At 35.8% G+C, this 129,200-nt stretch overlaps 3 protein-coding genes across 7 annotated transcripts; 2 read left to right on the top strand and 1 right to left on the bottom strand.

The window, feature by feature from the left end:
- Positions 1-11,614: 11,614 nt before the first annotated feature.
- On the top strand, positions 11,615-78,503 carry LOC109085132 (whirlin-like). Of its 4 annotated transcripts, XM_042778817.1 has the most exons (14): positions 11,615-12,152; positions 12,606-13,511; positions 41,729-41,950; positions 46,352-46,477; positions 54,768-54,976; positions 57,484-57,520; positions 65,014-65,226; positions 65,906-66,118; positions 66,665-66,697; positions 69,836-69,907; positions 71,494-72,016; positions 73,555-73,718; positions 74,361-74,483; positions 77,254-78,503. In XM_042778817.1, exons 2-14 carry the CDS (start codon positions 12,777-12,779, stop codon positions 77,434-77,436), a joined length of 2,853 nt encoding a protein of 950 aa, XP_042634751.1. In that variant the 5' UTR covers positions 11,615-12,152; positions 12,606-12,776; the 3' UTR covers positions 77,437-78,503. The 4 variants fall into 4 exon arrangements, with proteins under 4 accessions (XP_042634751.1, XP_042634750.1, XP_042634752.1 ...); XM_042778816.1 differs by lacking the exon at positions 11,615-12,152 and having other exon boundaries at positions 12,398-13,511; XM_042778818.1 differs by lacking the exons at positions 11,615-12,152; positions 66,665-66,697 and having other exon boundaries at positions 12,398-13,511; positions 77,254-78,502.
- A 4,324-nt stretch (positions 78,504-82,827) lies between these two features.
- On the top strand, positions 82,828-98,372 carry LOC109085133 (microtubule organization protein AKNA-like). Its single transcript, XM_042711435.1, is given in 21 exon segments — positions 82,828-83,231; positions 84,892-85,243; positions 85,477-85,645; positions 86,211-86,683; positions 87,806-87,880; positions 90,391-90,547; positions 90,897-91,024; positions 91,120-91,173; positions 91,257-91,375; positions 91,848-92,018; positions 92,117-92,363; positions 92,498-92,601; positions 92,915-93,207; positions 93,980-94,121; positions 95,124-95,273; positions 95,378-95,508; positions 95,693-95,821; positions 95,916-96,011; positions 96,109-96,210; positions 96,333-96,480; positions 97,766-98,372. Coding segments are annotated over 20 exon segments (3,330 nt in total). The 5' UTR covers positions 82,828-83,231; positions 84,892-84,976; the 3' UTR covers positions 97,941-98,372.
- An 809-nt stretch (positions 98,373-99,181) lies between these two features.
- stxbp1a (syntaxin binding protein 1a) lies at positions 99,182-127,854 on the bottom strand. Of its 2 annotated transcripts, XM_042778823.1 has the most exons (20): positions 127,702-127,854; positions 116,265-116,314; positions 115,876-115,957; positions 114,947-115,023; positions 114,594-114,672; positions 113,704-113,807; positions 112,360-112,508; positions 111,992-112,076; positions 111,622-111,752; positions 111,155-111,262; positions 110,979-111,039; positions 110,526-110,591; positions 110,338-110,418; positions 109,145-109,283; positions 108,946-109,055; positions 108,756-108,857; positions 108,579-108,664; positions 105,728-105,882; positions 103,855-104,010; positions 99,182-100,808 (listed from the first exon to the last, which is right to left on the bottom strand). In XM_042778823.1, exons 1-19 carry the CDS (start codon positions 127,736-127,738, stop codon positions 103,901-103,903), a joined length of 1,812 nt encoding a protein of 603 aa, XP_042634757.1. In that variant the 5' UTR covers positions 127,739-127,854; the 3' UTR covers positions 99,182-100,808; positions 103,855-103,900. The 2 variants fall into 2 exon arrangements, with proteins under 2 accessions (XP_042634757.1, XP_042634759.1); XM_042778825.1 differs by lacking the exon at positions 103,855-104,010.
- Between the last annotated feature and the right edge of the window lie 1,346 nt (positions 127,855-129,200).

Here is a 129,200-nt window from a genome sequence, read left to right as displayed (position 1 = left end):
TTCATGAGCTTTTGTTGTTAATTTGTTTGGGGTTATTTTTGGCTTTACTTGCCTTAATTATTAATTTTTATTTATTCATTTATTTATTTTATTGCATTGAATTTTTATGTAGTGAAAGGAAAAGTCACCAATTTAACACATGCAATTGCAATATGGCACCTTTGAGACTGCATATTATACAGTGTATATTTCTACAGTTTCCTAACAAAAGGGAACTCTTTCTAGCCTATAGCGTGATTATGCATACTTTTTTATGTTATTTAAATTATGTATAATATTACATATTCATTATTTAAAATCTATGACAAAAAATCTATCCTGCCAAATGACCCCTTTGGAAGTGGATGTTACACGAATATTTTAAACATTGTCCTTGTAAATACTGTTTGAAAAACCTGCCTTGCTACATTGCAAAAATATTTTGTTCACCAGTATTTGTCTTGTGTTCCAGTAAAAACTCCTTAAAATAAGATACATTTATTTGATAAGCAAATGATAAGGAAGACCTTTTCAAGAGAATATTTATTGGAGTAAGTTTTCTTACGCTATTAAATCTAATGAAGAACAATTTGTCAAAAAAATAAGTTCATTCAAAATATGTTCTTCTAAAACAAATCAACACAATGCACAAAGCAATTTTGCTTCTCAAGAAAGTTCTTGGTTTAAGGATGTTATTTATTCATTTAATTATTTTTATTTATTTTTTTTACTGGAAAAGTTGTTGGCTATGTCCCAGCTATAGAAGTTTGTTTGTTTTTTGCACTACAGTTAAAGTGCAACTTTTTGTGTGCAGTTTTCCTACATTGACGCATAAAACCAACAAGCAGAGGTTATCTGTGTTCTTTTTAACAAATGCAAAAGCAAGCAAAACAGAGCCTGACATCTACTCAGATCCCTACCTCATCCATGCACATGTTATCTCTGATCCCACTTGGATGCCCACTGCAACCAGGGTAGAAACAGCATTGTGAGAATTTCCAATTTCCACTATGAACATTTTCTGTTGCTGACTTGTGCAGGCGTTTTCAGTCATGCAATTTCTTGGTGAGGAAAATAGACTCCTCTGACCTGTGTGCAGAATGTCAATGTCATGTTCGCTCATGCATTTATGATAGAGAACTGCTGTCCAGAACTACTTTACATCACAACTTCCCGTCATCTGAGAGCTTCAGCAAAAGGAGAATTAAAATGTTTTACTCTTCCAGACTCAAAGTTAATATGCCATTCTTCTACCTATGTATTATGATTTAAACATTAAAATGTATATCTAAATTCATTATTTATGGTTAAACTTGAACACAAACTTTTGGTTTTGAGAGCCAGTGGCTTCTCTATATCCTAAATCAGAGCCTGAGAATTACAACTCTAATTTATCCACTTGTTTGGCCTTAAAGTAGGTGGTCTAGCTGAGGAATACCTGACCTGATATGGTTCAATTTGTTCCCAGAGTTCACAGCTTGAGCATGGCCAATTTTCTGCATGACGGCAAAGTGTGACAGGCCTGCGGCCGCTACCTCTCCAGCACTGAGAAACTGCTGTATAATTGCTTCCCTTCTCATCAGGACTGTTCCTACCTCTTCAAACATCATGGCCTCTTTTGGCTCTACTGAGAAAAGGGCACCAAATTAAAGGAAGATGACATTTGTCTTATTAATTCAGTCATAGTCATATGAATTGAATGAATGCTGGAGCATTGATTCGATGTAGTTGTTTTGTTTTTTTCCAAACATGATTGACATCTTTTATGTCTTTGCTTGCTTTGTTGTTTCAAATTCATAACATTTACTATCATATTTTCACATTTTTCAAAGGAATAGTTCTGTTTTTGACTGTTTTGGCTTGTTAACAGTGTTTGATATGTGCATACTGTATTTCTCTCCTGATTCAGACAACAACTTTTTTACTGGAGAAAGCAATATTATGGATAAAGTGTTTGAAGTTAAAAAAAAAAGGTCTTAATAATGAATTTGTTTCTGGAAAACATGCAGCATTTCACTTCACAAGACTTTAATTGATGGACTGGAGTCGTGTGAATTAATTGTGGATTATTGTAATGCTTTCATCAGCTGTTTGGACTCTCATTCTGACGGCACCCATTCACTGCAGACGATCCATTGGTAAGCAAGAGATTTGATGCTAAATTTCTTTAAATCTGTTCACATGAAGAAACAAACTCATCTTTTGGATGGCCTGAGTAAATTTTCGTTTGGGTGAACTAATCCTTTAAAATAGGTTTATCTGATCTCAAATTTCTTAGAGCTCAAAATGTGGTTTATTTGTTACTCTAAATGAGTTTTTCTATGGATACATAAAAGGATATTTTCCCCCCTCTAGACATGACTGTTGCACTCTGTCATCTATGAGTGACATTCACCTGAGTGGAACACAGGCACTTGGGAAGGGAAAGGGAATTCTTTGGCATTCTACTGATCTGTCCCTTAATAGCGACAGCTAAATGTCCTCATTAAAATGATAAATGCTTGCTTTTAGCCAGAGGTTTACAGTTGTGTGGGTGTGATGAGAGGGACTTAGACAGACCCTAGGGTGCGGTTATGGGGTAAACACAAAATTCCGCCAGTATTCCAGCTGGCTTGGGTACGCGGAAATCCGTGTGGAGCTGAGGGTGAAATGAGGGACACATTAGTGAAAGCTTGCAAGCTGTCTGAAAGCCCTGGGCTAATGAGCTGAACTTTTTTAAACATCAGGGGAAGGGTAGATGGATCGGTAGCCTGGAAGTAAAGTGTATTTAAGTTGTTCTCTTTGACAGTCTCTCTGTTAAATTGAGTGAGAGCTGTAAGAGTTTCTTTCTTCTGTTGAGCACAAAATAAGATATTTTGAAGAATGTTGGTAACCAAGTTGATGGTAGCCATTGACTTTCATAATATGGAATTACCAGCATTCTTTAAAATATATTCTTGTTCAGAAGAAGAAGGGTGAGTAAATGATTAGAGAATTTTCATTTTTGGGTGAACTATCCCTTTAAATTTCTTTGATTTCAGACCCACTTCACATCCCTGCTACGCAAAACTCAAAATACATGCCTTTATTTTGAGTTCAGAAGTATATGCATTAATTAAAAAGTTTCCACTACAGTAAATTGTCAGGAACGATTAAACAGAAGGATACAGATGATCAATTTTGCTGTCCTTCTGAGAGTGAGCGTTAATGGGCAACTAGCACTCGTAACGTCGGACTAAAAGGGTTTCGGATATTGAAATGGGAATCTTCCAGACAGAGGGAGGAGGAGGTGCTTTCAGATTTCAAGGTGAATGGAGGGAAGGACAGAATGAGAGTCGGAGACTGACAGCAAGACGGAGAGAGATGTTCTCACCTGCCATATAAGGAGGTGGAAATGACTCTAAAAATTAGTTCACTCATGCAGTGAATCACCGACTTCCTCCATCTGATGAAGGTACGGCTAGATTAACGTTTTTTGTTTTCATGAGCCATATAAGTTTTTGGGGTGCGAGGTGGCTAAGTCGTACGAATTTGTACGACCTCACTCGTACGATTTCCATACGATTTGCCTAGACCCCAGTGACGGGTAGGTTTAGGGGCGGGGTTTGGTGCAGGTAATTCGTACAATTCATACGAATGTGCAACTCGTAAAATACGTACGATTTGGCAAAAATCGTATGAATTTGTACGAGTGTGGTCGTACGAATTGCGTACGAATTAGCCACCTCGTAAAATATGTACGAATTGCCGTGAGATCGGGCTAGTGAATCACCGACTTCCTCCATCTGATGAAGGTACGGCTAGATTAACTGGTTTTGTCTGAAAAGGGCCTTTGGTGCGTGGGCTGCATAGGTAAGGTGCGTTTCGGGGTGGTGATTATAAGCTTACGATAAACACACCGCAGTTCTCAGCTGAGCTCGGGAGCTCGGGGGCGCGCTCTAAAATGAGCTGACAGGTGCGTGCGTGGTGCGCCCACGCCATTCGCTCTTTGAAAGAGCTCCAGCTAGACCCATAAGACAAAGACAGGTGATGCGGAATGACATCCACAATAAAAGGGAAGTTCAGCATCAGATTAGAGCGGCCCAGGCAATACAGAGCGACTTGCTGATAAAAAGAAGCCCTCTGGACTTAATAAATTCAGCAGTTGATTAAAAGTTTGGGCTGTGAAAAATATTTGAAATACGTTTTCTATAAATATTTCGAATTTTGCCTTTAAGGTGCAAAATTGCGTCACACTCACTGAGTGGAGCAGTTACAGAATTTTCTGGAGAAGTGGATGTGTAAATTAATATTGATCAACCTTCCATACCTTGTCAAAATAAAAGTTTTTATTTTTTTCTAATGACTGTGTTCTCACACTCAAATGATTATTGCTTAAAATAGATGACGATTAACAACTAATAATAAACTTTCCAAACAATTGGCCATAATGGAAACGAATGGAACTAATAATCAGTGCCATCTACCGCATATTAATTCATTCTTATGCGGCAGATTATGAAATTTGATCAACAAACAATCTAACTATAAATTTTTTTATTTAATTTATGGGATATAGGGGGGGTGTTTTTAAATATATTTTGATATATATAAATATATAGAGTGTTTTTTTTTTTTTTTTGTTTTTTTTTTTTTTTTTTTTTTTGTTTTTTTTTTTGCAGGTTTGGTCGTCCATATCAAGCAGACTTTGATTGGACATATACAGCACGCATCGAGCGTGACGTGTTAACTGCTTGTCCCTAAGTGAAAATGTCGCGATGTATATCAGACTTAAGGCTAACAAAGAGCTAAGTGTAGTGTAATAACCAATTCAGTATATGAGATTTTCAATTTCAATTTATTAATTCTTGCATAGGTACCACATATAATACTGATTGATTAAAATAATTGTTATTGTTTTGGTTGTTACATTTTTATTTAGAATATATTTTTGTACATCCACTTGAGTAGAACCTGACTAGCATGATAATATGTGTAAAGCATTTTTTCATGATGTAAAAAATATTATTACATGCCTTTGATAGCTAATTCCCACAGATGACACCTTCACACACATTCCATTATTGTTTCAGGGGCCTTTGACTCATAGCTCCGCAGACTAAGTATTCCCTTGCTGAAGGTGCATATGGAGCTCCAAGTGCACCTGATTGCAAAGTGAGCTAATTTTCACACAGGACTCAATAATTGTTGCTTTGTGCATAACAAAAAGCCTTAATGCTGTGAGAGCACTCCAACAAATTGTTTCCTTGTCCCTGTTAATTTCATGCCATAAGGCAAGTTCAAAATTAAGCATCTTGCCTATTTGCCCCCTTTTTTTAGGGATTTTTTTCTTTTTATTTTCTTTATATATTTTTATGTATGTATGTTTTTATAGGAATGTATTGTATGGGTCTGTTGTATTTCTGTTTCGCAAGGGATCTCAATAAAGCTTGACCTTGACCTTGACCTTTTTAAAAAAGAGCAAACCAAAGGTCACTTAAAATCCAAAAGGGAGAGGCTGAGTAGCCAAAAGCTGTTTGTCTGAGAGACAGCAGATGGGACAGTAAGGTTCATATGTGCAGGCAGCAGCCCTCAAGCTGTAAATTACACTGTGCATGTGTAAATACTCACAAAGGCTCTTAACATATGTATGAGCGAATGTCCAACCCACGCTAATGGAGCCCCACTGAAGAACTAAAAGGTTCTGGCCTTTGCTGCTATTTCCATATGGTACACACAGGAAAACACAGAGACGGGGAAATGGCTGAGTATGTGCTACTTCTTAACCCACAAAATGTGTGTATGTATATATATATATATATGTGTGTGTGTGTGTGTGTGTGTGTGTGTGTGTGTGTGTGTGTGTGTGTGTGTGTGTGTGTGTGTGTGTGTGCATGCATGCGTGCGTGTGTGTGTGTGTGTGTGATGAAAGGGCTAATCTGCATGGATTAAAGTGAGATTTAGCAATGCAGACGGATTCCGTTGTTTTTGCCCATTTTTGTGCTACTGTATATCTGGATTGTTCAGGATTGGATTTATAGGGTGGTAGAAAAATCAATTGTCTGATGCATCGCAATTCTCTCTTCAATGATTCTGAATTGATTTTGAAAACTGACTTCTTTTTATAATGTGAAATTAATGTAAACAGTCAATTACGGCTTAAGGACAGGACAAAACATGTTAAAATAAATCTTTGCATTAGTACATTAATAATAATCTAACAGCGATAACGCTGAGGAAAATCCCTCACTGCTCTTGCATGGAAAACTTTCAGATACTTAAAGCACTTTTTGTTTATTGATTGTAATGTGTTTCTTTGTTCAATTTTATTACTTTATATTTGCATGTATGTTTTTAAGATGTATTTGGTTAGTTAATAATTCTTAACATAGTTAATTGTTTTGATTTATTTTTTAATTTGTAATTATTAAAACAAATTACTTATAAAAAGTTATAAAAATTAACTTCTAAAAGTACTTTAATAAAAAAAGCACAAAAAATATGATGTTTAAAGTCAATAAACTCATTAATAAGAAAAATAGAAGAAAAACAAGAATCTGTATGTAATTCCTAGAATCAGGCCAGATTTCAGGTGCCTATCTATTGTAGCTAACAAGGAATGTTCTTAGAATGTTCTGGCAAGGTTCTCTCAAAGTTATAAACAAACGTTTTTCCAGTAACCTTAATAGAGCATTCCTTCAAACTTATTTGATCTTTAATAAAGCTTGTCTAACATCTTTTAAATGTTACTACTTGTTACAGAACGTTCAGAGGAAAAAAAAGTAACGTTCCAATTCCATACAATAGAATGTTCCCTTAACGTTCACATGACATTCTTAGAACATACAGTATTTTTTGTTAGATAGGTAAAGATTCCCATCCCTACTGTAACTTGATTAAAAGTCTAAAAGCACCTGGGGAGACATGCCACTCAGTTTATTAAGGACAGAAATTGTACAGACAGTCAGAATGAGGCAAACCAGTAAAGGTCAAGGGTGTGTGCGAGAGAAAAGTGGTCACTGGATAACTGTTAAGGTTGGAAAGGTCATCCATGGCCATTTTTGCTGTAAATTGCTTTCTCTACTGATAATTAGACATGCAGAGTCCCCACATAACTGTCCACTGAGGACACAGTATTGGAGTACTGCCATTTTTGCAATGCTGATTATTTGTATTACAAAGTGATAATGTTTATGTCCCACAATGTGGTGGTGATTTAAAGCCATTAAAGAGAGCTGATTTCAGTTTTTCTGAACAAAAGTGAAGACACAGCACACGCAGTCAATTTTTGTCATTATAGCTTTAATGATACTTGTTCCCACAAACTGTTAGATCAATACAAAAGAAGAGACTTCCTGACATATTACAGTATATACAACCCATAATGTGAAATTGCTTCCCTGCAAGGATTCACTTCAAGGTGGGCTGAAATGAAAGCTTTGTGTTTTTTTGAAAATATAGAGGAGCTTTCATAATAGTATATGGGAGTAATGCTGTTTTTTGTTTGTTTTTTTCCTTTCCATGTCAACCGCATACAGCCTCCGTGTTTTATGGACTGAGCATTTTCCTGAAGCTTCATGTCAGGCAAAGGCAAGAAAATGGATGAATAAGGGCATCATGTGTAAGAATGACAATGAAATATAACATAATAGTGGTGCAACATATAACAAAGACAATGGCAGCTGGGAACAGTGGCAGGTCTTCCCAGACGCTACGGTAAATAGAGAGCAATAAATATAACAGGTTATAAAAATAAACAGTTATGAATATAATGCTAAAATGAAATATTGCAGGGCACACTGAGTACAGTTCAAAATGATAAATGCACAAGCTGCTAAGCTGCTGGTTAAGGCAGGACATATTGCCTTAATATTTGGCATTATCTATCTACAGTATTTTTTTATTTACTTATTTTAAGAATAAAAAAGGTATTTATTTATTTATTACATAAACTAAATTACATTTCAACTTCATCTAAATAGCTTAAGCTTCAGTTTAAAGCTCACTTAAATTTAGCTGCCTATGGAAGTAGTTTTCATTTCTTGTTTTAAGGATGTTTAGATATTGATACTATATAAATATATAGATTAAAAATAGCATTTATTCTATATTTTTGTGTATACATTGCATAATATATATATATATATATATATATACAGTATACAATCTTGTCCTTAAAATATGGTTTACACTAGACCCCTACGCCTCTCAGATTCATTGTACTATACTCTATACCAAGTGATGCAGTGTATTAATATATTGACTTTTAACACTGTATATCAAAAAGTACCCTGTTTATCCTAAACTGCCCAGAGGACAAATATATTACGGTTGAAACTAAGAGACAGTGCCAAAGAAATAGATCAGTTTATTGAACCCATCCATCTTTCTATAAGGCCAAGGAATGTGGACTAATTTACGTTCGCAATAAAAGCAGGGACTTCTCTGTTCCTTCTCTGACCCCACCGGTTTCCAAGATCTGGCAGTGGAGGTAAATTGCCCTTGTTATTCAATGACATTACCTGAGTTGCTTGAACAAGTGGGTGACCAGCAGACAAGTATAATTGCTGAATTGCTGTTAATAGTGTTAATCGTCTGTTTGTTTACGTCTGTTATTGATTTTTCCGAACATTTCTGCCGTATGCACATTAAATGTGTTGTTTTGTCACGACTGATAAGCTACTACTAAATATTGTAGAAACGTAATTTTTCTGTAAAGTTGCTTTGCAATGATTTGTATCGTAAAAAGCGCTATACAAATAAACTTGAATTGAATTGAATTGAATTGAATTGAATTGAATTGAATTGAATTGAATTGAATTGAATTGAACAAGTGAGATCCATATTGAGAAGCCTCATCTTCTTCGATCTCACATTTATTTACAGCCCACTTATTTCAAAGTCACCATCTCAAACTCTTTACTATTTTCAGACCTGCCATTTAAGGCTTTTAAAATGTAACTCTTTGTATTCTAAACAGTTTTTTGCATTTCTCTTAGCAGAGTGTGTAGTTCCAACATCGACCAGCAGGGGCTGATCCTAACCAGCCAAACCCAAGCCCCTTGAATACCCGTGGGCCTATGGAAGGGTAATCAACTGACTAATATTAGTTTTGTGGTCAGTGGCAGATACAGTAATTTGAAGGAGTAGTTCACCCAAAAATGAAAATTTGCTGAAAATTGATTAACTCTCACATTCCATCACTTGCTCACGAGTGGATCCTCTGCAGTGAATGGGTGCCGTCAGAATGAGTCTAAACAGCTGATAAAAACCTCATAATAATCCACGAGCAATTGGCACAACTCCAATGAAGTGAAACACTGCATGTTTGTAATAAACAAATACATCAAGACGTTTTTAACTTCAGACCGTCCTCTATCCATAATATTTCTTTCTCCAGTGAAAAATTCATCTCATCTGAATCAGGTGAGAGATCATAAGCACATATGCACACCTAACCCAAATTAGAATCCTAAACACCATTTACAGGCAAAAACAGTTCTATATAAATATGTTGATGGATTTTGATGTGAGAGGACAACAGGGAATGGACTTGGAGGAAGTGTTATTATGGATTATGGACTCAGAAAATGGCCAGAAGCAACAGTTTAAAGTTAAATGCTTTAATGATGGATTTTTTTTCTTACAAACATGAAGCTTTTCATTTCACAAGACATTAACTGAGGGACTGGAGTCGTGTGGATCACTTGTGGATTATTGTCATGTTTTTAGCAGCTATTTGAACTCTCATTCTGATGCCACCTTTACACTGTAGCAAGTGATGTAATGCTGTTTCTCCAAATCTGTTCCAATCTAGGATCTTGGATGGCATGAGGGTGAGTAGATTTTTAGAAGACTTTCATTTTTGGGTGAACTATTCCTTTAAGGTTAAGTTAAAGTTGATTGATGGCTATGGTAATTCCCTTTATCCTCTTGATCAAGAACTACATTAAAGATGCAGTTGCTTATTAGGTATGAACACAAACACACACACTCACACAAAAATCTGACTCTCTGGGGTCTTGAATAGTGTCTGTGTCTGTTGAAAGGACGAATCCATTCACACTCTTCACTGATACCTCCACGATGTTCTGAGTCACTCTTTCCTAAGCCTATTACATAACGTACTTAGCAGCTTTTTCTCAAAACAGAGATTAATACAGTCAGCCGTTGTGAAGATAAAGCTCCCTAGTCGACTGTGTATATAAACAAATTCACATCATCACCAATGCATTGCACATGCCCCTTACTAGTTCCCTGTCAAACTGACTATAGTGCTGTCGTATGATGTTTTATTCCTCAGGACATTTTTCAGCTTCGGCATGTGCAATAAGGTGCTGCGGTCTGCACTATAAACTGAAAATCAAACAGATAGCCAAAGTCATTAGCAGTGCTGATGTAAGCAGGGGGATGGGGAGAGTTAATTAGATCTTTCTTCTGGTGCCTACCAAGCTGGAATTCAGCTCATTGTTACTCTGTCTATGTCCAGATCGGAGGCATGGCAGAATAATTGTGTTTACCTTGCCACCTTGTCGCTTATACTCGGTAACTGCATTAATTACGCCCATCAATCACTCACTGTCACTTCGTCCCTCCCTCCCTGACCTGTGTGTGTCTGAGAAAATGACTAGACACTTCATTATCCGATACAGGTGGACTAGGAACGTCTGATTAATGCCTTTCCATGGGAATCGCGTGGTCAAAGCTCAGCTGGGTTGAGATTCTGACAAGGTATATCCAGCTGTCATTTCTTGATGTGCGTCACCATTGACACCTGTGCCAGTGCCGGCCAGAAACCCTTTCGGCTTTGGATGTGTGAATGCTGACTCAGATTTGTGGCAGGATTTCAGTGTTCTGCTTTATGGGATCAGTTCTGAAATGCTGTAAAAGATTTTGATTTAAAAACTATCCATCATGTACTCCCGTAATGTGAACCGTACTAATGTGGTCAGAGCTGTAAATGTTTATAGAGAGGTAAAACATGATTGAAGGATGCATTTAAAACTCTTGAGGGACAATCAATTTAGAGTATTAACCTGGTTTCTTGATTTACTAGTAGGTTATGTGTTTCTATTTTAACCAAAAATGTAATAGTTTCTCTGGCTGAATTGATAGGTTATTTGCAACACAAAACGCAATCAATGCAAATTTGGGATCAGAATGTTACAATTCAGGTTAAGAATTATTTGGGGAGAACTCTTGCATTTCTTATGAAGTTGCATAAGCAATGCTATTTATTAGTACAATGTTTATTACGTGTTTATTCTGTCTAGGAGTCATGATAGTTTGCTCTCAGTTGACTCTTAGTCAGGGTTATTGTAGTTAACTACTGAAATAAAATAAAATATATATAAAAAGAGGTGTTTTATTTTAGCTAGTGGCCAAGGCAGCAATTATTTATTTATTCATTAATTTACTTGATATACTAAAATAACTCACAAAACACACACTGGGATTAAAATTTATATAAACTATTTAATATAAGACATTACAAAAAATATAAATAAAAATTACAAAAAAATTGAAAATTTAACAATACAAACTAATCAAATATTAATAAAAACTACAGTAGTATCTCAATTACACTAAACAAAACAGCTCTTAAAATAAGCAGATGGGCATTTGCAAGTCCGGTGCGCACCCGCCTCTCTCATGTGTTGTTGGTTACTAAGCAACTTACGCAAGCCACATAAGCTGCGTCATTTCCTGTGGAGGGACGCGTTGGAGCGAGCCGTTCAGTCGATCACCTCCGACAGCTAGACGACGAAGACAGTCGATCTCCGTACCGTTTCACTTCGTTCTTTGCGCACTTATGCAACGAATAACTTTCCAACCTGTTTGATTTTTTGTCTGTGGAATACCCCCGGAGCATTTGCAAAAGGACTAAAGCGGGTTTCAACTTTCTGATTTGAGCGTGCCAAAGGAAAAGAACTTTGCGTTTTAGTTTGGGTGACATATCCTTCAAATACGGGACGAGTGGATTAGAACTGAACGCAGAGCCGGTGCTCTACTTTAAAAACTAATCAACGGGAACGCATTCATGTGATTATGGTAGTTGTAAAGCTTTGGATTTCTGGGCAAAGATCCTAAACTCCCTTATAAGGGATTCACTGTTGACAGAGATATTGGAGAAGAAGCACTGGGCCACTTGACCCTTTTTCGTGAGCACAAGACGCACCGGAGTGCGCAAGCTTTCTTTCGGTGTTATTTGGAAGGTGTGCTTTCCTGTCTAATATCAGGCTTTTTAGTTACGTGTTTTACGTTCTCTCTTAAGTTCTGGCTAACACAGTTGTCAGTTTTTCCAACTAAATTCTACATTTCATATTTCTATAAATTAAAATTAATATTTAAGTTTTAAATTATAATTGGTTGTACTGATTGTTGTTTTAGTTTTAATACTTAATTTTTGTTTAATTTAAGTGAATGATTACTGTTTTATAAATGTGGCTGATACATGACGTTAAATTAATGCATGCAGACAATAACTACACAACGTAAAACTGTACTGTAGCATTTGAAATTGAAATTATTACAATTTTTTTCTTTTGTTAATAATTACATTTTTTACAGCGCGCCTGAAGTGTTTATTTCAATTCCAAACCTTTATTTATTTATTATTTTTGCTTTAGGATACTGGCCTAATTAGATGAATGTGTTTGGTTTTGTAGGTCCTCTGTGACCCGTTTGGTGTAATATTAATTATGACAGTGAACATCAAGGCATCACAGTGCCATGCGCCGCTCCGCAGCCTCCTGTAGACTCGGTTCCGGTGCTACTGCAATGCTCGCCGGACCCCTCCGCTTCCGCGTGGTTCTGTGATCCAGGCAAAGGGCGCGAGGATGAGCACAGACCTGGAGCGCCTGTCGCTGACCTCTTCCTCGGGAAACTCTGTGGCGTCTAGCGCGCGTTCCCTTTCCGCCAACGTGAAGAAGCTTCACAACGCGCTCAACCTGCTGCTCAGCGACCTCGAGAGAGAGCAGTTCATCCACTGCCTCAACGTGTACCACTCCAAGCGCAATGTGTACGATCTGGTCCAGACGCTTAAAGTCATACTAAACGTCCCGAGCAAGCGTCAGCTTCTGCCCATGCTGCGGCTGGTTATCCCGCGCTCGGATCAGCTTTTGTTCGATCAATACACATCAGAGGGGCTGTACATGAAATCCGATGTTCTTGCGCGCAATGGTGACCCAGACGGCTCCCACGAGGCTTCTAATTCGAGTCCAACACACGGGGCTCACTTCTCGGCTCCTTCCGCGTCTCAAGCCGCTCTGCGCGGGTCTCCTGATAACATCAGCACCAGCAGCGATGGGACAGCGACTCTTGTTCCGTTACTGGGAAGAAATTTCTTACCGGAGCCGCCAGGAGAGATCCGGCAGGTGATCCTCAAGCGTCACAAGAGCAACGAGGGTTTGGGATTTAGTATCCGTGGAGGATCCGAGCATGGTGTTGGGATCTATGTGTCACTGGTGGAACCGGGATCACTGGCTGAAAAGGAGGGTTTAAGAATAGGAGATCAGATAATGAAAGTTAATGACAAAGTGTTCGACCGGGTCACGCACGCAGAGGCAGTTAAGGTAAGTTTTTTACGGATCTTTTGTGTGTGTGTGTGTGTGTGTGACCATTTAATTTATTTACTTATTCCTTGACTGATTCAACATGCTGTTGTATGAGAAACAGTTTTTCTGTCTTCTTTTAAAAAATAAATAAAAATAAATAATACTTATGCACCCAGAGATTTCATAACCATATTTAGATCAGCCGATTCTGGCCAGTTATTTGACTACAGGGAACAGACTGCACTCCTCCTTCTTGATTGATTATTAATGCAAGACAAATAGCTGAAAGTGTCCTTTGAAGGACCAGAATGATAAATGCTCACTTTTATTGAGATGTGTTAGCCAGGAAGGCCTGTGTAAATGTTATTGATCAGTGAATATTTTTTAGCTATAATTAAATGATTGCATGTGGCTTGTCGATTTTGTGTTAATAACTCTTGATGTACCGTAACATGAAGGTTTATAGACATACTGAGTATAATCAGAGATTCATTGTGCTGTTGTCATTCAAAAGAAGAGCTGACTTTGCCTAATCCTTCACATACTTATGTCTACTATGTACTGTAATCATAATTTATAGGAAGTACAGTAGTTGCAGCATTTTGGTCCTCGCTTTTGTTACTGAGATTGTAGGCGCTGTCCATGGTGCTGAAACCAGCTATTTGGAATAGATTGCATTCTGTTCTGAGCTTTTGCCCAACAATCTTAATATTTGTCAGTTGTAGTAAGATCACCGATCTTCACATGCTGGCGAACCCCTTAGGAGAAACTCTAGGTGCCATTTCTAAATGGACAGTTCTCTGAAGAACCCATTATTTTCTACTAGAAATCTAAATGTTGCCAATAATAATAAGAAAAACTTTTGATGCACTTGAAATGCATATTGAAGTTCCTTAAGCGCGCTTTGAGGCATCTTCAAAAACTGCTTAGACTTTCTCTAAAGGCTTCCACCAGTGTGGCAACACTTGGAAACCTCAAATAAGGTCTTAATTTTATAATTTTACAGTGATCATATTTTTAACGACATTACAAAACATGAAAGCATCTGAAAGTAAAGATAAGGCACATCCCAAGCATATTTCAAAGTACTGCCATATAGCTAGAAGCTCCATTCCACTGATACTGCTTGTTTGACACTCTCATATGTTTGGGAATCTCTGTAGAGTTGTTTGCCAAGAGAAAATGAACATGAACAGTTTGTCGCCTTTCAGTATCATTGTTTCCCTCCTTCCCTAAGGGAAAACTGGCACAATTGAGCAGCAGGGTATAAATTCCTGCATGCTGCCTTGCTTAAACAGAAGTTGGCAGGGGGGGGTGGCTGCTTCCTCCCAGTTAATCATATTGATCTGCATGAGTAAATGGACGAGCTTCTCCCCCAGGCTGAACATGACCTTCCGCTTGTCTTGATGCTCTTGTTCTCATGTAATGCAGACATACTGTAGCCTGGGTAAAGACACAAGAAACATCTGAGCAGTCAGAATAAAGAGAGATATATGGGGGTTTTGCTAGGTGCAGACAATTTAAGCACAGTGTACGTTTGATCGGTGCCTTCATATGCTCCCTGAATGGTAGCAGGTAGAGTTATCTCTCATTTTTCTAGCAGAAGGAAGAACATCTATTTTAACTACAGTGAGGATTTCCACTGGGCTCTGTTGAACTTTGTGATGTGTAAATGAACCCTGAAAGTTTTGCTTTTTTTTTGCTTTCTTGGATTATTTTGGTGTTTCTTTAAGGTTTCCAAACATGAACACCAAAATAATACACCTTTTTTTAGAAGCTGTGAGAACTTTACACATTCCCATGCAGCTAAAATTCTTGTTGGTGGAACTCATGGTAAAAGTAACACTGTACCTGTGCCGGAATTTGCATACTCCCTTCATTAGGTGCTTCTCTTGAATAAGTAATTGCTCTGTGACCAATAAAAAGGTCCTTTATAGTATGATTGTAGTCCAGACATACAGCATTCATCATGTTGTCATTGTCATATGACCTACCAGCATCAGTGGGAATGCCATTCATAAATCCTTTCCCGTGGCCTCATGGGATAGTGAAGTATACACTAAATGCACACTTAAGAATCTCACCAGAAGTAGTTGGTTATTCTGGTTAATCTTTGCCTAATACTTACTCATGAAGTTCATACTACTCTATTTGAACACACTGCTCCTTTCAAATACTTTTTTTTTTTTTGTCCACATTGCCCTTTAAAAATAAAGTTTTTTTTTATTGGCATCAGTGGTTCCATGATGAACCATTAACATCCATGGAGCCTTTTCTTTACATAAAAAGTTCTTTATAGTGAAAATCTTTAGATTTTTTAAATATTCTTCACATTGAGAAAAAAAGTAATAACTGATATGACCGAATGGTTCTTTGGGGAAGCACAAAGTGGTTCTACTATTGCATCACTGTGAATCCCCCACTATGGAACCTTTATTTTTAAGAATATATTTATGCATGTTTGGATGCAGCCACTGTACAAACCTGTTGTCTGTACATACATGAAAGCAAAAGAGCTGTGAGATTTGGCATAAATCACAGCCAATCGGAACTAATTGGAGGAACATTTTGGACCAATGATATTTCAGAATGGGTGGAGATATCCATTCCAGTGCAGAAATCAAAACAAAGGAAACAGCTCTTTTGTTGCTTTTTGTGTCTGGTTAGACAAAATGACATCTCATGATTGGCTGGTCTATCCACATGGCCTTCAGTGTTTGTTCACAGGGCTGCTGTGATAGCCCATATGATCAATGATCTTTCCTGATCTCCTGTATCAAGAGTGACCCAATATAAGAGCACCTCGAGTTAAGTCGAGTTGATTGAATTTTAACGCTGGGACTGCCAGGGTGCCTGTGGCTCAATCTTAGAGGAGGTTGCCTCTTGCCTTTGAGCTGACACTGAGAGATGATTAAGACAGAAGTGTTTACAGTCAAATGTGGCTTTGCAATCTCAGTTAGAGCCAGGTGATTCATCACTAGACCAATGCCTCTAACCAATTGTGTCCACTTGTATGCTAGTATTTTCGTTCAGGGATTTGAGATATTGACTGCAGAGCAGTACATTTAATGATAGAAACCAAAAAGTTGAGAAATACTGAATATGCAAATTATGCAAATGAAAGGCGAAAACCGGTGATCATAAGGTTTATTTAATTATTTTAATTTGCCAGTAGTGCTAGAGAGAGTGCTTAAATCACATTATTGCATTTAAATGAGATGTCAAACGCTGTTTGTGTGCTTTCATTGTGTCTAGGTTAAAAAAAGTGAATTAAATTGACACCACATGTATACTTAAGTCACACTTAAAGAGATAGTCCACTCAAAAATGAGAAGTCTGTCACAATTTACTCACCCTCAAGTTGTTCTAAACCTATATGAGTTTCTTTCTTCTGTGGACACAAAAGATGTTTGAAGAATGTTGGTTACCAAACAGTTTATTTCCTATTGACGTCCATTATTTCTTTCCATACAGTGGAAGTTCTTGGGTGGACTATCCATTTAAGTTTCCTTAAGTGTCATCTGAATAAATATAAATGTATTTGCTTACTGTCTAGACAACTTTTACCCTGTTTACTGTAACAGAGATAACATTTAATATACCAAATTGGCTACACGGTGTTTACAACCAACCTCTGCTCACAAGTGACTTGTTCCTTTGTGTTTTGAGGTTGCAATATGATTAGCAATTTGAGCAGTAGAAGCTTGTAGCTAATTAATAGGACTCTCTGCCCTGTTTTTGCCTTTCATATCCTCTGTCCTTGATTGAGCTTTAAAGGAAGACCTAAGCATGTAATTTAATACATTTGAGCCTGACCCCTCCCCTGTGTCCCATTGTCCTGTCTGGACCCAGACCATCTGTTGCACATGCTCTTGTATCTGCAGCATGAATCACCACCTCTTATGAGAGAATAGATGAAGACATGACATTTGGTGTGTCCACATTTCTAATGAGGCAGTGCAGTATCGATGATATTTGTGATGTTTTCCCATTGGACGATCTCTTGGCTTTGACCTCTCATTGGCTGACACCTCTGTCATGGACTCCTGTTGGTAAATAATTCAAGAAGCTCCACCTTGTCTCAACACGTACACTACTAATGTCAGACGGCCAGAGATAGGAAAAGAGAAGAGTGTGGGATATGGATACTGTTGCAGGAAACTGGATTTAACTGGATTTTTTAAAACAATAAATTTTATTATTATTGTTAAAAAAATAATAATATGAAGAACATAATAATATAACATCAAATAATATAAATAATATTGTAATAACTTTTCTAGTATAAAATAAAAAATAAATGTATTAAAAATAAATCGATATATATTTATAAAAAAAAAATAATATATATTTTAATCTTTGAAAGCAATGTAAGTTCTTGTGGATAAAAGTATAAATATAAATAAATATTATTACAATACAGCTCCAATAACCACGGGACTATTTTGTTTTCACTGGGATATCCAAGCTAAAAACGTATATGTATGTGTGTATGTGTATATATAGTTTTTATAGATTCAAATGACACTTGTTAGGATGTACAAACAGTGCTGCGGGCAAACCTACATCATGTGCGAGATCAACACGGCCTGAATTTTTCTGCGCAAGTGTACTTGGATGTGTGTGCATGATCACTGGCAAGAGCATAGGAGATTAGCAAGCACAACATGAATCGTCAGCATGTGGAATTGTTTTGTTTGTTCCATCAGGTTTTTAGTGTCATGTGACTCTCTAATGACTGGTCTTTAGTATTTGATGAATATACCAGCAAAGTAACATTATGAGCTTTGCTTCTGAGAATGTCTGCTTAACCCATTAAATGACTAAATGGCCATCACTCTGAGTGAAGTTCACACTGAGCCTTAGTCGACATGCATGTGACTCCTCTACGGACGTGAACTGCTCTTACCCAGAGTACCTACATTTGTGAGGGATGGTGGTAATTGACCTACAAAGGTTACTTTCATGTAGTCTTTTCTTTTATCTTTGTGCCATCCAGCCTGTGTCACTGTCATCTTCCCTATAGTTGTCTATATGTATTCAGCATTGAGATTAATCATCAGCTTGCAGCCTATCGATCTGCAGTTTATTGTCTGCAGTATTTTTTGTATGGTTTAATAGATGTGTTTTTATATGAGGTTTTTTAGATGATGTTTCTGCTAATTGACTCTCTCTTTATGTGGTTTGTTTTCATGCTAGTTGGGGACACTGGGCCCATGGGCACCGGCTCACTGCCTAGTTTGCCAACACACAGCATTAAAATACAACAACACAGCATCCTCATATATAGAGACCGTGTTTTGTGCTTTTTGTATTGATATGTATTTGAAGTGTCTTGTTTACTTGTCAAGTTCTGTACATTCTGTCTGCCCATTTTTGTGTCCTGGAAAAAAAATATGCATATGGATTAACTAATAAAATTTTAAATATATATATAAAAATGTATATTAATATAATACAATTTTAATTATACATTTTTTATATATATTTTTTAAAATTAATGCACATTTAATTTTTTTTAAATGAAATGATTATTTTTATGTGCATTAAACAAAAATACAATATTAAAACTTATTTTATGAAGCTTAAAGTTATGTTGATATAAGTTTGAGATAAGTGTGTAATTAGGATGTTATTAGGAAACTACCTACTTTATCTGTCCACATTGGATATTTAATTGTACAATTAAATGCAAACTTTCCCTATTTTCACATTTAAATTACCTTTACGGTCTTAAAATTGTTTAAAATATTAATAATTTAATATCAATGTTAAATTTATTTTTATTACGTTGTGATGCCCAAATTCAGTTGTAGCATTAAAACATTTTATTATTGTTAAATTTATTTTTATTACGTTGTGATGCCCAAATTCAGTTGTAGCATTAAAACATTTTATTATTGTTGTTATTATTATAAACATTTTGCATTCCTCCGCTCGGAGTGTATAAGCTAGAATTCAAATGTGTTTGATATCTATGTGTATATATATATAAATGTCTAAATCTCTCTATCTGTATATGTGTGTGGTGTGTGTGTGTGTGTGTGTGTGTGTGTGTGTGTGTGATTAAAATTTGTTTTACTTGCACACATGCCTTGAATGCAAAATCCAATTTTCTGCAGTATGTGCCATGCTCATATTTAAATGTCATTTTAAAAATATTTAATACACAATGGTAAAATCTAAAAGAAATATCACAGTTTGAAACTACCGTTAAATATTGATGCATTTTATTTTAACTGTGATGGGTTTCATTTTCAGTTTGATTTAAGGAATATATCCTTTTAATCTGTTGACGTACTGGGACTCTGTTATAGAATAGTGCTCAAAACTACTTTAAACTGTCCTCCCAGAAGGATCAGGTCTGTTATCTTACTGAAGGGAAATTGGCAGATTTGAAAGCACACACATATATTCAGATGAGAGGAATGACACATTGTTTGGTCACTGAGGATTTAGATTTAGAGAGAAAATTAAGATGTTTCAGGCAGATTATTAAAATCACTCTTTAGTAAGGATGTGCCTTCAAAAGGACTCAATTTAATTCCCCAAACATGGACTTTTTTCCCCTCCAATATGAGGAAAGGAAAAAGAGGAAAGGGGTCAGAGGCATATGGAGATATTAATTCTGCACAGATTTGTGCAGGGTCATAAAGGGGTGCTGTGTTTTATTATAACTCCCCTAGATTATGATGGAACAGCAGAAGACTTCATACCGGAGGACATGAACCGGGTCCAGATAATTGATTCCAATCTGACTTTTATGTTTCAGCGAATGTCTGGAAAAATGAGTTCTGTTTGTGGATATGATGTCTAGCCTTCAGATCAGTGTCAGAGGTAGATATCTTTCATCCAATCCTGGAGGAGTTTAGACCTTGTCGTTGTCACAAAATACTGAATCCCAAATCACGGACGCAGGCTGATGAGTTTTTCCCTGTGGATTGCTGCCAGTGGAAGCTGCCAAGAACACTCATCTCCACAGGCTGGCTGGACCTTAAAGGCCTTGCATCAGGGAAAATAACAGCATCTGGGGAATTTTCTGCCTAGAAGAGGATGGAGGGCGGTGGGCTGTTGAGATTTATGATTGAAGGGCGCTCTAACGAGAGGGCATGGATTTGTTAGGTGATATAATTGTTCTGCCACTCAGGATCAGTAGACAACATGCTCATATGTTCTTCATGAGCGGTGTGGGTTAATGACAGATACAGACTGCTCATGCCTTTCTGGATTAGTTGAGTGGGTGATTGAGAGTTCTTATTGATGGGTGTGGGTTAATGACAGTTATTGTGGTTGTAAATGTGCATAAATATTAAGTTTAAGTTGGTGTCTCCTGTAAATCATGCTAAAAAAAATGTATGATAGTCATTATTTTTTGCTTGGAAAAAAAAACAGGACACATTCTAATGTACAGGAAAAAAACCATAAAATTTAAAGTTTTAGTTTTATTAAACTTGTATTGTTTTGATTCTTGAAAACCTTATTTCAAATTTGAATATGGAAAATATAAATGTTTCTTTTTTTATATTACATATAACAAAATAAAAAAATATATATTTTATATTTATAAATTATATATTATTTATTTATGTAATTGTATTTTCTACAAAATTAAAATATGCAGAAAGTTGGAAAAAGTATGATCTGCTTACACCTCAGTGATGGTTATATTTAGGGGTGGGTCTTGATTATAATTTGATATGTTTTGGTCTGCTTACACCTCAGTGATTTTTATATTTTTGGGTTTGGTTAGTTAGATTAGCAGAAGTATTTTTATAAATTCAACCACACTTCATATGTGAACTATCTAGGTAACATTGTGTAAAGTCATCAGATTGTTATTATTATTATGTTTTTTAACCCGTTTTAATATTTTAATTGCACTATTAGTTTTTTTTATTTTTGCTTAATTTTTTTAAAACTCTAACTCTTTGCAATGGTAAATTTGATGCTTGTTGTAGCAAGCACCACAGACAAGTGTACTGTAAGTTGCTTTGCATAATAGTGCTGTAAATAACTATTTTAAAAGCTGTGAATGTTGACTAATATCACTGTCCTCTTGAAATGCATCTCTAGAGCACTTTGTTTTGTCCCTCTTCGCGTTTCTCTTTTTACTCCCTGTTTGACATTGGGTAGGAGGCCCAGTGGTGTTAATGTATATCTCGCCCTTGGTTCTGACCCACATTAACCCACCCGCATAAGTTCAGACAGGGTGGTGTGCTGAGTAAGCAAAATCTCCTTTCTCATTCTTCCTGAAACACTGAAAGAATCAAAGCATCACTCCACAAGAGATGGAAGCGTTTGCACAGCAGTTAGCCACCTGTTTCTAATATCTCTCTATTATATGTACTTTTGCGATGAATTGCGGTTTGAGGAATGCTGCCAATACATCAGAGTGTATTTATCCCTCTCAATTTTCCTGCATATTATTCCTCACATCCTGCAGCTATTTACAGATCCAAGGCACATGCATGCAGTATTAAAGTCATACAGAAGGAATTTAGCCATGCTTCCTTGCAGCTTTTTCTGACAGCAGATATGAACTTATGCTAATCATACCGGCTCATAGTCTCATGCTTTTGCCATTTGGCTCTACAGTAGAGGTCTGTTACACAAGCAAAGCTTTTAGACAGTATTCTGGTCAACTTCTAGCCTGTAATCTATTAATATATATATATATATAGATATATAATATATATATATATATATATATATATATATATATATATATATATAGATATATATAAATATAAAATTATATAGATGTAAATATAATTAACATAATTATTTACGTATTATAATATAAAAAGTCAGTTTTGAACTTCCAAAAAAATGATCATCAGTGATCATTTATTGTTGATAAAAACCAACCATTTTGACATTTTATGACTTTTTTTTTGGTCATAATCTCATATGACTGTTTTCTCTGTGAGACACAAAAGACATCTTATCATAAAGCTGATTATTTCCATATAATTAAAATGCATGATTCTGAAGTTCATTTTACTTGGTTTGTTAAAAATATTAGGCTATAGATTTTAAGATATTATAATAGAACAATAGATTATATAAAGAACTATAATTGTTTTACCATTTTTTTTAATGCAGAGATGCAGATACAAGCATCTTTCACTATTGTGTTTTTCCTCTGATTTGAACTTTCATGTCAAGTACATTTATGATGTAAACACTGTTTGAACATACAGAGAGCCCTTACATGTCAGGTGAAGGCTACGCTGTCTATGCTGTGTGTCAGTGTTTCTGTGTGACAGGGCGTTTCCTAGGAGAGGTGGGAACAGCTGTGAAGCAGGACTCAGGTGGACAGCTCTTAATACAGCTCCACCAGAGTAAATGATGCTTCAGGGAACAGAAGGGGGAAAGACTTCCTGATCAGCTGAAGTGTTATTAAATATTTAAACAATGTAAGGGCTACAATCTGGCTTTTTTGTGTGTCAACCAATATTAGATATTTAATTGTTTCTGACTGCATTATTTATATAGGTTAATTTTAAGGGCAGTATCTCCTAAAGAAAAAGATAAATTAAGGATCTTGCACACTTTTTCAATCCAAACATGACATGATTGCAAGTTGTAAATAAATTCTTTCAAGAGATTAAAAGGTCAGTATTTTTAAATTAATTTGCTGGAAATCCAAAAAAAAAAAAAAAAAAAAGGATTACACATTGAGATACTAGCAATCTTCTGGTATTATTTCATGTGCTTAGTGCATTTGAAAACCACATGTTTTAGGTCATTCAGGACCTTCCTCAGTGTTGCAATGAGTGCATTTCTGATACTTCAGAGAGATCATCTTTATGTGCATAGATAATTATCATTGAAAAACCCAAACAAACAAAAATGTGTTGTTTTGTCCAGCTTTGATTTACATATGAGCTTCCTTATACTAATACTTCTATTCAGCAAGAACATTGATTTTATCAAAGGTGACAGTAATTACATTTATAATGTTACAAAAGATTTCGGTTTTAACTTACAACTTTCTATTCATCAAAGAGTCCTGAAAATTATTAAGCAGAAACAGTTTTCAGCATTGATTGATTTTATTAAGAAGTGTTTCTTGAGCATCAAATCAGCAGATTAGAATGATTTCTGAAAGATCATGTCAAGACTGGAGTAATGATGCTGAAAATTCAGCTTTACCATTTAAAATATTAAAATAGAAAGGAGTTACTTAAAAGGGTAGTAAAATTTCACAGTATATATAAAATCAATAGTTTAGGGACAGTCATATTTATTTAATGTTTCATTCAAAAGTTCTGTATCTTAAAGTGGAAGTGGCATTGCCACTGTGTATGGCTGTCAGGCAATGATGGCAATAAAATAGTAGGTGTAATAAATAATTAAATTTCTCTGTTGTTTTATTAATGTTATATTAATAGGCTTATAATTTAAATTAGTCATTTCTTTTTTTCAACCTAACTTTGTGATAATATTTTTTATATTTTGTTAATGTTTTTTTGATTACTTGTTTAATAAGCTGAAGTTATCGTGCAGTAAGAAATTTGAACTTTTTCTATTTTAATTAACTTGAACTTTTAGTTTACATGCACAGTTTCATATGCATATGTAATGTACAGGCCTCTTGTGGATGAAATGAACGTTTAAAGTACTTTATTAACTCCAGAAAAGCATGCGTTCTGCATGTGCTTTACACTGGCTTAAAAATAGCACAGATGAATTGCATGATCTGTACGCCCCCATTACAATTTCCAAACCAGCATTTTTTATATGAATGTGTGTGGTTTTAGATGTCAACTTTAGAACTGTCAAAAGCTATGCCTGTAGTCTATAGGTTTTTTTCACAGGCAGAGAGGGTGAGATACTAAAACATTTTTTTAAAATTTAGAGAGGGTGAGATACTAATGCTAGGGATGCACCGATATGAACATTTTGGCCGATACCAAGAACGATATTCTTTAATGTATGAAAGGTTGGCGTGATAAATCAAACAGGCATTTTTATATCATTTTGAGAGGCCTGATGACAAAACATAAACATCATAAACACTCAACATAAATCAAACATAAAGCAGCCTCTTGCAACTAAATAAAACAATGTAATCACGGACTAGATTACTTAGGTGTAAAATTAAATCCATGCCATGGATAAATTAAACGGAATAGCCTCTGCACCGACAATAATACAATTATTTGAATTAAACCATATGAAAATAATAAGACAAAAATAAAATGGTGGTTATTATTAATAATTTATCAGTGATTTTGAAAAATTATCTTGAATAGCTACACAATGCACTGAATTCACAACTTTTATTATGGTAATATTCTCTTTATAATGTTATTCATATGACATTCCCAGTTATACTAGTTATTAATTTTGTGCAGTGCTGTTCACGCTGCGTGCGCTGAAGCTGTAAGCTGAATGAACACTGGTAAACTGAAGCGCTTTGCTTGCAGCTTATTTAACTCAAGGAAATGCATCATATACTGTATTAGATTAATCAGATATTTATACAACATAAACATAATATTACAACTTGAATATGTACATAAAGATGCAAATGCAAAAGTGAACTTGAAGTAAGTTACGTGCTAACCAGAATATAACTTCTGTTGTGGATGCGCTCTTCCCGCAACAACACACTGAAACACGACAAATTAAACCAAAGAATGCATAACGTTTTATTATAATAGTGTTCTCATTATAATGTTATATATACAGTATGATCGTCCTAGTTATTAATGTTGTGTGCTGCTGTTTGAGCTGCGTGCGTTGAGCTAAGATGATCACCGCCAAACTTAAGCACTCTCTTAATTCTCTATTAGCTTAACCAAACGCTTTCTATATACATAAAATAAACACAATATTACAACGTACAATTGCACAAAAGGTTGCAAATGCACAAGCAAACTTAACTGTGCTGGTCATGAAGGTCCAGCTCTGTTGTGAACGTGCTTAAACACAGGTGCACAAAGATTCCATAACATTATTTGACAGTAATGTTCTCATTATATTATGACAGACTTGCCCTGCACATGTTGCAAGTGATTCCAATAATATTTTAAACAATTAAAAACCATAATGGGGAACAGTACACATCTGAAATGTCTCTGCAGGAAATAATGCATTATTTATCGGCTTTAATATATCGGCAAAATTTTCTTATATGTTTGATAATGATAACATTAAAATGAACATTTATCAGCCGATACCGATATGGTGGCTGATATATCGTGCATCCCTAGTGCTGCTCATTGAAATTGAAATCCCTGCTCTGCAGAGCCCAGGTCTGCTGATCCCCGAAAACCGCTCTTATTGTCACATGGGCAGGCAAAGTGGTGCATGCTGGGAAGAAAGCTGCAGTGGAGGGGTTAAGAGGCACTTTGAACCACACACACTGCGCGAAGAGCTGAGCTATAATAGAAATACTCCCTGCAGGTGCATCCTCCAATCCAGGGGAGAACACGAAGAAAAGGAGAGGGTAGACGGAGCTTTTAAAGTGACATACCATACATTTGTCATTCCTTCTCCTTTTCCGGCTGGCTTTGATGAAACGCTGGAGGATTTTTAGTTAATTAAACAGGATTAGGTATAACCTAGGGATCAGGCTGTTCAATTATCGTCCTCTCTTTTTTTTTTCTTTTCCCTACAACCTCGCTCTTTTGCTCCCACTCATTCTCTTTGTAGAAAAAGATGTGTTGGCTTTTAAGCAGAACTAATGATTCTGCTGCATTTCATCTTAAAGCTCAGAAGTGCTGCTCTGGACAGCAGGAAGCACACGACATGCACAGGAAGAACAATGTCCCTTGCGGTAATCGGCTTAACCCTGCACACACACTCCCTAACAATGCTCATTAACTTCAATTAAGTTACTCACGTACAAGGGAGCAACTAATTAAAAGCTGTGATACTGCTAACTTAACTAAATTTTTCAGAAACACGACAGTAGCAGCACTTTTTTCAACAACTAGCAGTAATTATGTGAAGTAAGAAATATACATTCTAAAGAAACATTACTTTTTTCTACAGTAATGCACCAAAAAAGATATTTTGAAGAATGTTTCAACTGTTTTAGTCAAAATATCTTCTGTGTTCCACATAAGAAAGTAAGTCAAAGCAGTTTGGGATGTTCACCCAGTAGTTCACCCAAAAATGAAAGTTCTGCCATCATTTACTCACCTTCAAGTTGTTCCAAACCTCTATGCATTTCTTTCTTCTGATAAACACAAAATAATGTGGGTAACCAAAAAGTTTCTGGTCCCATTGACTTTCTATAGTATGAGAAAAATACTATGGAAAAAATAGGGGCCATTCTTCAAAATATCTTCTGTTTTCAGCAGAAGCAAGTAGGTTTGGAACATCTTGAGGGTGAGTAACCGGTGACAGAAGTCTAATTTTTGCATGAACTATTCTTTTAAGAGGACTACAGGATAACAAGTTCAAACCAAAATGCAGAAAGTGAAATTGATTTTGCAGGCTAAAATTTAAAGATAAATTATTAAAGGGATCCTATTATGCTTTTTTATTTTAGTCAGCGTGAAGTTAGAAATCTCAAAGTCCACTCCAAAGGGAGAGATTTTGTTTTTTAAAAATCCCTTTTCAAGAACTACAACAAACTGCTTGTTTGGACTACAGTGTTGTTTTCCGGGTTTTGTGATGTCCCAAAGCAGCCCATTAGAATATCATTAAAATAATTCCCGCCTACGGAAATTCGAATGGTTGGAGGGTAGTTTGAGGTTGTGGTTAGAACACTTGGTTGAGTTCGTTTTCGCAAGTTATTACACATGCACCTGAATAATTATGTATGTAAATATGTATGTTACAATTATGAAAACGTTTTTATAATAAATTGCTGACAGTATAATACTGGACAATGATGTAATCTGCAGAATTTACACTTCAATTATGAGACTACAGTGTTTCCAATACATTGAGTGCGGGTGTTTTTATATCACTATTTCTAAAGGAAACCGACTGTCTTCAGAAAATTGGATGTAATTTTCATTTCATCTTAAAGCAACGTTTTTGAGCGGAGCGCTGCTTTGTGTACAGCCGTTACCGGGGAAACCTCGATCTCTACCTCCTACTGGCAGGGAATGAATTTGCATATGTGTGTGTGTGTGTGTGTGTGTGTGTGTGTGTGTGTGTGTGTGTGTGTGTGTATATAGTCTGTGGGTACTGTGGTATAAATAAATTCAACTGTATAACGGTTACACTGCAAGAATTAAATCTTACATTTTTAGAATTAAAGAACAATAAACATCATACATATGCACTTATCTGTACATCGTAAATGCAGTTATTTATAAGCGGTTGTTGACATCCTATCTAAAACATGGTTTAGACAAAAAAAAAACTTACAACTCTAATATGTCTTGCAATATCTGTGCGTGCAAAGGTTCTGTGCGATCCTCTTGCTCAATGTCCTCGTGTCTGAATTTGGCTCAAATTGATATGCCAATATTGACGCCATCCTTAAATATACCGGAGCAGACGGAACTTGCTGCTTTGGCAAGGGGCGGGGCAGTACTGAAACACTGTCCAAGCTGTTCGTCACTCGCAATGCACTGGGACAGCTAACCAATCACATCACATTTCGTTTTTCGGAAGGTGGGTTTCATCAAACCCAGAACTGATCGAGCCGTTTGTGCCAGTCTGGGGAGAAAGATATTGTAGTAATGTAAATTATGTGAAAAATAATGCCTTTTTTCGAACCACTATGCATGAGAGCATGTTCTAGTACACCCCCAAAACAAAATCAAGACTTTGTAAAAGAGCATAATAGGACCCCTTTAATACTTGAGGGGCCTTATGAAAATATCTTGGGGCTGGTAGTTTGAGAGCCCTGGATTAGACTGTCTGAAATATTCCTGATGGATCTGAGATCAATATTCATATTGATTATATGATCCCTGGGTTGTTATCTCTGTTTGGTCGGTGTGTTCAACTTCAGAATTGAACACATGAAAGATACAGTGGAGTGAGAGCAAAGAGAAAAAAGCAGTAAACTGTGCAGACATTGCATGGGGTCAAGAAGTTCTTGTTGGTTAGCTGTGTGACAGGCCGTGCCACTCCTCCCCATCAAGTTGCTGTTCTTCCTAAAAATAGCTTCCCTTCTCTTCCTCTAAGCACTGTGTAGAGGGAATAGCACACATGGCCCTCCTTCATATCACTTCACACAGTGCCTCTGTTTATCTGTCCATCCATCTGTCCATCCATCGGTCTGTCCATACATTCATCTGTTTATCTATCCATCCGTCCATCTGTCTGTCTGCTTGCCTCTCTGTCTATCTCTGTCCATCCATCTGTCAGTATGTCCAGCCATCTGTCTGTCTGTCTATTGTTCTGTCATTCTATTTCTATCTTTCTCCGTCTCATCTGTCTGTCTATCCATCTGTCTATTCATCTGTCTGTCTGTCTCTTTCTGCCATTCAGTCCAATGTTGTAGCATTCTACTGTATCTGTTGCTCTATCTATTGTGGGTCATGGGCTAGTGGTTAGAGAGTTTGACTCCTAACCCTAAGGTTGTGGGTTCGAGTCTCGGGCCGGCAATACCACGACTGAGGTGCCCTTGAGCAAGGCACCAAACCACCAACTGCTCACCAAGCGCCGCAGCATAAATGGCTGCCCACTGCTCTGGGTGTGTGTTCACTGCTGTGTGTGTGCACTTTGGATGGGTTAAATGCAGAGCACGAATTCTGAGTATGGGTCACCATACTTGGCTGTATGTCACGTCACTTATATATTGATCTGTCTGTCTGTCTGTCAATTGTTTTATTTATCGTTCTGTCAATTGTTAGGCTATATCTATTGTTAAGTTAATAGTTCTCTCTCTCTTGATCTGTGATCAATCTATTCTATCTGTCATTTTATTATCTATTTATTATCTATCTGCTGTTTTATCTTTCTCACTTCTACATCCAACCACTCCTCCTCCTGTCAATCCATCCATCCACCCACGTTCCTGTCTGTCAATCCAGGGGTGCTTATTTTATGCCACTGCTTCTTTGTAATTATGCACTCTCAGCCTCTATATAGGACAGAGTGGGTGAGAACAGTGCAGGGTGGAAGTGACTTCTAATTTCATGCATTAGCGATAGCATCCTCCTTTAATGGAATACAGCAGACGTCACGCTAGCATATATGATACCTGTTTCATACACTGTAATTCAGCTGTAAACCAGGCTTTGATACAAAGGCACATCTAGCTACTTCTAAAATTTCATTTGAGATTGTAGGAATGAATATTTGGATGGTAAAAGTTACTGTAACAGTTGATCGAAATGCCTTCAAATTCTAAAGGTTGATTTGTTTTGGATTTGCTAAAAAAGAAACCAGTATTTCTGGAGTTTATTTCCTCCTGTAATTAATTGGCTATCAATTTCTTTATTTAAGAGTAATTATGAGTGACTGGAATATATAAATCAATAGTTTTAATTGAAAATTCATTGGAGGTAAAATTGTTGTATTAACATATTTTTCCAAGCAGATTACAGGACCAAAACTCACTGTTGTATAAGCTGTTAAATACTCTATAGTAAAACCTGACTCCTAATTTTGTATCACTAATACTTGATAGAGTGTGAAAGAACACTTGCCTTTTTCACCTCCTCTCATGTGTGTTGCAAGCCACCAGTGTGTTTAGTAATGGATTAAGCTGAAAGAATGGATGCTATAAAATGATTATCGGTCCCCTGATGTCCTCAACATAAATGGCTGTTAAGTTTCTCTCTTCAGGGGCTTATTGTACAAGTCTTGTTTATTCGTCTCTCATAGTTCAGTCATTACTTAATGAACTCCTCATAGGCTTTATGCTTAATGAACAAGCCTCATGTAATTTACCTCTGTGCCGAACAGAAAGGAACAAGGAAATTCACTGGCTGTATGCGTGGCCTGTCATGCCAATTTTAGGTTCTTTTGTTGATATGATATTAATCAATGCTTGTGTGTTTGTGGTTTCAGTATTTGTAATTAGGAATTAGGAAATCAGCCTTTACAGTGAATTTCCTGTTTTTTTTCTCAGACGAGTGAAAATGTGGGGTTGAAAATATTGACCCGGCCTTCCGCCTTAGAAAGGGGCTTGCATTAGCATAGATGAAACGACAACTAAGAAATGGCCCCTAAATGGATATTGATTAATTTTGGTTTAGAGGCCAGTGACTGTATTTTTTTTTTTTTTTTTTTTTTTTTTGCGGTTATAATATTGTGTGCTTCTGAGGAGAACTGTGTTTTCATTAGAGTGCTTTCCAACTACAATAGAACCAGTCATCATATATGTGCCATGTGACCAACTTTGTCATCCTGGAGATTTTTCACTGACTTCTATTGTTTATATACGGAGTTATTTATAATGTTGATCTGCTAACTCTATCCCTAATTGTGTCCTATCCAGTTATGACTTAAAAAATTAAAAATAAAAAGTTAAAGCTGTTTAGTCCCACCCACCATAAAATCTCTGGTCCGCTGTTTATTGAACATCAAATTTGTGAACAGGCAAATTGCTTTAAATTACAAACATCACTTTGCGTCTGGTTAAGTATTAGACTCAAAGAAACTTCAAAGGCTTTTTGAAATAATATTTCTATCTGTTTTCCTCATAGAGACTGTTGGTTGGTTCCGTACTGCATATTTATCCTTATGGGGACATTTGGTCCCTGAATGTTGGTAAAAACCTGGCCCACACACACACAGTCCAGGAACACTGTATTGTTAAAGAAAATGATACCTACAGACTGAAACTATTTAAGGTGCACACGGTTCCTACATTTGAATTAACCTTTTCTCTGCCGAATGATTTTGAGAGAATGAATATACTTTCAGATCATTCCTCACTGCTCAAAAGCCAGAACCTATCGTCCTCCAGATGGTAAGCCTTCACACTGGGTTGCTGTGATTTAAAATCCTTCAGAACTTAGCTGTCTCCTCTCCATCCAAGAGGCTTTGGATTTGCTTTGTGCAAAAATAAATAAAGAATACAAAAAAAATATATAGTTTTACTTTCATAATATGCATTTCCCTCCATATGGATCATTTTGATTGGATTGTGCATTTATGTTGTGCAATGGTGCTGGGGAAAAAATAACTATAAGTTGTAAAGAAAGTAAGTTACTGTAGCTATATATATATATATATATATATATATATAATATATATATATTAGTAGCATGACAGTAGCCCAGCTGTTTTATAATGTATTTATTAATACAGCTGGGTCATTTATTGTCATATTTCAGAAACCTCCTTGTCTAAAATTTTTAATTGTTAATTTTTTTTTTCTGAAAGACAAACATAAATAATGATGAAAGCCAAAATATTAAATGGTATGTGTGAGTAATTACTGAGTTATTTTGTGAGGGGGTCAAAATGACAATTATCAGATTTGGAGCCAAATTATCTTTAGAAAATAACTTCCGAAATAAGGCGGGATAATTTTAACTTTCGAAAAAAGGCGGGATAATTTTTTTATTTTATTTATTTATTTATTTTAAAACTTGCATTTTTCATGCTGGTCCAGCTGCTGTATGTTCTTTCAACTGTACGGCAGAATGCCTTTTTTTTCAGCTGCCAAACTGAGCTTTGAAATTTCTCTCTTTCATTTTTCTATAAGTGGTCTGTGTCCTCATCACAGTGTTTCTAGATCAGCCTAGTGCAGGCTTTCATTACTTTAACATCTATTGACCAAATACAAACCCACTATAGCCTTCTGTACAGTGTTTACCAGTTTGTTGAGTACTAGTCACAACCCTGAGAGTGAGGGTTAAGATAAGGTAAGCAGAGAGTTAGAGAGTAAGCAGAGAGTGGAAATTATCCAGTAAACCCCACCGTAATCTTTGTTTGTGGAGAGCTTAAGCTCTTGGCAGTGAAATCAGTGAGGTTGATTGGTTGAGGCTGATGTGTGTGTGTGTGTGTGTGTGTGTGTGTGTGTGTGTGTGTGTGTGTGTGTGTGTGTGTGTGTGTGTGTGTGTGTGTGTGTGTGTGTGATGATGGCTGAATTGATAAGCAGGACTCTCTTATCACCCAGACAGACCCAGTGAGATGTGGGGTGCAACGCCACAGGATTGAACAGTGAAATTAAAGCACCACTGGGGAAGGGAGCATGTAATTCAAGAGCTAAGTCAACAAGCTCTTTCCTTTTTTCTCTTTGTTTTCCTCTTCTAAACCTCCTTTTTTGTTTTTGTTTTCCTCTTTGCGAGGAGCTTGATGTGAAGGAAATTGATCGGTGGACGGTCAGAGATGAGCCCACAACTGTTTTGGAAATATTTTTGCTTCGGTTTGTGTTCCCGGGTGAGATTGCGGAGTTAATTATGTCATGTGGAAGATCTCTCACTTCCTCTTTCCTATTATCTAGCCAATTACGTTTAGTAAGTTTTAAGAGTGTGTTCCAAATCCTTTTTCAGGATTCTTTAATATGTAGAAAGTGAAAAAGTAAAAAAAAAAAACAGCATTTATTTGAAAGAAAAATGTATGTATGTACTTGTATGTATGTATGTATATATATATATTATATATATATATATATATATATATATATATATATATATATATATATATATATATATATATATATACAGTATATAGTCATAAATGTCTTTTACTTGATAAATTGAATCAATTTAATGCATCCTCATTGGATACAAGTAGTAATTTCTTTCATAAAATTATCCTGTATATAATTTCTGAAAGCAATAATTCCTTGGTTTGCTTCTCATTAAAGCTTTATCATGTTTTAATGATAAGGATTTTACTGGAGAGCTAGATAAAACTACAGATTAAGAAAATGATTTTCACTGGTGTGTAATGTAGATTAAACTTGACTAAATTGTGACTTTCACAATTAAATTAATCCACTTCAGTTGAATGTTGCATCCTGTCTGCACCTGTAGGTGGACATATGTATCGAAGTGTGTCTAAACGGCGGGCAGATATCTAGCAGGTTATCTCTTGTATAATTAAATTTGGCGTTTGCAGTGTGTGATTTGATTCCCTGCGTTAACGTGACTCAAGCACGTCTGTTCCTTCTCTCTCGAGCCGGTGGGTGGACCATAATTGGACCCGGTTGAAAAGGCCACAAGTGACACTGACAAGCCACTAATGAAGTGATCTGGACAGTCAGCCCATCTTTATGTGCTCAACCTAACTGGCTGAACCCACAGAAAAGGAAATAACACTCCAGGAGACTGAAATCAGGGCTAGAAACACAATTACAGCCTGATTTCTCACATAAACACGTCCAACAAAGCACAGTGTGTTCAAAAATGAAATAAGGGTGATTCTTAGACGTCATTGTTGCTTGATTCAACATATGCACCTCCTGGAGTGAACTGTGGTCTTTTCTCGGAAATCACTGGAAAAAGCAACTTTAATAGGGCTGCTTTATTTAAATAAAGGCTGTTGTTGTCCACCATTACACTAATAGGCCTGTGTAGATAGCCAAGAAAACCACAATTAGCATGGCTTCTCCCATAGGCTTAGACAATGGATAATGATGTTTTCCCTTCTCTTTTCATGTTTCTTTTTGTTAGATTTTTTTTATTAGAAATATGATTTAAAAAAAAAAAATATATATATATGATTTAATTGAGCAAGTCCATAATTTCTGGACAAAGCTCTCTGTTTATCTTTCATATTTAATTAATCAAGACGACTGACATCAGAATAGCTAATTCCATGCTTTTAAGAGTGTCTGAAAAGAATCACGTAGTGTTAAAACTTAATTTTGTAATTTATTTATTTTGTCATTCAAATGGCTTCCTTAAGATATTTCTGTGGGGGTTTATAATGGGGTTTTTCAAGACTAAAATAAAGTCTGTGCAAAACATAACTTGACGATACTTATATGTTCTAATAAAACGTGCAGGTTTTAAATCAAGCAAACCTGTGACTGAACTTAATTGCATTTGCATTTGCATTTGCAATCAACTTGTCCCTCAATTTGAATTTTGAAGACCTTGATGTTTGATAAAGCCAACTGATAATAGGTAAGTTACTATTACATGACTGGCACCACTCACCATTGTTTGAAACGTTGTGTCAGGTCATGTTACTTTATGTGTGTGTGTGTTTTGTAGGGAAGCATCCCCTTTGGTGGTGACCCAGGTGGTGGAGTTAATTTTACAAACAGGTGACCACTGAACATCCCAGAGAAAGCAGCCAGTGTCAGTGTAGATTCAGAGGCAACATTTCTTCTTTCTCCTAAAACATACATATAAAAACAAACTCTGAATTCATGCACTTCCCTTAGTGGATGCTGAAAATCGGATTGCCATTCAGTGCATTAAAGAAAGCATATAAGAAAGGAGAAACAAAAAGAAGTTGACAGGGACAAACGTATGTTGCTGTAAAGTATGTAACACTTTTAAATTTGTATTTTTTTTAAACTTTACTGTGGTTTATATATACTATGTGTGTGTGTGTATGTATGTTTTTAAATTTGTATTTTTTTTTGTATTTTAGTGTGTTTATATATATATATATATTATTATCATATTATTAAATATATATGCATTGTGACTCAAAATGTGCTTTATCACTTGGTTGAGAGGCTAGTTAAAGGTTTAAAACTGATTCTTCAATCTGGGCCCTTAAGAAGCTCATTTTGCTCAAGGCAGGGTTGCAAGCAATGCTAAACACTCGTTCTGATTCGTGCTATTTCTTTGATTTAAGTGTTATCAAAATCAGTGCCCTTCTGCTCTCTTCTCCTCTGTTCCTCATCTTATTACTAGAAATAATGATTAACTGCACTTTTCTCATAATAAAGAAAGAGTTCCATGTCTCTCTGTTCCCTCTCCAGTCCCAGCAGAGGAGATGGATGGTTTTGAGCCCAGGGTCAACAGCTCTTCCCAGCTAGCCATTCACACACATTTGCGGTATGGTCCCAGGGTCACTCTCTATCTTGCCAGCACACGCAGAGCACAAATAATGAACTGCGGTAACCTGTGCAGCGAGAGCTGGGAAACAGAGAGTTGAACTGAACTGCGGAAAGCTGTCATAACTGTTGCAGAATGTAAAGAGGTATCTTCTATGTGAGCTAAATTTAGTGAGATTGCATATAGCGTTGATATGATTAAACAGTATCCTGCTAGTATTTTGCTTCATTGTTTGAGTCATTGTTTTTGTGATTGTTGTTGTGTTGGTGTGTTGGAAATGAATATGTAATGATAGTGTAATGGTATCGTAGTATTTACACTTTTTAGGAAAATAAACCTACAAATGGCCTGCTTATAGTCTCTACTCCATTGGTTCTCAGTGGAGAACATGTCATGGACACATACAGTAGATATTTTTCCTATTTATATCTTTCTCAATTTCTTAATATTTCCCTCACTTCCAGGCAGAGAGATTTCCATAACCAAATGTATAATACAGCACTGGCACGCACTGCCTGTGGCACTGTTTGCCAACACAATAATAAGATCTCACAGAAGAAATCTTATTTCAGTTTGCCCAACAGGAATACATCCCCCTGTTGTAGTTACAGTCTTTTCTTGTTATGCATTTCTGATCTATCAAACTGAGCTAGTGGAAAGAAGATTGTGTGTCTCACACAGTACAAATGCTCATATGAATGAATGAATGGTGTTCTAAGTGCTTTTATCTCTTATATAAAGGTCATGCATTTATTTCTTTGCTGTGAGTCTGTATGCTTGTGGTTGCATTGGTTTGTGTCTTTGTTGTGTGTCTCTAAAAGCATTTGCTGTGACATGTAGGACCAATTGTCCATGCTACGGCCCACTGGGAAGAGCAGATCACCTTTAGCATGACAGCACTGGTAGTGTCTGGGTGAAGTTGATTACAGGAGATGGTGCAACAGTAACATACAGCACAGATAGTCACCTGAACCAAGAATGAATCTCGTTCAAATGTATTGGTTTTTCAGCATGTAAACTAGTCTTCCGATCTGATTCAAATCTCATTTCTCATCACGTTTGTCAAGTCTTAATATCTTTTGCAATTTTGCTTCTCCAGTAAATTGATCTTGTTTTAAGGATGTTTAGATGGTTTAGACAAAAATACTAATTAAGTAATGGATTTTTTTTGCAGTGTTGTGCTTTGACAGGCTTCATATGGTATTTGCATACATTTGAGAATCTGATTCGAGCTGTTTTTGCATTTTGAGGAGAGCATTAGTATGTTTATCCTATCTCCTGTCAACTTTGATTTAGCTGAAACAATTCTCCCTGACATAGGCGTCTTTAAAAAGCCTGGAGAGATGATATTGTTGTTTGTTGGTACTATATTTGTATGTCCCACCATGCTTTGTCTGTTTTTGTTGTTTGCAAAACCTCTTAAACTATTCTCTCATGTTTGAGTCAAAGAGTGAAAAATCTCCCTTAATCTTCCCCTTGACTCGAGCACAAAATCTGCCCTTAAGTCGAGCGCTCTCTCTCTCTCTCTCTCTCTCACTTCCCTCTTTTCTTTTCCATCCCTCTTGTTATCCCATGTGGTGGCGACCCCTTCTAAATAACTCATAAATAAGAATGAGAGATGAATGAGATACATGAAGTTGGAAAGCAGGGAAGGGTGATAGATGGAAAGGATACATAGAGAGAGTGAGAAATGCTTGATGGAGCAGCTTGCTGTAGTCCGATCAATCCGTCCAGCAGCTCTGGACAGAACTGTTGAAAGCTGTCTAGAGCTGTCAAACTGTATCAGACCTCGCTGCCTGCATTCTCCAGATGACATTTCTGACAAATTCTGCCATTTTACTACTGAACTTTGAGCATAATTCATTATCCTTCAGTAACAAACTATTGTTTAAATTGTGCTTTCTTGTGCCTGGTCTCTCAAAGGATAAATAAGAATTTGTTTTGTTATTGCTTTGGCAGATGAGATTTTGCTTATGCAGTAATGCCTAAGGGGAACACATGACTCATGGTAGTCACAGGTGGATGGTCAGCCTGCTTGTCATAGCCTGTTAACTCTTTGGTGGTGGTGGGGGGGGGGGGGGGGGTAAACACTTTTTTTACAGAAAAAAAAGCAATTCCAATGCCTGGAAATCAAGCATAGTGCTTCAAAGTAACTTGGCACATTCTGAACTGTTGGGAACTGTTGATATAAATACACCTACACAAAAAGCACCGTATGTGAGCACAAAAACAGCCTCTGAGCCATCTAATTGTACTACATTGATTCTTAAATATTTTAGATTCATTGTCCTCCTGGTTTTCATCCAGAATCGCTCAATCATATGCAAATGTCTCCTGCGCCCCTTCCTAGCTCATAATCTCATAAACGCATTCTGAGCACACAGCACTGCTAACCAGACCCAATTACCCTTTCTGATCATCTAATTGGCCCTTTTTGTTATGCTAATTCAAAGCAACAATTGCAGATTGTCTCTTTATGTATGCGTTTTCTGTTAGCTTCAGTATCCGTGCCAGCTGGTCATTGCACATGAGTTTCACATGCTCAAACATTCTGCATTTATGATTTGATTTCTCATTCTGCCCTCGGATGCTTTATCTGTCCCATTGGAAGTGAAAGAAAATAAACAGAATGCCTGGCAGCTAAGTGTGTGTGTGTGTGTGTGTGTGTGTGTGTGTGTGTGTGTGTGTGTGTGTGTGTGTGTGTGTGTGTGTGTGTGTGTGTGTGTGTGTGTGTTTGTGTGTGCGTGTGCTCATGTGAATTGTTAAAGCCTTCAGGCTGAGATCAGAAATTACTTGGAGCAATTAGCTTTAAGTGTTCATCGCCTTTAAAGACAATGTGAAATTAAAATTGACTTTCTTCCTAATGTGCATTCCTGGTCTTACGGTGTCGCTCCACCTCTGTAACGTCACATTTATGGAAGTAAAATGGGTTGCAAATGTTTTATGTTGAGTTTAAGTTTTCTAAATGAGTTAAACCCAATATTTCTTGTCTCTCTCGGCAGCATGAAATTTTCTTCCATTATGTCCTTCCGTTCTTGCCTGGGGCTATTAATGCATTTTCCCACATTATTGGCATTATTGGCTTTCCTAAGGTGACATTGAGGCATATCATATGCAGGAGGCATTTGATAAGCTGTCTGCTTTCTCTCCTTCTCCATCCCTCCATCTCCCTCTCTTATTCAACAGTATTCGGTTACTCCAGTCATTTGTTGACACACTCCATCAGACAGTGTCTCAGTCAGCACTATAGAGCAGCGATGGTGCATTAAGAATCTTTCTGCCAGGCGCTCTTTTATTTGCTAGTATTCACCGCAGGGACAAAGCTGTTTTTTATCTTCTCCTCTAGTCACTTAAAAGTTCACTATGTTGTTCCAATCTCATATAATATTATCATATTTACTGTAAAAAAGTTGTAAGACGTTATTCTTCTGTGGAATGTAAAGGGAAGAATTTAGAAGGATGTGCTTGTTGTTTTTTCTATGCAATTACAGTGAATGGGACTTTCAAGCATCAAGATAGACACCAAAGAACTATAAAAGCATCAAAAAATATTAGAATATTTATATAATATAATAATTTACACTACCATTCAAAAGTCTGGGTGCAGTAATTTTTTAAAAATAAATGAATACTTTTATACAACAAGAACACAATAAATCGATCAAAAGTGACATCAAAGACTTTTATATATATTTTTTCAATAATTTAAAATTAATTTTAAACAAATGCTGTTCTTTTGAACTTTCTATTCATCAAAGAATCCTGAAAAATAAATAAATAAAAATAAAATAAATAAATATTAATCACCACAACTGTTTTAAGCATTGAGCATTTGAGCACCGAACCAGCATATTAGAATGATTTCTGAAGGATCACATGACACTCGAAACTGAAAATTATTAAATCAGTTATTTTAAATTGTAAAAATATTTTTTTCCCACTTTAACAACTCAGGCAAATCCTGTCCCAGGCAAGAAACTAAACCAAATGCTTACGGACCAGATTACCTCCTAAATAAATCCAAACTTTGGGCTTTGAAACATTTTGGGGGATTAATGAAGCACCACTGGTGTTTATTTTCAATGGAAGGAGTGAGTCACGAATAAACAGTTTTATTATGTTACACTTCAAATCTGGACCACTGTATTTTGCCACTGAAATAACTCAATAAACATTCAGCAGAACTAGGTCAGAGATACGCAACAGAGCATGCCTGCAGACACAAACTCCCTAACCGTTTTTGAAGTGCATTGCGAGGGAGTCTGAGCTGCATGGGAAGTAGTTTCTGTGAAGCCACCCTGAGAACAGGAAGTTTCTATGAGTTCAAGCCAATAATAGGTTCTGGGGTTGCATTGGGATGTGTTTAATGGCAGCTTAGTGTATGTGTGTGTGTATGTGTTGTAGAAGAGAGAACAGTGTAATTTCACACTCAACTGAATTTGTGACATCCCTCAGTGTCAGTTGTATTTCCCTTGATCTGTGGAGTGATAGTGAGCATGGCAGGCCATCAGAGACCAATGAGGCACCGGGGGACTTCCATGTTCCTCTGTGTTTTATGTCTCTGAGCAGAGACCTACCCATGTGTTTTAGAAGTGTTGGAGCAACTCTGTTAAAAGGTTACTCCACCCCACAATGAAAATTTTGTTATTAATCACTTACCCCCATGTCGTTCCAAACACGTAAAAGCTTCATTCGTCTTCGGAACAGAATTTAAGATATTTTGGATGAAAACCGGGAGGCTTGAGACTGTCCCATAGACTGCTAAATAAATAACAGTGTCAAGGTCCAGGAAAGTATGAAAAGCATCGTCAGAATAGTCCATCTGCCATCAGTTGTTCAACCGTAACTTTATTAAGTGACGAGAATACTTTTTGTGCAAGAAGAAAACAACATAACGACTTTATTCAACAATTCCTCTCCTCTGTGTCTCTCCAAATAAGCATAGCTTATGGTAGATGGAGTATTTCCTGGACCTTGACGCTGTTATTTACTTGGCAGTCTATGGGACAGTCTCAGGCCTCCTGGTTTTCATCCAAAATATCTTAAATTGTTCTCCGAAGACGAATGAAGCTTTTACGGGTTTGGAACGACATGGGGGTAAGTGATTAATGACAAAATTTTAATTTTGGGGTGGAGTATCCCTTTAACAAAACTTTATTTTTCAGTAGTTCAGCTCTTTTCAAAATAACATAGCTTTTTTTTTTAACCAGTAGCAGTGTGTAGTGTTGTAAAAACTGATCTATTTTATTAAATTGGTTTGTTTAAACAATTCATGCAAGTAAATTGCTTCTAAAATGATTCAACAATTCATTTAAGTTCTTGCACAGAATTGTCTACACCTAATTTTATAAAATATTTAGTTTACATGAATATTATGAATATTTGGTTAAATTCTCAGTTTTTGAGTAATTAGGTTGTTTAGAGTTGTATTTAGTGTATATAATTCAGTGAATCTGAACCCAATTTGAATACTATTGGTGAACTGAATAAAAATATTAATTTTACTGGGATCAATCAAAATCTGATTAAAATTATGTGTTTAAGTTAAAAGTCTTATAGATCTTCATTTTTTGATTTGGTCAGTTTTCCATTTATTTTTAAAATATATTTGAAATTTTAATATATATATATATATTTTATTTTTAATCTTTAATCTGTCAAATTATCAAATTCATTTATTTATCTAATAATCTTTATTTAATTTTATTTATCTATTTATAATTTTGTTTTACATTTTAAATAATTTGTATTTATCAGTTTATTTATTTAGTTGTAACTTTTTTATTTTTGTTTATTATTTATTTATTTATATTAATTTCTAAAAATTAATATTTTATCTATTAATTTATTTTATTTCTATTATTAATTTCTATATAATATCTATTTATTAATTGCTATTTTAAAAGATATTGCCTCCTTGAATAGCTTCAAAATTTAGCTTCAAAATATGTATCTTTTTAAATTGTACATTTTTTGTTTATATTTATTTATTTTCATATATTTATTTAATCTTTTTATTTACTAATTTTCTCTATTTATTTAGCTATTTATTAATGATTGTTTTTTGTTGTTGTTGTTGTTTCTTTTAAATATTGCCTCCTTAAATAGCTTTAATGTATTAATCATTTTGTTTGTAATTTAAAATGTTTAACTGCTGTAAATTGTGGAACTTGTAGCTTGAGTTTGAGTTCAGTTTCCAGGAAGCTTTGTCAACACAGTGTGCTACTTTCTTTGTGTGTGGAGTGTATGTTGATGGAGCTTTTTATTTTATGGAGTGGAAGTATTTTCACATGAATATCTTGACATTTCCATAACTGTCTTTGCCTTTAATCGTTTAGCAGATTTGCTAGACTGATTGTACTGCTATTTCTGTCTGTCACTCTTTAACAGGTGCTGAAGGGCAGCAAAAAGCTCTCCATGTCAGTGCGTTCTGTGGGCCGTATCCCGGGTGGTTATGTCACAAATCATGTCTACACCTGGGTGAATCCGCAGGGACACAGCGTGTCCCCACCCCCTGACCTGCTGGTGGAGCATCGAAGCGCTACCCTGCGCAGGTCCAACAGTCAGGGCCGCAGCCACATGCAGCTTCTGCAGGACGGCGATGAGAAGAAGGTGAAAGTTCACATCTAAATGCATGCTTTAAGTTACAACAATCGGTTAAATGTGTTTACACGACGCTTATGTAATGAAGGTATGACCAAATAGGAATATACACTACCATTAAAAGTTTGGGGTCAATAAGATTTTGATTAAAAATAAAAACTGTAATATTGTGAAATATTGTTACAATCTGACACAACTTTTTTCTGTTTTAAAATATTTTAAAAAGTTGATGGCAAAGCTAAATTTTCAGCATTTTTACTCCAGTCTTCAAGAAACTCAAGAAGTCTGCTCAATAAACATTTTTCGTTATTACTGCTTTTTTTTTTTTTTTTATGTAAACCATACCATACATAATTTATTTTAAATAGCAATCAAATAAACAAATCTTACAGAAACAGTATTGTATTTGTCCATGGAAATATAGCACAATTTTCTTGGAATAGTTTCTTGTTCATAAAGCAGTTTTGTCCACAGAAAACAATGAACAAACAAATTAATCAAACCTCTATTCTATGGATGTTCATTTAGGTTATTACACGAATAAATAGGCCTATACAAGAAATATATTTTTACTTAAATAATAAATTAAGAAAATGAACGAAAAACGCAGTTTCGGTTCATTTTTGTGCTTTGCGTAAGAAAACCAGATGGCAGAAAGCGGCATCCTATTTTTCTTTAGGCTTATTTTATGCACAAAGATTTGTTTTTATTGTGAATATGCACAAATAAATGCAAACCGTTTACAATTCCAATTATCTTTATGACTTAAAGGAGTAGTTGCTTCCACTATTTATGACTAAAAGGAGAAGTGAAGTGGATATTGGAACGCTAGTGAAGTAGGCTACATAATAAATAATAATTTGCCATTCAAATACATAGCGAATACGGAAACATTTGATTTTGTGTTGAATGAGAGACCCAACGTTGGTTTCAGTTTTGTTTTAGCCTAAATGAATTAATTTTGGCTTGTCGTTTGTATTGCTATAACTTCTTAAAGGCCTGTTTTTAATTCTTGTTCTTTTTTAAATACTGTTCATTTAAAGGATTTGATGTGGAGTGAGGGGAACTAAAATAGCCTAGCTATGTTTGCAGTTTATTATAATGTTTGTAAACATTTCGCGTCTGCATTAGGCCTATTTCTGAATGAAATGGCCTAATAAAATGTGACTTATTATACGCGACTTATGTTTTGTTTCTCTCTAAAAAACAAAAAAAATTATATGCATAGCATATTTTAACCATGCAGCAAACCTTTTTAAATATTTAGAAAAAAATACTGAAAATAAATAACTTTTTAAACCGTTTAACTGATTGTATTAATCGGTCAAAATTCTTAACGGTCGGTTACGTTTAAAACGATCATCCCTGCTCCATTCACTCCAAATGGGAGACAGCAACATAGCTATTGAGATACAGTATAGATGGAGAACTTCTGATAATTTGCATGTACAAGAGTCTTCAAACACTCGATGTTGCATTGTTTACAGCTCACCAGCTTCAATAAATGAATGTCGTTTTAAGTGCTCTGCTCCCGTATACCGTAGGTTGAGTGTGAAAATGAGTTTCCACTGGTGCGTAAGAGAGGTGCGGATGAAGAATTTGCCTTGTCTTTCATGAAATGCTGTCTATGCTGTTATTTCCCTAAATCAAAGTGCTTTATCTTATTTGTGCCAGCTGATGACAACCTCAGTGCTGTCAAAGTGCCAGTGGTCCACTGCCCTTTTCTATAAGGTCATTATTATCCACTGTCACACGCACATTTCAGGGCTAAAATATCTGTGATTTTCATAGCTAATGGGCAGTAGCGCTTTAAAAATAAGCCTGATTCGGTTTCCATCTCTGGTAAACATACACAGTGTGTACTCTGCTGATAAACCCTTGACAGCAATGTATTTCCATTTAGAACAATACATCTATTAGAAGCAAATCCAAACCGGCGGATTAGTGTTTTGGGCTAGGTGTCTTTTTATCAGAGAATTATTGAATATGTATGAAACATTAAGAAGCAGCAAATACAAGAGTCTGTTCCACAGTTACTCAGTCTCCATCAGACCTGAACAAAACTAAGACGTCTGTAGTTGTAGGCAGGTGCTCTGTTATGAATTTTAAACAATTTGAATTAACTATATAAATCAGTGAAGGGTGAAAAAAAAAATCATTTTGTTTGCATGTCATTATTTGCCTGAGGAACTGTGAAGCACACATTGTTAGTCGTACAAATTAAGCAATCAATCACTGTATTGGCTCCTTTTAAATGTGAGAACCTTTTTCTGTCCGCTCCCCAAATAGCACTGTTCCTTACCTCTCTATAATTTTTTTTTGTATTCTGTGCTAGAAATTGTTAAACATACAGAGACCTGTGTGTTTGTGTGTGTAAAGCAGCCTGTGTGAAGTATTTGGACAATTAAGCCACACTTCAAAATGTCTGAATGTAATTGCATTAGATAAAATGTCAAACCAAGTGCATTTATTTGAAATAAATAGAGCACAAATACCTGTGTTTAAGTGATATAACAAAAAGATACACTACTGTGTTAGTTCAGAAGTCTCACCATGCTCACCAAGGCTGCATTTATTTGATTACAAATGCAGCAAATATTGTGAATTTTTTTTTTCAATTTAAAATAACTGGTTTTAAAAAGTAATTTATTTGTGTGATTGCAAAACTTAATTTATCAGCAGTCATTACTCCAGTCTTTAGTGTCACATGATCTTTCAGAAATCATTCTAATATGCTGATTTGCTGCTCAAGAAATATTATTATCATTATCACTGTTGAAAACAGTTTAATATTTGATTAATATTTTTATGGAAACCATGACAGCCTTTTTCTTTGCACTCCCCAAATTTGCCGTAATTACCCCTCTGTAATTTCTTGTGTTCTCACCTGTGTGCCAGAATTTGTTAAATGTGATTATAGGGAGAGTTTTATGAGCTGTTCATCCAGGTGTAAATCTGTCAAGGTTATTGGAGAGCGTGCGCTCTTTCTTGGGCCCCGGAGCCATTGGAAGTGAGCGCGCCAGCGTAGCATGCCGACTTCATCAGTACTGCACAGCGCAGCAGAAATCTCCCTCGGTCCGCCCTGATTTACTACCCTGCTTGTTCAGTCTTACAACGCGGTGCAGCAATTTGCTGGGTAATTCTGACAAATTCCTGGGTACCAAAACAAAAGTTGCGTAGAAAGCAAAGAAAGACTATTTAGCCTCTAGCACGCTACTAAGAAGAATAAAAAATAAATATAGGGAGCCATTCATGAGAGAGACATTTATAAATGTGTGGCATTATGAACAGTGACACACACAAAACAGAGTATGGCCATGTGCCACCTTGACCTTTAAGGGATGGCTAGCGTGCTAGTGGGCGACAGACGCTTTTGGTGGGTTCTGCACTGAACTCCCAGAGTCCTCCGGTGACCCCGTCTGATTGGCTCTGCGGGGATTCTATGATGCATTCTAATCACAGCACTATTGTTGCTTTTGTGTGCTGCTCATTGAAGAGGTCTTGGGAGTCACATTAGTTCTTCTTCTTTGTTCAGCAGAACTGTCGTTCGCTAAGGCGCATAAGTTGTTAGAGTCGAGAATTATTGTTGTAAGGCACAGTAATGGCTGCTCTATATTTGAAAGGTGAACAACACATTGTGTTTGGTAAATATTTTAATTTCCTTGTCGCTGTAATGTCAGTGCTACATTTCAGTGACCTGTGTGTGTTTGTGTGTGTTAAGCAGCCTGTGTGTAGCATTTGGATGCTTAAGCCACACTTCAAAATGTCTGATTGTTATTGCATTAGATAAAATGTCAAACCAAGTGTATTTATTTGAAAGAAACAGAGCACAAAAGATACACTACTTTACAAAAGTCTCTTATGCTCGCTAAGTCTGCTTTTATTTGATCAAAACTACAGTTAAAACTGTAAAGAAATTGTTAAATATTATTACATTTTAAAATAATTGATTTCTATTTTAATATATTTTAGAATGTAATTTTTTGATTAATTAAAAAATACATAAATGTTATTCCTGTGATGGCAAAGCTAAATTTTCTATTATCTTCAGCATCACACAATCCTTAAGAAACCATTCTAATATGCTGATTTGGTACTAAGGAAACATTTCTTATTATTTTCAGAGTTTATTTACAGTTTTCTGCTTAATATTTTTAGTTGAATCCATGATACATTTCTGTCTAAATCTTGTGTAACAAATATCTTTTAGTGTCACTTTTGATTAATTTAATGCATTCTTTCCAAATAAAAGTTTTCACTTCACTATAATAATAAAACTAAGTAAACCCCGTATTTTGAACATAGTGTATATTGTTTAAAACCGACAAAAATTATGTTAAATGCATTTTTAAATGTGTAATTTGTTTATTTGATTTAGCTATAAATCAGACAATCTCTTCATCTTCACAGGTAAATTTGGTTCTGGATGACGGCCGTTCTTTGGGTCTCATGATCCGTGGAGGGGCTGAATACTCTTTAGGTATCTATATCACAGGTGTGGACAGAGGGTCTGCAGCAGAGTGTGGAGGACTGAAGGTACAATTTATGCCTTTTTCAACCCCTATCCTTTAATTTGATCTGTTTTTATTGCTTTTTGCTTAAGTTCACCAAAAAATGAAAATTAGCCCATGAATCACTCACCCTCAAGGCATCCTAGGTGTATATGACTTTCTTCTTTCAGACGAATCCAGTCGGAGTTATATTAAAAATTGTCTTTGATCTTCCAAGCTGTTTAATGGCAGTCAGCGGGTGTTTCAGTGCATCAGTCCAAAAGAAGTGTAATAAAGCGCATCCATCCATAATAAAAAGTGCCTCCCACGGCTCCACGGTTTGTCTTACCGTGAAATGGCACTCTGTTGGGAGTGTTTCACTGTTGATTTTTTTTTATTTTTCTTTTGTCTATTTTTTTATTTGTTGCATTAATCTTTGACATTTTAATTTTCATTTTCTCTTTCCAAATATTTACGTTTTTTCTTTGTTGTTTTCAGTCATTTGAATCAGGTTTTGCCTACATTGTGAGCCACAGCTAATTGGTCCATGAGGAAAACAGCTTAGTAAACAGTCTTCATAAGGTCTTTATGAAAATGCAAAAAGGTTTCTGTGTTGGTGGAGTTTTGGGGGAATATCTAATAATCATTAGCTCAGTGTAAAAACAAACAAAGTCAATGCAAAGTCAGTGCCAAGATAAGCTTTTCTTTGCACACTCACAAATCTGCTGGTTTGTTGATTGATAAAACAAGTTTGATTATTCTGTCCCAAGTGTCCAGCTGGTTTTACCTCTGCCCGCCTTGAAATTAGCACTTCCTTCAAGTGAGTTTGTGCACGAAAGAAAGAGAAAGAAATATTGGAGTCCACCGTGAAGTGCCTGTGGCTTTTCTCCAGCTATTCTCCTGTTGATTAATATGGCCAGACATCCCACGTTTATTCCATTGTTAATTTTTTTTTTGCGGCAATTTGAGGTGAATATCATTATTATGTAGTGTCAGGGAAAGTTTTATGCTTCAGATTTATGATGGGATTGAGAGGAGATGGCAGTCTAATGGGAGGGTGATCCAGATACACTCATGGAGAGAGAGAGAGTTGGAGAGTATTGGATGTTTTATCTTCAGGCCATATATCTGTTCAGAATAGAGATGTGAGATGGATTTCTGGGCAGTGGTTTGGCAGGAAGCTGTGTTTACAATGCCTCACTGCTGCTTTGGAAATCCACAGATTCACACACATTTATAATGGCACATTTACTGTATGAGATGTAACATACTGTACATTAACATATATCTACATTAGAAAAATTATAGCATTGTGTGTGTAATGTAGTCTACTTTATGGTGTATTTATGTCCTTTTTGTAGCTTGACTGTCATGGTCGCTATGAGCCACCACTTCAGAGTGAAAAAATAGCTTTCATCCAAATAGCCCGGCACTCAGAGTGATCGTGCTATTATAGTGTTAGCAGCAGATGAACCCCTGACCCCACAAGCAGAAAAACACAAATGCACAGATCAATGGAACCAGGTGGATGAACCATCTATTTCCTATCAGGTCCCATGAGATGGATGTATGGCCAGGGGGTCTGTAAAGAAGTTGTCTTCAATAGGTGCAGCCCCATATATAATAACCTGTGTGAAAAGAGGTATAAATTAGTATTGGCAACAAATCCCTTTTTGTTCAATGAAGAATTTATTCATCTTGGAATTACCGGACTTCATAAATATTAATGCTGTGTTCCATTCAACTGAGAAAGCCAGAATTTCTAACTTGGACAGTGACTGTCAGTATGTGGCGTTTTGATAGCAGAGACAGATTTTGGTGTTAGAATACTTTATGTTATGGAATGTTGGGGAAGCTTCTCATGTCAAGTTCAAATTCTTTTGAATATCTATTTAGCTACACTAATAAAACTACACTGAAGCTACATTTTGGCAGTGTCTTTGTAAAAATACTGTGTATCAGACTAAATATCAGATGATAGAATGTATAGTTAGAGCAGATAGTGTTTATTATGGTTTTGGTTCTTCCCAGGGCCTGAAATCTTTTGATTCAGTTCATTAAAAGGCCACAATTTGATTTGTTCAATTATTTGACTATTTAAAGTGGAAATACACTAAAAGCAGAGTCAAAAACTTAATGCACAGCAACAGTTAACACAATATTTTGGAATAAAAAGATGAATCATTTTCATTTGCATTTCCAAATGAACTGATTGACTGAAATGAATCATACTCCCACTGTTACATATGCGAACAATCTAAGAGAGCATGTTTGATTATTATTTCGGCACACTCGACAGTAAAGCTGCTGTTTACAATACAGTCTGACATTCACAACAGCAATATAGCATTTTGTGGCACCCATTCTTATTGGAAGAAGTAGCTTGTTACATTTTGAAAAGAGCTGCTGAAAAATGTCTAAGCCTGCATTTGTTTCTTTCTAGCACACAGTCAATGGGGTCCAATATTGTTTGGGCTCCAACTTTTTCAAAATATCTTTGTTTATTCCACACTCCCATAGAGGAATGTGCTTATCACACTCAGGGCAGTCGGGATGGATGTATTTAGTCCTATCTCTGAAAAGATTATGACTGCAGTAGCACTTTCTTCCACAGGTTTGCTAACAGTATCTGTTGTCTTATCTCATTCCTTGCCTTTATCTTTATCTCCAACCCTGGGGTTTAGGAGGTTGAACCCGAGATGTAGAATGTTAGAGGTCTTCCAGGCGGATGCAGCCTGTAGAGGTTTAATTGGATGGAATAATGTGCTTGCACACTGAGTGGTATCTCAGCCTCAGTGTTATAGAGCACAAAACCCCTAGAGCTGGAGTTAATCAGTGTATATTCACTGAAGCCTCAGCCTCTATTTCTGTTTTTGTCCTCCTCCTATCTTGAAAGTGCTTTTCTGTAGTATTATTCTTTAATTTTTATGTATACAGTATGTCTTACTGTCTGTGCTCACTCCATTGTAGTCTCACTCTTCTATAAATGCACTAAATGGATAATGAGTAATACAATTAAGGCACTTCTTGGCTGCAGGATGATAAGACACTTACTGGGAGCGGTATTGTAGTTTGTAACAGTCAAATTACTACAACCCATAAAAAGGATAAAGGCTTTTTAGGACTTCATTTGTTTAACTGAGTTTTTAGTGAAACTCAGCTGCTCCATTAGCTGATATTGTCAACCTGAGGCCTGAGATTCAGACACAGTTACTTGAAAAGTTGACGATTTTTCATTCAGTAAATCAGATGCTGTTTCTTTCTTGCCTATTTCTCTCTTTCTCATAGATATTTAACTTTATTTTATTTAAACAACATTGTTTTATATTGATTTTATTGCATTTTTAAACTGTTAAAAGTAAATTCAATTAAACAAAATGTTATTTTTATTTTATTTTATTTTATTTTGTTTGAAAAGTAATCTTTTTCTTAGAACCCATCATTTTCTTCTCTCAATCTGTTTTTGTTTTGTTTTTTTCAAGTAAATTAAATTCAACTTTTTTTTTATCCTAATGCTAAAAATGCTGGAAACTGATCTTTAAGGTAAAATCATATAAGAGTGCCCTTCCAGATTCCTAATCACAGGACCTCAGAGAATCTTAAAGAAGTGCTTTCTTGTTCTTGCAAATGACACACAGAATTGCCTGAATGTCTGCGATGTGCAGTCAGATGTCCCTTGACCTTTGCCCAACGTGCTTTTCACCTTAATAATATTTTATAGCTCTTTCTTTTTGAAGCTGTCATGATTCTTATCAGTCATATTGAGTGCCGGTTCCTTCTCTGTTCAGCTGTCCACCCTGCGTCATATAAAGCCAATTCACTTTGGTCCTTGAGGAGGTGAGAAGAAAGTCATTTGCTGTGGAAACTTTTGCTCAGGGTAGTCATACACTTTCACTGTGATATTTGGGGAGATTTTCAGTTGCAAGTTTTCAGCTCTTCTGATCTTTTTCTACCTTAACCAGAAAGCACATGATAGCCATATCATATCAGACTGATACCCATAGTCCGTCTTTCAGAAGAGGAGGCTGTTCATCACAAAAAAAAAATCCCGCCGGACTAATAAAAGCCTTTTAGAGTGTGAATGTGATTAATTTTGCACATTTGTAATCCATTTTGAAATGGTCACACCTCTGTGTGATTGACAAATACTGCAGTTTGATGAAAGAAGGGTCTGGAATCTGGGCAGGTCTGTCTGTATGGCTGCTCCTGTCACTGGGAGTTAGTTTTACTCAAACTTTAAGTACTCTTGGTGTAGCCGTAAGTCTTAAACAGCCATTAAGTACAATGATGAATGAATGAATTAGTTTTAATTAAATAAATAAACAAATAAAAATCATTTGGTATTTTAAGTGTAAGTTTTGTTAACTTTTGAAAGGGTACCATTCCCGTAAAAGCTTCTGTAACTTTTTTTTTGTTCTGAGAGTGTTAAATAGCATAAAGAACATATGAATAATATAGGGTGTTTCACAGTTGTATTTAATGATTGTTTATGTAAATATTAAAATATCTTAAGGTAATTGAGCTAATTTTCATTTTAAAATGGAAAAGTGGCAATGCATTCTGGCAATTTTTTCTCTCTTTTTTTGGCAAATTGTTTTGATTTGATTTTTATCATTTCAGAAGTAATCTGTTGCTTATAATCCATCAGTCTAATGTAAATTGCATTTTTTAACTTTTAAATTCAATGAAACTTGACTAATATTTATTGTATTATACATTTTTTTTTTTTTTGTTTTTTTAGTTTGTTTATAAATCTAATTTTTTTATTAATAACCTTTTTCCCTTTCTAATTAATTGCATTTTTTACTGTCAGAAAAATTCAGTGAAACTTGTAACAGTTAAAACAGTTTTTTTACGTGACTGCTGCATCTGATGTTTTTATGGATTCTTTTTCTCTTCATATCTAGATTGATCATTCACATGGGGTTTACGACTTAGGCAAATGGCTCAAAACTATTTTTCTGGGTTCCCATAAAGCATGAGAAACAAAACAACTGCCATTGAGTTGAATGGGAATGCTAACGGATATTATACCTTTGTATTATTTTAGTTTATTTTAGTTTCAAAATCAATCTATTTCTTAAATGTACATAATTAACTTTGTTGTATATTTGATCATGTGTAAAGATGGAAATGTATAGTCTTGTATTTGGCCTACAGCTGCAACCTCTAAACTACTTTTCTAAATGAAGAATGAGTGATGCACTATGCTCTGACGTTTGACGTAACAGTAGAGCAGATGTTATTTCTCTCACAGACCTGGATTTGTAACAAAGCATGATTGCTGTGTGCATTAGTCACTGTTTCTGATTGCTGTCTGGATATTAGAGCCATTTGGGGAAAACAAGCAGCCAAGCTGTCTTCTCTTCCATCATCTTCTTCCTCATCCATCACTATAGACATGCAGGAAAGAGAGAAATGTCAGGGATGCTGTGGTCGGGGCAGGTGTTATTCCAAACACCTAGTATTTTCCTCATTCACTCTCACGGCCCTTCGCACTGACAGCGATGAAATCTCTGGATGCCTCCCAGTATTTGCTGTTGAATTCTTGTCGACTGCTCAACTTTCTAGTCAACTGTCTGTACTCCCATTGGTAGTCTCAGCATCACGTCGCTGCTGCTCATTTGCATTAAGTTGTCTCTCATGTTGTTGGAAATCGTCATTGCTCATTGAAAACGAATGACTGACAGTTGCTTTGCAGCTACAAAACGCTTTCGTTCCTTCACTGACAGGGTGTGCAAAATGCAGTGAAAGGTAAAAAAGATGGAGGAATTTGAAAATAGCAAGAAAGAGCCTAGATTGTAATGTAAACGAGGATTATTCATCTTCATCCTGCATGATAATATTCCCCACGTGATTCCAGGGCAGAGGGGTTCAGAGGAGATTAAATGGCAGGTGGCTTTTTCTCTCTATCTTTTTTTTTTGTTTGTTTGTTTTTTTGATTGTTTGTTGCCAAACGTTTAGGTGCTAAATCTAAATGAAACATCTTGGATTAAATCTAGACTACAGTTCTTGATCATGCAATAACTGTTCAATTGTTCATTTTTCAATGTTTTTTCTTGTATAGTTTTTTTAAGTAGCTTTGTTATGTGCTTATAGTTTTCAAAAACATATATAGCTAAACATCTTTCATTTTTATAGATTTAGCCTGTATAGCTTTATTTCAGTTCAATTCATGTGGACTACTTTTATGATGCATTCAAGGTGTTTTATCCTTTTTGCAATTTTTATAGCCATTTATAGCACTGTTTTGTTGTAAAAAAATAAATAAATAAATAAATAAATAAAAAGCAGCATGGACATTCTTGAGAATTTTTAGTTTTGGTGAATTATTCCTTTAAAGTCTTTTCATGGGTTCTCTCAGACATTGCTCAGTGGTTTGATGTGTTTCCAGTAATAACCATATATGGTATCTCAAGCGTTTGAACACTCTGGAGTGATACACTGAAAAGAAATGCCAGGAGATAAACCTGAGCTAGTGATCTGCTGTTTCGCTTTGGAAACAATAGCCCATATCTGCCGCATTGATTTCAAATACCTCTCTTGTTCTTTGGGAGAACAAAGCTGTATTGCGTCCAAATTGATAAACACCATAATTTATTAATATCATGATTACTGCAAAACCTCTTTAATTACCCTCAAGCATCTTTGGGTGGGCAGAGGGACAGGCTGGGTATTGATCCATAAAGACAGCTGGAATGAAACTGAGATGAGTGATGAAAACAGAAAGAGAGCAAGATTAAGAGAAATGGAGCCAGTTTGCTGTTGTGACGAGTTAATCCCACAGTAAGAGCTTCTAAATAGAAATATTTTACTCAGAGCCGGCCTGACAAAAGAAGAAACAATGAGTCAGATAAATGAGTGACAAGCAGAAGGCGCATGGGAAAAAGATAAAGAGCAGATCAACGAGTGGGAGGATAAATGGATGAGATGAGGAGACTGTCAGAACTATCTAGAAGAAATGTACTATATTTGTAGCACAGGATTGAACTAAAGCTACAGCATGTCTCTGTTTTTAGCCATCTGTTCAGTTTCTCATCCAGTACTGAGAAATGAAGTGATTGATTTAAGGCATATTACATTTACAGTAAAAGCAGGACTACATGCCTTGCCATCTAAATTGAATCTTTTTCAGTGACATACTGGAATGAAATAAGGAAGCAAAATAGTCTCTTTCCTTTTTTTATCCAATGTTTTTATACAGTTTGTAGGTTAAAGGCATTTGGAACACCATGTAGGTGATGTGTTTAAATTTAATGTAATTTAAGAGAAAAATATTTGAATGATTTTATCATGTGTATTTTAAGTATAGTATATCTTATTGTTAATATGTTAGGATATTGAGTAAATATGTTTAATGCAATGATTTAAAAAAATATTATTACAGTTTAATTTTTAATTTCTGCTCTCTAAATGCTGGATGTTATTAGATTACATTTTTTCTAATTATAATCGTATCCTTCATAAAGCAGATTTTTTTAAATGAAGTGACGTGACATTAAATTCTCAAGCAACATATTGTCTTTACAATGTCTTTTTTTCTGACAAATATTGAGCTACTTTATATTTTAGGAAGGGGACCCTTGCAAAAGAATCTTCATGTTGGGGGTCCTTGGGGGAAAAAAAGTTTTTTATTATTTGTATACTACTATAGTATTCATTAATATTCTTTTATTTTTATATGATGTTTTCTTTTTAATTTTAGTTTGTGTTTCAGTAATTTAGTTATGTGTTTTTCATCTAATGTTTTAATAATTTTCTATTAAAATAATATTTAATATTAAATAAAAGTATAAATTAAATAAATTATTTAATATAAAATACTATTATTCTATCGAATAAACGATTTCATTCAATAAAGGAAAACAATTTTACTAGTTTTAGTTTTAGTTAACAATACCAAAAAACTGGAAAACTTCTAACCTATTATCTTTATGGTTGTATTTGGAAATTTAGGCTATACATGTATGTGCAGTTCAGAATGACCTATTATTTTGGAGATGGAATATTTTGTGCAAGTTCTTCATAATGTATTTTACTTGTGCTCTTTTTGTATTCTCTTTATAAGGTGGACATGAATATTTAAAATGTGTTTGTCTATGGTGCATTCTTTTCAGTCAGTCATCGCAATTTTGACTTTCTATTTATCTCATCAAAACCTTCTCTGCTGTTCCACAAATTTGACCTGACCATACCACTCTACCATATTTGACCTCTGGATGTCCATCCAGACTTCTCCGTCTCTGGCCTCATCACAGTCCCCCTTTACCTCCTGCCCTGCTCTACCACCACCGGCCCACCCACCTTCTCCTCTCTCTGCTCCATCATCTCCACAGGTTGGGGATCAGATTCTGGAGGTTAATGGACGAAGTTTCCTCAGCATCCCACACGATGAGGCTGTACGAGTGCTGAAGTCTTCACACCACCTGATGATGACGGTGAAGGATGTCGGGCGACTGCCACATGCCCGCACCGTAGTGGGCGAGACAAAGTGGATCACAAGCTCACAGATTACAGACAGCTCGCCCAGCAGCAGTGTCACAGGGTGAGTGAAAGGGGGTGATGAGAAAGTGTGAGAGATAAAGGAGTCATACGCATAGAAGGGAAAGCTATTTAATTCCTGGATGAATCAGTGTATTTGAATATAAATAATTCAGAAAGGCTGAAAAATATTGAAAGATATTTTTTGCTTTGCTAAATCTGATTTGTCAGATTGCGCTGCTCACCCTCAGGCCATCCAATATGTTGATATGTTTTTTCATCAGATCAGATTTGGAGAAATTTAGCATTACATTACTTCCTCTGCAGTGAATGGGTGCCATCATAATGAGAGTCCAAACAACTGATAAAAACATCACATTAATTTACAAGTAATCTACATTACTCCAGTCCATCAGTTAACATCTTGTGAAGTGAAAAGCTGCATATTTGTAAAAAAAAAAACAAAAAAAAAAAAAAAAAATTCACCAATAAGGCATTTTAACTTAATCTTAACTTAACTTCTGGCCAAAATACGAGTCCATAATCTGTAATAATGCTTTTTCCAGTGGAAAAAAGTTCATAATTGTTGTCCTCTCGCATCAAAATTCACCAAATTATTTGTTTAGAACTGTTTTGGACTGTTTTTGCTTTTAAATGGTGCTTGATTATTCGGAACATTTCCCCCCTGATTCAGACTGTTTTGGGTAGACGACTCATATTTTTGGCCAAAATTACTGATTTGAAGTTAAAAATGTCTTAATGATGAATTTATTTTTACAAACATGCAGCTTTTCACTTTACAAGATGTTAACTGATGGACTGGAGTCGTGTGGATTAATTTGTGGATTATTATAATCTTCTTATCAGCTGTTTGGACTCTCATTCTGACGGCACCCATTCACTGCAGAGGATCCATAGGTGAGCAAGTGATGTAATGCTAAGTTTCGAAGAAGAAAAAAACTCACCTACATCTTGGATGGCCTAAGGATGAATACATTTTCAGCAAATTTTAATTTTTGGGTGAACTATTGCTTTTTAATGGAACAGAACAAAAAAAGAATATTCAAGGTCTCCAACTAGATTAACCAGCTCGTGGCAATGCAATTTACTGACAGTTTTGATGGTCTCAGACATCCAGCAGGGAAGAAGTGTAAAACCACTAAAAATATCAGTACCATAAAAAACAGGCGTACATATTTTAATATTGTAAAATACAGGCTTATGAGTCATTTTTTTGCCTAACATACATTTCTATGTATGTGTAAAATTCTAACACCCTCTATTGTACATTAAGCAATACTACTATTTCACCTAAGACCATTAATATGCTGATTTGTTAATTTGTTCTTAAAAACGGCACAACTCATGTCTAGCTGCTGTGACTTAATGTTCTTGTTTAATAAATTAAAAATGTACAGTACAGTTCAGCCACAGTAATTTAATTAGAATCGAGGTAAAGCTTCCAGACTTAGTTTAATTTACTGTTTTAAGAGCAGATTATTCAATAGATGAATTTTAATTATTTAATTCTGAATATCAGCATCTTTCCAAACCCCCCGGGTCATTTGCACTTAGAGGATGGAAATTGAAAGGAGTCTGTTCATGGGATTATTCCAGACACTGCTGGTCTTTCACTGCCTGTTTGGAGAATATGAAGCTCATAAAGCAACTCGGGTGTGTCTTGTGCCAGTTCTCCGGTTCTCTTCTTGTTAATGGAGGTTAGCTGATGAGGTGAGCCGGGTGTTCTGCTCTCATGCCAGGGGAAAATGCAAGGTGGCATTTTATATAAAAGCTTATTATCCAGCTCCTGGTGGTCTAGGGTACGAGCTCAATCCAAAGGGCGGAACTGGCACAGGGAAGTATTGTACCAATCATTGTTACTGACTGTGTGATAATGTAATGTGATGTAATGTGTAATGATGTAATATGTAGGAATATATGAGAATATATTTTAGGGTCGGTAAGCTTTTTTAATGTTTTTGAAAGAACTATATATATATATATATAATATATGATATATATATATATATATATATATATATATTTATATAACATAAAAACTCTATAAAATAACCCTTATGTTTAAATGCATTTTAAAATTTAAAAGTATATATATTTTAATTTATTCAGCAGCCATTGTTTCAGTCTTTAGAGTCACTAAATCCTTCAGAAATCATTCTTATATCCTGATTTGGTTTTAGAGTAACTTAATCCTTTATTTATTATTATTGTTTCATAGATTTTGTACTGCTTATTATTTTTGTGATACGTTTTTTTTCAAGATTCTTTGCTTAGTAAAAAATTCAAAAGAACAGCATTTATTTGAAATATTTTATAACAATTGAAAAGTTTTTGTCACTTCTTATCAAACCAAAACAATGGACCATCATTTTTCCTTAGGCATCCAGACCCGATTGAATGCTTAACTCTAAAACCAGAGACTAGATCAGTTTTGTACATGGCAAGTGTGTCAGAGTCTCTGAATGGCTCTACATCTGTTTGTGGATGTTCGAAAGTGTTGTAGAGCATGTATATGGTATTGATTTCTCCATGTTTATCTCTTTCACATAGACTCTCTCTGGACCAGGGAGCATCAGCATCAGGAAAGGTGAGTACTTTGTTTCTATATTTGAACAGAATGTTCTCCACTGTTTGGTTTTAACAGCACTTAAAGAGTGAGTGTACCTCTTTCACATAGACTCTGGTTTAACAGCATTAAAAGAGTGAGTGAAATAGTAAAGGTGATTTTTAAAGAGCTTTATTTATTGTCATTATTGAGTTGAGCTTTGCTCACAAGAACCTATAATGGTCATTTGCACTATGCATTGTTCATTGTCATATTTATCTTAATTAGGGCTGTCAAATAAGTCCAAATTAATTAATGTTAATACATTATATTAATAATTAAATCAATTAAAATGTAATTAAATTGCTTACAATTCCAATTATTTGCTGAGCCTCTAAATGAAGATAATTAGTTACAGTACTACATTATTAATTATAGACATTACAAAAGTATTTTTGCTCACTCATCCCAAGACACATACTTCTGAAAGTGTTATATACTTTTTGAACACTTCTCTGCAATACATGAAAGATACATTCAGTTTTAAAAGTTACAGAGTTCAAAAGGTCCTGAATAACAGGAATGCAACCTGATCAAATGCCTCCATGATCTTTTTTGCAGGTCTGTTTATGTTCAAAGAGCCTCTCTTTTGTCCTCCATAGTGAGGATATATTGTTGTTATGCAGCCATATTCAATGAGCCATATTCAGTGATTAAGCTGCATAATAGATCAGGCTCATGTATTTGCAGTGCTTTGATGACCTGAACTAAAAACATACCTTAGCCAGACTACTCACAAGAGAAAAGGAGTCAGAATCACAGATCAGTTCATATTTGCTCACATATCATTATCGGTTGATATGGGAACAAGGGGATTGTGGCTCTTACTCTAGCTAGGCAATCACACACCTGTTCTTGTACTGCAGCTACAAAAAAAAGAGGACGTTTGTGAACAGAATGAGGAGAACAGAAGAACTGAAAGACATAGGAAGGGCAATATATGGAAGAGAATGGGATGAAATGGGTCCCCACGGGCTTATGGTATCCAAGGTGATCTGTATTCAGAATGGTTTCCACAAAAGACACATGCACTTAACATTCTTACCATCACTGTGTGTTTGTAAGACCGGTGCAGAGCTATACTGTAATATATATGAGAGGGTCAATCTGGTTTGCGGTACCTTTTGAACTGCGACTTTTAGAAAATTAATAAGCGTCTGGAATATAAGAAAGTATTTCTATAAAAGCATATACCACACATTCAGATGTGTTTTGATCAAGATCAGGTACTTAAACTTATTATTAATCAACATGATTAAATAAAGTATTAAAGGTAGTCATTGGCAATAAAACATGTTTTGTTTAAACATACTTCTAGGGAAAGGAAACACCTGGAATATATTTTAGCAAATTGCCAGTTTAATTAGAGTTGTATCTGGAGAATTATTAGCAAAAATATTAGTGAATTTATTTTAAATGATCACTTTGTTTTGATAAGGGAAAACAAACTGATATAACTTAGATCTATAAAATTTGTGAGTATAATATTAATTAAGTGTATTAAAGGAGTAGTTAATCAAAAAAGAGCTTTGAGTTGAGTTGAAGTTTATTTACTTTAGCAATATTAAGATTGAATGAATGCAGAAAGTACATTGAAAGAAAAATTTGCGAGAAAAAACATAAATACAAAATACTTGAGAAATATAAAAATAAATATTCAAAACATATTCAATATATGTTTACACCAAATAATGATAAAAGAAATACATATGTGCACCCACATCCATACACTCACATACATTAAAGTTTTTTATTTTTTATAAAATAAGAATTCTGTCATCCTCTACTCAACCTCATGTCATTCCAAAACACATATATCTTTATTTCTTCTGTGAACATAAAAGGAGATATTTTGAGAAATATCTGGTAACCAAAATAATGGCAACCAAAACTGTTTGATGATAAATGAAGGCATAATATTCATTTCTGAGTGAACTATCTCTTTAAGATATACGCTAGATATACTTAAAAATGGCCTTCATAACAGGAATAACTCTTATGAAGAATGAAAAAATATGGATAGAATAGAAGGCTTGAAGACATAAAAAGACAGTATAGAATACAACAAGAGGTGGTGAGAATGTGAAAAGGAAAAAAAGAAGCAAGGTGACCCACCCGATGAACAGGGTTTTACAAGGTCCTCCTCTGTAAGCCGGGGTTTATGCACAAAACAACGGATTCCTATAAAGTCTGGGCAGTGTGTGAGCACTAACTTATTACGACGGGGCTGATTATTGCATACAGTGGGAATGACAGGCTAAAGGACACAGTTAGATGAAGTGTCTGGGCTCCTGTCTTTGGGCACTGAGCTTTTGCAGTAAACTGCTCACTTTGTATTCCAAAGACTAGCAGCTCCATGATGCTTCAGAGGACATTGATAAGCTGCATACATCAGTTTGTGTGAGAAAGGCAGTCAGTCATAAATCACTCCTGATATGTAGGCATAAGCGTGCAATTGTATGTGGACACAGTTCCAAATAACATTCAAATTACAGTTAATATTATAATTACTTGAGTTCATCACAGTAGCTGCAGTAAAAAAGCGCAAACTTTGCAACAAACATGCTTTGCTTAATAGAAATAATATCTTTGTGGTTCTATAACAAATACTTTTTTAGTCTCAGATTTTCCAATGTTTGCCTGCAGAACAGCCCAAGAGTATAAATTGATAATCACATAACTGCTTCATTATGTTTTCATCAGTATATATTTAAAGCTCCCTGAAGACAATTAATAATTGATAAAGTAATCGTACGAAGGTCAGTGAAGGGTGCTTTGATTAATTGTAGGTCATGCAGGAGCAAGTTGAACTTGTATAGGGTGCAAACACAGAAAATTATGCTTTGGTTCGTTTTTACTTTTCAGAAACATTCTAAACTTTAACACACATTCAAAACCAGAACATACTGTAACACACAGAAACCAGTTAATATCTGTTGCATTTACTGCAGCCGTAGCTCATTTCTGATCCAGAAATTTGAGAGTGAGTTCACGTCTTTTTAGAACTACACTAGAAATAAAGTCACATTGATGTGGGGTCACAACTAGGATCACGGTCATATAAGAGAACTTCTTTCTCTTCTGCAATATTACAATAATTCTACCTCAGATGTTTTTTACTTATTTGCAGGCCAGAATTCCTCGCTGTGTGACCTTGTCGAATGTTCGCTGAGTAAGGCACTTATTGATGTGAAATCTCTGTATATCCCAAGCGAGACTCAGCCCCCTCTTTGCCAACTCATTTCATTTTAAACCCATTTCAGCTGCCCTCATTTTGAAGCTAATTGAATTCTCCAAATTGACATTGCCCTTTTAAGACAAGAACTACGGTGGCCCTCAGGGGGCTCAGCACAACGGCATTAGGAAAATAAACAAAGCACAGTAAAATATAAAGCTTGAACAATTCTGAAAATGTTCTGGAAATGCATCTGGAGGGTCGCTTCTGCAGTATTACACTCAAAGGTGAAAGGTGACATTTATAATAAAATTATAATATATATTTTATGTTTTATTTTTTATTATTAAAATGATGATCCACTTTTAGGTGGTGGTGATTATTCTTGGGGGTGTTGTGTAGTGTTTTTTTTGTGATTTTGTTGACTCGTGTCCTGACAGATGGTTTTATGTTTGGTTTGGTCTGTATATAAGAATGCTTGCTTATATCACTGAGAGCTTATCTCCGGTGTCTCTTTAGGACATCTATTGACTGTTCCGCTCTGCCACTGTTCTAAAGAGAGGTGTACAAATTTATCGTCTCTTTGGGAGAGACGTGCTCTTCGAAGCGCAGGACTTAATGTAGCTCAAGAGGGAGGAAACGAAGCTCCAATTTTCGACATGGACCGTAGTCAGGCCGAGACAGTAATATCATCTGAGAACCGAGATCTTGTGCTTTGTTGAAAAGCTTAGTCATTCACTGCATGTCGTCGGTTAGCATATTAAAACTCTAATAATGAGACAGATAGAGCTGTAGCTGACAGCAGCTCCGAACCCAAGCATTTGTCATTTTAATTAAAGTCTAACCAAGGTGACACTGATCTTGATCATCTAATTATTTAATTTATTGCTCGGTGGTCTTATGTTTTAGCGGTTACAGGTAATGTGACAGCAGGAGTAAGATTTGTTTGTTTTTACATCATTTTGATGGAAAAGAATGACTTTAAAATAGTCATGTTTTAGAAAGCTTTTTTAGACATTCTTTGTGTAATGAATATCACAATAAGGAGATCTGTTTACCTATCGTTCTGTCTATCGTTTTGCCGTTTTGTCAGTCTGTCATTCTCTCTCTTTTTTCTCTCTCTGTCTGTCTGTATGTCTATTTGTCATTCTATCATTTTGTTTTATCTACATAATTCTGTCATTCTATCTATCTATCTTTCTATCTATCTATCTATCTATCTATCTATCTATCTATCTATCTATCTATCTATCTATCTATTTATCTATCTATCTATCTATCTATCTATCTATCATCCATCTTTCTCTATCCATCTATCTATCTATCTATCTATCTATCTATCTATCTATCTATTGCTCCTTCTATCTATCTATCTATCTATCGTTCTATCTATCTTTCCTTCTGTCATTCTATCTGTTGTTCTATATATCATTCTGTCAGTTCTGTCATTCTATATCTATCTATCTATCTATCTATCTATCTATCTATCTATCTATCTATCTATCTATCTATCTATCTATCTATCTATTTATTGCTCCTTCTATCTATCTATTGCTCTTTCTATCTATCTATCTTTCTATCTATCTATCTATCGTTCTATCTATCTTTTGCTCTTTCTATCTATCTATCTTTCTATCTATCTTATCTATCTATCTATCTATCATATCTATCTATCTTTCTATTATCTGTCGTTCCATCTGTTATCTCTATATATTATTCTATCAATTCTGTCCTTCTTTCTATTCGCTATTTCAATCTATCTATCTATCTATCTATCTATCTATCTATCTGCTATCTATCTATGGCTCCTTCTACTATCTATATGCTCGATCTATCTATCTATCTATTATTGCTCCTTCTATACTCTATCTATCTATCTATGCTATCTTTCTATCTATCTATCTATCTATCTATCTATCTATCTATCTATATTATATCTATCCTCTCTATTCCCCCCCCTATCTATTCTTGTTTGTTTATACGATCTATCTATCTATCTATCTATCTATCTATCTATCTATCTATCTATCTATCTATCTATCTATCTATCTATCTCTCTCTGTCGTTCCATCTGTTGGTTCTATAGTTATCTATCTATCATATCTATCTCTATCTTTCTTCTCTGTCATTCCATCTGTTGTTCTTGTATCGATATCTATCTTCTGTATCTTTTTTTTCTGTATTTTTTTCTGTCATTTCTTTCTGTCGTTCCATCTGTTGTTCTATATATTATTCTGTCAATTCTGTCTCAATTCTTCTCAATCTATCTATCTATCTATCTATCTATCTATTTTTCTATATATTATCTGTCAATTCTCATCTCATCTATCTATCTATCTATCTATCTATCGTTCTATCCTATCTATCTATCTATCTATCTATCTATCTATCTATCTATCTATCTATCTATCTATCTATCTATCTCAAAGTGTTTTTTGGTTATGTTGATTATTATTATTATTATAGTAATTACTTCCAGTCCCACCCCAGGATGAACTTCTCTGCACTTGCCTGACCTGCACTTTGCTTCATTTCATCTAAGGACTATTTCTTTCAGTCCGGAAGCATATCCCCTATTGGAAACTTTATTTTATTATTTTTATATTTGCTTTCTATTTTATTTGAGAGAAAATAGCTTTCCAGTCTTTATTGAGGTGAGTTATCTCAAGTTCCTTTTAGATAAAGCTCAATCTGGAGATAAATTGTCTCATTCAAGCCTTATTCAAATTCACTGGGGTGTGATATGTGGGAACACGGCTGGAGCTCTGCTCTCTGAGTCACACAATGAGGTTCTGGCGGACAAAACGCTTGTTCTGATTGTGCTGTCCTAAAGTTATGATATTGATCAGCAATTATGTGTTCCTGTGATTAAAGAGGCTGTCAGTCCAGTGATTGGTAGTGAGTCATAATTGGTAACCATAGAGGTTGTAACACTACTGATGGCACATGATCGATCCCATCTTGGCCGCTGTCATTCTTAAGGAATTATAAAACCTCACATTTTTCTTGCTTGTTTTATTGATCATCTTTTGTTGGAGAGATTCTGCTCAAGTTTTGCTTCTTGTAATTGAACAGTGGAGCTGATATCCCAGAGTGCTCTGGAGAGCAGCGCTTTTGAACCTCTCAACATCAAACTAGACAAACACTTGTGTTCTCATCTGAAGAAGTCTTATAGCTATTTTTGAAGAAATACTTAAGAAAGGATGCATTAAGTTCATCAAAAGTGACAGTAAGAATTTACATTTATGCTACCTCATATATATGTGTGTGTGTGTGTGTGTGTGTGTGTGTGTGTGTGTTTTTTTGTAATTTATATTTATTGTGTGTGATGTGTGTGTGTGTGTGTGTGTGTGTTTGTTTTCTTTTTTGTAATTGTATTATATTTTATAATTTTGCCAGTTTTTAGTTAGGTTATTCTTCAATGTCCAGTAAAGGACATCAGCCTCATGGGTCAAACCGGTCAGGGAATTTTCCTCTGAAATAGTGTGAAAATAAATGGTCTGTCATTTGAAGCAACCGAAATGCTTTAGTTCCTGAGGGAGTGCTGTACGATAGAGCTTATCTAACTTGCAGCATTTAACACAAAACACACTTTGTTGTAAAGAGAAAGAAAAGAATAAGGGCAAGAATAGTTCAGGCATGATCAGCATTCACTCACCGCAACTGCTGTCTCTGTCTGTATTGATCAAGCTCGGTTCAAAGCATTGTGTCCTTTGACGGTTTGATAACATAGACACTAGTGTTGCTTGACTTCACTTGCAAACCAGACGACAACAAACATGCATCTCCACCCAACAAGTCAACAGGCTGTTCAAGCAGACATAACTAGATAAAATGAATTTAAGGCATGCGATACACCCCTAATTGACCCAAGGTGAACCTCAAACCACTCAAATAGGTAGGTATGTTGCAAGTACCTAGCTAGTTATACAGTTTTCCAGACTGGTTTATCCTTTGGCTGGATTGCATGCCAATTCTATGCTAAACGAAACACAGATCGATGATCATGTTGACTCTGGAGCAGTGTTTTTTGATTAGGAGACTAATTAAAGGGAAAGCTGCTCTCAAGTAGAGAGGCTGAAACATGAGAGAGAGAAAATAGGGGGAGGGTAAGAGACATTATGGAGATGAGAGTTATGATATCAGCAATGAACCAGAGGCTTATCCAGAGATGTTAGAAGATTTCAAATGTGTGCTTTAAGGCCATAGGTGTCTTAATATTAGTGTTAATATTGCGCATCTTCTCTAATTTGCATTACTACATAATATTTGCATTTCTTCTTTTCTCTATTCTCCTCAGGGTGGCTTTTATAAAGGTGTGGCAGGATCTCAGGTGACTCTGTCCAGTTTGGTGAACCAGAGCAGGGCCATGCTGGAGGAGCAGGCCAGACATCTGCTGACCGAACCGGAGAGGCAGACCATGGGTTACTACATCCAAGAGTACCGTGATGGTCACATCGGTGTTGAGCAGCTGGTCATGGCCCTCTTTGAGCTGTTCAATACACATGCCAAGGTGGAGAAATTTACGTCAGTCTTTACATTGCTCTTCCGAAAAAGTACATCAGTAGATCATGTTTGGAATAATAATCTGCCACAGTTTAACAGTCTAACAGTTTTGCTCTTTACTTTATTTCTTGATTTTTTTTTCTTTATGTACTGTCATATTTGATAGTTTTTACCAAAATCAGTATTGTTAGTAATTAATACTTTAAAAATTTTTTTTTATTTATTTTAAGATTTAAAATTACTTTTTTTTTTTTTTTTTTTGTGTTTTAATATTAGTTTATTAATAATATTTTTTGTTGTTATTATTATTATTATTGTTTATGTGTGACTGAATATTTTAATTTGCTATTATTTTTATAAAACATTAAAACCTCTTATCATCCCCAAACTTTTGAATGGTAGTATAACTACTTTAATTTGCTGAATTTTATACACTTTTTTTTCTTTTTTTTCTTTTTTTTTTATGAAAGACTTAACTGGCTGAATGCATTATTATTAATAATACACATAATACTGACACTACCCAAAAATGTCCCCAGTATATTGGGCCATCATTGTTTGGAGATTTACAGCGAGTGTAACCTCATAATATATTCCCATTTATGAACATATTAAAACCCTTGAGATTAAAACAATCAACATGAGCCCGGTCACATTCACGGCTCTGGATGTGTGTGTATTTGCAGTTCTCTCTGCTGTCAGAGGTGAGGGGGCTCGTGGCCCCTCAGGATGTGGAGAGATTTGACGGCCTGGTTCTGAGAAGAGAGATCGAGGCCCTGAAGGCGAGACAAGGTGGCGGAGCTGGGTTTCAAGACTCCTTCTCCATGGTTTCTTACCCTGACACACTGGCCTCCTCCTCAGCCAGCTTCATGACCAACACCACCCTCAGCTCCGCACGGGTAAGAAGAAACATCTGTGTTCAGAATGAGTTTCTATTGAATGCTTGTGTGCAGTTATTATTGAATCAGACCCAGTTTCTGTATCTAGAATTTCAGGCAGGAAGTGTTTAAGGCTGTGCTTCTGTATTGGTGTGGGGTGAGTGGATGGCATTGTTGCTGTGTGTGACATAGACATAAAAAGCCATTTAGAAAATTGGTGGGCAATTTGGGCACAAAGAAGCCGTTTGCAGATTACTAGGATACAAGATGAAGGGCTGTAAAGTTGCTGTGGGAAACAGCTTTTGTCCTTTCTGTTGGAGGCTTTTATGTCCATCACTCGAAACCTGTCTGTCCTCCTGTCTCACTCTGTCCAGGCATCTCACCTCAGCTCATCTGCGTCTCATTGTGAAAGTGCAGCTGTCTCGATTTGTAGCTGTCTCAGGGGTGTGTGATGTTGCTGTGACAGATGGAGAAGTGTTTTCTGACAGATTTTTAAGCCTGCTGACTCCCAGTGTAAATTGCAGGAACAGTTTAACACCCAATTCCCTATCCCTCTCAATAAAACAGGAAAGACTCCTCTGGCTGATAGATATGATGGAGGTAGGTTAAACAATCTCTCGCTTACCTTTAAAAAATGTACCATAGTATCCGTAGTTCCAACCAGCAAAACGTAAAAATATATTACTGTCCTTACTTAAGTACTGTAGTAATATTCAGCGCAGTTTGTCCTGCACCATTTCTGCTGCAGATATGAATGATACCTCAAATGATGCGGATTATTGAGGAGAGGTGTGATATTACTTTTCAGAGCGATTAGACTTATGATTTTTTCCCAGTGAGCGATGAAATTGCTGAAAAAGTCACTTTACATTAAAGGAGGTACTCTAACAATATCTAGGGACTGGAATATCATAAAGACTTATGATGGGGATTTTTTTTCCCCCAGTAACCAACCACCCAGAACACCATAGCAACTGCATGGCAACACAAATCCACCTAAAACACCCTAGCAACTGCAAATCTACCTAAAACAAACACAAAAAAACAACCAGAGCACCTTAACAATTGCAAACACAAAACAAATCCACGCAGAACACCTTAGCAACTGCATAGCAACACAAAAAAACAACAGAGCACCTTACCAACTGCAAACACAAAACAAATCCATGCAGAACACCTTAGCAACTGCATAGCAACACAAAAAACAAACAGAGCACCTTAACAACTGCAAACACAAAACAAATCCACGCAGAACACCTTAGCAACTGCATAGCAACACAAAAAACAACCAGAGCACCTTAACAACTGCAAACACAAAACAAATCCATGCAGAACACCTTAGCAACTGCATTGCAACAAAAACTATACATTTGGAATACCTTAGCAACTGCATAGCAACACAAAAAAACAAAAAGAGCACCTTACCAACTCCCTAACAACCACCCACATTGCCATAGAATTAAGCGCCACTCAAATCCTCTTAAAAAAAAAAAAAATTAAATACCAATTATGGATGCTTGTTTCCGAAAAATAATTAAATTCTGATTATGGATGCTTGTTTCCGCCACTGTCTTTTATCTATTTAATTATTTTAGCTTCCATAACAAGTAAATATAACTATGATATTTCGGTGGAAAATATGGTTACTATGGTATTTTTTTTAAAGGTTTTTTAAAATATAAAAATGCATGTTTTTTCAGTTTGGGTGTGTCTCTAGCAAGCACAAATATTAAAGAATGAGTTTGCTATGATGTGGTTTTGTTTTAAATACACACACACATACAGGGACATAATACAGCACAGTTTATATTCTCTGCATGGATTGATCGCTCTCAAAGTCACTAATGTCTGATATCTGTCTGTGTGTATGTGTGGGTTGCAGTGATCAGACATAAGTACATGCATGCATGTCGCCAATCAAAAATGTGTCTGCTGTGATTTTCTACCTCTTCAACATGGGTCATTTGTCTGTGTGTATGTGTGTGTATATATATGTGTGTGTGTCTGTTTGTGTGTATGTGTGTGTGTGTGTGTGTGTGTGTGTGCACTCTGGAAATGAGCGAATGTATTTGTATGCAACTTTTGCTTGTGGCCGTCCTCTGTGGATTGGTGTTGTTGTAAGCTTGCCAGCTCTGGCTCTGGTAATTACAAGAAGCAGTGGCGGCGGTCCACACTGCTGCCCTGCAGAGCTCCGCAGACGAAACGCTCGCTCTGGGACTCTCATCCTGGTACCGCACCTCATCAGCCATATGCAGAGCTGTCACCGCAGATAAGCCCCACAGACAAAATAAAATAAAAAAAGAAGTGTCGCAGAGAGCGTCCTGATTTATGCTCAAGTGGAGCACAGCAGGGGATTGTGGGAAGGTGGAGGACCTGAGCCAGTGCAGTGCAATGTCTTTCTGAGTCTGGTCTGCTGTCTGGTTTAGTTTGAAGGAAGGGAAGGGCACGGAATATTGGATGGGTCACCAGTGTCATTGGCTAATTTTTGCACTTAAAAGATTATAGTTACTATTTTTTTATTATTACTATTCAGCAAGTGACAATAAATACACATTTTGACAATAATGGTTTCCAACAAAATATTAAGCAGCATGACTGTTTTCAACATTGATAATAATAATAAATGTTTCTCGAGCAGTGAATCAGCAAATTTGAATGATTTCTGAGGAATCATGTGAAACTCAAGACTGGAGTAATGGCTGCTGGAGATTCAGCATTGTGATTACAAGAATAAATGCATTTTTAAATATTTACAAACAAAAGAAAGTTATTTTAAATTGTAATAATTTTGTACTATATGACCGTTTTTACTGTTGTTTTAATCAAATAAATTGGTGAGCCTTGGGTGAGTATTTCTTTCAAAGAGATTTTTTTTCTTTTTAAAATATTAAAAAACATCTTACAAACAGCAAACTTTTGAATGGTAGCGAATGTACGTGTATGTATATTTATGAAACTGATTCAAAACTTGCATTATTTTGATACAAAAATCACTGAAAATAATAACTTGCAGTTCAGTAAAAGTTAAGAGTTAAAAGTTCAGTTAAAGATTCATTAGACTGATTCAGTCTGGTAACTCTTTTCTCTCTCTCTCTCTCTCTCTCTCTGTCTGTCTCTCTCTCTCCTTTTTTTAACGATCCATTATAAGAATTGACTCATAAGAGTCATTTGTAACTATTCATTAAAAGAACCAAATCATCAGACTCAGTTGTTCATGAATCAGACTACACTGTTCATGCTGTATGTTTTTAATTCACAAAAAAAATTATAAAGTCATGTGGTCATAAATTGCATTGTATACTTTTTTTCATGCAGCCCTCGAGGTCAGCTCAATAGCAAGACATTTCTTGCTATTATTTCACAATACACAGTCTCACTTTTGTAAGTTTGAATAAGTTATGTTGTAAATCATGCAATCTTATACTGTGCCATAGAAAACCGTTGGCATTCACTGTATAGCGAACCCAAACGCACAAATCAGGGCTTCTCTTTTACTCTGTGAAATATGTGTTTGTGTGCGAGAGATGCTTGTTGGATGGAAAATGAGACTGGATGCGACTGGATGCCTCTGTGAAATGGGCCCTCAACAGAATGCAATTTGGATTGAACTTTTGTTTAAGGGACAAACACACAGCTGTATTTTTCATTTGTTTCATAGTCTCTTGTTCTCTCTTTTTTTGTTTTTTGTTTCATAGTCTCTTGTTCTTGTTTTCTCTCTTTTGTTTTTCTCTCTCTCAGAACGATGGTGTCGCAGAGAACAATGGGGAACAGTCTCTCGAGCATAGCAATGCCCTGCCAGACATCTCTCTGGTAAGCCCTTCAGTTTGAGGAGGAACAGGAAAGATAAAAGAGGGGGAACAGAGGGAAAAAGAGGGAGTGGTGGAATCTGCTGAGGTGTGGAATAGTGGACATTATGAGAACTGACATTGAACACCTTGAAAATGACCAAAGGCAGATTATGACCAGTTTGATGATGGCTTTTGAATGAAACCCGTTTATTAAAACTCTCAACATAGGGGTGGGCGGTATGACCAAAATGTTATGTCACAGGAATCGTAATTTTGCATCAAAATAACAATATATTTCATATATAGTTTTTAATTTTAATCTAGCAAATGCCATATGAAACAATTATTTATTTTCATACATTTTCTATATATTATAAAATGTATAAATAAAAATGTTTCTAGTATTAATTTATTTTTATTTCAGCTTAAGTTTCAGTTTTATTTCAGTAATTTTAGTACTTATACAGAAAGTACAGCTTATTTCAATTTGTAATATTTGAAAGTTTGTTTAGTTTTTCACCCAATATTTAACTTAATTTATATTTCAGCTTTTGTTTTCTTTTTTTGACAAAAAATGATGAAAACCAAAGATTCATAATAGATGAATGATAAATGTGGCCTCAGTACAAAAACAGATTATGAACAGATATGTGATTTCAAAACAGAACTTTCAAAACTAACATTATACAAAATACTCTATATTCTGACTTGAAATTCTAATTGTACATTGTAAAACAGCAAATACACACACAGCCAATATGTGCATTCTGTATTAGTGCAGCAAGCTGATGTTGCTAAACTGTGCTTCATATGCCCCAGAATGATTAATCCTTCAATCCTAATCTTTATTTACTCCATGTTTCTTGTCGCTGTCATGTGAAGATAACGTATGCAAAGCAGTCCTGCACATTGATGAGAATATATCTACAGTACCACAGCATAGCAAAACTCTACTGTTGACATTTTATACTGTCATGCCGCCCAGCTCTATTTCAAATGATTGTAAAGGCTCTGCTACTCAGACATCTGATGGTTGTTTGACAGAAAGAGAGAAATAGTTGAGGTGATGACACTGTTGCTTGGCTAAAGGCTGCCCGTTGTGAAAGAGATGGCCGAGGAAGATTGGGGTCTTTCTCAGAGAGTTCCCTGTTGGTATTCTGATCAAACCCTATCGAGCACCAGCGCAGCTCTATCAGGCCCTTCCACAGCCGCAAGTCAGGAGCATGTGAAAGTAAAGTTTTCAAAGAGCGTTCAGGCCCAGATAATAAAAAACAAACAGGCAACTCACATTTCGGTTTGACTGCTTTCTGACGGCACTGACACCTCATTCATCTGGCTTGTGCTCACCCCGTTCAGCCTTAGTTTGTTCATTTCCTGTTTTTTTTGGTGTTGTTTTTTTGCTTTGCCGCTTGGTCTGAATGAACCGATTGTTCTTGTCCTCAAAGCAATGATTTGTGGGTAATTGTCGAATGTTTTAATGTATGAGTGTATATGTGAATACTGCATTATAAGCTGCGAAGATTGTGTTATTGATTGTGGAATGTTTTATCGATCTCCTTTGAAATATCACCTGAAATATGGCATAAACACTCTCCTCTTTCATCCTAGGATGAGGTTCATTCCACCTCAGATTCCCCTCCTTCCTTTAAACCTCCTCCTCCCCCAGGGCTTCAGCGCCGGCCCGGTCGAAAAGCCACGCTTAGCAAACGTCCCTCTTCTAGCTCCTCCCAATCGGGCTTGTACTTCACCGCCCCTTCTCATTCCCAGAGCAAAGAACCCAAACACCCAAAAGCACCCAAACCTCGCACATCTCCTCTTGACACCCTCAAGATAGATGTCCCAGCACCTCAACTCTCAGTCGTGAGCCAGCATACTTTCGGACCGTTCCCCCGGGTCCAGTCTCCTAGTAAGGTGAAGCCTGCTGCTGTCCAATCCTCATCTCCGATTCCTCCACCCGCCCCTAATGTACCTGCGCCACCTGGGCCGCCGCCTCCTCCTCCACTGCCCCCCTGCCCAGATAAGCCCGCCCCTTCTTCCCCAGCATCCAATCAGCATTTTGTCATGGTGGAGGTGCACAGGCCCAACGCAGAGCCTGATGTGAACGAGGTGCGGCCGCTGCTACAAGCTCGAGGTGAGACTGAAATATTTGATGCACTGTGGGCAGCTGCGGATATTTAATATATCATTAACCAGCTGTCAATTTCTATCCTTTCAGGTTATTTTCACCCATTTAATTCAAAGTCATTACCCACATGTCCAAAAGGAAAAATGTTCATTTTAAAATAATTAGTTCAACCAGATATTAAAATTCAATCATTCAATCAGTTTCTTTTTGCGTTCCATGGATAAAATAACCACATGAGATTTGAATTACTTATTACTTGTATTATGGTTCAAAAATGAAATTAATTATGATTAATGGGGACAACTACTTTAGAAAGTAATATAAAGTAATCTACAATTGTGATTATGCATTTACATATACCTTGTAGAATCTGTAAAATTGTATCATTTTAACAAAATAATATAATAAAAATAATAAAAGATACTTATTTTTAGTGGTGTCCTGAAGTAGCTATTTTATACCTGGTTCTTAAAAACAAGCCATTTTTATTAATTTTATTAATTAATTATTAACATTCTGCAGATTCTGCAAGGCCTATGTAAATTTATGACTTCACCTGTCCATCAACTGTTGAATAAAGAAATCATTTTTCTTTTTGTCATTTAAAGCATTTTAGTTCAATTGAAATCATATAATGCACTACACAACTTTTAAAATCTGGTCAATGGTTGCATAAGTAACATGACAAATAAAAATATTATTACTGAGTATGAGACAACATACTGTGTAGCAGGTACAACATTTGGTTTGAAACTTGCTTTGTGACCATTAAGGATGCTCTATATAGTATGAATGTTAGTTTGAATGAAATCCACCATGTTGTCACTGTCACGTAACCTACGGTGTCAAGTGGGTTGCTTCAATGCCATTCACGAATCCTCTCCCATGGCCTCATGGGATACTAAAGTGTCCATCAAATGCACACTTCAAGATTCAAGATTTTTATTCGTCACATACACGATTATATAGAGAATATATAACCAAGAATAGGAGGTAGAAGGTCATCAGGGATATTTTTAACCGACTGTTTTATGAATGCTATGAATTTGACATGTTTCTTGACTGCTGTATAGTATGGAAGTAGGTATATTCAGATGCAGGGTATGTGTTCCTATATCAGCTCAAAATATCAAAAAAATTTGATATCCTCTGATGGGATGGAATCATAGTCTGAAGCTACAGAAAACAGAGCCTGCTCAAAATAACCAAGATCTACAGACTGGCAGTGACCTTTGGCAACTAGAAATGACCAAGAGGGCAAAAATCTGAGCAAAAGTGGTGTATTCCAGACTTAAGTCTGGTTTTCGCAAAGTTGGACTAGTAGAGATAGATAATGCAATTGTGACAGCTTCATCCAGCTTGTGTAAGTTAATCGGGCCTTGGCACTGCGCACAAGCTCAAACACATAACATGTAATTAATACTTTAAATATTCCATTAAGTGTCGAGTATTTTTGGAAAAACAGATGGAGACTGTAGCTAGACTACACAAAAACCACTACGCTCGATTCTAACTGTATATAAATATACTTATTGTTCTTGTAGGAGGGACATTATCCCAGCTGTCAGACAGCGGACAGACCCTCAGCGAGGACAGCGGTGTGGACATTGCCGAATCTGGACGTCTCAGTAAGGATAGCAGCCCACGTCCCGCCCGCACCAGAGCCCCACGGGATGGGCACGGAGGAGGAGAAACATCTGCCAAACCGGTGAGACCGAGAGAGAGAGAGAGGGAAGTGTGAGAGTTAATGACAGTGACAGAGGGTTAGTGTTAAAAGTGTGAATGAGAGTGAAAGAGTGTTGACAGAAGAGTGCAGTCTCATAAATCTGTTTCCTTCCCCCTCCCTCTGACTGAGCGTGCTTGACTTTTAACAATTAATTTTCACTTTTAATCTTTTGGTACATACATTTCCTTTAGTTTTTCTGTTCGTTCTTTGTTGACTCGTCCACTTCATCTCATCTCATATCACTGATCCAACAGCTCTCTGAAAAAGCAATCTCAGTGTGCTGAATCAAGACACGTCCGTCTTCCTTCTGGCCGTCCTTTAGCTATTTGCTTCCCGGCTTTCTTATACGCATGAGCTGTGTTGTTGATCTCGCGGAGTGAACTAATAGTGCTATCTGAGGACACTGTGGTTGGGCGTAAGCCTCTTCCTGTGGCCCTATTTTAGGCTGTCAGACACAAAGCAATGTGTATCATCAAAGCCAAATGTGTCTTTGCTTCCTATCTCTGTTTCCTTTCATTCTCTCTCCCTCTCTTTGATTTGCTACTCTCCTGTCTCTCTTTTCTCTGTCCTCCTCTTCCCATTTTTCCATCCTGTCTCTAATCTGTCTGTGAATCTACCTTGCAGCCGGGTCTGTTGGAGCCTACGTCCACTCTAGTGAGAGTGGCAAAAAGCACCAGTACTCTGGGCATCGCAATAGAAGGTGGGGCAAACACACGCCAGCCCCTGCCACGCATCGTTACCATACAGGTGAGTAGCCCATACAGGGATCGCTTATGTACAGAGTTATTTTATATAAAATAAAAAAAATAAAGTACAATAATAATAAATATGTATATTTTCATATAATATATAATAATAGTCAGATTTAATAAAAATATATAGCCTACATACACAATTATACAATACATATGTGTTTTTATGTAAAAAAAAAAGGTAAAAAATACTGATCAAAATACAATAAAAGCACTAATATTGTGAAATATTGCAATTTAAAATAACTGTTCTGTTTTAAAATATTTTAAAACATAATTTATACTTATGATGGCAAAGCTGAATTTTCAGCAGCCTTTACTTCAGTCTTGAGTGTCACATGATCCTTTAGAAATTATTCTAATATGCTGATTTGTTGCTCAGGAAACATTTCTTATTATTATCAACACTGAAAATCATTGAAAACAGTTCTTTCAATATTTTTATGATATATGTTACTGATGGTATTAAAGAAATTCACTTTTTGTCTTAATTTATTTAATTTAATATATTCCATGAGCAAAAGTGTCCAATAGATAAAGTTAAACATAAAGTAACATTTTACTGGTCATGTGATTTCAACATGGCAGCTCCCATGAGGTGATATTTTTAAATATTTTTATTAGGCTACCATATTTTAATATTTTATATTAATTTCTTTAGAAGTAAAACTACTAAAAATGACATAATATACTTTTAAGTATTATATTTAATGAATCTCACACTGTTTGTGCTACAGATACGAATGACATTACTGTTCTATTATTTGATTGTCCCCTGGAAGATGGTAAAACGGGAGCAACAGTAGTCATATCTAGCAGCGAGAATGTCTTGGAGACTTGTTAGCGGGCTCTTTTGAGTTGGTTTAGTAAGCAACCTCCTAGAAAACCATAGAATCCGCATAGCAACTGTAAAATTCCACTTTGCAACAGGATAGCAGCACCTTGCGAACATCCTAGCAACATGGCGTGATTTTTGTACAGGCAAGCGCCACACATTTTCTCCTGCTGTAGTTCATCTAACAATACTGAACCTGATTATGAATCACAATAGTACTCTGTGGTACTTTTGGGCGGCTGCCAGGTTTTACAGCTGATTATACAATTTCAAAACCCTCTGTCAGGTTTAAAGCCAATGCAGAGCCTGAGACAATGACAGACACAAAAAATGAGTCCCAATCATGTGCTCCCTGCTGTCAGTCATATATAGGTCTATAAGAGAGCCGACAGCCTTGCTGAATTAAATAATGAGCAGAGGAGCTCGTTATAGACCTCCAGTTGTAGTCAGCTGTAGCGCAGGAAGGAGCTGTTGATGTTTGATGCCATTGTGGCAGTGGATTATTCCTGGTTCTGTCTTTTCTAGTACTTAAAATATCAAGCACACTGTTGAACAGGCCAGTTGTAATGCTGGTGGTTGGGTGTGGAATTTGTAAAGCGAGTTTATATGTGAAAGGCTCTCTGCGTTTCTACGTCCGACTGCTCTGGAGAGGAAATGATGTGCATTTTAAGGAGGGAACTGCTTGGCTGTGAAAGACGAATCTGAAATTACAGTGCCACTGATTGCAGTTGATTTAGCAGCAAATCAACACCTTCTTAATAAAAGATTGAGAGACAAAGAAAAAGAGCAGAGGCAGGAGAACAGGAGAGACTGAGCAAAAATAAGAAAGTAAGAGACAGTGAAAGTAAGCTAGAAGAAAGGAAGTGAATTAAAGCGATTGAGAGATGTAGAAAGTGTGTCTGGGGAGGAGAGAAATGGACAGGCTTGAGTGGGTTTTAAATCCCCGGCTGCAGTCGGTTCATCAGCGTCATAATGAAAATCCAACAACAAAAGCGCCTGAAGATTAGATAATGCGGAGCTCTCTTGTTTCGATCATTTTGAGGTGGTGAATGAAAGAAGACACTGTGCTGGTGAGATCTAAGTGAGTGACTCTTGCAATGTAACCTCATTAGTTTACTACTTTCTGTTGCGTAAGTGCTGTCATGCTCTGAAGCAGGCTGACTTATGATGAGTAGTTTCAGGCCAAGGATTAAGGGGGTTAAATTGGGATTTTGGAAGCTGGGGGGCCCTAAAATCTGTTGCTATAAATTATTATCTCCCCTGTTTTCAGTTCAGAATGGTCTGTAGACACTTTTATGGATGTACAGAAATTCTGACTGCAAAGACAGCACACATTTCTTTGCTTCTGTCATTTTTATTAGTTTTTTTCTGTTAAGCTTTATATTTTATTTCAGTTTTATTTAAATTAACAAAAACTATCATTTTAACAATAGCAACGCTGATCTGTGTTGGGCAGTGTTTTTTTTAGGTTGTTCTTGACCAGAATGAAGTGACCAGAGAGTAGCTATAGGATCTTCCTTCACTTCAGCTTAGAAACGTTAACTTACTAAATGAACAACTTAATTTCAGATTCACACATGTCCCAGATCTCTTTAGTGTGATTAAATCTGGGCTTTCAGCAAACTATCAATCATTTCTCCACCTGGGATCACTCAGTGATTAATTATTTTAATTTTCAACTTTGATGAATATGTTCTTCTTTGATTTCCCAGTTGAAATGCACAAACAAATGGCATATATTCAATCTAAATTCAGTTTAGTTATAGCCAAATCTACTCTAAATACCATATCTGTGTGACAGCAAGTGTATTTAGCACCAAAACTGGACTGACATCCATATTCTGCTTCTATGTGAACGTAGCTGGTCTGAGTCAAACATTAAATCAATTTATCTTCATTTTGTCAACTATCTCCATTTTCTTTCACATAGAGAGGTGGTTCGGCTCATAACTGTGGACAGCTGAAGGTGGGTCAGGTGATCCTTGAAGTGAATGGAGTGTCTCTCAGAGGAAAGGAACATCGGGAAGCCGCACGTCTCATCGCAGAGGCCTTTAAAACCAAAGAGAAGGACTACATTGACTTCTTGATCACAGAGTTTAATGTTGCTCTATAAGACCGTACGAGTCCCATGCTGCTGACGGAATAAAAGAGCACTGGGATGCACCGCGACCGCGTTGTCTTGCCATGATTAACCCCCAGAATCCTGTTACATGCCAGACTTCAGCTCATCCTCCTCTGTGGTGTTTTGAAACCAGTCACTGTTTGAAAGGCCATCCTGTGTGAACCAACCCCTCGTTGACCTTTCCAACGGCAAATGCCAGGATAGAGCAAAAGTTCAGTCTGTTCTGGCCAGTTTGTTTTAGAAGATGGGACCATCTTTTCAGTTGGCTTATTCTTTATGAGATTCTATAATTAAATTTGGTCACCTGACCGCAATACAGCAAGAGACTCTTCAGCGAGCTTGGATCTGTGTCGTGTTTTTGATATTCAGTGCGATACCATTATAGAGTCTAGGCCCAGCATCTTGTCCTGGTGTGAGAGTTTGTGTGAACGTGTCATGGAAATCATAGTTTTTTTTTTAAAGTCATAGATATTTTATAAGAATGATGTGAAAATGGATAAAATGTGTTTAAAATATATATTTAATGTTAAAGAGATGCACATAACTACTGATTATAGTGACTAACACAATAGAGATTCGAACTGAAGAGCTTCTCTCTACAGATTTCTGTGAGCAGAACTGCTAAAACATCTGTCATCTGCCTTTTTTAACTAGTCAGCCGGTTTCAATTTTTTAATTATTGCTTGTGCTGTTTTGCCATTTTTTTTCTTTTTTCTTTTTTTGCATCATACGGTAATTACTAAACCATGGCAATCAGTCAATATGACTGAAATGCTGGAGTCCTGAGAGACAGCTACTCTGTTCAGAAATCTAGTGAGCTGCCTTATGTAGACAGCATTGTAAGACAGCATTGGCACTTACAATTTTAAGATACCTTGTGTTGGCCTAATTTTAAGGCAGAAGAACATGCATCAGGGCTCGACAATAAGGATTACACATTGGCCTGATCTTAAGACATGTCTTTCAGAAGTTTGGGGTCAATAGGCTTTTCAAAAGAAGTCTCTTACGCTCATCATAGCTGCATTTATTTGACCAAAAACAGTAAAAACATAATATTGTGAAATATTTATATACAGATGATTTCTACGATTTAAAATAATTATTTTCTATTTTAATAAGTTTTAACATATAATTTATTCCTGTGATGCAAAGCTGAATTATCAGCAGCCATTACTCCTGTCATGAGTGTCATATGATCCTTCAGAAATCATTCAAGAAACCTTTCATATTATCAGTGTTGAAAACAGTCTTTTTATGGAAACCACAATACATTTTTTCAGGGTTCTAAAAAAGCGTTCATGTATATTATTGCAAAAACTTAATTTATTATAAAAATTTTATTTATAATGATTATCATATATTTTAATACTTTTAAATGCATGCCTAATATTCACTGTAAACATATAACATATATAAAATTTTATATATATACATTCACATAAAATATAGAAATTCATATTTTATATATATGATATTTTATGTGTGTGTGTTGGGGACAGTGAAATAATTGGCAGGGCATGTAGAAATCCAAACTACTGGCCTTAATCAACATTGACTAAATCAAAATGTTGATTTTTAAAATTCAATACAGCTAAAAACAGCAGCATGCTAATGCACAACTGTTGAAATCAATTGCGAGTCGATTCTCCTGTTCTCTTACTACATAGAGTGTTCCAAATCATTCAGATTTCAGCTAGGATACCACCTATATAGGCTGTAGACAGCAAGGCAGCTCACTAGATTTTGGGAAGAGTCTATACAGTTATGAGTGGCAAAGCTGGAACTTGACATTGCAATCAGAGATGAGCATCCATCGAAATTAATGAAAAGTTTAGATCTTCAGCGAGGGATCTGATTGATGCTTTGAAAAAAATGCATTCAGACTGGGATATGGTGGCAACACAAAGCAGCAATGTATCAGTCATGTTACATAAGATGGAACAAGTGGGAGAGGAAATTGAGAAATGGTGTTATTGTAATGTGTGTGTGAGTCTGTCTGTCTTTGAATGCAGAGGCAGAGTGTGAAACAGTCCCACAAAGCCAAGATGTGTGTGTGTGAGAGAGGCAGAGGTAAAACTACCTGAAGCTTTGAAATATTGACTAGTGCAAGCACAGGACTGCTCATTTCCACCTGCCCACCCTCTCTAATATGACAGCCATCTTAAGCCCACCTACTGTAGATCGCATATGCCACCATTTTTAATCCTCCACAGACCCGCACACAGTGTGTTGCCTGTTAGTCTAAGACATTTGAACAGTGTATATATGGTATAGCTATATATTTTAAGTAAATTATTTGTAAAAAGTTGATAATAGAATTCTGAATTCTTTTCCTTTATATAGCCGAGGTGCTCAGAGGGAAGACAGGCAAGACAGAATGAACAACTTCTACAGATGCAAAAAATATATATTTTTCGTACTCAGTATGTTTGTCTTGTTTTGTAGTACAAATATCTAAAACTTCTTAAATCCCAGAATGAAAGTTTGCTAATAATTTACTCTCCCTCAGGCCATCCAAGATGAAGAGTTTTTTTCTTCATCAGTACAAATTTTGAGAACTTGAGCATTAAATCACTTGCTCACCAATGGATCCTCTGCGGTGAATGGGTGCCGTCAGAATGAGAGTCCAAAAAGATGATAAAAACATCACAATAATCCAAAAGTAATCCACACGACTCCAGTCCATCAGTTAATCTTGTGAAGTGAAAAGCTGTGTGTTTGTTAAAATGATTTTAATACAAAGGGACAATAAGGTATTTTTTCTTACAATTCTTCTTAATTAAATGTATAAACTTCAGTATTTTTTTTAGAAAACAAGACTTGATATATTTTTGCTTCTCAAGTAAATGTCTTGTTTTAGTATTGTTTAAATATCTGTACTAGTAAGCAAGACAAAAATACTGTGTAAGAAAATCATTTTTTGTTGCTCTGATTTTATCACCTGTTTTGTTACATATTTGTTTTATCCTCATCTCTTTTACTTCCTGCAGTTGGGTATATTCGCACTTTCATCAGTCATCTGAATGCAGTAAAGCATTTATCCAGTCAAATCTTCTCCCTCGAAATCTCATTTCTGCAAACACCTTTAGGAATGATATGTACTCTTTGCTTCGATGCTCATCCCATGGATGCAGAACATTAACGGCAAAGTCCTGAATGCACAAAGGTATCAGTATGAAAAGCTTCCGAGGGCAGGGGGGGTCTTTGCACCAGCATCTCAACCCACCGATGCAGCTCTTCAAATGGAGATCAGTTCTCTGCAGCACACGTGTGGAGCCGCAGAGCTGTGGGTTTTCATTGATGGACAGGAATACAGATCAAAGAACAAAGCATGTCTGACCGTACCAACCTTCAAATATGCATAAACATACTATTACTCACAAGTACCCAAACATATTTACAGAATCAAGATCGCATGTTCTGGATTGGTCCTGAAAGTCCTAAAAAATGAAATGCTGCTTATTTGTTGATTGCAAACCTATAGGTCAGACTAGTGATTTTATTTTCTGTTCCATTTTCAATGAGGTTTAGTTTTTATAACCTTGTTAACAAAATTTGGAAAATGTAAATGTACAGTTTAAAACTTAAACTAAAATAAAAACCGAAAATATAAAAAAAATGTAAATGTACAGTTTAAAAAATAAAAAGTCATTATAAGTATTAAATTATAAAATAATGGAACAAATACACTAGAATTATTATCAAGGTTGCATATTTAGCCGAAATTAATCAGCCATGCTAGTGTTGATCAAAATGTTTATTAATAGAATTAAATTAACTACAACCAGGTTGGATTTGACGCATACAGGGAATACAACTATACTTATAAAAATTGAGGAATTATTTACTTATTTGATGTTAAATTGTTCAAGAACATTGATTCAATTATGGTTCATGTTGGATACCATTAACAAGGTCATGACCTCTGATGTGGGACATGCAAAATTACCATTTGATGAAGGGTATATTACATATCTAATACTGGTAATGCTTCTAAAAAGTCGTGAAACACTAAAGTGAAGTGTGTTTTTGGAGAGTACCAAATGCAGGTCTGGATGACCTTTCAAAACAGCATTTATGACTTCAAATCAGGAGATAAAGTTAAGAGCCCCTTCATCCTGCTGATATCTGCTGGTGCATTTGAAAGACAGACAAAATTTCTGCTTGGGCTCTCCTACTTGACCTGCATTCAAAATAATTCCTTCGTGTTTTAACATCAACACAGTACTTTTCCAGAATCGTGTAGGCTATTTATTCATTTTTATTGTCTTATTTTACTCCAATTGTTTTACCTCAACAACCCGCTGCCTTTGTTCCTCTGTCTGCTTGCCTCTTGTACAGTTTAAAGAGAAGACTACACAGCTACGGTATTTATACAGAAAGTGTGTATTTATTTTCCAATAAAGATAAAATGCAGAAAAAAAAAGAAAATTCATCCTTTGTCTTCCCATTCTTCATCTCCCACCAGTTTCTGGTGCTTTGTGGCAGGTACAAATCTCATTAACTATAATCAGTGAGATAATGTAAAATTAATAGACCCTCACGTCTCACTAAAATATGAAGTAATCCCCTAGTAGCATGCCTTGAAACTCATTTGATCAAACCGATTCATACACAAACAAACACATGGTTATCTGGACTGGTTAGTCATCTGAAAACAGAAGGCATCTTGTGGTTTCTCATTCATTAGGTGTCAAAGCACAGAGAAAACCATTAGATGTGTACAATGCAAATAGAAAGCCTCATTAACCATATAGCTCATGGCTGGATGAGGAACACACAGGATATGAGGAAATAATTGATTGCAGGCTTCATTTTGCATACAGGTCTATATTTTTTGTCTAGTATGTGTTAGTGTTAAAAATAAACTGATGTAAAACGTGAGATTTTTAAGAATGTATGAATAAATAAAAATGACTATATTATTGCGATATGAACAAACTGTGAAACCAATGGGGGGTAATAATACTACGGTGCTTTGATCTATGTGTACCATATTCTTGTACAATCGTATTCACCTGTGCTCCGTGTTCATGATGATACATGGCTAAAATGTGTGGCAATATTTCCACGTGATATGGCGCCATCATGTGGTTGGCAATGGTATCAAAACAAATGTTTTGAAGGGAGTTGATTTATGAGATAAGCGTGTTGCTTTGTCATTGTACAGCTACATGAGGACATCTCAAAAGAGAGATAAACTTCCATAGTAAAGTTTCATAGTGATATTAAAGAGACAAATTTGATATTTGGAACATGTGAAAGGTGTGGATCTTTTTATCCCGCCTTCTTCTCTGTTGAGCCAATCAGAACGTTCAATCCAGCGCAAGACAGCGAAGCCCCGCCTTCAAATCCACGTCTCTCTCACTGTTCTTAGATTTAATGCTGTATAATGAATTAATACTACGTCTGTGTTGTAATTGTTGGGATTTTTCCTGCAAGAAAAGTTAAAGATTTCCACGCTAGAACACACATTTCGCTTTGTACTTGAATATTTATGTATAAAGTGAAATAAAACTAGTCTCGAGGAGTGAGTTACAGAGATTTTGGCTCACATGAATAACGTTAACGTTACCATAACGCGCGAGACTCGCTCAAGCTGTAGCATGAAACTACAAAGTAAAAGTAAAAGCAACCTGGACCCTTGAGATACACGCATGTTTGGTGATGGAAGGATGGCTGGTGGTGTTAGTTTGTGTGCTGTTCTCAAGGCAACCGTCTGAAGTTCATGCATTCACACGAAAGGCGCTGTTTTTGCACTGGAAGACAGTTTTTAAATTTTCAGGGTAAGAAGTCAGTGGAGCTTTGCATGTTAAAGTCCATAATAACAGATTGCATGTATCAAACAGTATTTGTGTTTCACTGCAGAATAGCGTGCATATTCGCAACTTTCCTTGCAGCCTTATATTTTATCCTATTTATTATATTTTATGTGTGTGTGTAATTTATGTATATTGTATTGTATAAATATAATATGCAAAAAGCTAAAAATTTGATTTAAATCAATGTTATAAACTAACTTACCCAGTTGTCGTTTAAATATTTTGCATTTGCTATGAAAGGGAGGACAGCAGAATTTGTAACTAATTGTCTCATAAGTATTTTATATTCTCAATCAAAATCTTTACATCCATGGAACTGTGTATGTTACTATGTTTATTGTATTTTACATGGGATATGAACTAGAATGAGTGATTACAGATCTGAGGTGTATTTCATACTGTCAATGTAACTAGAAACAAATGAAAGATAATACTTTCCTAGGTGCTTAACATTTCCTCTAACAGAACATTTTTCAAATGATGAGCAAATAATCCCCAAACATGCCTTGTTAACCAAGAAGAGATGCTCAAAGTTTGAATATGGCACACTGATTTGATTTCATTGACTGACATTAGAGTTGATCATGTGGCCTTCTGATTACAACTTAATATTCTTCGATCTTCTTGTCCCTTAAGGAGCTTTAGGGCTCACTGTTCATTTTATTAATCTGCTCAGCTCTATCTGTGTGTGGGGGGCACTGTTATGTAGGCTATTAAGTACAGTAACAGTGAATGATCTATATATAGGTAGGATATGTGTTGCTTTTGGCTGAGCTCACCACAGGCTCGCTGAATGGATGGCGGAGATTTAGACAAGCGTTTAATTAACGTATGCTGCAGAACGCATTGCACTATTTTTTGTTCACGCTGGTGGAGGATGCTGACAGATTGCTACCGTTTGTGTGTCTCTCTGGAATAGTTAGTTGCAACAAGCAAAAGTGGGTCTGCACACACACAGGACATGATGACATGAAATATGCATTCTTGTAGTTTATAAAGAGACTTCAAGAATGTGTGTGCTTGTCTTTGCAGGGTCACTTTAAAAAAAATTATAATATGACTAGTTTAGACTCAATGCGCTTGTTTTGATTTTAAAAATTACAAGTATTCACAGCTCTGGATGTGGCAGTGACACAGTTTAAGGCCTGTAAACCAAATTTAGTTTAGAAAAATTCACTCCATTAAGACAAAACATATGCTGTTTTTAAATATACGCTCTATTGCTCTGGGCTTATGAAGCAGGTGAAGAACTGTATTATTTATTCAGATGGTTCCACTTGAGAGCAGCTGTTTACAGACTTTGTGTAGCCTTTCATCATGCTCAATTAGCACTGAGCTACGGTACATGAATGACAGCATTAATTAGACTATTGTAAGAAGTTACACAGATGCTTAAGGGTATGTTCAGTAAGAACGGATCTCTTTAGTCACCTCCTTCTCTTCCAGCCTAAATGGATTTATTAACTGTTAATGTTTCTGTAAACAGTTGATGATTGTAAATCTTTGATGTAATTAGTTTCGTGAAATGTTTTTTTCTTATATATCATAAGAGCATGAAATGTTGTTGGTAATGCATCAATCGATCAATGAAAATGATGAACTGTGGCATTTCTGTGTTTTTCAGGTCATGTTAAATCCCCTCGATGACACTTGTGTGGACATTATGCAGCCTGTCCATAAAAACATTTATAAATGGTCAGCCATGAGAGATGACATCAATATCAGTGTGGAGGTGCGGGTGGTATAGAAGCTCAAGGTGGAATAAAAGAGAGCGATTAATAGCCAGGTTAATGGAGCGGAACAGAGGTGGTACCACTGCAGGGTTTCTGGTGTGGACACCAGCCCCAGCGTACTCCTCTCCCTCAAGCCCAGATGAGTTGGACTTCAGCTGGGATGAAGAACCGGATGAGGACTTTCAAAGCCAGATGAATGAGAATGGCATCATTGGTCTGGCAGAGAGTCAAGGGCAGCAGGAGGTGAGGACATCAGAGATATTAGATTGATATTCGCCCATTTATTGGTCATTTAGAGAAGTCTCACCAGGGCTCTTCATCAGAAGAATCTCATTACACTTAAAAACACTTGCCAGAGTTCAACTGTATTTAATCAGAAACATTTAATCAATTTATATGCTCTGGTTTTAGATTAACGGTGCTTTTTAAAACTTGCTGCAACTGTTTAATAAGCATCTTATGATTGTGTCAATCAGGGAGAAGAGGAGGAGATTGCAGAAGACCTGTTGTGGGATGTGAAGACCCCTGAGCCTGAGCATGGGCCACCGCCTGCACTAGAGGAGATAAGCTGTCACCTGAGTGAGCTGCTGGACTCTGAGCCGCTCTCTCAGGCCACTGGAGATGACTGCTGCTCTCCATCTCTGCGTAAGGGTTCAGATCAGTTAAACATCCAGCTGAGTTTAAAAGCATAAAGCTACACTATAGTAACAATGTAATAAAGTGATTTTAATTTAGTATAAAAGCATTATTCATCCACAGATATACTGCTGTTCAAAAGTTTGAAATCAGTATTCATCAAGGATGCATTAAATTGGTCATAATGACAGTAAATACTTTTACATATTCTATTTCAAATAAATGTGTGTTTTTAACTCAATCAATTCAATCAAATGAATCACGGTTTCTACGAAAAAATATCAACCATCAAAATCAATGTTAGAATGATTTCTGAAGGATCATGTGACACTTAAGACTGGAGTAATGGCTTCTGAAAATTCAGCTTGTACTTGTTTAGTACAGTTGTACTAATATTTCACAATATTATCGTTATTACTGTATTGTTGATCAAGTAAATGCAGCCTTGGTGACCATAAGAGACTTCTTTCAAAAATATTAAAATATCTTCACGACCCCAAACTTTTGAATGGTAGTGTAAGTATGTTTAAAATAGTCCATGTGGTCTAAAAGATTCACATTCTCTCTTTTTTAGAGGAAGAACACAAAACAGATGATGACCGAAGTGTTTTGTTGGAGGATTGGACTGATGATGAGGACGGTACAAGGAGCCCAACAATTCACAGGCACATATTAAACCCTTTCCCACAGAGAGACACAGTGCTAGACATGATCGATGAGGAAACAAAAGAGAAGGACACATGTGAAGATGCTCAGAGATTCATGGATCAAACATTACCTGTCACAAAAGAGATGGCATCTATGTTTGAAAGGATGAAGAGCTGTGATTACAGTGAGATCCCACAGCATTTTGAGCAAAGTGATTGTGAGGAAACTGAGGAAACCAATGGACAGTTTCTTCCAGTCTCACATCGCATCTCTAGAAACACTTGTAATCCCATCAGGTTTCCCTATTTGTCCTCCGGGGAACTGATGAATAACTGTGGGATTGAAGCTGAAACATTTCCAGCACAGTACCAGAGGAGTTACACTGCCCCCAGCAGGCCAGCACACTGATGCAGCTGCTACAGGTGTGTAAAGAGTGACTCAGGAAGCACTGAAATGTATTGTGTGCATGAATTTGGATTGTGACTCAGGAAGCACTGAAATGTATTGTCTTTTTTTTTCGTTTGATGCAATAAACCCCTAATTTGTTAGAGTGAAATATAGTGAGATATACTATTTACTGCATAGTATACAGTCTGCAATATTTGTATTTTTTTTGAAAGTCTCTTATGCTCACCATTTGATTAAAATACAGTAACATAGTGAAATATTATTACAATTTAAAATTTTTTTTTTTTTTTTTTTTTAAAATACAGTAACATAGTGAAATATTATTACAATTTAAAATTTTTAATATTTTTTTGTCCCAAATGGAGCCCGAGGTTAAAATAACCATTGTTAATAACTGTTTTCTATTTTAATATTTTTTGTAATGTAATTTATTTCTGTGATGTCATAGTTGAATTTTTTTTCTGATGTGGTTGGTTGTTGTTTATTTGTATGTTTGTTGTTAGTAATTCTTTTATGCTGAGTTGGTCCTGCTTAATATGTTTGATGAAACTGTGATAATTTTTAAAGTTCAAAAGAATAACTGTTTTCTATTTTATTTTTTTTGAAAAAGTCATAGTTGAATTTTTTTTAACAGAATTTATTTGAAATAGAAATCTTTTGTAACATGATAAATATCTTTACAGTCTTTATTTTTGATCAATTTAATGCATCTTTGATAAGTGTGTATTGTGTGTAATTTGGTAAAGTGTTTATAATTTTTAAGTAATAAACATTTCAAACAGTAATATTCTAAATATTATACATATTTGCAGTTTTATGTAAAAGTAGTCTGAGATGTAAATCCTTGTTGATATTCGTACAGATTCCTGTTCACATTAGAGAGGGAAGTTTAAGTGAATTGCATTGTGGGATGAAGTGTCCCTTTGCAGTATGCACTGGTTCTCCACTATGTTTTGACAAATGTTTATTTTTATTTTTATGTAAGAAGTTCAGCATTACAAACATAATGATACTCAAAATGATACTGATTGTTCCAAGAGGCTAAAAGATGAAGCCATCTGTAATGTTTCTTTATCTGTCTTTAATTTTTTCCTCTCTCTCTTATTCTCACAGGAGGACTATAACAGGCTGCTTACCAAGTATGCAGAAGCTGAAAATACTATTGATCGACTTCGCCTTGAAGCAAAGGTTGGCTTTACGGACTGTGTTTATGGTTTATGCTTTTTTCCCTTCATCTGAAGGTTGACGTGAATTCAGTGCCATACTCTCCTTCATATCAGCTGGCCTGTCTCCTTTCTGCGTGTGCTCTGATGTTGACAAGAGCTATTTTTAGACTCCTCAGGCTCAGAGTCAACACAATATAAATGCAGAATGTCTTTTGTGACCGCCATAATCACAGCCCTCAGTTTAGCAGCACCACTATATTCAAGCACAGACTCATTTTCAAACTGCAGGCTCTCTCTGATTGTGATGTTTTTCCTCAAATGAAAGGGCTTACAGCACCTCAGACGACACAAACCATTTTAGAGAAACACTAGCAAACAAATAATCAAACTGAGACAATAAGCAGTGTACATAAAAAAGCATTAATTGTACAAGTCATTATATTATCTGCATACTTGTATATGAACTCAAATGTACGCAGATAAGTACTTTGTTTTTTACACAGTTAATGCACAAATGAATTACATCTCCTTTAAAAGGAATTGAATTTCAAGTGTCCCTGTGGCTCAGTGGTAGAGCATTGCGTTAGCAGCTCAGAAGGTTGTGGGTTCAATTCCCAGGAAACACACATACTGATAAAAGAATGTATAACCTGAATGCACTGTAAGTCGCTTTGGATAAAAGCGTCTGCTAAATGCGTAAATGTAATGTAAATGAATACAGTACAGTGTATATATATGAAAAAAACAGGCAATTATATACTTAAATTGATTCACAGCCTCATTATCAATAGTTTTGATGAAACAAGCTATGTTTATTTGTCTGATAAGGTCATACATTGCCTCAGTGTAGAAAAAAGCTAATAAACAGTGTCAAGTGACAAAGTGACCTGAAACAAATCTAGGCCTGAGCCATCAACCGGATTAAAACAGGATGTGATGTTATGTCTACTTTCACTGTTACATAACTGATTTTACAGAGCAGTGTTGGTAATTATTTAATGTAGCTAATTTTAGGCTATTTCTCCATTCGGTTTAGCATATCCAGCTGCATTTTTTCTAATGCTCATTAAGTTCATCTGCCTCTGCTTTAACAGACACAACAGCTTGAGATAGACAGGGTTCATTCACTTTAATCCCTTATTGACTTAGTTGTGGTTTCTTATGTATGTGTGGCAATAGGTGTGGGTGATAAATTACTAAACTGTAAAAATGGAAATGGCCTTTCCAATCACTTAACATTCAGACAGAAATATATAATATTTGTTTTATGTTGGTTAGGGGTCAAGTCATTTACAAATTATGGGATCCCCTATGTGAAAACTGTAAGCGTAGGATGGTAAAACTGCTAATTGAGATCTGATGATCTGCTTCTGGTATTGGTCCTGTAATAATATTGATTGTGTTGGAAAATGGGTGGTTTTATTCAGAAGACTCAGAGGTCATGTTGAGGTTATGTTCTGTATGATTTAGTGTCTCAGGGACTTATCAAGAGGGTTCAGTCATTCGTCTCCATTAGGTTTCAGACAGCACGCAAACCCATTACCTCACACACCTAAATCACGAATGTGTGTGTGTGGTAAGGTGCATGGATATCAGCTTATTGACATTGTATTTTCATTGTATTACTCTATCCATTGTCTTATCAGTAAGTCCAGCCGTGGAAAGCACCATTAAATGGCCTGTTTTATGAGCCCTGTTATACGTGAGTCTCCTCTGTGCTCCTTTGTGGTTCAGCCACTAGTCTGCAGTAAATCTGAGGGTCTGTCACATGGGCGGGCAAGACAGGCCTGTATTTCTCTGATGGTCTTAGCATAATGGGTGGCGACACAGTCCTTGTTATGTGGGGAGGTCGTGGCCTAGTGGTTAGAGAGTTTGGCTCCTAACCCTAAGTTTGTGGGTTCGAGTCTCGGGCCGGCAGTACCACGACTGAGGTGTCTGATGGTCGGCACCGACCCCCAACCCCAACTGCTCCCCAGGTGCCGCAGCATAAATGGCTGCCCACTGCTTCGGGTGTGTGTGTTCACAGGGGTGTTCACTGCTGTGTGTGTGTGCACTTTGGATGGGTTATATGCAGAGCATGAATTCTGAGTATGGGTCACCATACTTGGCTGTATGTCACTGTCACTGTCACTTCTTCCCACTATATGTTGAGATTACTTGAGATACTTAAGATCAGACGTCACCAATTATTGTATCATAGTCCAGATCCAAACCTGAGATAATATTAATAAATAAAGTATAAACATACATTTTTTTCACATTTCACTTTTTTAGTCCTAATGGTAGAGTATACCATGTAAACAATAAACATGCATTTAAAGACATTTTATGTAGAGCACAAAGAGGACATGAATTCGTTTACACAGGACTTTTATTGATTTTCGAGCATTACAAGGCATTATGCATAGTGATGGGCACATGGATTATTGGCAAAGTAGATTTTTAGACAGATGGTTGCTGGTTTCTTTGTCTTTTTTGGCCAAAGCAGCACTTTAACCATCAACTCATGATTTTTGTGCTGTGTGTTTACAGGTGGGCCTCTGTTCTGAACCTCCAAAACCCAGTACAGCTATCCTGTCAGGTGTTATTCAGGAAGGGTCAAAGGTCATAACCCTCAATTTCCCTCAAGCACAGAGGGCAGAGTTCAACGCAGTCTCTGCTCAACTGGCCCAGCAAAAGGATCACTCAGGTACATCATACTGAAAAAGTACCACTTTAAAACTTGGATTTAAAAATCACACTATTATACTCTTTTATTATATATATATATATATATATATATATATATATATATATATATATATATATATATATATATATATATATATTATACCCCTTGAACTAAGGTGTCTGCCAGCAATCTGTCATGCCACATTAAAGAGTTCAAAACCACATTTATGTTTAAATTTCAAGATGCCTTATCAACTTATAAACAAAAAATTTATTTCAGAGCAGGCTTATAATATCATCTAAATTTACTTTGCAGTCAAACTGAATAATTGTTAAATCATCTCAAAACTGCTTTGATCACATTGTAGAAAACTCTAGAAAAACACCAAGTCGCCCTTCCTCTGTGAACTCGGTCCGCTCAAGGAGGTCTGGATCTCTCACTGCAGACCATCTAACAGAGACTCTGTCCAAACAGACTCATAGATTTCAGCTACAGGTAACCAACTTTAAAATAACCTTTTTGATAATTCAGATTAACGGGTATTTTATTTTAACAACAGTGCTTTAAACCCAAAATCTTTTTTTTTTCAGGTTGATGTTTTTGAGGCACTTATAAAGAATTGGAAACTCAAGCCTTGTGAACAGATAAATAACAGACTCCGCTTTTCTAAAAAACTTAATTTTTAAAAGGCATGAAGTCAGACTGACTCAGTCTGAATCATCTACAGGGTCTCTCCACGCTGGCACAGGGGCAGGGGTCTCTTGAAAGGGCTTACTTAGATGCACGAGGCCAGTATCAGATGCAGGAGCAGCAACAAGGCGCGCTTGTCACCTTTGACCCAGACAGGTAGCCTCTTTTTATGTCTATGTATATATACACTACCATTCCAAAATTATTTGAAATTAATACTTTAAGTAAGTAAGAATGCATGAATTTGATCAAAAGTGACAGTAAAGACATTTATAATGTTACAAGAGATTTGTACTTGTATATAAATGCTGGTCTTTTGAAATTTCTATTAATTCAACTCTTTTCAACGTATCACCAGCATATTAGAATGATTTCTGAAGGATCATGTGAGACTGAAGTCTGGAATAATAGCTGCTGAAAATTCTGCTTTGCCTCATAAGAATAAATTACAGTTGAAAATATATTAAAATAGAAAATGGGTATTTTAAATTGTAATAATATATTATTTGCACATAGATAAACTTGTCATTGTATTTTGTTGCTGATGCAAATATTGATGACACTGTGCTTCCTGTGTACTTCCTGTGTCACTGGTTTGTTTCATACTGTGTGTTTGTGTGTGACATAGGGACCTAGAAGGGCAGATCTTCAGGTCAGGGATGCGATTGGAAGAGCTGAAGGAGTGGCTGGAGCAAGCAGAACAGAACAAACCCATTTCTGAACCTCCTTCAGATGTGCTTTCGTTGTCCATTCTGGAGACCGAACCTCTGCCTGTAGTTTTTCATGTTAGAGGGTTTTGGTATGTATTTGGTGGTTAAAGCTTTTCATTCAAATCTAACTTTATTATCACCTGGCTGTTTGCTCTCTCATTCATCCCTCTATTCTGTCTTTCTTTAGGCAGGCAGCAGCAGATTGTGTCCCTCCCTCCGGCCCATCTGTCAGGTCACAGGTGTGTGACTCTATGGAAACACACCCAGAGGCTCTTTGCCACTCCTCGGTCTTGCCAGGGCAACTGAGCAGGGAAAGGAAAGCAGCAGGAAACAGGAAAACTCAAAGCAGTAGCCTGACCAGCCTAGCAGAGAGAACAGAACCCAGAACTATGGGCTTAAAAGCAAAGGCCAAGACTGTCAGAGCATCTCCTCTGGTCAGTGACTGTACTTTAATTCTGATGATAAAACACTATATATCATATTTGAAGGATTATTTTTTAATGTGCATGAATAATATGATTTTAATATGATTTTAGTAGAGCTCTTACTTGTATTTGTAACGCTGTAGGATGGGGTCAAGTCTCCAGAGACAGACAGTGGCTTCATGGGCTCTGAGCTCAGTCAGCTCACTCCTGCTGTACACAGTCCTCTCCAGCAGAGGGCAGTGGTGAGGTATGAAGCACCTTCACTGTATACAGCAATTTAAAAAATAAAATAAAAACTGAACTTTAATGCTAGTGGTGTTTCTGCGCATAATTAGGGTTAGGGAATCATCCTGGACATGATACCTCAAATATTTTGGTTTATAGAGGAGAGGTGTGCTTTTACTTGACACTTAGAAGATAAAATGGGTGAAAAAGTCTCATAAAACTAAAAAAAACACTCAAATTTTATTTTGAAAATATTGAAATCTTGTTGACTTTGACTTTGCTATCCTAGGAAATTTATAATCTTTATATTTTTCTCTTTCTGATGTTTTCTCCAGTTCCATCAGGCCGTCTGGCCCACACACAAAGAACATAGAAAGACCAGAGTCTGCTCCTCCTTCTAGACAGCCTTTTGCGGTCTCCCCCTCTTGTTCACAACCCTCTTCAGATACCCCAGGAGAACTCATCAAGTCTGAAGGATGCACAGGTCCTGTTAGGAGGAGAGGAGGGGAGGAAGGGGGTTCTTCTTCCAGCCTTTCTCCCTCAATATCCTCCATTCATTGGCCCAGTAGCGCCCTCCTGCCCTGGCCGAGCAGCCTGACCAGCCAATCAGAGCACGGGAGTGATCAGGGTGGGTGTAGGTTTGACATTTCACACAAAAAGCATGTAAAAAAAAATTTATACAGAAGACACAATAATAATTGGCAAAACCTTTTGATAAGATTCATTTTGTAATCAATAGTTCATCCAATCATGAGTTCATGTACCGTGAACTAAATGAATAATACTTTCACACACTTTACAGCATTTATTAATCTAATGTTAATTTCTCAATATACAATACTAAAAAATGTCAACATTTCAGGCTTGATAAATTAACATTACTTAATTCATTTTTTATGTAAATGAACAATAGTGTATAAATTAACATTAACCTAAAATAATAAATAAAAGAAATAATAAAAATAATACATAAAATTGGAAATATATTAATGTTAGTTGATTTGTTTTTTAAATGTATAGTTTTTTACAACATTAATCCAGGTTAACTGAGGTTAATGTTCATTTATGTTCTGTTGTCTATATATATATATATATATGTATATATAGTTAACATAAATAAAATGCTTGTGAAGAATGCTTTTGAAAACACAACCCTGTTTTTAATCATAGTTTTTATCCAAAGAAAAGGTTTTTAAATTGCTCTTTCGTAGTATTTCATGGTATTTATGGTTACTTGGCATAAAAAGCCAACCAATCATAAAAATATGTCTTTTCTTGAATAATGCTGCTGATATATAATGCTGAACACATCATTAACAGTAGCCATGAATTTCTCTTTTCATCCATTCTCTCTCTGCATCCTGCTTTTATTCATCTTACTTCATTCTGTTTCTTATCAGGGGATGAAAAAGCACAGGATGGCCAATATCCACATCCAGCCAACCAGCAGATCCGCTCTCACAGAAGCCCTTCCCTCCATGTGCCTTATCACCACGGTGACCACCTCGAAGCCCAAAGTTCCGTTCAGCTAACAAATCAGCAGTGAGTTTCCGAAAGGCTGACATGGCCACTGCAGCACAAACAAGCAGAGATTTATGGCTGCTCTTTTGAGGCAGGGCTCTACTGTAAAGGAGTTCTGGGAAAAACTCCAGTGGTATTAAGTGGTCTCTATGAAATTATTTTTTACATCAGACAGCCAGAGTTCCATCTGGATAATTAGATTTAATTTTTTTATTCTTTCCTTTCTATGATTCAGCAGGAGTTTGTCTCTCGAATAGACTAGCTGAAGAGTGCACTGGTATGTATTCAGCTCCTCATCAAGAGACCAGCATTAATCACCATTAGCTGTTAATAAAATAGTAACCCTGTGTGTGTATTTGAAATATTCACCTACCTCTTCTGGCAGTGCCTGTGTAATGCACTTTTTTTTTGGCTAATTCTAAACCCTGTTTTGATCTTAACTCTAACAGATAAGTAAAACATGACTTGAAGAGGTCTCTTGGCGTGCTACCTTCAGATTGTTTGTATATAAAAACATTTGAAATGCTTTGTGGTCTTTTATGCTCTTTTTCTAATGAAGAAAGTTTTCTTATTATTATTATCAAAATTAAAACAAGTGAAGCCTCTTAACATTTTTGTGGAAACTGATACTTTTTCATGAATCTTTGATTGGCAGAAATAGAAATAATAAGTAACATTATAAATATTATTATTGTCACTTGATCGATTTTAATGCATTCTTGTTTGAAAAAGTATACATATTTATAAAAAATAAATGTGAATGGCAGTGTACCCATTAAAGCCATGTTTAAAATACCCTGTTGAGAAGCACATGCACTGTTGTTGTTGTTGTTTGTTGTTGTTGTTTTTAAACCTGATGTATAAACAACCCATCCAATGATGCATGATAAAAAAAAAACCTCATCAAATTAGAACGCACTTCCAGATAGGCACATTAACAAAAATCTGTTTTTGATAAAACTTAATCTTTTTTGTTCTTCAGACTACAAAAAATGCTTTTTATGTGTTGTTTATTTGCTTCAGAGAGGCTCTTCAATCTCTACAGCGAGAGGTGAAACGACTGAAGGAGAGACTAGAGGGAAATCTGAGACTCTCCAAACCTGCCAGTCCTGTTAGAGTGGCCTCTTCTGCCACAGAAGATGCCAGGGATCAGGCATCCCCACGGACCGCAAGGTACCCGAAATCAATTGTTGGCATTTTGATCTTAGACTGTCCATATTATGTTAGCTAAAACTTTTAATTCATAAAGTGATTTCATGATGTTCCTCATTTATTAGGTCTTCAGACAGGAGAAGGCGGCAGACAGAGAGAGTGAGAAATGGAGAACAAGAGAGAGGAAACTCAACAAGACGCACTCTGAAGCAAAAATCTGTGTCTTTACCTCAACATCGGCCTCAAACTGATCTGAGTATGTTTAGCTAAATGTACATTTTTGAATGTTAATGGTAGAATACATTTGGATGCAAAGAGATTTTCTTAATGGTCCTAGATGACAAAACGCTTGGATGTCATATTGGTTGTTTGAGTCTGTTACGCTCTGATAGAGATATTAAATTACTTTTTCCACCATGCTTTTGTTACCCCTTCTTCAGCAACTGATTCTGAGCTTGTCCAGTCTGAGCCACGACCATCAACATTCAGACATGTCCTGGTGTCCCCAGTGACATCAAGAGGAAGAAGAGAAACCAGAGGATGTGTACATCACAAAGAGGACAGTACCTGTAAGGAAAGATCTTTGTTGTAACTCAACATGACATGACCAGGTTTTAGTATGATGATCAAGAATAAATTGTGGTCATTTTAATTGAACATCAGCAGGCATATCCAACAACAGTGATGAAACCGAATCAAGCCGAGGGCCAGAACCTGCCTGCCCACATTGCATATCAGACCGCACTGGTACTTTGACACGTAAGCATCTTAACATGGTAATGGGGGCTAAAGTTAACCAAACGTACAATTTCATGGACTATCCTCCTGTCCTTTAAACTAATTAAATTAATAAAAGGTCCAGTGAGGAGTAGGAGCTCTCCACATCTCACACAGCCTTCCTGCAACCATTGCCCATTGTGTGGTGCATAACAAGCCAATCAAAGACCCTCTCAACCAGGTTTGATAATTCATTATCTATAAACTATTTTTTTATAGTTCGTCCTGAAGATGTAAAGTATTCGCCTAATACAACTTGTATCACCAAGAATCATGTTGACTCCCAAATGTGTGTTTATTTAGCCAACCAGATGCCAGCCTCGACCCCCAGAGGGAGTCAGCCAATGAGATCCTTACAGAGGGACAAAGGAGGTGTAAATGTGACTCCTCCCCCCACAGTCCTGGGAGGTGTTCCAGTTGTCCCATATGTTCCTGTCTGTCCTTCAGCTCTGTGAGTACCTCAGGATAAAGTGGCTATTAGTGTAATTTACTTGCTTCTTCCTCTGCAACTGCTTTGATCAGTGAATCAGACTCATGAGAATGCATGAGAACAACTTCCTCTCAACTTCCTGTCAGTCGATGAGTTTTGCAGGCTTGATTAAAACTCGTCTGAGGAAATTTGGGATTTGAAATCTAATTTAATCCTGAAGGGAAGCAAAGTTTTACGATTTCATAAATTGCAAAAAAAGAAACATTATGACGTAAAATGAAGAAAAAATTGAATATAATAAACTATTTTTAGGTGACAAATGAAAATAAAATGTCAGATTTCAAATAATTCTGATTCATGATCCAAATAATTCTGAAATTCAAGCTTTGAATTGATTTTTCACTCATGTTAATAATATAATTTGTTGATGGAAAAAAGTAAAACATAAGTATTTTCTTCAGTGGCGTCAGACATTTGAACCCTACTGTATATTATTATTATTTAATAACATTTTTATTTAATAATTTATTATTATTAAATTTAATAACCGCATTTATTTGAAATGGAAAACTTTTGTAAAATATGAACCCTTTAGTATAAATTTAATGTATTTTTGTATAAATGTATTAATTTCTTTTTTTTTTTTATTTAATAATTTATTATTGAAAGAGTCGACTCTGAATCATTTTTAAAACGAATTGCAAGCCCGTTTGTTGGTGTTTTAGAGTTTGTATGTTTGAATATTGAAATTCATTTTTTTGGTCTTTTTGTTTTGGTCTGAATTGTTGGTCTTTTAGCGTTGGTCTGGTTTCCCTGGCCACTTGGTGTAACGCTGTACACAATGCAGCACTGCGCTCACAAACGCTGCTTTATCAGGCATTACAGGCATGATGACATGGAAATGAGCAGATTAGCATCGCGCAAAGGTGGGGTTTGAAAAAAAGAATTGTTGAACAAATCATTTGGGAGTCATTGAGCAACTTAATAAATGCATATTATAAGACAATGAAAGTGTTTTTTGACCTTGCATGCATGTCAACCTGTTGTTGGGGACTTCCAAAACCAAAATATGAACCTTACATTACCCATAATAGGGGCACTTTAAAAATCTTACTGACCATGATCTTTTGAGCAGTATTGTATAACATTATTTATATAATTATATATTTCTATAATAAAGATTGATTAAACACTTTTTTATAGTTTTATTTTACAATATTATTCATATATTGTTATATTTCTTTCATAACTATTGCCTTTTGACTTTTTTTCCAGAACTGTTAGATATTTATGTGTCATTTTTCAGAGGTCATCACAGACGCTCTCTCTCTTTGGGCCATCAGCAGAACTCTCTAAACAGCTCTCTGACCCGCGCCATCACGGCAGCTAGAAACATGAGAGAGGGCTCACATCGCATGGCTCACTCTCTGGCCTCAGGACTACACAGCACTAGCTTCCTCACCACATCCTGCACCTACTGACACCAGAGTTTGCATTTGTTCTTTTAGCAGATGCTTTTATCCAAAGTGACTTTAAATGAGGAATTATATTTTACTACTGCTGAGCTGTGAAGAAATTCACATTTGCGCATTATTATTAGTTTACAAAAACAACTCATTTACTCATAGTGATGTGACTGATGCAGACATGCAACACTTCAGCGGAAAATGATGCAAAGTGTTAAACCATAATTTGTGTTGTTTTTGTTTACCTAGAATTTCCAAACTGCAAAACCTTTTTAATGTAAATGCCTGTGTGACAGTTTTTCTATCCCACAGTCAGAAAAAGCTGTTTGTTTGAGTGGTGTGTATACAGTCCAGCATACTTAGAGTCCCAAGAGTTTGTAGCAGCATTGAGGTCAGTGTGAAAAGACCAGCGTGCATAACAATAATAGGATAGTTATTAGCATACCTTTTTACAGATTATGCAATATTGTCACTAAATATTTATATATATATATATATATATATATATATATATATATATATATATATATATATATATATATATATATTTATATATTTTTTAGGTTTATGTATTTTTTGTTTTTTTAGCTTAGTAAATTTAAACAAACTAATTATTTTGGGCATCACCCAGTCAGGCAAATTTAATGTCTAATAATGTTTTTTTATGTTTCTCTAATGTGTTTTGTATTTATAGAGCTGTACTTTTATACTGTATTTGCCAATATAAATGTTTCCATAATATTTGACATGGTGTGTCATGTTGCTGTTTTTCCTTACAGCCATTTCACCAAGATTTATTTTTCTCAAGAGAAAGGACTGGACCTTCTCTTGACCTTCCTGTAGCTGCAAATCTGTGTTGAGAGCCAGTTAGTCTATCATGTATTCAGAGACCAGTGATCAAGGTTGGTAGCCAATCAAAAAGTCCACATCAACATTTTGTTTGATATAACAGGGCTCCCACGCTCATGGATAAGCTGGAAATAGCAGGTAGCCATTTCCAGACCTGGAACTAATAAATATGTATTATATAATATAAATGTTTTTTTGATTACAGTCTGCATAATAATGAAAAACTGATCAATTCGGTGTTTAAAGTGTTTTGGAACCCCTTTATACTTCATACATTTCCATATAAACCAGTGTTCATAAAACAAAAAAGGTAAATCAGATTTTGTAGACTATTGCAGTGTAGAGGTGCGATCAGAGACAGAGGAGAAATCATGTACAGAGCATGTCGCAAAAATGTACTGATTGCATATTTGTAATGGAAGCCAATTTATTAGACAGCCTTAGTACATCGGTACACATGAAGTATACTTTAGTTTGTGCTTCAACACTCGCAAACATAGAATCCCAGTAAGATCGACAGGTTTAGGAAGGACTACCTTCTTATTTATTGATATTCTCTGAAAAATAAATTTAATAGAAATCAATCCAGTCGACACAGCTATACAACAGCAAACCCAAAATAAGGTAATAATTTAAAAGAAGTGAGAGAACCATAGAAGCGTTTGCATTACAGAAAACTTGTAGTGCAATATACAACCTTTCTGCCAGAACAGATTAAAGAGGAAACTGAAACCCAAACATTAAAAAGGGGGTTGCGTTTCGTTGCAAAGCCATTCACCAGTGGAAGATATAACAAGAAGAAACTATCAGACAGACAAACGAAAGATAGATATTACCTATTATTTTTTCCCAGTTTATCACTACAGCTACAGCTAATACGTCACAAACACAGTGGCTTCACATTGGCAAAGGAAAGTTTTACTACTTCACAGTCAGAAATTTTCACCAGTCAACAGTGAGACGAAAAAACAGTAACATATGGCATACAACAACACGCTACTCAGTGCATGTCCCAGTTAAACATTGTTTACTAACCAATGATAAGACTTAATCGGACGAGATACAATACTGAAATACAACTGGCCCTTTTTTTGAATTCCTTAAACATCTGCAAGCAACGGCCTTCTTCACACTAAATCATGAGGTCTCTGTAGAAGGAGACATGAAAAGAAAAGTATATGGAGAGTAAATGCTCCTGGAATTGAGACTGATGGAGGGGTGACGTCCGCTATCTATGTACAGTGTCTCTTCCACTTTTACAGCTCGAGGCTTTGATCTGTTACTCCTTTGGCTTCCTTCCTCTTCATCACTGGAGTCCCAGAAGATGCTCGGTTTCATTTTTACATCTTAACAGTGTTTTAAAACATGTCAAAAGGGCCACATAGTAGCGTCCATGGCATGCACATCTAAAATGAGACAACAATTTAACCCAAGCATCTAAACTGGGCGGCAGTTTAGCTTTCAGAGTAGGAAGTGATATGCATTATTTTGCCTCACTGGTCTATTTGCATACAAACCAGTCCTTCCCCCAACCACTTTTAAACCATTAAAAAAAAGAAAGTAAAGAAAAAAAACCACCAAGTTAAAGAAGGAGCGAACACAAAAAGTGATCTACCATTTACGCATTCTAGCAGATTCCATAACATACAATATTACATTTGGTACTTTAAAGTTTATAAATGGCAATTAATAATGAAAACTCAGTTTGACAGTAATCATTTGCATCCATTGTAAAACAGAAGAATACTTATATATATTTAAATATATATAAATTTATAGAATATTCTTTTTAACTTGTCACCAATCATCAGGTTTTTTTTGTTTTGTTTTGTTTTTCTCAAGCAAGATGCATACACAATTTATATAGGAGTGGGTGTGATTTACAGGGCGACGGATGAAGGGAGGGAGAGGGTAACTGGGCGATGGGGTTGGGAGGGAGGAAATTGTGATTTTAGCTTGTCTGCTCCTCGTCGGGTTTGTTCATGGCCTTGAGAGCATCCAGAAGCTGGGTGGGGCCGACGATATGGGTCGAACCTGCATAAATGAGCACCGAGGAGAGAAACAAAGAGAAAAACTCATTAAATTTGTACATTAACTGTAAAAATGTTTAAAGGTGTTTTCAGCTGTGTATCAATCTATAATATTGTTGAAAATATATTATATAAAATATATATTAATAATAGTAGTGATATATATATATATATATATATATATATATATATACTGCTGTTCAAAAGTCAAAAGGGTCAGAAAGATTGAGCAAAGAAACTTTCAAGTGATCAGAATTGAGAGTGGAGACGTTTTTCTTTTAAATGTTTTATTTATCAAAGAAAACTAAAAAAAAAAAAAAAAAAAAATCATGGTTTCCACCAAAATATTAAACAGCACAACCGTTTCCAGCTGTGGTGATAATAAGAAATGTTTCTTGCAAATGCAAATCAGCAAATTAGAATGATTTCTGAAGGATCGTGTGACACTGAAAACTGGAGTAATAAATTCAACTTTGACATCACAGGAATAAATTACATTTTATATATTAAAATAGAAAACCATTATTTTTAAATAGTAATATTTCACAATAGTAACTGTAGTTTTACATTTTAAAAAATCTTGCCAACCCTTTTTAATGGTACTTTATGCACATATATTTAATTGTTAAGATTTTATTGATTAGATATTTAGCTGAAGACACATTTTAACACATCAGAAATACTGTACATTCAAACTACCCAAAACATTTGTGCCACAGGGTCACCTTAAAAAAAAAAAATACCTTGGGTACACACTGAAATAATTTAGGATTTTTGGTTCCCTGTGGAACAAATGTTTATTCTACTCCCTGTTAAAGTACAATATTTTTTAGCAAAGCTGCATGTTCCCACAACTACAAGTCGTCTTTTGCAATAAAAAGATCAAGTGATTAAAAATCGCTTGATAATGAGTGTCACATTAACTTAACAACCAGTGAGGGTTGCCTACAGAAAGAGGCAAATGAATCTTACATTGCTATGCAAGTAGAAGTGAATGTGTAGTTGCATGCTCAGCTTTGAACAGGCAACTCAGTTGTCTGGTTCTGATGCAGCTGATATAATCTACAGGGCCAACTAAATGCAAACACGCAGTTTTGCTAATCGCTAATCAGATTCACAATGTGATTTGTAGCTCTTCAATTAGATGAATGGGTCTAAACTAAAGAGCCATGAAAACAAAGCATATTATTGTTCAATAATGGCTGGAACAGTCAAGAAGTGTTCCATGTTGCAGTATGGGTTAGGACTGACATACTGCTTATGGTGTGATCATTTACGAACACGAAAAACCAACAGAAAAAGGGGAAATCAAAAGGGATATAGCTTTAGCGGCCTGACACTTGAGTGATGGATACTTGATAGGGCTAAGCAATGATCATTCTTGTACAATGGTTTAGTCAGTAAAGGTATTTGGAAGGACGCTTTGTATTACAGGACTTTCTTTGTGTGCATTTGTTGGCTTAGAAATGTTATAGTTACTCTTAATGCTTCAGAGAAGATCATAGTTGGGTTAAATGAATATTCCAAGATCAATACATGTTTATCTCTATCAATAGCATCTTTGATTACACCAGAAAACATCCTGGCTCATCTATTTCTGTGTCAAAACCTGATCTAACTTGTGCTGTAATGCTCTTACAATGGAAGTCTATGGAGCAAGGTATTCCAAAGGATTTAAAATACTAAAATAAGGAACTAAAATATTGTATATAAACATAGACAGACATGGTATACATATAATGTTCAAATCTTATGGCTGTACTTACAGAACTGTGAGTACAGTATCTGAATATTATTACAATGCAATACCCCATAGACTTCCATTATGAGAGCATTACTGTAAACATGAGTTTAGCAAGTTCTTCCAAACAAGTTAAAATCATTTCCTGTGGTAATTGAGAGCATGCCATAAACTTGTATTTAACCCACCCAGAACATTCCTGTAAGAGCTAATGGTGGGTTTTAAACAAATGACAATGAGTAATTCATAACATTTAATGTAACCACAAGCCTGCACAGGAATTACAGTCTTGTAATATAAAGTGTTGCTAAGCTTGTTCAAAACATCCTTTATTTTTAAGTCCCAGTCATGAACCACAAATTGCATTGATTTATTAGCAAGAGGCTGTTGTGGTTAGCTTTATAATCAACTATTTAATAGTCTAGTAAGTTATTTTTAATGCAAAAAAACAGGACCTGGGGAATAACATGAAGGTTTCTGAAAAATGATGTAAACGGCCCAAACAAGTTAGTTTCAAAATGTTAGTGTTTGGGAGAAGCGTTAGTGCTAAAGCATATCTGAAGAACACAGCTACATTTCAAGCTTTAGCATCTGCAGAAGAATTACAAAAAAAGGGGAAGAGAGAGTGTCTGTGTGTGGGGGGTAGTTTTTTCATATATTCTTTGCAGACAGCCACTTGGTCATGTAGACGTGATGTGAGGTAGTTTGAGGAACTAGATTAAAAACAAAATCAAATTATCCTGCAACTGGCATCAATTACCTCTCCAGAGGGGGGAAAACAAAGTTAATATGAGTGATTGTCTTGGATAGTTATTCAGAAATAATCGCAATATGATGAGTCTTAAGGGTAGATTAAATCTGCGGGAAAATGAAGCTTTAAAAATAATGATATTTGGGAGGGCAAATGGAGGAAGCCTTTCCTCGTCAGAAGAGGAGACTCCATTGAATTAAAAGGCGTATTGTGAGGAGAATGCAGTTTAATCCACCCAACTGAGAAGATGTGGTCAACTAGGGATGGGGTCAGGACTCCTACTGCATCTGTCACTCAAAAAAGGCTCTGCCCACTGCAGTTCTAAATGAATCGTTCAGCCGGCCAATCGTTTTTCATAAGTGGAGGCGCATCAATATTGGCAGGTCCCAGTAGAAGGCGGAGCCTGAGTGAAACTTGCAGATTGGAGGCAGGAGCCGGACACTCATCCCTGAGGCGTGGTGGCGCAGTAAAACGGTAGAGTGTGGTAAAAGGAGCAAGAAAAGAAAACCCTTGTACTGTGGGGGTTCAGAAAGGGTTTCTTTGTTCGGCTGCCTTTACTTTGTCAGAGTGTGATTTCTCTCTCCCACCCTTCCCTCTTTCTCTCTCACTCGTCTGAGGGGTCAGGGTCCTCAAAGGACACCCTAGTGGATTCTCGGAAGTCGGGGTGCCGCAGGTCCATTAGAAATTTGGTTGGGGTGAGCGTGTGAGTAGAACCTGCGGAGGAACAAAGGTGGCTTCACGCTCAGAATGAATCTCACACCGCACCTCACGTTCTTTCACCACCGTTAATCTTTATTGGGACAAAAGAGGGTTAAATACCATTTCCACCATCTGTAGATCGTGATGTTTATGAAATATCATCCTAGAACCCCCGAAAAAAAAATATATTTTTGGAAGCTCTTGTTGGATGTTTCAGTGATGGAAAACTCAATAACTGTTGGGCCTCCTTCAATCAACTAAATGTAAAATATTCATTCCATGACGGTTCACAATTAAAAGTTCAGCCAATCGTCCCATCGAGGTCCTTCAGATGCATTGTCCATCTCTAATAGACCTCATGCATGGACAAAATTGTGTAAGTCGCCCAGATTCACCAATTAGAAATTCAGTTATTGTAAAATCTTCAATGCTCAAATTGCTTCTGGAAAACAACAGACTGATACTTTACTATGTACTTTAAAGTTCACTTCTAAAGGGGCGTTCACACTGACAGTAATTTGCAGCAACAGTGACCAAAAGTCCGTAATCTTAACGAGAACTTGTAATTCCTTTAAAGGAATAGTTCACAAAAAAAAAATTATTTGCTCACCTTCAGGCCATCTAAGATGTAAAAAAGTTTGTGAAATTTAGCATTACATCACTTGCTCACCAATGGATCTTCTGCAGTGGATGGGTGCCGTCAGAATGAGAGTCCAAACAGCTGATAAAAACACAACTTTAATTCACAAGTAATCCATACGAATCAATTAACATCTTGTGAACTGAATGAAACAAACAAGATTCGGTGAATAAGAAAGTGTTTTAATTTTAAATCATTGCTTCTGGCCAAAATAAGTCTATAATCCATAATAACACTCCCTCCAGTAAAAAACTCCATCCCCTGTTGTACTCTCATCAAAAACCTCCAGCATATTTGTTTAGTACTATTTTAGACTGTTTTGCCTGTAAACGGTGCTTGATCTATGCATATTTCTATCCAGACAAGACAGCTTTTTCACTGGAGAAAGCAATATTATGGATACAGGTCTTGTGTTTTAAAAACATCTTGATGTATATGTTTCTTAAAAACATGCAACTTTTCAATTTACAAGATGTTAACTGATTGACTGCATTCTTGTGGATTACTTGTGGATTATTCTGTGTTTTTATCAGCTGTTTGGACTCTCATTCTGACGGCACCCATTCACTGCAGAGGATCCATTGGTGAGCAAGTGATGTAATGCCAAATGAAGAAACAAACTCATCTACATCTTGGATGGCCTGAGGATAAGTACATTTTAAGCAAATTAAAATTTTTGGGTGAACTATTCCTTTAAGAGCAATGTGAACACCCACTTGTTTTGGCTGCCATAGGCCTTAAAGGTAAGTTTAAAAGACAATTCTAAATGCAAGTGCACATCTTAAACATAAACCCTATCACACGCACACAAGACACACACAAAGAAGAACTTACGAACATAGACTTATGAACACAGCAGAGGCTCACGACTGCAATTTAAAAGCAGTTAAAACATGACAGGCACAAAATACTGTACAAGACAAGAGCACAGGAAAAATATACAAGACAGATTTGCCAGTCTGATTAAACGTATCGTACAACAAAACACATGTATAGTTAAAGCTAAGGATACCAATCTAAGGCTTTAAAGGGTGTTTGCTTAGTAACTCTTGAATTTACAGTGACTTTTAGCAGTATCCTCTGCAGACTCACCAATGATGGCCTCCCATTTGCCATTGGCCTGTGTGACCTCATAGGCACAGCGCATCTCGCTAAAGGACGCGCCCCCAATGATGAAGACCATGATGCGAGGGCCTGTACGGTACTCTCCAGGGGTCTTATTCTTGTGCCAGTGGCCATATCGGGCACTGTCATGAAAAGAACACATGAATGCATGTCAACAACTTTTTCAAACCAAAAGACTGAAGTATCATTGATGTTTTGCAGGGTCATTTGAAGGTATTTGTTGTTGCAGTACCATTTATGGCCTTCGTTTGACAACAGTTAGAGACTACACTGTTTTACTCTATCTTTCCTCACGTGTCCACTGAAGGCAAGACACCACAGGCAAAAACAGATTTTTTTTTTTTATACAATGGTCTGTTTTGAGATTTGGGGCTATTTGGCTTTTCATAACGTAGTGGTTCAGACTAGTGGAAAGAAAACATCCAAAATACACTTATAAGTGCATCTGTAGATTTCAATTACAGTATCAAGATTCAATTACATAATCTTTAAAGGCCATTTTTCGCAGAATTAGATTTTTTAAATTATTATTATTATGTACTGAGCCATGTCCACTTCAGCAGCACTTACAGTACATACACCAAATTTTACAGTTTTATTCCTATCTATATTCTAAAGGTTTTTACTAATTTATTTTATATTTAGTATTTATTTTTTTTGTGATAAAGAGATATCCAAAATCCCCTCTTTAAAAACCATTTGACTTTGATATATCGACAAAATGAAAAAAAAAAATTGAACTTGGTTTAGTATTAAAGAATCCAATAATAATAGTAATTACTTATTTAATGCTTCATTTGCATATTTAAACAACTGTTTAGAAAACTTGCAATACAAAAAAGGGCTAAATTATAGCATATATCAAAGAACCCTGTTATTTGCATATGATAAAACCACTGAAACTGCATTCCTTTTAAGGGATATTTCACCCAAAAATGAAAGTCTTATCATAATTTACTCAGTTACACAGTTGTTGGTAGCCACTGACTTCCATATTATGAGGAAAAAAATACTATGGAAGTCTATGGCTACCAGCAGCTGCTTAGCTACCAACATTCTTCAAAATATCTTCTTTTTTGTTGAACAGAAGAAAGGTTTGGAACAACTTGAGGGTGCGTAAATGATGACAGAATTTTCATTTTTGGATTAATTGTGGATTATTGTGATGTTTTTATTATTTGCTAGCATAATGAGAGGGGAAATCAGCGTGAACTCTGGTGATCTCGAGTCTAATCAATAGCTGACCCATCAGCTCTCCCTCTGTGGGAGTCAGGGACATCCTGCTTTCCCTCTGCTACTGTTTACAGGAGCTGTGCTAGATTGTTTGTCCTGAAAGCAGAACAGTGTGGCGGGATCATTACTGCTGACCCTGAGGAAATATACCAGTTTCTACTGCTTCTGAAAGAAACTTGGTGTTCACCCCCACCTCACGTTGCACCACCCTCCAATCACGGTATTGATCTTAATGTTCTCCACACCCCTTGGTACACAAATGATTATTGATCCAAGTTGCTTCAATCTTTTGACTTGTGCAATACAAAAATGCATGAATACACCTGTGTATTGGGATATTGTGTGTGTGTGTTAGAGAGTTGCCTTTGAAATTTCTAATTCTAATAAATTTGATTGTAAAGAAGTGTAATTGAAATGGTTGGATATTTAAAGGAGTTTATTACATTAAAGTATAGTTTTCATTCATTTAAAATTATTAATTTAATTTTCTTGGGTTTTACAACTGAGATATTTACAATTGAGTATATTTGTTACATTATTTATTCATCCTTGTTAAAGTGCCCCTATTATGGATTTTTTTAAATTACCTTTCATGCTGTGTGTTACATCCTGCAAAGTTTTAAATCTAAAAGTGCAGTGTATAAACTTATTGTCTCTCAAAAGAAAGAGTCGATTCTGAATCATTAAAACGAGTCGTTTTTAAAACGAATCCCAAGCTTTTTTGTTTTTGTGTGAGTGTGAAATTTTAGTATTTTGCGCCCACTTGTTTGTCTTTTCATGTTTGTCTGAATGAAAATGCAAATTCATTCTTTGCCACTAGGTGCTGCTTTTGGAGCTGTAAAAATAACTGTTTCCCCAGTACACAAACCAGCACACTGCCTCACAAAAGTTGCTTTATCAGGCATTACAAGCATGATGACATGGAAATGAGACCAATCAAACCAATCACCGCAGATTAGCATCGCGCAAAGACGGGGTTTGGAAAAATTAATCGTTGAACGAATCATTTGGGAGTCATTGAGCAAGTAAGGTAAATATAAATGCATATTATAAGACAATGAAAAACACTGTGTTTTTTGACCTTGCATGCATGTCAACCTGATGTTGGGGACTCCCAAAACCAAAATATGAACCTTTCATTACCCATAATAGGGGCACTTTAATGTTTGTGAATAAAAATACAACTGTTAATTAAATAATATTAACATTTTTTTATTTTAATTATGAGTACATTTTTTTATTTAATTTAAGTACATTAAAATTAACATTAAGTGTAATAAGTGCTTTAGAATTTTATTTTGTTAGTTTATCTAATTTTGTTAACTAATATTAACACTTCATTCCCCAGAATGCCCTAATATATCTCTAATTTATTAAGTCTTCAAAACAGACCCAAATAACATAAAGCAGGTTTACAAGACAAAACACCTGCAAAATCATCTCTTTTTGCTCCTTTTGTTCAATCAGCATAACTTGTTAATTTTTTTTGCAGTTTGGTGAATTCCCCTTCCTGTGAGTGTGGCCAGTTCAAATTCCTCATTATTTGAAAGGGAGCCTGAAAATGAGAGTTGGTGAGCATGTGTACCTGACTGCAGAAGTGCTGAAGGAAGAAGACGAGCGTGTCGAGATGTACGGATAATGTTTGGTGTCCAGCTTGTCTTCGATTGCATCCTGCAACCACATTCACAAACAAGGTAAGACCACACATTTACACACAGTCTGCACACAGTTTCTCTGTCAAATTCTATAGCTCAGGTCTGACCTCTATGATATCTTTGATGAGTGGGGTCCAGCGAGAAAGCTGGTAGGTCTGCTCGCTCACACGCTCCTTACGATCAAGCTTCTTGCCTCTGCGGAGAGTAGACTGCAGCGTACAGAAACAAAGCAGAAACGTCAATGGCAACAGCCAAGGAGACTTAACCGTTGCTTAGGACAAGAATCAGATCGCGTACATCTGTAATGATTGGGACACCCAGATGAGCCATGTTGGTGATGATCTCACTGTCCTCCGGAGGGATCTGGGCGTGTTGAATCAGCTTGTTAAGGTTCTCCTCCGTGATCCCTGTTTTGCAACACATGCAAAGCCACGTTACAAAATTGGCTGATCAGGGCAATGACCCCCAAACTGAGATGTGCCAAAGACTCTCTAACCGTTCTTCAGGAAGATGTAGAGCAGGATGATACGGATCTTGTCGTAGGTGCTGACGTTGGCATCCAGCAAGATTGGCACGATGGCCCTCATGGGGTCTTTAATCTTTTCGCCCTCTGCATCTGTTCCCATAGCAAGATCCTGCCGGGTGACAGAGCACAGGAAGCAATAAAAACTAAACAATGTGATGCTTTGAGATCATTACAGAATCAGAATCAGAAAGAGCTTTATTGCCAAGTATGCTTGTGCATACAAGGAATTTGTTTCAGTGACATAAGCTTCCAGTACACAGAGACAACAACAACACACAGACAAAAAAAAAAAAAAAATTGACAAATATTGCAAAATAAATTGAATAATGAATAAATTGTATGAACAGTTGTGCTATAGATGATAAAGGAATAGAATAGAGTGAGATGCAGGGATGTACTAGGATGGAGATGGTAACAAATAACCATGGTTTGCCCTTCATTATCATAGTTAGATCAATTTAACCAGTGACCTGGTAATATAGACGAGGTGGCAGCATTCTTTGCAGGCAGCTTGTAAACACGCACTACATACTCTATCGCTCATTGTGGCAGTTTCATTGCACCTGCTCTCCGCTCTGTTCACCCCCTCATTGAAAATGATTCGTGACCTAGTGGGTAACTTTTCCGAGCAGCTCCTGTGTTATAATGTACTTTTTCTGTTTTCATATGTATATGTAAATTTTTTTTGTTCAATATTATTTATAAATCATTTGCAATTATTAAATCTTTTTGATTGGTTTATTAAAAACTAAAAAAATTGAAATCCACCTGTAGCAACAATCAACAACATTAAATGTGACATTATTAAGACAATTAAAACAATTAAATTGTTTCCATTAACTGCCTTTTATATATATACACACACACACACATATCAAAATTTCTAAGGCAAATATTTTAAAAAATGTAATATTTTAAATATTTTTAGCATTAGTTTTGAATGGAATGAATAGCTAAAAAAATTAAAAAATAATTTAAAATATTGTAATCAACCTCATATTATAAATAATATAATATCACATTTTGTGAATGTTAAAATCATTGTGTGAAACATTTTTAATTCATGAATGAATGAAACTTTGGTGCATACACTACTGTTTTTTTGTTTTTTTTTTTCACAAAACCCCTATCCTGTAGCAGTGATGTCTGTGGTGAAATTGTACCTGCTCTACACGGCACAGCTTGTCCACGGTTCCCTGGTAGTGCTTCATGCAATCCTCGGCCAACTGCAGATGGGTCGAGTACTAAAAGGGCAGAGATTTGAAGAAGCAATTAGGTAAATATCAGAACTGCATTTCCCATGAGGAGTCTCTTGGTTGGCTGACTGCACATGCTTTTTGACCTCTCACACCTTGCTGAGCTCTTTCTGGTACTGTGGCATCTTCTTCAGCATTTGAGACAGGTCCCTCATGGTGGTCTGGAAGAAACACAGGACTTTCTCAGAAAGGAAAACAAAACTGGTCAGATGCTGCCTCAAGACATGTCTCAGATCCAGTAGGCCAAAGTAGGTACACAGATACAATGCAATATAAAATCTCTATGGTTTATCAGACTATACACTATTGCAAATAATACATCACAGCAGAAATTTGTGTGTTTATGTTTGCTTGTGCTGTGTCAGTAAGTCAATCAATACTAATCCTGCTGTAGCCTTAGAGTGCTTTCACATGAGTCAGCCGTCACGGTTTGGATTTGGCTGCAGACGTAATTTCATCTGCCAGGCTATCCTCCTTCGCCTACACTAAACTATTCTCTCTGTTCCACTCTTCATTTATTCTCCCCCCTCAGCCAGACTCCAGCGTACCTTCTCTCCAGTGTTCATCCGTTTACTAGCAGAAAATTCCTTCAGGGAGCGTGTCACCTCCCTGCCAGCGAGGGAAATGAGAAAGGGATAGAGAGAACAGGGATGTCACTATTAACAGACACAGAATATTACAGGAAAACCAGAGCTTAAGGCCAAAAATGTTCGGTTTTACTCACTGAGAGACCTCAGCAATATGTTTGTGCCGTAGCGCCACCCAGAGGTCATCGTCTTCATGCAGTAGCACTTCTTTCTCACGAGAGTCTCCCATCCCACTAGTATCATACCTACCAGATACAAAACAAATTTATATATTATATATTTGTATATGATATACTCTATATAACCATCCTTGGCCGATTAACAAAAGTATTTGCTAATAAAGATCCATTTGTAATAATGCACAAGCATAATGCACATTTTTATATATATATAAATATATATATATATATATATATATATATATATGTATATATATATATATATATATATATAATTTTATATTTTACATATTATATGTATTATAAATATTATTTTATATTGTAATTTATTATAATATATTTATAGAACATAATATCATATAATAATTTAATATAGTAAATATTATTTAAAAATAAGTTTAAATATATTTATTTATTTCACTTACTTGTAGACATCATTCTCAATGGGCAGCAGGTCATAGGCCATAGCCTGGAAGGTGAGCTCGTGCAGGACAGGAGAGGCAGGGTCGAAACCTCGGTCCAGAATAATGAGCTGGGAGCGAGCCTTGTCTGGGCCCTGCAGAGAGATCAGAAAATCTAAAAATGTACTCCATGATCAGCACAAACTGTTCTTTGATTAACAAAGCCACCCACAAACATAATAATAATGTGGGCAGGAATAAGGCTGAAAGAAGCAGCTGTAATTTCTTAACATGGAAGTCTTGAAGTCATTTCAGAGGAAGAATAAGTTATTACATTTTGCTATTACAGTATTTTTTTTTTTTTACACATCAGTAACTGAGATGTCCTGCTCACCTCCCCCATTGTGGGATCATCTGCCTTGTAGGCGTCCAGTTTGTCCTGAAGCAACTGAGCCAGAGTGGCGTTATCTTTATACTCCCTGTACATAGAAAATCAGTGTATTAGAACAGACAGACAGAACATTAGACAGCTCTGTTGATCCGGTTGCCACTTCCTGAAATCTGATTCAGAGATGACTGGGCATCTTGTCTTCTACACTAGTCCCTGCTGTAAGTGTGTTGAATAAATATGATTGCATATGTGAAACAGCACCATCAAAACGGTTCAGATATAGGAACAGATCAGTTATAAAGATGATGGTTGAAGACTCTACAAAATATTAAAAGGCAGATGCAGTTCCATCGTGGCCCCTCATGCCTTACCCTCGGTATCGGACGGCAGGGTATTCCTTTAGCGTGGCACACAGAGTTGCCAGCTGCTCGGCTAACCGTTCCATCACAGGGTTCTTCAGCTGTGTCTTATGAGGGCTGTAGAAACTCTGGAAGGCATCAGGATTGTCCAAAGAGAACACCTAAACACACACATACACACATTCATACTTCTAATAGAGCAATAATGTGGACAGGCAAAGTGATCAGCTGACATTTTGTCTTTTACGTGCCATTTACGGGCGGCTTTATCTAAAACTGTTATTATAGTTAAGTAAAACTGAAACTAAATTTAGAAGCATAAAAAAAAAAATTTAAATAAACATTTACTGAAATAAAATATTTGATCGAAAAATACACTAAAACCAGTAATATTGTGTATTATTATTACAATTTAAAATAATTACTTTCTGTTTTGATATATTTTAAAATGTAATTTATTCCTGTGATGCAAAACTGAATTTTCTGCAACCATTACTCCAGTCTCCAGTGTCATATGATCCTTCAGAAATCATCCGAATATGCTTAAGAAACATTGGTTATTATGATCAGTGATCAATTATGATCACCTTTGATTAATTTAATGTATCCTTGCTGAATAAAAGCATTCATTTCTTTAAAAAATATCTGTAGTCACCCCAAACCTTTGAATGGTAGTGTATGTTTTCCATATTTATTTTTTTAATAAATAAACAGATTATAAATTTCTATAAATAAAAACATCTTTATGATTTTGTCTGACAGACAGAATGCGACAAAATGTGTTCCTCTCTACTTCCTGTTTCCTGTTTCCAATGGCCCTTGAGTTAGTGAGTTTGTGCATTCATTCCTTTCCTTCCTGCCTTTGTGTTTCCTGTGGCCCAGTCCGTGCTATATCTCTGACTGTGTCAGACAGTCTATCTCTATAGGTCTTCACAACCACCCCTCCCCACCCCCTATCAGCACACACAGGGTCACATGACCATCCTTCTGTTCAGCAGATGGGTTCCCCTTGATGCTTGTTTCCTCACATAGCCTCCTCTGATTGGCCGAGGCTCTCTGTGGATGCTGCGTTGGCCAATTACGTGTTGCTGAACGAGGTGGGTCTGTGAAGCATTAAGCTGCAGCATCACGCCAGGAGATACGCACTGCTCCTCTGACTCCACTGAATTAATCATAACAGACAGCATAAGCAGCAAGGCATTGTGGGCCAGACTGCATCCCCCCAGCATCAGAGCTGTTCTGGAACACTCTATTTCTGCATTCGCTTAGTTGCTTCTGGATAGTTCTCTATACGGAAAGTCATTATTCCTACATATTTTTATCTCTCTCTTCCTCTCCCATCCTGAAATGGCTCACCTGGGACTCGTAGGGCAGGAAGGCGATGTTGATCTCATTTAGGGTTTTAATGGATTTTGAGGCACGGCTCTTTACCACTTCATTAAAAAGGGGGTCCGGGCAAGCTGGAAGAAACACATGGGTAGTTGGCATGGCATTTCGAGCAATGATGGCAGTTTATTGAAGTTTTTACATGTTATACGTAAAATATTTACAAAATCACCTGCAAAACTTCTGCAATAAAATCTCCAATAGAAAATCAGCTGCAATATCTATTGCATATTTATACTTTTATATACAAAATATTTGTAAATGTATATTAAATAATATATAAATGTATAAATAATTTATACAGTGTGTGTGTGTATATATATATATTAATATATATTGTGTATATATATATATATTACTAGATTTTATTAGATTTTTTAAATGTATATAAATGTATAAAATTTATATATATCATTTTACTATTTTCTTTTACAACGTACTATATACAAAATATAAACAATACATGTCATGGATGCAGTTTTTTATGTATTTTGTGTATATATGTTATTAAGGGCTCCATTTATGATTTTTAGTTTATATATTTCTCACTTACGATTTTATTTTATTTTATTTTATAACAAAGTAACAAATAATTATTTGTCAGACTAATTGTAACAGCACATTAATTTATGATTAACTATAAAATAATTCAGTTAATTTATAGCTGTCATAAGAAAAGTGCTGATTTGCCTTTATATCTGATGTTACACAGCATTGTGTTTAAGTAAGATTCATTAAAAACATTGTCTTGCTGATTGCTTGTGTAATAGTCTAGTTTTGAGTGTGGTTCCATTAATACTGTAGTGTGTATTATGCTTGCAGGGCCCTTGAAGTACAGTGGAGTACCTTCAGATACTCACAGTCAGTAAAGAAGACATGAGCTGCTTTATATTTCGCTGAATGGGGATCTTTGAAGTCATTGATGAGAGTCTGCACAGACTGGTAAGAGAAATACAACAAGCTTTAGATAACACTGTGTTTGTGTTGTTATAGTAACCAAAATGGCCAGTAGAAATAACAAGAGTTTCAGGCTGTTTGTGTAGGCTGTGTAAATACTGTGTGTGTAAATATATATATGTGTGTGTCAGTGAGTGACATATGTTTAGTGTGTACAGTGTGAAGGTTCCGCCTCCACACTGAGAGATGAAGTCTATGCTGGAGGTTTTATTTTAGCATCTTTTTAGCATCTTCTAAAATCAGTGTGTTTGAGTACCTTATCAGTTGGGGTTATCAGGTAAATGGACTCCAATGAAGGGAGAGGTTCTCTTCGCTTGTTAATGTCTTCAACAACTGCAGAGATAAGAGTAGAAACAGCAAGTCAGTCACAGAAGCAGCTTCTCTGATAAAGGGTTATATTCATTAACCTTTTGGTTAGTTGAAATAAAGCTGAAATAAAATCAAATATAAATATTAGATGAAAAACTTTAACTTGTTAAATGTTGCCTTGGCAGCTAACTGAAATCAATTTGTGTTGAAACACTAAATTATTAAGTGTAAATAAAATAAAAAAAATTAAAACTTAAAATAAATAAACTAAAATTAAAACTTAAAATAAATAAATAAATAAATAAAAATACATTAAACTTAAATAGTAACATAAAAAAATAAAAAACCACATAATAAAAATTTTTTTTTTAATTAAAACTGAATAAAATTGAGTCAAGTCTACCATGCAAACAGAAATTGGTCACATATGGTTAGCTACACTGTTTTCTTTTATAAGAAAGGTCATTAGATATTTTCGTGATATTTAAGATTTAATAAGATATTTGTTCACCTATTGTAAATATATTCAGAGCTGAAGGGGGTTGCAACTGTTATGCCTAACAATGCCTTTAGCCATAATATATTCATAATATAGCAAAACATCTTGTAACTTATTGCTAAATTAAAGATAATATGATGCTTTCCAGATTTGTTCTTTTGCAGACATCTGATTGACGTATGTGTGCTTAGTTAGGTCGTTAATATGAGATGTTTCTTTCCATCTGGTCACCATTTTCCAGTATTTATATGAAAGTTTCAGGTTTAGAGATGAGTTCTGAATTGATATTTTTGTGTCCTATGAGCCATAGACTAATTGTCAGCAACAAAGGGGAACTTTTTACTTCACTGGGGGTCAAAACCTGAGGATCGACTTACTAGTGATGCCCTCTGTCATGATATCAGTCATTTTGCAGCAAGAAGACAACATCCTCATGCTGAGCTGGTCCACTATCAAAGCCTACAGAGAAAAACAGAGAGCAGAAATAACTGGAGAGTCCCAGAAACAAATATTACTGCAACAGTAAGGCCCGTTTCACCCACAGTACCACGCTGCTTATACAGGCAGTGTGAAAATATGGGCACCAAAATAAATATGCATGTGGTGTTATACAGGCAGTATAGGATTGATGAAATCGTTTGGCCTTAATTACTCACACTGATTTCCTGTCTGCAGGTCGGGGACTCGATGAAAGATTAAAACTGTGGTGACGTGACATAAGGATAGCGTGGTTGCTATGGTGATGGGCTGAATGAGTTTGACTTACCTTCCATTCTCCCTTCTTCTTCACCTTCTTGATGACATCATTCATGATCTCTGCAGAAAGAAGAGAAAAGTTCCTCAAACATCTAATATTTATGGTTCGTACACATCTCTGACTAGTCATATCCGTTTTTAAACCATAAATACATGCTGTATTAGTGATGCATATTATTCCAGTTTAAAATAACTATTTTATCATATTCTATTTTAAAGTGTAATTCCTGTGATGGTAAAGCTGAATTTACAGCATCATTACTCCAGTCTTCAATGTCACGTTTGAATGGTAATGTATGTATCTTATTTTAGATTTAGTGTAAATAGCCGCTGCCTTAATTTAATAGTTCTTTGCCTGTTTAGAACAGCTCTAGATTCATCATAGGACATAAAATCATAATGCAATTAAGAGCTGCATATGTGTCTGAATCATACACAACAAAACACTGCATTATATTTCACAGGAACCAGCTTGTGTGCTGGTTATAAATGATGTTAATGGCTACTGAAGTGTTGGAGGCAGATAAATATCTCTCACAATCAAAAATAGGAAGGTTTTAGTGATGACACTATGTATATCTCTATCCATCACTCCCTTAATCATCTCACCCACCCGCTCCATCCGCCTCTAGCACTGTTTTGTGTGTGTGTGCGTGTGTGTGTGTGTGTGTGTGTGTGTGTGTGTGTGTGTGTGTGTGTGTGTGTGTGTGTGTGTGTGTGTGTGTGTGTGTGTGTGTGTGTGTGTGTGTGTGTGTGTGTGTGTGTTCTGTCCCCATCACACCTGAGCCTGATTGTGCCCGCTGGTCCTCTACTAAAATTATCTCACTCTCTTTTGCTTTTGATCTCTCTCTCTCTCTCTCTCTCTCTCTCTCTTGCTTTTTTTCTGAGATTTTTTTGGCATATGTTACATCAAAATTCATAGACACGCCTCTCAATAAATGGACACTTTATTGTTTGAATTTATTAAAAAGTGACAAAATATGAAAGCTGAGACTTTGTTTCATACCAAAAGTAACCTGCTCTGTCTTGTCTGTTGGTGCATTGTCAGTGTCCTCTTTGCTCCGCAATGTATTTTTCACTGCGTGAGAACATGATGTGTGGTGTTACAGTGACATGATTTGTCCGACATAGCAACAGTAACTAAGGGGATATAAAGTCGCAATTACTAGCAAATGTCTGTTTTTTGTTGTTGTTTTTTTTTTGCTCATAATGCTCTGTATTTACAAAAAGGGAACTTATTCGGTGTGCACCATTCCCTGTAAAGTGCATTTGTTGCAGATTGGGAAGTCGGGGTGCTATGAGATGTGAGACAGAGATAGCTCTTGCTATGAATCTGTATATCTTCAGAATCTCCCTCTGTTCAGATGCCAAGATTGTGCTGCTTACAGACTATGTTAAATGAACGTAGCCAATCATTGAGAATTGAATCTCTATAGACTACTGTTTCTGCTCTGTGTCTGATCTATTTTATTCACTCTGATGTAAGTAATCCCATCACGCAGGGATTGGGTGGAGGCGACCATGTCAGTATGCTGGAGCCAAAATTAGCATGATTGCAATGCTAGCCATCTGGATGTAGTGTCAGAATAAAGGCGCTCAGGGTGATTTTGTAGTTTTGACATTTGTGGCGGTGCAGTGATATAGAGTTAAGCTCCTCTGTGGATGAAAACACTGAATCCTGGCTGAATCCAGATGGATTATGGGTGTTTAAACAGGGGGCATGTTTTAGTGAACAGATTAGCGGGCATTTTAGCTAACGGGAGATTTAGAATCGATTCCAACAGTAATTTATGTGAATAAAAGCCAAAGCTAATCAAACTGAAAGCAAACCAAAGGTGCCAGTGAAAACATATTTGTCATATTTCTGACATGTTGGAAAGGAAAATGTTTTTTTCATCAAAGACAAATACATAAAGTATGACTTTCATCATAAAAAGCCAAACCAAGCATGGAAAGCTACAGATACAAGCAAAATCTACCAAAAAGCGTAGAATGTTTCTCTTTGTAGCCAGCAGAGAATCTTATGTAATTCAAATCCTCAGCAGACCTTCATTAATGTCTCATTTTAACCAATCAATTTTTTATTTTTTTTTAATTTTCACACAAAGATGATGCTTGGTGCTATGAAACGCCTGTCTAGAATAGAAGGAGAATTCTGGCTGATTGTGTTTAATATAAAATAAAATTCCTAATTTATTTTAAACATTATTTAGCTTCAAAATACTCACTCTACTGAGCAGTGTTGTTATTGTTAAGTAAAGCTATAAAAAAGTATAATATAGAAATGTAACTAAACTAAAACTAAATCTAACTAAAATGTTTCATTAATTGAAACAGTTGAAATAAAATGCTTACATTATTATGTTAAAAGACTTGCACTTAAAAACAATGAACTGAAATAAAATAAGTACTAAAATGACTAAAACTGTAATGAAAATAAAGCTAATTAGAAATATTTAAAAACAAAACAAAAGCTAATAAAAATGATAAAAAGCACAAAACTAAATCTAAACTAAAATTAAAATAAAAACTGATAATATAAAAATAAAAGCTACAAAATACTAAATTATAAATCTTATATAGTATATAAAATAACACTGCCATTGACGAGGCTGTCATTAGATTTTAAAAATGACACTTGTAGGTTTGCACTGTATGTTGAATTTGCATTTAATTTACCTTAATCCATAAATAAAATAAGTTTAAATGAATATTTATAGGTTATAAATACACTATCCATTACACGCTTTCCACTGTTATCCACTGAATAAGTTTAATAAATATATCTGCTTTTTGTGTCTTTGTGTTCTTTTACTACTACTTTAGCTGAAAATAACACCAAGCGCACACTCTTTCAGAGGTGACCTTTCTGGGCCACGTCGTTCTCAGCTGTCTCCAGAGGACACTTCATCCAGAAATCTGACATCAGCACAACCCCCACTGGCGTCAGTTCACTTCTGCCCATGTTCAGCCTCCAGCACTGAGGTAAAAACCATTTTACTGTACAAATGGGGGTCACTGATGTACGAAAGGGAAAAAAATACAGAGAAGGACAAAATGAATGTCAAACGGCCTCATCCAAGGCTTCTGCAATATGCATTTAAAACATCATCAGAAAAAATCACGGTTTCTTGCATGTATTTTATACCTTCCATTACAGAGACTTCTCAGTGTATTGATTTTGCTTCCTCGCTGATCTGTAACCTTTTCAAGAGATGAATTCTTGCAGTGCAGTAGAAATGTATTGTATTAAATCATACTGTATACAGGCCAGGTCTCAGTTAATGAACTCCATTTATTTATTTTCCTCCTCATATTGGGTAATAAAATGTACTGCAGTCTATCAGCTATTTGTCAGTGCAGGCTGGATCGCTGGAATGCTGATTTTCTCAGAAAGGTGCTGATAATGCGTTTGGGTTTAACTGATTTGGGATCAGTCAGATCAGCTAGATTGGAAAATGACGCTAATGCAAGATAATTGTAATTCAATCAAACAGTAAATTTCATTTATTTGCATTACATTAAAGGTCCAAATGGGGTTTTCTCCATATGATAATATGTACACTGTAGTTAACATGGAGTCAAACACTTAAAGGAATATTTCATCAAAAAATGAAAATTTGATGAAAATTTAATCACCCTCAGGCCATCCAAGATATAGATGAGATTGTTTCTTCATCTGAACACATTTGGAGAAATTTCATTTTCTTTTTCATTTTTCCCATTACATCACTTGCTCACCCTCTGCAGTGAATTGGTGCCGTCAGAATGAGAGTCCAAACATCTGATAAAAATATCACTCTAATCCACAAGTAATCCACACGACTCCAGTCCATTAATTAACATCTTGTGAAGTGAAAAGTTGCATGTTTGTAAAAACACACACACAAAAAACATCCATCACTAAGCCGTTTTAACTTTAAATTGTCGCTTCTAGTCATAATACAAATCCATAATCCATAATATTACTTCATTCAGTGAAAATCGACCAACTGTTTTGGACAGTTTTTGCTAATAAATGGTGTTTGATACATGGATATTTCTCTCCAGATTCAGACAAGATGAAATTTTTACTATAGAAAGCAATATTAAAGTTTAAGGACTAATTTTTCAATGTATTGAAGTTAAAATGTCTTGAAGAATTTATTTATTACAAACTTTTTACTTCACAAGACGCTATGGACTGGAGTCGTGTGGATTATCGTGATGTTTGGACCCTCATTCTGACGGCACCCATTCACTGCAAAGGATCCACTGGTGAGCAAGTGATGTAATGCTAAATTTCTTAACAAAGTGATTTACAGCATCCTAAGCAGAACTGTGAATGTGCAATAAGCATTTTGGCCAAATGCATACTAGGGTTTACAATAGTACCCTTCATCTGTATGTGTTGATGATCAACATTTCAGTTTAGATTAAAACTGAACTAGCCTTTGAAGCAGATAAACATCTTCTTCTGGTTCATGTCAGGCTGATCTCTCCAACACGTCACAAAGACGGTAAAGGACATTGCTGTAAATTTGAGTTTAGATTAATTTTGAGATGCCCTCATACTGTAAGAGCTCTCAGTATACTGCACCCACTCTGTCTCATTGTATTTTAATTTAACTCTGGATCTTTATTCTTCATATTTAACCTTAATGTAGATGTCTTAATTAAGCACAAGCTCTAGTTTGTGATAAAAGTAGATATTTGGTTAAAAGAAGCTATATCTCACAGTTGTAATCAAAGATGGCTTTAGCAAAGACATTTTGATATGATATAATCACTGTGTTTGACTGCTGGTTATGTTTAGACAATATACTTGTTCATTCACAATATATTCTTGATGATTTTGCTGACAATATTCAAAAACAAGATTGTGAATGATGTTAATGTGAATGAATGCATGATTATTGACTATTTACATGAATAATCAATTTGTCTTATCACTCACAGAAAGACATTTTCATTTACGTTATGAATTTTCTTTTTTATTTTTCATGAAAAATGTCATCTATAAACATTTTTGAGTGATGAAATACGTTTAAATTAGCTATGGATTTACAATACATGAGCATCATATTGTTTATATTTAATTGCTTTTAAATATTAATAAATTTTTTACTGTATTTTACTTTGAATTTTACCAGCTATTTGTTCAAAATGATGGTTCCTCTATTTAAAAGATCTTCCATGAAGGCCATTTCAGAGCAAATACATAATGAGATAAATATTGCAGTCAAAACGCAATATCACCCAGCTATGCTACTGGTCAGTACAAAAAACTGTTTACTACTCATCGCTGCAGATTTAACCCTCCATATTCCCAGGCTCCCTCGGGGCACTCTTTCATGACCCACTTTTATGCTCAGTCTTTCTGGATTTTTTTACAACCATTTATCTTTATCATTTAGACAGTCTGTGGTTTTCCTTATGAATCTGCTTTGATTTTCTGATATGAAGACTAAACCTATTTTCCTTATGAATCTGCTTTGATTTTCTGATATGAAGACTTGGCATATGTGGTTTTTATTTTAATTTTGTATAATTTTTTATTTTCATGGTTGCACAATTACGGCCAAAAACTGTAAATTTTACAGTACACTGTAAAAAAAAGTCTGTAGTTTTTACACAAATATATTTTTGGCAGCTGTGGTTTGCCAGAATACTTTTGTAAAAAATACAGAAAAAAACTGTAAAACACAATTACGGCCAAAAAACTGTAAATTTTACAGTATAAAACTGTTATTTACAAACAAGAAAATTTGAATGTAAACCAGTACATTCAACAACGCACACTGCTATTAAAATCTGTTTTGTACCTTTAACATACTGACCAACCACCATAATAATGCAGGTGGTAAAAGAGAAAGCCACATGAAGAATCGAAGTTCATCACAAGTAGCTTCGCCACAAGCAGAAGTTTATATTAATATATAGAAGGTGCACAAAGTCATTCATGCAAACACAAAACACCATCATGGTGACACACGATACTTAAACAATTCAATAAACTTTCATTTAAACAGCAGAAGATGTAACATAAAGCCCAATGTACAACTGATAACAAAAAAAAACTATTAAAAAACACGATTATTTAAACAAAATACTTTCAAATGTGGAGCGTCACACAGGGAATTCTGGGAATATCAGTTTACAGTTTTTGACTGTAAATTATACATTGATTTTTTTTTTTTTTTTTTTTCTAAAAACTGTAAAATTAACAGCATTTTACTGTAAAAATTACATGAAATGTCCTGGTTAGATCTTTTACAGTTTTTCCCCTGTATATAGTACAGGAACTTACTGTTAACCTATTAACACTTTTTTTTTGTAGCGTTTTACAAAATTGTACAGTTAAAATGACACTTATTTTTTACAGTGTACAATATGCTACAAACAAATAGCCTAAATTATAAAAACAATATTATTATAATTTTAGCCATATTTTTTATATATATAGATGGGCAACCTCTCAGGTTCACAATTATTTTTTATTTTTTTGTGGCAAAAAATGTATTACCTCAATTTGCAAATCGTTTCATCAATCATGCTAAAATTAGTCTACAGCATAAACTTGTAAAGTGACATACATACTTTATTTGTATTTTTAAAATCAACAGACTAAAACTTTAGTTTTTACAATATTTGCATGTCAAATTAACACAATTGTTTTGTTATGAGTATTACAGTATTTCTCTGTTTTTGATACCAATAATTTGTAATTTTAACAAATAATTTTGATTACAATCACATATTGTTATTGTAAATATAACAAAATATTACGTTTTAATAGTTTACAAAATTCCACTGTGAATTAAACAAAAAAAATATGTTTTGGGGTTTACAATACTACGTTTCTGTATGGATTTTACATAGTAGTTTTTTCTGTAAATTTCACGGTCATTTTTTACAGTCTAGAAACCTTTTATTTTCAAGTTTTATATTTTCTATTTATGTTGCTTCACTTGGTTGCATCAGTGACCTTGGTGTTTTTCTCTTATTTTTCAGCCAAGGTTTACTATTAATATCTTCTGCGTAGGACTGCACACAGAAACTGAATCATTTATTTCTTACTGAGGAGTTCTATAGAAATAAATACATAGAGTCTTTTTGAAGAGAACTGGTGTTGTCTGAGCATCTCATCCATACTGCAGTGCAGTCTATGTGCAGAGTATCAGATATTGTCCAATATTGTCCTTGTGTAACAGACAGAAGATGCTCTGCTAAACCCCAACCAACGTCACAGAGTCCAAGGACAAAACACACACACACACACTCACACTGACTTGGTTGCTGTCCTGCTGGTATAGAATTTCAGCATGCTGAGTCACTACGCAACACACACATTCAATGAATGCACATGCGCATAAATATCCATATTAAACCAATACCAATAAATGCAAAAAAACTCTAATATCCATTAATAATGGGCAGGGTATTAATATAATCCCTAACTAAGTAATTTGATACAACAGGATATATATTTCAGAAACATACGCTGTATATGATCTCTAAAACATAAACTGTGGTTTGTTTGTAAATTTGATCAAGTTAGTTTCAAAATGAAAATGTTTTCATTTCTGCATGGTTTATATTTTACAGCATGTATTGTACTATACTCAGCACTCCGTTTGTCTCATTGGGATGGCATCTTTTATCCTGAGGTCTGATTTATTTTTTCCAAAGCTCTCCACTCTGGCTCATTTTCATAGAAAAGCAATAAACCCGGGGCTGAACAGAAGGAATTTTGGATAATGTATTCCAGGAGACCCAACAGAGAGCTTGAACTAAACATTATCTTTATGCTTTACAATTAACTTAAATATAAAAAGCATCCTAAACCAGATCATGCCATTGGTAACCACCAGGGAGAAATGATATAAAACTGCATGAATTCCAGGCTCATGTCTGATCTAAATAGAAATCTATAATTCATTTCGACTGTTGGTACATTGTGCATTCGCCTTCAGAGATTGGAGATGTTACACTGGTCTGTGCACCCTTGCACAAAGCTAATGCAACACCCAAATGTCAGGGCGAGTGCAATCATGGATAATGAGAGGCTAGTGGTGCATTTCAGACATGGAGACAGCCATGCTGGTGTACAGTAGACTAATAGACAGCCTGATTTATTCAGCAATGTCTTTAATGCATTTCACGGCTTGCCAGAATTAGTTTTTGGGATTAAAAATATTAGAGTCGTTGTCAGTAAACATCTAAAATATCTAGAATACTACAGAAGCCTATTTCTTTTGATTATGCAAGCAATGAATTTTAATACTTTTCCACAATTGTTCTCTGACTGATGATAACATGGGAGAAAAAAATCTATTTTATTGTCTCCATATACAGAAAAGGAATAGACAAGCAACCTTGAAAACCCAGTTTTTACCAACCTATGATTGCTTGCTAGTCTTAGTTGGTTTAAGATGGTCTTGAATGGTCCCCTCTAAAATCATCCTAGGCTGGGTTAAGCTGTTTTTTGGTACAGCTCACACTGTTCTGCCAATATTTAAGATCTAGTTTGTATTGCTACTCCCTTTTTAATTTCACGCTGCCCTTCGTTTACCCCTCATTCTGTTTTTCATCCATACTAGAATTAATCATCATTAAGTGCTAATTTTATCCTGGTGTTTCTCTGTTCGATGTGTTCTTTATATATGCTGTGAAGGCAGGTTTGCTTGTGTATTGGATTGGAGGAGAAACCTTGATCAGTAGCTACTGAATGCAATTCTGAAACAATAAAGAGCTACATACTGGATCCATACTCCCCAGCTCTGTTAATGGAGAACAGTAAACTGTCCATTGTCACAATGCTTCTTAATACATACCATGTCATTTACGCTGGCGTGAAAGATATGGAGTTTTGTTTGAGCTTTAAAGGAGTTATAAATGTCGTCCGGTCAAGTGAAGCATGAATCACACGCTTTCAGTTTGCCGCAAGGCACATTGACTGTCCTCTCTTACTTGCCATACACAAGTGTACACACTGTTCAAGGACTCGCATCTCTGTTTTCGTGTTTGTGTGTGTGCGTCTGTAAATATATATATATATATAGAGAGAGAGAGAGAGAGAGAGAGAGAGAGAGAGAGAGAGAGAGAGAGAGAGAGAATCAAGAATATCAAAAAAATTATTATTCCCTGAATGCTGAATGTAATTTGGCTAAATCTGGTAAGTAGGGCATAGTATACGCTCAATTCATGAAAATGGATCAACAAATAGGCAGGGTAACAAAAGAACTGGTTCATTCAGAGGCAGAGCTAGACTAATGCCTATGAAAGACCCTTTAGATGAATACTATCAGTCATTCACACAGATGCCATCCATGTGTACTTCTGCTGTCCCCTTACATTACATCCTACAGCGCATACAGCTCCCTGTCAATATTGCATATTTTAAAGGTAAAAACAAATCAAAGCATACAATGACAATGCAAACAAGGATGTGTGCATTTGGCTAGTCTTCCTTTCATGGCATTGCTCTCTATTTGACCCTGTGTTTGATCTTTATTATGTATACTAGACTTCATGTCCCATGGCACATCAAACCGCAGGAAAACCAATCCATCATCCTGCGTGTGAGGAAGACAGAATCCAGTGCAGATGTTCGGAGAGTTTATGCCTTTAAATGATTGGGTTTCAGTCAATATTGATTATGTGCTGAGTGCATATTCATTTGGGCTGGACAATACAACAGCATTTTCACTATTGTTGTACTTTCTGTGCTTTCAGTTTGCAGTTAGCATAAGGTGTTTCAGCAACATTAATATATTATAAACAAAACAAACTAAAAATGTTTAATGCAGTTCTGTTGAATGATGTGAGCATAATAAGAGTCAATGACAAATAAGGATGTCCAAGATGATGAAAAGGATAAATGGTTTTGCAAATATTTAAATAATTTAAGTTTAAGATTTTTCTCAATCATTTTAAACATTATTGTATTTAATGTAAAAATTTATTATATAAATATTTTACTCCCTTTGACTTTAACAAAGTTACCCTTTACATAAAAGCTAAAAATATATGATTTGAAAAAATTTATTTTTTGGCTTCCTGCATTCAAACTAACTGATTTGGTGGACAAAAAAGTTAAGACCTATTAAAGATCTTTTAAAAAAATTGCTTAATTTGTTATTTAAAAATAATAGCAATATTATATGTAATATTATATAATGATTTAAAAATAATATGCTAATATGGCAAACATTTTTATGAATTGCATTTTTTATGTATTTATATAATTGTTAAATAAGATTTCAAATTACTTATATACTTTTGTTCATTTTTATGATTTGTGTTTTTTATATTTATTTTTTTATTTTTTTTGGAAGCTTTTCAAATGAATGAATAGGCCTAAATGAATGGGCGTTATATGAACTTTGCCATGATATTTATTCATTTATTTATATGAAATGCTTTTTAGAAGCATGTAAAATATAAAGATGTAAATAAAACAAAGATAACTGGAAAATATTTTACAAGAAAATACTGTTTTAATCTTAAACAATTCACGTTTAATTATGTAGGCTATTCCTTGCCTTTTTATTAATTATTTGTTAAATTTACCAGCCATTTTTGAGTGAAAATACAGTGCCTAATATCGAAAAGATAGAGCTCCAGTCGTAATAATATATTTCATTAACCTTTCAGAATCAATTATGAAACAATTATCTCCATATCCTGCTGCATAAGCAAAATGTTTCTCTTAAACGAAAGCACCCATCAATCTGTCTGTACTAAACGCCATTCTGTTTCTGAACGCTCTCTCTACTAGTATGCACTACACATGACAGATACAGCTACACTACAGAGGGATGCGCATTTGGTGCTCGCGTTTTCCCTTATTCAACCGAACGAGAACCACTCCGCCATTTAACGATCCATCTGGAGATGCGAGGCAGCTGCATTCATGTTAAAAGCACGGGCACTTCCTGTGCAGATCAGTTCACCAGCTGGGGCTTTACGCTATGGAATATAATGCACTGGTGATCAATCACAGGGGTGAGGCTTTGCCAAAACGCATTTATTAAGCTCATCTCTAGAACTAGAATGTAGAGTTATGCAAACGTCCCTTCAATTCTATTTTCATCACGCACCGAGCAGAATAAAATAAAATTGCAGAGGTCTGTCGACAAAGCCCTGCGTAATTCATCAAACGTCCGTGCAGAATAAGGGCGTTCCTGTGGTGGACCACTGGTGCATCAAGCGTTTTTTTGGTGTTAGTCTGGTACTCGTGCAGCATATTAATAATTTAAACAACATACAATGAGAATACAACCTATTCATGTCATGATGCACAATGCGCATCCGCAACATCCCGAGAGTAATGTCCTCCCCGTTCAGCGCAATGACAGGGAAACAACCAGGATGAACACTAATGACACAGGTACCATAAAATAGCACCTACATATGGTTGAATATTAAACCTAAGTAGCAGAGGATTAACATTATGGTCTTACTTTCGCCAACGACCGCCTTTAATCCAATTGGTGCCATGATGCTCCTGAGTGTTCGCCCGTGTGCTGTATCTTCTCCTCCCTCTCCTCCTCTTGCTGTCTCTGGCAGAGCGGTGCTGCGCACTCACAGCAGCTGACTGCGGAGATTCGTCACTGCGTGACCGCCCCTCCCTCACCTGCGCTCGCGCTAACGACCGTGCGCCGTTATATGATTAGAGAAGCAACTAAAGGTTTAATATTTGACACCGAATTTTAATTCCACTACCAAACACAACAGAATTAGTTTAGTTAATCAAAAGTTCAACATAAATTGTTAGCATACTAATTATAAAATTAAATAAAGCTATACACTGTAACCAGTATTTTACATTTTACTGTTGTCGTGTAGTTACAGTATCACAAGTGTGATGAAACTGCTGGATCTAGTGCAGCGTTTAGTCTCTTTGACCGCATGAGGGCGATAAACGTCTACTAAACAAACCCTTTATCGTAATTTAAGTTTTGCCATTTAACTTTAAATTACGGTAGTTATTTGGATCTTTTTTTTATATATATAACATTTAGGAATACTTTCTGATCAGAATAATTATAAATGATCATTTAAACAGTCATATATAATAATATTATATTACAATTAAATTGTTTAGTTTATAAATTACATTATTTTTTGCAGCCTGTGTTTTAATAAAATATAATTGTATTAAACTTTGTTTGAGAAAACTGAGGAGTTTTAACAGTGAAAAGGACATTTTGATGGTTGTATGTAAATCACTTATTGAATCTGTTTTTTTTAATATTGTATCCTCTTTCTGTTAAAAGCAAAAACAAAATTTTAAGGATTATAAATGTGGCGAGTAAAATGATTGGTGTGAGACAAACACCTCTCACTGATCTCTTTACAAAAGAAAAGCCTCTGTTATTGTGGGAGACTCTGTAAAGTTACTTCGCTCTGGCAGATGGTATAAAGTGCCTTTAGTGAAAAGGGCCAAGAAGCCTATTAGAAGACCTTTATCCCATCTGCGATTAGCATTTTAAATAGGATCTTAAAATTATATTTTATATGTATTATTATAGTTGTGATGTATGTAATATAAAGTGTTATTTTGATGATTATTTGTGTTGGTTGTGTTGAGCCTTTTGTCTAAGGACAATGTTCTACCCCATTTGGAATAGACAATAAAGCTTTAGAAAATGAAAATAGTAAATGATATTACAATTACAGACTACTATTATATCAATATATCAAAATATTTTAGAATGTATTCTTTTTAAAACATAATATTTTAGGAAAGTATTTTTTTTATTAATGATATGTATCTATGTAACTGTTGTTTTAATGGAAATTATATTATTTTAGCAAACAGCTGTGCCAAACTTTAAAATAATAGGCATATATAATATAAATATAAAATATATAAATATAATATAAAAAATACTTAATTAAAGATTTCAAGACCAAACGGGTTCCCTTTCTATAAAATAAATGAATACATCAAGTAAAG

Source organism: Cyprinus carpio, chromosome A21 (genome assembly GCF_018340385.1).
Source record: "Cyprinus carpio isolate SPL01 chromosome A21, ASM1834038v1, whole genome shotgun sequence".
Classification (NCBI taxonomy): Eukaryota; Metazoa; Chordata; class Actinopteri; order Cypriniformes; family Cyprinidae; genus Cyprinus; species Cyprinus carpio.
Note: the sequence above shows the minus strand (reverse complement) of the source record. Positions and strands in the feature narration are given on the sequence as shown.

What these genes read in the sequence shown, in the direction of transcription:
- LOC109085132 (XM_042778817.1), top strand. Translation starts at nt 12,777, where the DNA reads ATGAGCACAGACCTGGAGCGCCTGTCGCTGACCTCTTCCTCGGGAAAC. An exon ending in GAGCATCAGCATCAGGAAAG is followed by an intron (nt 57,521 to 65,013) that starts GTGAGTACTTTG and finishes TATTCTCCTCAG; the next exon opens with GGTGGCTTTTATAAAGGTGT. An exon ending in TGTTCAATACACATGCCAAG is followed by an intron (nt 65,227 to 65,905) that starts GTGGAGAAATTT and finishes GTGTATTTGCAG; the next exon opens with TTCTCTCTGCTGTCAGAGGT.
- stxbp1a (XM_042778823.1), bottom strand. Translation starts at nt 127,738, where the DNA reads ATGGCACCAATTGGATTAAAGGCGGTCGTTGGCGAAA. An exon ending in CTACATCTTCCTGAAGAACG is followed by an intron (nt 109,056 to 109,144) that starts GTTAGAGAGTCT and finishes GTTGCAAAACAG; the next exon opens with GGATCACGGAGGAGAACCTT. An exon ending in TTCAGCACTTCTGCAGTCAG is followed by an intron (nt 105,883 to 108,578) that starts GTACACATGCTC and finishes TTTTCATGACAG; the next exon opens with TGCCCGATATGGCCACTGGC.